The sequence below is a fragment of the Dendrobates tinctorius genome, unplaced genomic scaffold (assembly GCF_039654945.1).
Source record: "Dendrobates tinctorius isolate UK_male_01 unplaced genomic scaffold, ASM3965494v1 ptg000133l, whole genome shotgun sequence".
Lineage (NCBI taxonomy): Eukaryota > Metazoa > Chordata > Amphibia > Anura > Dendrobatidae > Dendrobates > Dendrobates tinctorius.
Window position 1 is genome coordinate 19,200,213 of NW_027361801.1, and position 138,145 is coordinate 19,338,357.

The 138,145-nt window shown below is 45.9% G+C and overlaps 2 protein-coding genes across 5 annotated transcripts; one reads left to right on the forward strand and one right to left on the reverse strand.

Moving 5' to 3' along the window:
- The first annotated feature begins 20,151 nt into the window (after window positions 1–20,151).
- Window positions 20,152–93,039, forward strand: LOC141048114 (integrator complex subunit 6-like). Of its 4 annotated transcripts, XR_012219962.1 has the most exons (19): window positions 20,152–20,486; window positions 20,566–20,643; window positions 58,700–58,849; window positions 59,567–59,656; window positions 61,641–61,824; window positions 62,698–62,826; window positions 69,719–69,882; window positions 70,727–70,879; window positions 77,985–78,117; window positions 78,222–78,316; window positions 80,008–80,118; window positions 87,125–87,340; window positions 87,654–87,777; window positions 87,961–88,103; window positions 88,712–88,949; window positions 89,098–89,481; window positions 91,308–91,401; window positions 92,019–92,365; window positions 92,729–93,039. XR_012219962.1 is itself a non-coding variant. In XM_073543525.1 (18 exons), exons 1-18 carry the CDS (start codon window positions 20,376–20,378, stop codon window positions 92,116–92,118), a joined length of 2,697 nt encoding a protein of 898 aa, XP_073399626.1. In that variant the 5' UTR covers window positions 20,152–20,375; the 3' UTR covers window positions 92,119–93,039. The 4 variants fall into 4 exon arrangements, 3 of the variants coding, with proteins under 3 accessions (XP_073399626.1, XP_073399629.1, XP_073399628.1); XM_073543525.1 differs by having other exon boundaries at window positions 92,019–93,039; XM_073543528.1 differs by lacking the exon at window positions 92,019–92,365.
- Window positions 93,040–125,838: 32,799 nt separating this feature from the next.
- Window positions 125,839–133,976, reverse strand: MMGT1 (membrane magnesium transporter 1). The gene is made up of 4 exons (XM_073543529.1): window positions 133,816–133,976; window positions 129,316–129,368; window positions 126,703–126,806; window positions 125,839–126,284 (listed from the first exon to the last, which is right to left on the reverse strand). Exons 1-4 carry the CDS (start codon window positions 133,892–133,894, stop codon window positions 126,122–126,124), a joined length of 399 nt encoding a protein of 132 aa, XP_073399630.1. The 5' UTR covers window positions 133,895–133,976; the 3' UTR covers window positions 125,839–126,121.
- Between the last annotated feature and the right edge of the window lie 4,169 nt (window positions 133,977–138,145).

Below are 138,145 nucleotides of genomic sequence, written 5' to 3' on the forward strand. Positions count from 1 at the left end.
ATGTTATGTTATGTAATTAGTACAAATACTTTTTATTCTGATTTATCTATTAGCCGGAGATTTACAGAAATCTTATACCAGGATTTTTAAATTGCATCTTGATTAATATAATGAGCCAGAGGATTTGCTGGAAGGATTAATGACTCGCTAAACCTCAGAAATCTCCAGAATTACAAACACAGGTAAAAACTAAATCTTCTCCAAACCACTATATGTAATCTACTAAAGCAGAATTTAATGTGTCCTCTACTGACCATGTCATATAGGTCACATGCAAGCAGGTAATGGAGAGCTGGGGTCATGTTATATCTCTCTTGGAGAGGTTGATCCTTGAAGTCTTTGGTCCAGACCAGCTGCAGGTATGTGGCATGGACCGATGATGCTGATGCAGCAGGATGATCCAGCTGGAACAACGGAAGCAGATGTGGCAGAACGGCAACAAGAGGAATAATGCTGGATCCACGGGACCGGTATAACAGATCTATAATCCACAAGGAAGCTGAGAGGACTCCGTAATGACGAAGCAGAGCTGAGTCCAATATTGCAGAACTGGCAAGGCAGAATAGCAGAGTGAGAAGAAGTCTACAGTATAGGCATGAACACCTCGCCAGCTCAGCGTGGTTATTGTGCTAGAAGAGCAATAAGGGCAGGACTGTCGTGCAGATGAGCAGAGGTAAAGGGCACAGTACCCAGTAATGGAGTCAAGAGAAGTAACATACAGGTGACTTATATTAACTAATGTTCTTTATCATTTATTTTCTTTACTTATATAGCACCATTAATTCAACAGCGCTTTACAAACCTTATCGGCACTGACCCCATTGGGGCTCACAACCTAGATTTTCTATCAGTATTGGTATATCCTTGCAGATGTTGTCCTTGGTGGATCCAGGACCCCAGCGTTGCAAGGCTGCAGCACTAACCACTGAGCCACCATGCTGCAGGGTAAAGTACACCTTATAACAGGGGTGAGCAATAAGTATTCCAAAGAGGCAACCAGATACATTTGGGACTGTTGTGGAGGGACAAATCAACAGGATGGACCAGTGTCAGACTGGGACTCAAATTCAGCCCTGGCATTTGAGAGCACACAGGCCCACTTGATATGAAGTGAATGTGGTCAATTTTGGATTTATGGATTGCTCGAGATACAATAATGTGAACAGTGTCAGACTGAAGAACATTGTGCCCACCAGAGGATTTGATTCTGGTGGCCCACCTTTCTCCCCCACTCAAGAGTCCCATAGCAGCTGCAAGGTATGCACTATGAACTCTCCTAAAGAAGAAGCTAGGGCCCACCGGAGGATTCTCTGGTTCTCTGGTGGGCCAGTCCAACCCTGAATGTGAAAGTGTTTGCCCCCTTCTTGATTTCTAGTTCGTTTCCATGTTTGTCACACTTAAATGTTTCAGATCACCAAACAAATGTAAATATTAGACCACAAGAAAACACAAAATGCAGTTTTTAAATGAACTTCTTTATTATTAAGGGACAAAAGAAATCCAAACCTACAAGGCCCTGTAGCTAGGTAGTGAAAGTGCATATAATCTGCAGACCTCACCTGCACAGAACTGTCACCATGCTGTCACTATGCTGCTGAAGTGGAGGTCAGGTCACCACTGGAGTTAGAGCAGGAATCTAAATAGAACAAATAGGACCTCTCTGGAGTGAAGGAAAGCCTCACAGGTGGCACAGGCCCATCTGGCATTTGCCAGAATTGCCAGATGGCCAGTCTGGCACTGGGGTGGACTATTAGTTGTATACGCAACGTCACCTGTGCAGATGAAATGTGTAGCTGGAGCGGGGGAAGGTGAGTAACTGCTTGCTATTTGTATGCAGTGCAATCCACTGGCCAGAAAATATGCATTTGTGTAAAAACCTTTTAAAGGTGTTGTCTACTACAGGACAGCCCCTTTTAAATGCCCTCAGACCAGTGTACAGGTGTTTTCCATTTATAGTTTTCTAGCTTCTAATGGTCTGTGGTGGGTTAAAATAATAAAATCGGTTGTTACTTGCTCTCCCCGGGTGCAGCCCTGCCTCTGAGCTGCAGCTCTAGTCTGTTTATTGGCTGCAGCAGTAAGGCCATGACGGCAGCGTGCATTACCGCTACAGCCAATCACTGAGCTCAGCAGCTCATGCTGTTTACATCTGCAGAGCTGCTGAGATCAGTGATTGATTGGCAGCAGCGGTGAAGTAAGCTGTAGTGATGACGTCACCACTGCAACCAATAAACAGAGACCTTAGCAGGGGAGGGACCAGGGACGGTGAGAAATATCAAATATTTTTCATTTAACCCAGTGCTGGCCTTTAGAGGTCTGAAATCTATAGCTAGAAAACCTCAATATATAAAAGTATACTTGCCTTCTGTACAAGCGCCATTCGGCCTCTCTGAGCACTTGGTCCCCTGTGGCCCTCTTTGACATACGCAGTGTCACATGATGACTACAGTGGTAAGTGTGCACTGTCGCCAGTGGGGGACACAGAGCAGTCGAATGGCGGTGGTGTAGGAGACAAACTTATGTAATATATTTGAAATGATTATTTGAGCTTTCATTTATTGTAGTGGTCTGGCGGCATTTAATGTTAATTACACAATGCTAAAGTGTGGACCATTATGCATTTTCATTACTCAATAAAAGAATACTTGAGCTCTTGCACACATTACATGTGACTCTAATAAATCTTGTATTCATTCCACACGTCATGTGTATGAGGCCAAATATCTTTTCTCTGTGCCTAAAGTGTGATCCTAGAAGAGAATAAGCCCAATTTTTTTCCAGACTCGCGATTTGGGGGTGAGAGTTTTTTCGGGAACATTCAGTATGTTTAATGAATACTTATTATGAACCTTTGGCAGTGAAGCTGGGACTTCGGCATGTACTGCTCAGGCCCGCGCGAGGGTGAATCCATTGTGTGCTGCAGTGGCTGTTATTAGCATTGGCAGATGCGCATACACTGAGCACCATCATCATCAGCCGGCGCACACCGTGTACGACTTGCTGCATTCACCTGACCTGAGTCTCTACACATCTTTGCAGGTCAGGTGCACAATGCAATTGAAACCCAAACACTGGCCCAGCATTTGATTTCCATCTCTTTGGCTGTACCGCTTGGTGGGGACATCCGTGAGGTCAGATGTCACTGGCAGGCAGCACTTTGCCCACGTCTGCCGTTCCATATACCATTAAGGCTAGATTCACATTGACGCAGTGCTCTCCCTTGAGTATGAAATCAGGTTTTTTTGTTGAAATCCCCCCAAAAATATTTTTCGATTGGAACCCTGACAGAGATATTTACCTGAATGAAGGTGTTACTGCGATACTGTCTGGCCTACGACATGGTTGCATCATCTTTTTTTCAGACGAGCACAATAATGTGGCAGAGCACAAAGAGAAGAATCATCCAGGAACTGCTCCTTTCTGAATAATTGACACAAAGAGCCTTTTTTTTTTTTTATAAATAAGATACTTTTTATTATAAAAACACACATGCACTAACAAATCCCCACGTACCGTATTTTTCGCATTATAATACGCACTTTTTCCCCCAAAGTTTGGGAGGAAAATGGGGTGTGCGTCTTATGGTGCGATCGCAGACTTGCCGGGGGGTTGGGGCAGCTGAACCGGTGGCGGCAGAGATGTGGCAATGCTGCGGCGGTGGGGAATGCACCTGATCAGGGTCCCTTCCTCAGGATGCCGGCAGCAGGAATGTGTCCACACTACTGTCTGGTGTCCACGGCGAGCGCATCACTGGTTTCCCTGCGGCCATCTTCTTGAAGCCATGGGCCGCCGGAGGCTTCAGGAAAATGGCCATCGGAGGCTGCGCTTGCGCAGATTGAAATCTTAGTGGCATTCGGCTTTAGAAAAATGGCCGCCGAGATCTCAATCTGCACACACGTGGCCTCTGGCGGCCCACGGCTTCAGGAAGATGGCCGCAGGGGAATCGGTGATGCGCTCGCCGTGGACACCAGACAGCAGAGTGGACACATTCCTGCCACGAGCATCCTGAGGAAGGGACCCTGCTCCGGTGCTCTGCCTCACCACTGACACCGGACCGGCAGGATCGCAACCTGGGACTGCAGCATTGCTCCACTTCTGCCGCCACTGGCTTACTGAGGAAGGGACCATGCCACCTGTGACCCCTCTGTACCACTACTGGCCCATCTCATAAAAATCTTTTTTCTATTTTCCACCCCAAAATTTGGGTTGCGTCTTATGGTCCTAAAAATGCGGTATCTTATATGTGACAGCCAATCTGATATCTGATTTCATTTATAAAGAGATACAGTAATCTGATCAGTTGCTGTAAGCATCATTCACCTTACAAAGAACATTTGCTTTATGCTTGAGGCTATGTGCACACGTGGCGGATTTTATGCGTTTTTGCCGCGTTTTTTCGCCGCAAAAAGGCATACAAATAGCAACCCATTGAATGCAATGGCATTCCGCACATGCTGTAATAATGCGTATTTTTCCGCGGCGGAATTGCATCGTGGAAAAATACGCAGCGTGCTCATTCTTTGTGCGGAATTCCCGTGAGTCCGCACACATAGGAATGCATTGATCCGCTTACTTTCCACATATGGCTATGCCCACCATGGGCAAAGTAAACGGAAAATGTGTGGATGGAACCCAGGGCCTGGAGGGGAGGAGACAGGGTACCATATCCCTGTAAAAATAAGAATTAAAATAAAAAATCGTGATATTCTCACCTTCCGGCGTCCCCCGCAGCGCTACCAGGCCTCGGCGATGCTCCCGGCAAGTCCCGTTCCCAGCGATGCCTTGCGACAATGACCTGTGATGACGTAGCGGTCTCGCGAGATGCTATGTCATCTGGGGTCATTGTCGCAAGGCATCGCTGGGAACAGGACTTGCCGGGAGCATTGCTGAGGCCTGGGAACGCTGGGGGGGACGCCGGAAGGTGAGAATATCACGATTTTTTTTATTATTATTTTTAACATTATATCTTTTTACTATTGATGCTGCATCGGCAGCCTCATAGTAAAAAGTTGGTCACACTTGTTAAACACTATGTTTGACGAGTGTGACCAACCTGTCAATCAGTTTTCCAAGCGATGCCACAGATCGCTTGGAAAACGCTAGCATTCTGCAAGCTAATTATGCTTGCAAAACGCTATTTTTTCGCGGGAATTCCGCATGCATATTTCCCGCGGATTTCCCGCAGCAGGGAGTTGCGGAATTGCTGCCGAAATTTCCGCTGCAATTCCGCACGTGTGCACATAGCCAGAGTGTCCAAATAGGACATTTCTGCGTGCTGGAATGCTTAGGGTATGTTCACACCCAATCTTTGAAAAGTATTTATAAAACAGATCCTCTTCAAAAATTACTTCAGATACTCTTTTCCTCTCTTTGTAATACGAAAAGTGATGTGACACCGTCAAGTCAAAAGGCTGCAAAAAAATACAAAATTACCCTTTGGGGAAAACAAACACCTCCAAAAACAATAAGGCCCGTGATTCCACGATGAGTTTTTGGTGCATTTTTGCTGCATAAGAAACGCCGTGTCTTACAGTTACAGGAAAGCGGATGGGATTTATAGAAATCTCCTGCCTACTGTGCGTCTTTGTCACTCAGCGTAAACTGATCTGCGGTGCGTATTTCATATCTGCAGCATAGCAATTTCTCTGTGGATACACTGATTTTTTTTTTCTACGGATTTTCAACAATAGACTTCCATATGTGGAACATCCTCAGGTAAAAAAATGCACATGTGTTTTTACTGCGTAAATGTATCAAAAACACATTTAATCCACACATGAGTAACAGGTAAGTGACGACCCCCGACCGCTGCTATGTCGCTGGTGAGATCTGCCTGCCTGTGTGGCAGCTCACTAGCGACCACTTAGCGATGCACCAGCAATCCTGACCGGGTCGTATCGTTGTCGGGATCGCTGGTGCTTCGCTAAGTGTGACGGTACCCTAAGAGTGAGGGCCGGACTAATCCTCCCGGGCTTCTCTTTCGTCCCTCATTATCATGTGTAAGGATACAGATTGAAACTTCATTTTTAGCAATAGTCACGTTATCCTGTTGCTTAAAAGACCTCATTAGAGTACCGGACTGGGTATGTGTGCGGTTACAGCAGCAGTTTTGAACATTTCTAGGACCTGAGTTTTCCTTGCAATCTGGATTAATTGCTCCTCCAGCCTTTATGTTTATAATGGGAGTTTGTGCATGACACCCGACGCAACACCGCGAACCTACACTTCCCAGATGCTCCCTACGTCTTATCTCCACGCCATCTTGCTCTCTCTGCATCGAATACACTAGAAAAACGAAACACTATGCCCAAAAATGATGTATAAATTTGTGTTAACACAAAACATATATCAGTACATGTAAGCAATAAATACAGGTGCTTCTCACAAAATTAGAATATCATCAAAAAGTTAATTTATTTCAGTTCTTCAATACAAAAAGTGAAACTCATATATAGAGTCAATACAAATGGAGATTCAGTGGCGCTTGTGTATGAGTGTAATTCCAGCAGCAAACACTAAGACACCTGTCACAAGGGTGTCAAAGAAATAAGGTAAAATAACTCATAATATTAGTGTGCGCTTGGAACACTCATAAAGAAGAGGGAAATCTAAATTAGGTGGTTATAGAAAAAAAATAAAAAACTCTTATAAGCGCTCTTTATGTAGCTGGATAACAGCGAGAAAATAGCAATTAGAAATAGACAATTGTAAGACCTCAGAAGAAGTGCTTAAGGGAAAAAAAAAATATAAATATATATATATATAGATGCTGGTGGCAATCTATGTTCCAACCTGAACAATCATTAAAAACTAAAAAAGCATGAGTGAGGGTAAAAACCTGAAATCACTGAACAGGTTATATACTGCAGGGTACTTCTCCCTGATAGCAGCTTAAAAAAAAAAAAAAAAAAATCAAAGTCAAATTGCAGCCTGTGAACGGCTGTGCAGAGTATCCGCAATAGTAAATGCACAAGTCAGAGAGCGGTACCTGTAAGGCCGGGGTCACACTAACCAACGCAAAATACGATCAGTATTTTACATGCGTAATACGGATGAATGGCCCCTAAACAGTGCTCCGTATGTCATCTGTAATCAAGGTGTGGTCGCGTATTTTGCGCATGTCAGCATCCGTATGTAATCCGTATGGCATCCGTATGGCGAGATTTTCTCGCAGGCTTGCAAAATGGACATATAATGGAGCCCTATGACAGGGTTTCTAACAGAAACCAAAGAATAGATATAGACACATAGAATGCATATATATATATATATATATATATATATATATCTACATATATATGTATTCTATGTGTATATATCTATTCTTTCTTTCTTTATTAAACCTGTCAGTGTGAGTTTACTGTATAGCGCACTGAATTGCCGGCTTTGCTAAAAGACACCGAGTGCGTATTTCTCGCAAGTCACATGTGTGGTCCGTGTGTAATCCGTATTTTTTGCGCACCCATAGACTTGCATTGGCGTACTACGGGCGTAGTACGCTGACAATCGCAGCATGCTGCGATTGGCACAGAGTCTAGAATACGGATGAGAAATATACGGTTGGTGCGAGGGACCCCATAGAGAATCATTGGTCCGTGTGTAATGCGTGCTTTTAGCTCCTCTCACTCGGTTGTATTCCTCGCCAGTGTGACCCCGACCTAAAGATAATGCAATGCGAAGTCCTCACTCCAGTAAGCGGTGCAGGTTAAAATAGCGCTTTTTGCTCCAGCGCTTGGAAAAAGAGGGGGGGGGGGGTTTGTACACAGGGGTATAGACAAGTTACGGGGGCTGCCCCGGCCGGTGGCAGCCTCCTGTCAGTGTACCTCCAGCTGTGGAGCAGACGTGAGCGGCCTCTCGTGCTCCCGGCGTCTGTGAGCTGCTCCAGGTATACAGGACCTTTGTGATGTGAGTCAGCAGATGACCACGTCGGTTTCACTTGCTGGTGGTTGCAGCGGGGACCAATGGACTTTCCAACATGTTTCAAAGACTAACTGTCTTCTTCCTCAGGGATCATATATAGAGTCATTACAAACAGAGTGATCTATTTCAAGTGTTTATTTCTGTTAATGTTGATGATTATGGCTTACAGCCAATGAAAACCCAAAAGTCATTATCTCAGTATATTAGAATACTTTATAACACCAGCTTGAAAAATGATTTTAAGATCTGAAATGTTGGCCTACTGAAATGTGTGTTCAGTAAATGCACTCAATACTTGTTCGGGGCTCCTTTGGCATCAATTACTGCATCAATGCGGCGTGGCATGGAGGTGATCAGCCTGTGGCACTGCTGAAGTGTTATGGAAGCCCAGGTTGCTTTGATAGCAGCCTTCAGCTCGTCTGCATTGTTGGGTCTGGTGTCTCTCATCTTCCTCTTCACAATACACCATAGATTCTCTATGGGGTTAAGGTCAGGCGAGTTTGCTGGCCAATCAAGCACAGTGATACTGTTGTTTTTAAACAAGGTATTGGTACTTTTGGCAGTGTGGACAGGTGCCAAGTCCTGCTGGAAAATGACATTTCCATTTCTAAAAAGCTTGTCGGCAGAGGGAAGCATGAAGTGCTCTAAAATTTCCTGGTAGATGGCTGCGCTGACTTTGATCTTGATAAAACACAGTGGACCTACACCAGCAGATGACATGGCTCCCGAAACCATCACTGATTGTGGAAAGTTCACACGGTAATTCGTGTTATCCGTCTCTTTGATTTGTCATCAATTTTCCTCCTGCGGCCACGTCCAGGGAGGTTGGCTACAGTCCCATGGAGATTACATTTCTGAATAATATGTGCAACTGTAGTGACAGGAACACAGTGGCGTAGCAACTGTTTGTGGCGCCCGGGGCGGTCGAAAAATTTGCCACCCCTTTGGTCGTTGATAATCCAGAAGCATCCGAAGAGCCCACACTACACTCAAAGATCTAATTGGGGCAGATGACAGAGGCAGCACTGGAGACCCCCATAGAGGACTCTTGACTCAGTTTTGGTGGTCAGGAGAGGGGGGCAGATAACAGGGGCAGCACTGGAGACTCCTAGAAAGACCCCTGACTCATCTTTGTAGGTCAGGAGTGGGGGGCAGATGACAGGGGCAGCACTGGAGACCCCTAGAGAGGACCCCTGACTAATCTTTGGGGGTCTGGAGTGGGGGGCAGATGACAGGGGCAGCACTGGAGACCCCTAGAGGGGACCCCTGACTAATCTTTGGGGGTCTGGAGTGGGGGGGCAGATGACAGGGGCAGCACTGGAGACCCCTAGAGAGGACCCCTGACTAATCTTTTGTGGTCAGGAGTGGGGGCAGATGACAGAGGCAGCACTGGAGACCCCCAAAGAGGACCCTTGACTCATCTTTGGTGGTCAGGACTGGGGGGGAAAGGCAGGGGCAGCACTGGAGACCCCTAGAGAAGACCCCTGACTCATCTTTGTGGGTCTGGAGAGGGGGGCAGATGACAGGGGCAGCACTAGAGACCCATAGAGAGGACCTCTGACTTATCTTTGGGGGGCAGGAGTGGGGGGCAGATGACAGGGGCAGCACTGGAGACCCCTAGAGAAGACCCCTGACTCATCTTTGTGGGTCTGGAGTGGGGGGCAGATGACAGGGGCAGCACTAGAGACCCCTAGAGAGGACCCCTGACTTATCTTTGGTGGTCAGGAGTGGGGGGCAGATGACAGGGGCAGCACTGGAGACCCCTAGAGAAGACCCCAGACAGGGACAGCATTGGTAGACTTCAGTCCTGCCCCCCATGTTGCACTCGGGGGTCTCACCTCTGGAGTAGGGCGAGGGCTGGTGGTCGCGCAGTCCGCCCAAGGTGCAGCTGGCCGGGGTGAGCGGGGGGGCAGCCGGGGCTGGCGGAGAAGCTGCTCCGGATCGGGGTGTACTGGAAGGAGCCGGCCTGGCTGCAGCTGCTGTACTCGGCGTAGGCGGACGCTTCCATGGCGGCCATGCACGAGTTGTAGGGGTTCAGGTAGGAGTAATCCATGGCGGACATGCTGCTCTGCCCAGCCTTCAGCGCCCCGGACCAGCAGCTCTAATACCCGCGCCGGGACCCGCCCCCTCCGCGCGGTTATTACGCTGCAGTCCCCCCTATAATAACGTCCTGTAGCATAATACACACTGCGATGGAGCAGCGTTATAAAACCGCAGATAAACGGTTATAATTATATCTCTGTGCCTCCGTGCTTCTCCCACAGAGGAGAGGAATTGCTGCTGCTGCCGCGCCGCCCCCACACACGTGCCGCCTGCAGGAACATCAGGCTGCTTGGAGATGGTCTTATAACTTTTACCTTTAACATGTTTGTCTATAATTTTCTTTCTAATCTCCTGAGACAACTCTTCTCTTCGCTTCCTCTGGTCCATGTTGAGTGTGATACACACCATGTCACCAACAGCACAGTGAGTATCTGTAGCCCGCTATACAGGCCCAAGCACTGATTCCAACATTGTAGACACCTGTGATGCTGATTAGCGGACACACCGCGATTTGACATGTCCCTTTTGTCACATTATTTTCTGGGGTACCATCATTTCTGTCCAGGTCTTTTTCATGAGCTTTATTTTTTTAAAAATTTCTGTGGAAGCATGGTTGAAAAGCAATGCCTGACTTTCATTTGTTTATTTCCATAGGTTTTTGATTACTTTTTTCAGATTCAAGTTATTTCTGTCACCATTGTGGGTTTTTCTGTCATTAAATGAGAGGTACCAACAATTTTGACATTGTATGTGTATGTAGATAGATAGATATATATATATGGACTTCGATTAGGGAACAAATAAGGAAGAGGAACAGCATCCGGTCCACAATATGGCCGAAACGTTGTATTTTGTACTGGCAGAATAAATTTTTGATAAAATTTTTCACCTGGACCGGATGCTGTTCCTCTTCCTTATTTGGACTATTGTTCATTTGGGTCCATGAACCTTTGAACTGGCATCCACCCCTCCGTTGTGCTGTCAGCTTTTCTTTGTTTTTCGATTAGGGAACGTGATAGGTCGCCCTGATTAAATGTGTTTTTTTAGAGAGCGCCTAAAACTGTATAACTTGTGGATAGTCCTAATTTTTGGGGAAGACCATTCTAAAGAAGTGGTGCAATTCGGGAAAGTCTTGGAGCTGGGAGTGGGAGGTTCGGATTATTGAGGGTGTTAGTGGAAAGTTGCTTGTGGAACATAACAAGCGGGTAGGCCAATAAACAGAAATGAGGGAGGAGATGAAGGGGGGTGCTGCACTGTGGAGAGCTTTGTGGGTGAGAATAAGTTCTTTGAATTGGATCCTATAATGAATGGGCAGCCAATGTAAGGACTGGCGAAGAGCGGACACGTCCGAGTACCGATTAGCCAGATAGATGACCCTGGCTGCTGCATTAAGGATGGACTGGAGAGGGGAAAGTCGAGTGAGGGGGGAGACCAATTAATAGAGCATTACAGTAATCCAGGCGGGAGGGGATCAGGGCAACAGTGAGGGTTTTGTTGTTTCCATGATGAGAAAAGGGCGGATTCTAGAGATGTTCTTAGGGTGTAAGCGGCAAGAGATTGTATATGGGATGTGAAGGAGAGATTGGTGTCAAACATAACACCAAGACAGCGCGCCTGCTGCTGGGGTGTTATTTGTGGTACCACCCACGGAGAGGGTAATGTCAGATTTAGGGAGGTGAGTAGACAGCGGGAGCAGAAGAAGTTCAGTTTTGGAAAGGTTGAGTTTCAGATAGAGAGCGGACATGATGTTGGAGACTGCGGACAGTTACTGGTGTTCTGTAGTACAGCGGCGGTAAGGTCAGGGGATGATGTGTATACTTGTCACGAGCATAAAAATGGTGCTGAAAGCCAAATATGGCGATAGTCTGTCCAATTAGGGGCCCTGTTGAAAGAGAAGAGGGTCAAGGACAGAGCTCTGAGGGACCCCAACATGTGAGAGGAAGAGGAGACGAAGTGGAGCCAGAGAACAATACACTGATGGAGCGGTCAGAAATATATGAAGAGAACAGTGACCTTTATGCCTATAGAGAGTAGGAGATGGTGGCCAATCATTTTACTACAAATGTTGTCGCTAGAGGCACCAGATCCTGGGTGGATGGTGTGACCTCAGTGCACATAGACCACCTGGAATTGTTGGCAGATGGAACTAGTTCCAGGTACAAGCATCATTGCACCATGAGGTGCTTATTGGGGTTTATTGCAGACGATAGATGCATTTTACGCATTTGCATTCATGATTTATTTTTTCATCTAGGGCAAATTTAGAGACTAATTAAAGGATCTGCTGCAACCATCCTGGTGCCAGCTACTCGATCACTTAAAAGACGTCTCCCCAAAACGCTAACAAAATTGTTCATTCAGCATACTCTGTCTCTATAAAAGTCACACGTATAGTACAGCGTTTACTGATTTGGTGTCCCACAAAAAACATTCTACTATGTATGTACATGTGGAGGCCTCGGTTCGCCCTTGGTGTGGCCAAGAGCTCGGTGCACTGTTCTGCCACTGCGTCTCCAACCTTATGGTGCATAGTCATAATGTATGTTAGGCGTCGGATTCCTGACGCTGCACAGCGGGAATCCAGAGCCAGACATCCGGTGGTCCCCCATTCCGCTCCGACTCCTGCTCAGCAATCACAGCAAGCCAGGCATTCTGCCCAGACTCATTCTGTGAGCCTGGATGTTGCTGCCACCTCTGGTGCAGCAATGGTAGCGCAACCTGCTCTGCAGAGAACCGCTCCAGAGGCTAAGTCCTCGTGCCGTGCTACTGGGCATGCCCGCAACTTGTCCTCTCAGTGGAGAGCAGGGGTCACATGTCCAGGTCCTGCGTCGGATCTGATTGGTTCTTCCCAGGTTACTGGAAGGTCCCGGAAGCGCATGGCTATAAAAAGCCCGCATGGCGGCTCGGCCATGCGCTAGTGTAGACCTACTATGCTATGTGTGAATGGTGATGGATGCATGTTCTGGTGGATGACTTATTATGAAACCCCTACCCTCTGATATTACGAGTGGTGACAGAGTGTGTATAGTCAGCTCCAGGTAGTGGCTAGCTATTTGCCACTGTGCTACCGCACCTAGCACTAGCGCCCGTCTGTGTCCGCCTGTCGGCACCGTCGTCTAGCGGCGTGAGTTACCGACGCGCCTGCGCTTAGCAGTTCTGCCGCGCTGCGCTTAGCAGTCCACTGGCGTTCGCGGTTGCGATGCCCCCGCTGGTTACCTTGTGTGTTTAACAAGGCCAGCGTTTCTGTATTTATTTGTTAAAAGGTTTTCTGTGCGTGAACAGAGCCGGCCTTAGCTGCTCGGGTGACGTTAACCCGCGCGCACTACTTAACTCATTGGAGTATCTGCCATTGTCCAGCAGCGGTCTTGTCATCTACCACACGGTGGACCCCGGGCGGCGAACGCACCTGGTATTATTTTTATTAGGTGCGTTCCGCCGACCATAACATTACACTAGCGCCAGGGTCTGGCTGGTAATGGCAGACCTGCAGCAGCTGCAGCGATACATCCGGCAGCTGGAGAGCAGGTTGACGGCTATCGAGAGCGCCAACTCAGCTGCGAATGCTGCACTAGCTGCTGCCCAGACAGTCGCAGAGGCTGTCACACGTGTGCCCACGCCGACAATCTCTTGCCTCCCGCTCCCCGACAAGTTTTCGGGTGACAGCGCCACCTGTAGGGGATTCGTCAGCCAGTGCTCTATTCAGCTGGAGTTGCTGGCTGCACGGTTCCCTACAGAGCGGGCTAAGGTGGGGTTTATTGTCTCCTTGTTGTCTGGCCGGGCATTACAGTGGGCCACGCCACTGTGGGAGCGTGGTGATCCCGTGGTTCAGGGTCCTGCTCAGTTCCTTGCGGCCCTGAAGCAGGTCTTTTTGGGACCACGGATCACGCACGATACCTCACTCCAACTACTATCCCTAACACAGGGCTCACTCTCGGTTAGCCACTATGCGGTCCGGTTCCGGACACTGGCTTCCGAGATAGAGTGGCCGGACAAAGCATTAGTCCCGGTGTTTTGGAGTGGGTTAGCTGAGCACGTGAAAGATGCTTTAGCCACTAGAGAAGTTCCCACAAGTCTGGAGGAATTGATTGCAGTTTCCACCCGCATTGACCTCCGGTTCACGGAGCGCGGGTTGGAACGTGCACAACCCAGACGAAGGGTTAATTTGGCTCCCACATTCTCCGAGCCGCTAACTTATCCGGCTCAGGAGCTTTCGCCCTCCGAACCCATGGAGGTGTCTCGCACCGGCTCTAAGCCACGGCCGATGCGAAGCTCGGTACGTTGTTATCAGTGCCGCCAGTTTGGTCACCCGGCCAGCACGTGTCCTCTGCGGGCGAAAAAACGCCCACGACTAGTGGCCGTAGGTGGTGGGCAGTCCAATATGAAACCCTTCTCATACAAACCAGTATTCCGGGGTATCTTAGACAGTGGGTCTTCCACTTGGGAGGCAGAGGTTACCGTGGATTCTGGGGCCGAGGGAAATTTTATGTCCTCTATCTTCGCCCAGAAACACGCTATCCCCCTGGTATTATTACCACAGCCTCTGACCATCAGGGTGGTTAACGGTGCCCCGTTACCCTCTCAGGTGACCCATCAGACAGCTCCACTCGGGCTCTCTATCTCACCCTCTCATCGTGAGATTCTGTCCCTGCTCATTCTGCCAGATGGCATCGACCAGGTGCTTCTGGGAGTTCCCTGGCTCCGTTGCCATTCCCCTCACATTGATTGGGCTTTGGGGAATATACTGGGATGGAGCAAGGACTGTGAGGGAAGGTGCCTGAGGGGCAGTGTTTAGGCGGCTTCCACTGAAGTGCCTGCGGATGTCTCCGCGCTCCCCAAGCCCTACCACCAGTACGCGGACGTCTTCTCTAAGAAGTCTGCGGAGACGCTCCCGCCGCACCGTCCCTATGATTGCCCGATTGATCTCCTGCCAGGCACAGAACCTCCCCGAGGCTGTGTGTATCCTTTATCACTCCCTGAGACAGAGGCTATGTCTCAATATATCCGGGAGAACCTGGCTAGGGGTTTTATCAGAAAATCGGTGTCACCGGCTGGCGCAGGGTTCTTCTTCATACAGAAGAAGAACGGAGAGTTACGTCCCTGCATTGACTACAGAGGTCTCAGTGCTATCACGGTTAAAAACAAATACCCTCTACCGTTGATCTCTGAGTTATTTGACAGGTTGCGGGGGGCCCGGATCTTTACAAAATTAGATCTGCGGGGGGCATACAACCTGATCCGCATTCGCGAAGGAGACGAATGGAAGACAGCTTTTAATACCAGGGATGGCCATTATGAATACCTGGTTATGCCCTTTGGCCTTTGTAATGCGCCAGCTGTCTTCCAAGATTTTGTCAACGACGTCTTCCGCGACATGCTCTCTACATCGGTGGTGGTCTATCTCGATGACATACTCATCTTTTCGCCAGATTTGGCCACCCACCGGAGAGACGTCTGCAGGGTCTTCGACCGTCTGCGGGCGAACTCTCTATTTGCCAAGCTGGAGAAGTGTCAGTTTGAGCAAGAGTCCTTGCCGTTCCTGGGCTATATCATCTCGGCCCAGGGGCTGGCCATGGATCCTGCCAAACTACAAGCTGTAATGGACTGGCAGGAACCCTATTCCCTCAAAGCGGTGCAGCACTTTTTGGGGTTCGTGAATTACTACCGCCAGTTTATACCACATTTTTCCACACTGGTGGCTCCTTTGGTTGCTCTCACCAAGAAAGGAGCTAACCCCAATGCTTGGTCGGAACAGGTCTCCAAGGCTTTCTCGGCTATAAAATCGCATTTTGCCGGCGCTCCCATATTACATCGTCCCGATGTGAATAAACCGTTTATTCTGGAGGTAGATGCCTCTTCCGTCGGTGCAGGAGCAGTCCTTTTCCAGAAGGACGCTCAAGGTCGGAAGCATCCATGCTTCTTCTCAAAGACCTTCTCACCGGCGGAGAAGAATTACTCCATCGGTGACAGGGAGCTACTAGCCATGAAGTTGGCCTTTTCAGAGTGGAGACATCTCCTGGAGGGGGCTCGGTTTCCCTTCCAGGTATACACAGACCATAAAAATCTGGTCTACTTGCAGACGGCCCAGCGCCTGAACTCCCGTCAGGCTAGGTGGTCGCTTTTCTTTTCTCGCTTCCGCTTCACCCTGCACTATCTCTCAGGAGAAAAGAACGTCCGTGCGGATGCTCTCTCCCGCTCGGTGGTTTCAGCGGAGGAAGGAGAGGCTGAGCCTCGGTTAATTCTCCCGCCGGAGAGTTTTACGACCGTGGCTCCAGTCGCTCTCGAGTCAGTGCCACCAGGCAAGACCTTGGTGCCTCCTCGGCTACGGCCAGAGGTCCTCGCCTGGGCACATGCCTCCAGGGTGGGTGGTCATTTTGGCAATAAACGGACCACTGAACTCCTGGCAAGGTCATACTGGTGGCCACATATGGCTCGAGATGTTTAGGAGTACGTGCAAGCATGTGTCTCGTGTGCTCGGAACAGACCCTCTAGACAGAGGCCGGCAGGGCTGTTGTATCCCCTGCCAGTGGCGGATAGACCTTGGGAGATGGTTGGCATGGACTTCGTGGTTGGCCTGCCCAAGTCTGGTGGCAGTACGGTCATCTGGGTGGTCACCGACCATTTTTCCAAAATGGTGCATCTGGTGCCACTCGCACGGTTGCCTTCCGCTCGTGGTCTTGCCACTTTGTTCATAAAGCACGTATTCCGGTTACATGGTATGCCGGACAAAATCGTGAGTGACCGAGGCCCCCAGTTCGCGTCTCGGTTCTGGAGGGAGCTCTGCAGCTTACTTAGCATCGAGCTCAATCTGTCCTCCGCTTACCATCCCGAGACGAACGGCTTGGTCGAGAGAGCCAATCAGACCTTGGTCACCTACCTACGGCATTTTGTATCTGCCAGACAGGATGACTGGGCATCCTTGCTACCTTGGGCTGAATTTGCCCTAAACAATGCAGTGGCTGATTCCACGGGTCAGACGCCTTTCCTCCTAAATTACGGCCAACATCCTCGCGTCCCTGTCCCGAAGCCAGTGTCCTCCGCTGACTCCAGGGTGGCAGACTGGGCAGTGGAGGCACGGGACATTTGGGACCGCACTCAGGATGCTATCCGTGCCTCTAAGGAAAGGATGAGGGCGTCCGCCGACACGCATCGGCGACCCGCTCCAAGCTTCTCCCCTGGCGACATGGTGTGGCTCTCCACCCGAAATATCAAACTACGGGTCGAGTCCCCCAAGTTCGCGCCGCGATATATTGGACCATTCAAGGTCCTTGAGCGACTTAGCTCGGTGGTCTACCGCCTGGCTCTTCCTCCACATTTAGCCATTTCAGATGTGTTCCATGTGTCCCTCCTCAAACCAGTTCACATGGCCCGGTTTTCCGAGTCATCGGCCGGGTCGTCAGACTTGTCATCTGACGAGTTTGAGGTTAATGCCATCGTGGGGCGCAGGTTTGTGCGTGGCAAAAAGTTCTATTTGGTGGATTGGAAGGGTCACGGTCCCGAGGCTCGGACCTGGGAGCCGGTGGAAAACATCCACGCACCGCTTCTAATCACGGCCTTTGAGCGCAGGGGGGAGGGGGCAATGTTAGGCGTTGGATTCCTGACGCTGCACAGCGGGAATCCAGAGCCAGACATCCGGTGGTCCCCCATTCCGCTCCGACTCCTGCTCAGCAATCACGGCAAGCCAGGCATTCTGCCCAGACTCGTTCTGTGAGCCTGGATGTTGCTGTTACCTCTGGTGCAGCAATGGTAGCGCAACCTGCTCTGCAGAGAACCGCTCCAGAGGCTAAGTCCTCGTGCCGTGCTACTGGGCATGCCCGCAACTTGTCCTCTCAGTGGAGAGCAGGGGTCACATGTCCAGGTCCTGCGTAAGATCTGATTGGTTCTTCCCAGGTTACTGGAAGGTCCCGGAAGCGCATGGCTATAAAAAGCCCGCATGGCGGCTCGGCCATGCGCTAGTGTAGACCTACTATGCTATGTGTGAATGGTGATGGATGACTTATTATGAAACCCCTACCCTCTGATATTACGAGTGGTGACAGAGTGTGTATAGTCAGCTGCAGGTAGTGGCTAGCTATTTGCCACTGTGCTACCGCACCTAGCACTAGCGCCCGTCGGTGTCCGCCTGTCGGCACCGTTGTCTAGCGGCGTGAGTTACCGCCGCGCCTGCGCTTAGCAGTTCTGCCGCGCTGCGCTTAGCAGTCCTCTGGCGTTCGCGGTTGCGATGCCCCCGCTGGTTACCTTGTGCGTTTAACAAGGCCAGCGTTTCTGTATTTATTTGTTAAAAGGTTTTCTGTGCGTGAACAGAGCCGGCCTTAGCTGCTCGGGTGACGTTAACCCGAGCGCACTACTTCACTCATTGGAGTATCTGCCGTTGTCCAGCAGCGGTCTTGTCATCTACCGCACGGTGGACCCCGGGCGGCGAACGCACCTGGTATTATTTTTATTAGGTGCGTTCCGTCTGGGCTCTGTCCTGGGCCCTGTATTGTTCAACATCTTTATCAACGATTTAGATGAAGGAATTGAGGGTAAACTGATTAAATTTGCTGATGACACAAAGCTAGGAGGGATAGCTAATACTAGAGAAGAGAGAGAGAGGATTCAAAAAGATTTAAATAAACTGGAGAAGTGGGCAGCAACTAACAGAATGGTTTTTAACAGGGAGAAATGCAAAGTACTACATCTGGGCAATAAAAATGAAAAAAGCATATATAGAATGGGAGGAATAGGGCTAAGTGACAGCACATGTGAAAAAGACTTGGGTATACTAATAGATCACAGACTGAATATGAGTCAACAGTGTGATGCAGCAGCAAAAAAGGCAAATGCAATTCTAGGATGTATTAACAGAAGCATACAGTCTAGATCACGTGAAGTCATTATTTCCCTCTACTCCTCTTTGGTCAGACCTCATCTGGAATATTGTGTCCAGTTTTGGGCACCACATTTTAAAAAAGACATCAACAAACTGGAGCAAGTTCAGAAAAGAGCGACCAGAATGGTGACCGGTCTGCAAACCCTGTCTTATGAGGAAAGGTTGCAGGATTTGGGAATGTTTAGTTTGCAAAAGAGAAGACTGAGAGGAGACTTAATAGCTGTCTACAAATATCTAAAGGGCTGTCACATTGTAGAAGGATCAACTTTATTCTCATTTGCACAAGGAAAGACTAGAAGCAATGGGATGAAACTGAATGGGAAGAGACACAGATTAGATATTAGAAAAAACTTTTTGACAGTTAGAGTGATCAATGAGTGGAACAGGCTGCCACGAGAAGTGGTGAGTTCTCCTTCAATGGAAGTCTTCAAACAGAGGCTGGACAGACATCTGACTGGGATGATTTAGCGAATCCTGCTTTGAGCAGGGGGTTGGACCAGATGGCCCAGGAGGTCCCTTCCAACTCTACGATTCTACGATTCTATGATTCCGCCGACCATAACAATGTAGGGCTGCTTGGACTGAATCCCCAGGCTCCACACTGACACTGCAGGAGGCTAGGGTCGGTGCTTTCACATAATTTGGTGAAATCTGTGCTAGGAATGTGGTTGCGTTAGGGGCTGAGTTCCTTATGAATAAATGGTTTGGGGGTTACAGACTCCATTTAAAGGCTTTGTAGTAAGTGGTTTGTACCAATTGCAGGCGTTGCCCTGTAGCCCCAGGGACCCCATTATATGGACCTTCATGGGGCTGAGCATGTGCAACTCCGCTCCATTGTGCTAAGGGGGTGGTGGACAATACTGAGCCATTTTCGGGATGTTGGGTCGCCTCCCCATATGTTTGGCTATACGTGGTCAAGTCTTTCTATCTCAGCACTATAGGGCCCCACCAAGTCCTTAGCCACTCCTTATGACAGCCCACCACCCTTCCACCTGCAAGGTGTGCCCCTGGAGGAGCCTGACCAGCCCTATGGCCACCCACACAGCGAACCCTCCCATGCCCACTTGTCCTAACAGCCCAAAAATGGACACCGACCAAACCCCGTCAAACTACAACTCCCACAAATCAACGCGGTTTCCGTATAAGAAAAAAATTCCAACGCCCAGCTCATGAATATTCACCCATCCAAGACCAGGCAGCCAATGGGACGGCGCATGACCACGTGATACCCGGGTATGGGTTTTAGAAAGAACTGCTCATGAATATGTAAAACCCAGGCAGCCAATAAGGCGCCGAGCGGTCACATGGTACACGGCTGAGGGTTAGCAAGAGAAGTTATCTATCGGTGAACACGGTGAAGAGACTCAGAGCTCGAGTGAGCAGTACACGGGGCGGAGGGCCGTCCGGCGGCCGGGGACCCATAACACCACAGAGAGGGGACAATACCCCTCTAACCCGCCCCCCCAACTCCCTCCCGTATAGACAGCGGGCCGGGGGCAATAGCAGGCTGGCGCTCGGTGGGGTCACCGCCTAGCATGCGCTGAAAATGCCTATTCTCCTGTTCCTCATAGACACGTCCGCCTCTATGAACCAGCGGACGTACTTGGGGACGACGTACTTGGATATTGCCAAAGGCGCGGTTGAGCTATTCATGAAGGTAACGCGCGCCGGGGCGGAGGTGTGCTGTGCTGCTGTGTCTGTGTATTCACTCCCGTGTTGTGTTTGTGTCCCCGCAGCTGCGCGCCCGGGATCCGGCCAGTAGGGGCGACAGGTACATGCTGGTTACGTATGACGAGCCTCCATACTGCATCAAGGTAACGCACCCCGCCTGCCCCCGCTCACACCCGACTCCGTGGCGATTTGTTGCAGGAGGACCTGAGAGGCCGCCATCCAAAACCCAACTGTCCAGAGAGGGGGAGGAGGGGGGAACACTGCCTGAGGTGGCCACCGGGGAGGGCGGGGGCGCCCGTGCAGGCTGAGAGGGGAGGGGGAGGTTTCGGCGGGAGTAGCCGGGTCGCAGCCACTGAAGATGGCGGACATCTTGCTTTTGTATGGGGCTCGAGCGCTTGAGATGGAGGTGGGGCGGAGAGAGCGCTGGAGGGGCGGGGGAGGTGACGTCATCACTGCCGCTCTCTGACTGGTGGAGGCTGGCAGCCGGACACGCCTCTTCCTGTTTAGCTGCGCTGAGCGTTGATCGGCAGCAGACTCCATAATACTGTGCCGCCACCTCCCCCGGGCGGGCGGCCTCACACTGAGCTGTCATCTGCCCGGGCTCGGGGGGCGCTCGCCTCACACGTGGGCAGCTCCGCATTAACCCTTTAATGGCTGACAGTCTTCATTAGTGCACACCCCATTGACAGCTGTGTGACGGCCTGTGTTTTTTTTTTTTTATCTTCCAGGACAGTTGCCATATAATATGAGACCCATAGGGGGTTCCATATAATTCCGCCATGGTGTTTTGTGCCTACAGTGGTCACGGTGCAGGCATTCCTCATGGCGTGTGATTACACGGTGTATGTTTTCTTGGCCAGCTGGCTGCCAGGTTTTTACCTTGATGATGCCGCTGTTATACTTGTGAGGATCCCATCAGTCAGTTTCTGGTAGCGGCTATGTATCAGCCTTCCCCCCTCGCTGTATGGAGCAGGTTCGGCTCCCTGGCTCTCTTATTGCCAAGTGTTGGCGTGCGTTTCTCCAGACTGCAGCAGCCCGCCACAGGTGCCATGTCAGTGGTCCGAGGCCATCTGCCCCCTACCTATCCCAGCACGGCGTTACGTCTTGCTCGAGTCACATCGATGGTCCTAGAAATTAGAAACCGCGTTGGAGTCTTGTGTAGCTGTGGTCAGCGTCTACGGACTACTGACGTGGCACCTGGCCAAGAACTGGAGGCCTGTGAATGGTTTTGCTTATTTCTAGACGTTTTACTCTTAAAGGGGATTTCAGGATTAAAAGAAATTGGGTTAAGAGCATGAAAGTGACTTAAAAAAACCTGTGAGGGTACGTTCCCACAGTCAGTAAATGCTGCTGGTTGGACGCACTGTACATTCAGCATCCAGATGTTACAGCATAGTGGATGGGATTTCAAGAACTCCCATGCCCACTATGCGTGCTCCGACGCCTCCGGCTTCCCTGCGGAGATGGACATGTGGCATGTCAATTTAACTTTCAGAAACACAAGTCTCCGCAAGATAAATCTCACCCGTACAATGTATAGGATGCAATGATTCTGCACGGTTCAATGAACACATGCGGAGTCACCTGCGTTCTAAAGCAGGCAGCGCTTTGGACATGTGCTGCGTCCAAAGCGCTGCTGATTACTTGCGTCCCCCACAGTTTCATCACCTGGTGGCGGTCGTCCTTATTGGCCTTTGACTAGTTCTCATTACATTGCTTTAATGTGATCTTGTTACATGCAAGTGACTGCTGCAGCCAATCAGTGATGCATTTACAGCACAAGACCGCTCAGGCTAAGGATTGGCTGCAGCGCTGACCTACATGCATGGAAGTAAATGGTTGGGCAGGAGCTTCCAAAATGTCAGTGCTGGAGCTATGGGGGTTAGGTCAGATGAGGTTTTTTTTTTATTAACTTTTCCTTTAGCCCAATTATTACATGCCGGAAAACCACGATTAAGTGTTCACACAAAATCTTCATATTTCTTCCTTACTCATTGCAAAAGGGAATATTTGTAGCAAAAATAGAAACACTTCACACTTAAGCCCTCCCGCTTAACTTTTTTTTATTGAATGTGTATTTGCATGTATTGTAGTCTGTGTAATAATGTATTCACTGCTGTTCTGCTCGTCTTCTCAGTGATGTCACTGCCCTTCAGACTATCTAAGTCTAAAGTCGCTGTTATAACTGAAGCCTATAGAGCAGCATTGTGACGCACCGACTTGTGGATGAGAACAGTGCGACCCGGAGAGAGTGCAGAACGGTGATGTCACTGAGAAGAGGAGCAGAGTGTATTCACTCACACTACAGGACACATATATATATACAAACATTTAATTGCAAAAATATGTACATGGGAGTGCTTCTCTGAAAGCCGCACCACAAGACTTGGGTCTGCTGTAGCGTTTGTATGGGCAATATTTTTTTAACAACTTAAAGTTGGGGTTCATAGGAGACATATATTCATATATATTATAATGTGTTGCACTAATAAAAGTAAAAAAATCAGTTTTCAATTGCCCTGCTTTTCCTCCCATTTGAAATAAGAAAAAAAAATGTGCCCTGCAGTTAGGTTTTTGGTGTCTGTGTTGTTTGTCTATTAGCCTGTGGCTATTTTATCCAATTATATCATTAGTTATATTTTAGCACTTCGACCCTGCTGAATCTCACGCTTCTGTAACTGTCTGAGCTCTAACCCCGGTTTGGCTTTGAGATGTTGTCATTCTGATCCTGTGATGTGGAACTCGATTTTACTATTTTTCAATAAAGTCTCATATTTTAAGCAAGCTGGCATCTACTTTTATTTGCTTTCTGGATGCTACATTTGGGCCTATCTGAGTTCTCTGCTCCTACACGCCCTGAGCCGTAACGTTGAGCTGCTTTCAACAAACTTCCATAGTATTTGTGTAACTTTTACCCGCACAGTGAATGCCATAAAACCAAAGATAGTGGTGGAGTTGTGCGTTTATCACCATTTCTTTTTCTTCAGTAAATCATAGTAAAATGAACGAGGTCGCTTAAAACTATAGCTCGGTCCACAAAAAAACAAACGGAGGTGTCAATAGAAAAATAAAAAGCTATGGATCTTGCAAAGGAGGAAAACAAAAGCTAAAACCCATACATTTGCTGCATTATGGGGTTAAAAGCTCACCTGTTTTGCTTCTGCAGTTTTCTAGTAATCCAAATGACATCTGCAGCATATACTTTCAAACTGTGAATATACGCGTGCACTTTGTATCGGCACCTATGGCATCATTTTATGAAGTGCCTGCTAGAGGTTCTCTAGTAACGGGGTCTGTGGTGACAGATTAGATTTTACCTGTGCCGGACTGCTTTACCATGAGCCTCCTGCCATCTATTAGATTGGCAATTATGTATTTCTTTTAGAGGGTTGTATAGGTGAAGACATGTAAAACTGACTGGTCAGATTTGGCGACACAAAGAGCTCTGTTCGCCTCAGCGGCTAGGGTTGCACGAGACCAATAAAGACAGGCAAACTTACGGTTGTTTTTTTCCTGATTACAATCTCGAATTATGTTAGCCATGTTGGATTTTTTGGGGCACAAAGACTCAACCAATGATTGAGCAGCCAAAAAAATTCAATCATGCCCATTTTTTTTTGTACTGAACAATAACAGATGGTTGTCGGTCTGCCATCGCTTAAAATGAACGCTCATGTCCCTGAAGCTAACGATTGTGGTCGAAGTCGACCTTTGAGTATGGGTGCATTGAGGCATCAGGAGTGGCACTCACTGCTACATGTTCAGCTGTTCTTGTTAATACAAAAAACACAGGACTGATAAGCAATATTGTAACTTCTAAGGAACATCCACATGCTGCAAACGCTGCATGTTTTGTGTGGATGTCACCCTATGGATTGGAACTTTGCAGCAGAAATTGACATGCTGCGAATTTAGAGCTAAGGTTTCGTTCATACGAATGTGTTTCACATACTTCTTCGATCTTTGTTATTCACAGAACGCGTACTATGGAGCTGTTTACATCTAACTTTTCTTCTCCATTGACCGATTTGACATGCTGTAGTTTTGTATAAATCAGATGAGACTCATTCATTCCAGTCTATGGGTGCACAAAAAAAAAATCAGATGCCGTATACAGCCACAGTAGCAGCCAGTGTGTGTGTTGTTGTTTTTTTTTTTTTTTGTTACGGATATTTTGCAATTTTATACTATGGAAAACTGTCAATGGTCTTGTACCGCTTTAATTAAAAAAACAAAAACAAAAAAAAAGACCCTGATTGCATATGGATGACAAGGGAGGAAAAAAAAAGGTTTGTGATTCCTGGATGAAACACTGAATGATGCATCGCAAAGGGGGAAGCTACAATAAAAATTAGCAAAGGTGGTTTCCGGAGCTTTGGTGCAGATTCTTAAATCCAAAGGCCACTATGTTTGAAAAGTAGCTGAGATTTGTAAGGCTGGTTTCACATTCGCGCTTTTTAAGCGCACGCACGGCCGGGGGTAGCTCCGCCCCCGATCCGGCTCTCTGCCCGGCGTGCCCGCCCCTTCCTTGTAGCGCCGCCTCCTAGCGCACAGCGGCGCCTGCGATCGGCGCACCCTATCTTTAGCATAGGGTGCGCAGGCCGTGCGCTAGTTGCGCTTTGACCTGCGCTGCGCACTTTTGACGGTGCGCCGTGCGCGCCAAAATCAAACTTTTCGGATTTTGGCGCGCACGGCGCACCGTCAAAAGTGCGCAGCGCAACTAGCGCACGGCCTGCGCACGATCTGCGCACCCTATGCTAAAGATAGGGTGCGCCGATCGCAGGCGCCGCTGTGCGCTAGGAGGCGGCGCTACAAGGAAGGGGCGGGCACGCCGGGCAGAGAGCCGGATCGGGGGCGGAGCTACCCCCGGCCGTGCGTGCGCTTAAAAAGCGCGAATGTGAAACCAGCCTAAGGGCTCCTCTTCTTCGCTGCTGTTGTATTGTGCTGCTGATTTTGTCCCATTCCATGGCAGATTATATTTTTTGAGAGCAGTTTAAGAAATGGATAGGGTAATGAAGCCTGTGCATATCTTGTCCCTGGTAAGTCGGAGAATATGGGTGACGTGGTGGGTAAAGGCGACCTTTACAGAGTAGAAGGCTGTGTGCACACGCTGTGGATTTTGCTGCGGTTCCGCAGTGGTTTTGGCCGCTGCGGACCTGCAGCAGTTTTTGCTGCGGTGTACAGTACCATGATTCCCTATGGGAATCAAAAACCACAATACAGACGGTGCGGAATTTTCCACGCAGATTATCTGCGGTTTTCAATCCGCAGAAAGAACTGACATGTCAATTCTTTCTGCGGATTCTGCTGCGGTTTATCATCTCCTCCATTGAGGAGATGAAAAACCGCAGAGCAATACGCAGGTAAAACCGCAGGTATTTTGACCTGCGGTTTCACCTGCGGATTTTACAAAATCCGCGCAGATGAATCCGCACCTAATCCGCAGCGTGTGCACACAGCCTTAAATGTAAGGTGTGACTGCAGGATGATCTACTCATTTGTTTGACAATTTTCTGTGTCCCATTTTAGGGAATTTTTTTTTTTTTTTTTTTTTAAAGCTGGGAGAAAAAAAAGGGTGTGGATTTGGTTTGCAAAAGTGCTGTAAACTTCTCTGCTTATTTAATTCCTTGCATTGAAAGGGTGAAGTTTTGAAGAAAAAAAATTAAATTGACGTGTCATGGTTTTCCACAGCGATGGTACATTTACACTGGATTTTTTCTTTCTAAAGTGCATGGGTGAGCTTTTGACCCTGCAATCCACACTGCTGTAGGAGGATCTGCCATATATGTGCCTCATGGGAACACAACCGTGGTCATTCTGAGTGCCAGGCATGGATGGGCGGCCAGGCAGCAGGTTTCCTTGCCAAATGCGTGGCACCTGCCGACAGGTGTTCTTCTGGTTTTCTGTGGTCACTAGTAGTAGATGGCAGCATTGCTCTTTTCCTGCGCATTGCAGACCTGCTTTGTGATATTGATATTTTGGGAGATCTCGCATGAGCAGTTCACTGGCACATAATGACAGATAATTAGTGGGTGAGCCTGGAGATATTTCAGCTGTAATATAATGTAAGCATTGTCCTATAATCACATGGAAATTATTTTTCTTTCAGGCAACTTGTAAATATTCAGGTCCTTTTAAGTGAAATCCAGTCCATGTAACAAAGACCAAAAGTTATGATTTTACAGTCATATGTTAAAGTTTGGTCACCCCTATAAATGTTAACCTTTTTTCTTTATAACAATTTTGGTTTTTGCAACAGCTATTTCAGTTTCATATATCTAATAACTGATGGACGCAGTTATATTTCTGGATTCAAATGAGGTTTATTGTACTAACAGAAAATGTGCAATCTGCATTTAAACAAAATTTGACCGTTGCAAAAGTATGGGCACCTCAACATAAAAGTGACATTAATATTTCGAAGATCCTCCTTTTGCAAAAATAACAGCCTCTAGTCGCTTCCTGTAGCTATTAATGAGTTCCTGGATGAAGGTATTTGTGACCATTCCTGTTTACAAAACAATTCCCGTTCCGTTAAGATGGATGGTCGCCGAGCATGGACAGCCCGCATCAAATCATCCCACAGATGTTCAATGATATTCAGGTCTGGGGACTGGGATGGCCATTCCAGAACATTGTAATTGTTCCTCTGCATGAATGCCTGAGTAGATTTGGAGCAGTGTTTTGGATCATTGTCTTGCTGAAATATCCATCCCCTGCGTAGCTTCAACTTCGTCACTGATTCTTGCACATTATTGTCAAGAATCTGCTGATACCGAGTTGAATCCATGCGACCCTCAACTTTAACAAGATTCCCGGTGCCGGCATTGGCCACACAGCCCCAAAGCATGATGGAACCTCCACCAAATTTTACTGTGGGTAGCAAGTGTTTTTCTTGGAATGCTGTGTTTTTTAGCCTCCATGCATAACGCCTTTTTGTATGACCAAACAACTCAATCTTTGTTTCATCAGTCCACAGGACCTTCTTCCAAAATGTAACGGGCTTGTCCAAATGTGCTTTTGCATACCTCAGGCGACTGTTTGTGGCATGCTTGCAGAAACCGCTTCTTTCGCATCACTCTCCCATACAGCTTCTCCTTGTGCAAAGTGCGCTGTATTGTTGACCGATGCACAGTGACACCATCTGCAGCAAGATGATGCTGCAGGTCTTTGGAGGTGGTCTGTGGATTGTCCTTGACTGTTTTCACCATTCTTCTTCTCTGCCTTTCTGATATTTTTCTTGGCCTGCCACTTCTGGGCTTAACAAGAACTGTACCTGTGTTCTTCCATTTCCTTACTATGTTCCTCACATTGGAAACTGACAGGTTAAATCTCTGAGACAACTTTTTGTATCCTTCCCCTGAAAAGCTATGTTGAATAATCTTTGTTTTCAGATCATTTGAGAGTTGTTTTCAGGAGCCCATGATCCCACTCTTCATAGAAGAATCAAATAGGAGAACTACTTGCAAGTGGCCACCTTAAATACCGTTTCTCATGATTTGATACACCTGGCTATGAAGTTCAAAGCTCAATGAGGTTGCAAAACTAATTTAGTGCTTCAGGAAGTCAGAAAAAAGTAGTTAGGAGTGTTCAAATCAAAAAAATAAGGGTGCCCATACTTTTGCACCAGTCAAATTTTGTTTAAATGCAGATTGCACATTTTCTGTTAGTACAATAAACCTCATTTGAATCCAGAAATATAACTGAGTCCATTAGTTATTAGATATATGAAACTGAAATAGCTGTTGCAAAAACCAAAATTGTTATAAAGAAAAAAAGGTTAACATTAATAGGGGTGCCCAAACTTTTACATATGACTGTATTTGCCTTATTGAGGATAAGAAGAAAAAACGCACAGCATTTTTCTTCTAAGAACAGCGCCACTTTTGCCCACAGGTTAGGTTTGGCATTGCAGCTCAACCCCATTCACTTTATTAGTGCCGCATACAAGACAGCACTCTGGACCGTGGCGGAGCTATTGTAAGAAGAATGAGGCTATTTTTCTTAAGGGCACCCTCAGACTCTGCGGCAGTTGAAGGGAACCACATGAAAAACTCTATCAGTCTAAAGCCCCCGTTACACACTGTGATATCGCTAGCAATATCGCTGTAAAGTAACCGATTTTGTGACGTTGCAGCAATATTGCTAGCGATATCGCTGCATGTGATACTTACCTCCGACCGGCTCCCCTGCTGGTTATCGCTGATCGCGTAAGAAGCTGCTGGACCATTCCTCGTCGGTCGCTTCCTGTGGAGAGACGAGCGACGCGTGGAGCCGGGCGGGAGGACGCAGGATCGCCTGGTGTGACAGGTAAGTAGCGATCCCCGTCCCCAGCGATGTTGCTGGTGAGATCTGCCTGTGTGGCAGCTCACTAGCGACCACTTAGCGATGCACCAGCGATCCTGACCGCGTCATATCGCTGGTTGGGATCGCTGGTGCATCACTAGGTGTAACGGTACCCTTAGGCTTTTGAGTGAGGAGAGGCGTCCAGGGACTGGCCTTGGAGTAGTCATCCGACCTGTCATGCTTTTCAAAATGTGTTCTCTAAAAAGCCACAGCTTTCAGAGTAAAAGCGGACTACAATCAGCTGGAAAAAATGTTCCTCCCTAGATTGCTCCACATGTTGCCTCTTAATGGAGGTGTGCCGTCCTTCCCGTCCAGGAAGGTTTGGCATCGCGACGCTTCATCTCCCGATCCCGTCTGTTTTCCATGTAGTCATGGCACATGATAGGTCTGTGGACAATCTCTGTAAATGCCGTTATGTATTCCTACTTGGTGACACTAATTGCATGTGATTTTTCAGGAGCTGTGTACCATTTACCTAGCTGTATAGACTTTCAGAACATTTGGCATTTTTCAGGAAGGTTATTAATGATTGCTCCTGTCTGGATAATTAATTTCTAGCTAGCAAAACAAATTGCTGTTTACCTTGTATTCAGTGTGGAGATATTGGATGCTGGTTTAATTGTATCACTTGGGTCATGTCATATTTGTATAGATAATAATTTTTTGGCGTTACCAGTAAGTTCCCCCAATCAGTATTTTTAATGCTGTAGATTTTTCTGAAGCATTTCTGAATTAGTCCTCTTAATGGTTTTCGTCTCCTTTTTCCCTTTGTTTTGGATACATTCTTTTATTTAGATGGAGTCTGCATTTTATCGTATGGGTTTTTTTTTTTTTCTCTTCTTCCCTGCTCACATGTCACAAAGCTTGAAGGATTTCCTACCACCAGCAAAGAGAATCAGATTTCTGAAGTCTCATGCACACATTGCTTATTTTTACCTTGCAGACTTTTGACATGGTGCAGATTTTAAGTTTGTGTGTGCATCTCCCCCCAAAAAAGTCGAGTGGGCATAACATTTCTTTACTTCCAGTTCCGTTTGCTGAAATTGTAGTAGAGCATTTAAATTGTGCAGTGAAAATATGCAGCATCAAAGAATACAGCAAATATTTATTGTGCAAACTTGGCCTTAAAGGGGTTTTCCAGACTTCTCACAAGTCTGCAGTCACTATATGGCGGCGCACGCTGTGCAGATCTCTGGTGGCTGCGTTGGCGAGACAGAGTGGGCATGTGACCGTACATATTCAACATGTATACTCCTGGCCACACTACGACTAGACATGCATGGCTTTGCTCAATTCACTTGTAATGGGCGAGGCCACACACATCTAGTCGCAATGTGGCTGGAAGCATGCATATTGCTTTTATTTTTGAGGGACCTTTTTGACAAAGGATTGTGATAATTGGGCAACCTTTTTATTTTCTATTTTATCGTCTGCTGAAAGTGTATGACCAGAAGGATGAGTAAGCCTTTTATTAGCATTTAAACTGTTTGTCCTACAGTCCCCAGCACAGGCACATGGACGAGCCACTGGGTTATTGATGGATGGATAATGTGGTGGAAACCCTCTCTTTAAACTTTGTGTAACTTCCTTTTATAAAACCCTGCAATCCCATAATTTCAGGTGATTGACTGATCATTTTGTGTTCTTTTTGAAAGCCTGATAAAATCACTGACTGTGCCCCATAGTAATAAATTGGATCAGGAAGACTTTGCTTCCGTTTTTTTTATTCTGGATTCATATTTACATGAAGGTCTCTGGTACTGACATAAAAACTAATGCAAACCAGCTTTAGTTTAGATGAGTTGATATGATGGCTTTGCATAAATGGAAATGACCTGCACTGATGGGGAAGAATTCAGGACGTAACCTGCAAAGTGCAGGTTAATGGTAATGTGTCCTACATGTGCACACCGAAGCTCCCGGCCCAGGATTACCACATCAGGACTAGTTATATCTTAAGTCATAGAAGGGGGTCCCCTGCCCAAGACTGCCAAAGGGGATAGCCGTGTAGGGAGCAGCTCCCACTATAGTGGATCAGTGTGGCCTAACGTTTTACGGCTGTCTGCTTAAGTTGTGCGTCCACTCACAAACAGATCACATAGATGTGAATGTCTTATCAGACAACCCTTTATTAAATATTGTATTCCTCGGTGTATAATAATGTACCCACCTCCTGCTCCGGTGCTGTTCCAGCAATGTCTTTCTGTGCACAGACTCTTGTGACAATTTGTCCTGTGTGCACTGCGGTCAATGTCACGTGAACCCCTGGAGACCAGCACTGATATCGCTGGAATGGCAGTGGTGCAAGAGGGGAGTAGCTACCCACTGAGCCATCGTGCTGGAGGAAATTTAATAAAATGGATGATTAGACTCGGGTTGGGCTTGGCCATGAGTGTCTCCACCGAGTGGACGCTTGAGACTTCTATTGCACACAGGGTCTGTCCTGTTATATGAGGCATGCCACGCTGCGATAGCACAATGGATACATCTTTTACTAAAGGTTGTTTCAGGTCATACACCGGCGGGAGTGGTTTATAGAGGTAAAGCCTGCTGACTGGTTCCCTTAAAGGCGCAGAAGATTAGATACCAGCCTGCACTGCTGGGAGGTTCCATGCCGATAAGAGAATCACAACCTGGTATAGTTACTGCAAATGTTTTTCATGCTAGTAAATACACAGGGGATTTTCTACCAGAGTTTGTAGAAATAAAAAGTGAAAATATTAATCTGCCACTCGTGCTCTTCGTTTTATGTGATCTATGAACAGAACATTGGATGTCGGCCATAATGCTGGGAGTTCCTGCCATCACTTGGGGCTGTCGTGGAGTACAGTAAGACAGGAAGGTGCGGATTGTGAAATCATATTGTGCATTTTGGGAGGAAAAAAATCGTAACCATTTTGCAGAATGTGTGACCAGATGCACTGAATGATTTATGTGTAATCTTGGGCAAAAAACTGCAACTTTCCTGGAGATTTGTGAGGAACAGGTTCTGATAGGGAATACGGTAATTGTTTGACTTGTAGAGTTGGAAATGTTTGTAGATTTTATTTACGGATTTGTGCAGGAATAAGAATCGTGATTAGTATGCAAAAAAAAGCTACTTTCTGAGAGCTAATGTTACATTTTCTTCACTACTCTAGTGTAAATAAAAAAAAAAGTTTAGATTTGTGAAAAGTTTTGTAAAATTACACAGTATAAACTATAAAAGTTTGGTGTCCTTGTAATTTCACTGACCTGTAGAATCCTGTTTGGAGTAATTTTAACCCTCAAAATCATGGCAGAATGCCACCAATTTAGTCCATTCCATATTAATACCTCTACTTTTACCTACAAACCACGAATAACAGCTATCAAAAGCGTGTCTAACATCTTTTCACCATGCCACTAACAATCTTATCACACAACGTGCGAGGCCTTAATTCTCCGCATAAACGCACTAAGGCCTTCCGCTACTACAGATCTCAACAAGCAGACCTGGTATGTCTCCAAGAGACACACTTCTCAACTAGCTCTTACCCTAAGTTTATGTCCACCTCTTACCCGCTTTTTTATTTAGCGAACGCCCCCAAGCAAAACCAAAGGCGTCACTATCTGCTTCAAAAAATCGGTTCCCTTCGTTTTTAAATCCTCGGTCGTAGACAAAGAAGGCCGTTATTTAATGGTGACTGGCTCAATTTCAGATGGATTGGTGACTATTGTTTCCTACTATGCTCCTAACACTCATCAAGCTGCCTTTTTTTTTTCCCAATTATTGGAACTAGTTTCCGAACATACCCAAGGGACCATGCTATTATGTGGGGACTCCAACTGTATACATAAAGCCAGCCTTGACAAGTCCACAAGCCCTCAATCCCCTACTCCCTTGCCATTATATTCTTCTGTGGACTCAGCTGCCCTTAACAAGCTCCTCTCCCAACATCATTGGGTGGACTTATGGAGAGACTTGCATCCCTCAGATAAAGACTATACTTATTTCTCCTCATGCCACTTAGTGTACGCTAGAATTGACCATACAGCATCTTTGTTCATCCACCCTTTATTCCAAATGTGTCAAATATTTCTATTCAATCTACTCCATGGTCATATCACTCTCCAATTCAACTCACATGCTCTACTCTGCACCCACAGCCCCGATCATTCAACTGGACTCTGAACGATTCATTGCTCTCTTACCCTGATATCGCTCAAAAACTGACCACCTTGATGATTACTTCTCCTTGAATCAACAATCGGCTTCCTTGCCAATTTCCCTATGGGAAGCTCATAAGGCAGTGCTAAGAGGCTTCTGTATTCAAGAGGCCTCGCGCAAGAAAAAAGACACGTGCAAGGGTAGCTGAATTAGAGAGCAAGGTATCAGTTTTAGAGTCCCGGATGAAGAACTCACCCTCACCTGCTACGTACCAAGACCTTTCCCACACTCGTACAGAATTAGACCTCTGTCTTTCTGAGAACGCGGACCGGGCCATACGCTGGTCACAACAACGCTTCTACGCCCTTAATAAGAATAATTTCAACTTAGCTTGTCGCTTAAAATGCCTACCCCGCCCCCCCCCCCCCCATACGTTTACGTACACCTTCGGGCATTACATCAAACCCACAACAGATTACTCATATATAACGTCTCTACCACTATAAACTCAGAAATGTTAGATGCTTTAGATTCTATCCCCCACCCAGCCCTTAGCTCTAACATGATCGAACTCCTAAATCAAGCCATTACTCCTAGTGAAATAGAACTAACTATTCAGCACCTGAAAATTAATAAAAAAAAAAAAACAGGTCCCGACGGATTTACGGCCCTCTATTATAAAAAATACACATCGGTACTAATTCCCCACCTCACTAACTACTTTAACTCTTTAAGGGACGGTAACAATCCAGGAGGAGCCTCTTTAATGGCCGTTATATCCATGATACCAAAACCCAACTCAGACCACTTACTCTGGTCTAATTATAGACCAATATCCCTTATTAACGTAGACCTTAAAATACTAGCTAAAATTCTATCTCAGCGGTTGAACTCAGGTTTGGGAACTCTAATACATAGAGATCAAGTAGGCTTTGTCCCTTGTAGACAAGCCTCAGACAACATACGGAGGGTCTCCCACCTGCTGCACCTCTGCAAACAGTGCAAAATATCAAGCATGTTACTGTCACTGGATATTAAAAAAAGCCTTTGACTCCATTTCCTGGCCTTATCTGTTTGCGGTCTTGTGGAAGTTCCCTGACCACTTTCTTTCTTGGATTCACGCTCTTTACAGCTCCCCATCCGCTTACGTACGCTACAATGGCTTTTCCTCTGCACTTTTCCCCATTAGTAGAGGCACTCGGCAAGGATGCCCTCTTTCGCCCTTATTATTCCTTTTGGCATTCGAACCATTAGCTAGTCATCTTCGCCTCAACTCTAATATACAGGGTGTAAAAATAGCGTCTGTTTCTCACAAGCTTTTTGTTCGCAGATGACATGCTACTTCTATCAACCCCTCAGACATCTTTGCCGGCCCTACTTCAAACCCTTAGTAATTTTGAATCTATCTCCAGTCTACAAGTTAATCCTTCAAAATCTTATGCCATGAATCCCTCCCTTCACCTATTGTTTCACAGCTCCAACATGACTTTCCGTTTCAATGGGCCACTAACCATCTGGATTACCTAGGGGTGAAACTGACTGCCAGTTTAGACTCCCTTTATGCAGCCAATTATCCTCACATGCTCCGCAAACTCCGTCTACTTCAGTCATGGGAGAAGCTACATCTCTCCTGGCTCGGCCAGGTACGAGCACTAAAGATGACCATTCTCCCCAAATTACTTTACTTATTTCGTGTCTTGCCAGTCCCTTCACACTACTTCAAAATAGCCCAACGATTAGTGGATGCTTTTGTTTGGAGAGGTGGCCTCCCCAGGGTTAATAGAGCTACCCTCTACCGTCACCATTTGAAAGGAGGCTTGGGAGCTCCCAATCTTTCTAAATATTACCATGCAGCCCAATTGGGTCAACTGACCCTATATCATGCCTACTCCAAACCCCCACTGTGGCTATCTCTAGAGGCCCCTGAATTTCACTCACGTACCCTTGACACACTACTATGGATTCGCCCAGCCCAGCGAAAGCAAATCTCGAATCCTATTATAACGCACTCTCTTAGGATTTGGGACTCGTTGAAATATTCCTCGCAGCTAATCTCACCATTTTTACCCCTCGCCCCGCCCCCCCCTTTGGGGCAAGCTCCAGTTTCCCCCAGGCATGGAATCCCTTAGGAACTTTCGTTTATGGGTCACTGCAGGGATAACCAGAGTTCACCATCTTTTTAACGTTGATGGGATTATTCCATTCTTGGTAATGAGTGAAAAATATAATTTAGATTTATCTGCGGTTAAAACATGCCTTTCTTGGTATATGATCAATGAAAAATTATCTGCCATACTTACAGATAAAGTCGGTAAGTTTGAGAAAATATGGCTTCCCTGGGCGGAGTACGCCAATCACACCCCCTTTGCCACACCTATATTTCATCTAACCAACCCAGATCCCCCTGATTCTGATTGAATCATTAACGATAATTGGACACAACCTACCCCCCTCCCCTCCCTTGCCGCCTACCCTGTTGTTAGGTTCTGTCTGTCAACTGTTTACATGCTCTTATGCATATTGCAAATACAGCTCTGTATTGAGATTTGCTATCACCTTATTTGTAAAATGCAAACTTTCAATAAAAATTTATTGTAAAAAAATTCATGGCAGAATCACTTGTTTACAATTTCACGATGATACAATAAAATGGGTAGTTTAGAATGTCATCCTGCAAGAGAACAAACTCATATGTCGAGAGCTATAGAAAAGTGAAAGTTATGTCTCCTTGGGAAGAAGAGAAGGAAAAAAATTTAAATCGTCCAGTCCCAAAGTGGGTTAAACGAACACCAATCAACTCCTTTGCAGCTGATGCTCGGTTGTTTATGGCGATGGGTCTGCCAGTGTAAGCGACACTTTAGGCCTCATTCAGCTGGTTCTTTTTCTTCCCGTGCTTGTGGTATGGGAGTGATTCTCATCAGTGTATCCTTTTTTGCGATCAGTGCCTCATCAGTATTTCCTGTGAACAACCCCACAGACTATAACGGGTGCGTGTCCTATCCTTGAAAAGCACGAATCTCTGGATGAGGCCTCCAGCATTCAAGATGGGGTTTAGATTTCTGCAGACAGTGGGGTGTTAGATTTGAGTGCTGTGCAAAGACAATACTGTGGTCTTGGAGCTGAAGTCCTCCATGTTCTCTCATCAGGCTTCATTGTCTGGGTTATTAGTTGCTGAGGTTTTCTCCCCCTGCCTCTGATGGGCCATCTCCATCCGAATGGCTGTTTTTGGCTCGTACGGGGACTGTTCTTTTGACTGTCTGGTTTCTCAAGGATAGCTTGCTTACAGAGAGGAACGGCTGCCAGATTTGGTATTCATTCTTCACAGCGCTTAGACGAGGCGGTGAGTCTGCAAACTGCTGACATCACACGCTGCCCCCCTCGTAGTGTGCCAGTGACACTCTTGTGTGTGCCTGTAGTGTAGAAAAGGACTGGGTAGGTTCTTCTGGGACAGAACAATTTGTCTGTGCATTTTTTTCTTTTTGTCTTGGCAGTAGCTTCCCTTTTCCTAGAATTTGAGTGCAAGTAATAGGTGCTTAACAATAGACAGGACGACTTATTACTTGTGTTTGTTCCTGGCCAGCCGCTGCACTTCATGCCTGCAAGGAAAGCAGCTTCCTGGCCAGAAAATAGAATTATCCCGCAGTCATTGGCAGGGATTTTGTGTGGGCTCAATATGTTCATCCTAAGCTTCTCGGTTCAAGGGGATGAAAAGCTAAAATTACCATAAAGTCTGTGCTTTGGTTTGCTATTCCTCTTTTACTTCTACTAGGGAACTTTATAGATTGACAACTGGGTGTTACCATTCAGATTGTCATAAAAGGTGTGTTCCCACACGGGATAAGGGTGATGCTCTGTTGTCTGTTCATACATTTCTAGGTGAAGGAACGGTGCGAAGATCACATGATCCAGAACGATTTCATTTGGAATACAATAATTTCTAGAAGCGAGCTGGATACCATTGCTATATACCATTCTGTAATGGAAAGCCGAATGAGGTCTCTGTTGGTATTAGCGGCTCTTGTGAGGTACCACATACAGCCTTGCCACTGAAGGTGGCCTGATTAACTCCCTAGCGGCATGGATCCTTTTGGCCTTTGACATTATATATTTTTTTTTCTTTTCATATTTCACTTTTATTGTTCTGTTCCAGGAGCCATATCCTCACCTCCCTCCCCCCAGATATCTTGCTATATTAGTGGAAACATTTTGGTGTAAATATAAGTAATTTGTATTTCCATATCACCAATTTATTCCGCTACACTTTACATTTCAGCGTATATCGTAACTGATTAACAAACTGGTATTAACTCTTTATAGGGAGGAAGGTAAACAAAAGAGCAATTCCACCGCTGTTTGAGTTTTGGTATGCTATTAACTTCTACAGAAATCGCTCTAGATACCAAACTTGTATTCATGTATTTTGTACAATGACTAGACGACATAAAAAAACTATAATTTGTTGCTCTATTCTGAGAGCCCTAAGTTTTACAATCTCCATCAGCAGAGCTGTAGCCGAGGGCTTAGTTCGTTAAGCAGAAAGTGTCGTTATCGTTGGTGACATTTTGTTACAGGTAGTAAAATGTTGAAAAGTTACTTTTTGGGACACAATCAAAAAACAATTCCTTTTTTTTTTTTTTTTTTTTTTTTTTTTTTTCTTTTTAAACCCCATTCACTATTCTGTATAATAGTGGTCTTTCTGCTGGTTAATATGATTACGACCATACTTTGAAAAAACAACTTTCTTGTTTTGTCTGAGCTTTATGAGGACTTGTTTGTTTGCAGGACAAGCTGGTTTTATTGGTACAATGTTTTTTGTTTTTATACATACAGTGGTGAAAAGTAAGTATTGTATCCACTAATTTCATACAATAAAATGCAAAATAATTAAGTAAAAATCAAACCATGTAATTGGTTTTTTTTTTTTTTCTTCATTCTGTCTCTCAATTGATGTGTACCTACGATACAAATTACAGAACTCTCCGTTCTTTGTCAGTGGGAAAATTTGCAAATTCAGCAGTGTTTCAAACACTTTCCCCACTGTGTGACTTTTTTTTGATCACTTTTTTCTTTGTGTACAAAAGTATGTATGTATACATACATACAGCAGGTGAAATAAATATTGAACAAGTCACCCATTTCTAAGTACCAGTAAGGCTATGTGCACACGCTGCGGTTCCGCTGCGGTTTTTGGCCCTGCGGAACCGCAGCAGTTCCGCAGACATGGTACAGTACCATGTCACCCTATGGGGTTTCAAAACTGCTGTGCTCACGCTGCGGTTTTTTCCGCACGGTTTTGCTGAGGCTTTTTTTCCCGCAGCATGTCAATTGTTTCTTTAACATAGTATAGGTGTGAAACCGCAGGGCAAAACCGCAGGTCACTTTACCTGCGGTTCCGCGGGAAAAAACCCGCAGGTGAATCTGCAGCGTGTGCGCATAGCCTAAATATATTTCCAAAGATGCTATTGACATGAAATTCTCACCAGATGTCTGCAGCAACCCATCCAATCCACACAGGCAAAGAAATTATCCATGATGTCCATAAATTTTAAGTTGTGTAATGAGAAATTACACAGGGAAAGAGAGGTATGGAAAGTCATGACACCAGCTATCATCTATCAGTAGTTAGAAAGCAATCTTGCCACTTAGTCAAAAATATCAGCTGGTTCAACTGATGGCCTATAAAAGTGTCTCATTGCCAAGGTGCTAGTAAAGCCAGTGAGCTGTCTAAAGACACTCACAACCTTATTGTTGTAAAACATACTAATGGCATTGGTTGCAGAAGAATTTCTAAGCTACTTGAAGGGTCCAGTGAGCACTGTTGGAGCCATAATCCGGAAGTGGAAAGAACATCTTATCACCATAAACCTGTCACAATGAAGTTCTCCCTGCAAGATTTCAGACAGGCGTGAAAAGAATTCAGTTGTTCAAGAGCCAAGGACCCCACCTGTGGAGAGCTACAGAAAGACCTGGAATCAGCAGGTACTATACCTTTCTTAGAATAAGTCATGTGCTCAACCTTTATGGCCTGTATGCACACTTACCACGCAAGACTCCATTGCTGAGTAAAAAGCAATTTCATGTGTTCAAAGTTTGCTTAACATTTAGACAAGCCTACAAAATACTTGGAGAATGTAGTCAGGTCAGATGAGACCAAAATGGTACTTTTTGGATGCCATAATACACACCATGTTTGAAGGTCAAAAGGCACTGCTATCACCCCAAAAACACCATACCAGCAGTGAAGTTTGGAGGTGGGAACAACATGGTGTGTTGCAGTTTTTCAGCATACGACTCTGGAAAACTTCTTTTAATTGAAGGAAAGATGAATGTACAAATGTACCGAGACATTTGTGATAAAATTCTGCTGCCATCTACCAGGATGATGAAGATGAAGCAAGGGTGGGCATTTCAGCAAGACAATGGTCCCAAACACAGATCAGAAAACTTTCAATTGGTTTCATCAGAGAGAGAAAATAAAGCTGCTAAAGCTCAGAGCTCATAGAATGAGCTCACAGGACCTTAAGGATGCGAGGAGTGTTTGTGTGGAAGAATGTGCTAAAATCACACCTGAGAAACTAGTCGCATGCATTGCTCTATACAGGAGGCAACTTGAAGCTGTTGTCACCAACAAAGGCTTTTCTACGACGTATTCTATTTCAGTGTGTTCAATACTTTTTTCCTGTGTCATTTCTCATTGTTACACACAACTTAATTTATGGACATTTATGTTTTGATTTCTTTGCCTGTGTGGATTGGATGGGTTGTTACTGACATCTGGTGAGAATTTCATGTCAATGGCACGTTTAGAAATATATTTATTTAGAAAACTGGTGACGTGCCACATTCACTCTGCCCAATAAATTGGTTTTATAAAGAGACTTGCTACCAAATGCAATGCCAGATGTTTTTTGCATGATTTGTTTTTGCAAACAAACCATTTTTTTTTTTTTTATTAATAAAACCGGGATTTGGGGTAGGCATGTATGTAAATAGATATGTTTGCATTAACACTTTTTTTTTTTTTCTGTACACACACTAGTGGTTTTTTTTTTTAACCCCTTCACGACCCATGGCGCCTACGTAGGCGTCATGAAAAGTCGTGCCCAAACGACCTATGACGCCTACGTAGGCGTCATGTTATAAATAGCCCCCCTGCGGGTCGGGTGACCGGGGTCACTGAAAGGTCACCCATCCCGCACACAGAGGACACTACTGTTAATCCCAGGGGGCGTGGCTTAGCCCCCATGTGCCTACGATTGCTCTGATTGGCTGTTTCACTTTTAACAGCCAATCAGCGATTTGTAATATTTCACCAATGAAATTTGGTGAAATATTACAATCCAACCATGGCCGATGCTGCAATAGCATCGGACATGGCTGGACACCAACACCCGATACCCCCCCACCCCACCCCGGACTCTCACAGTGATCAAAATGAAAAAAAAAAAAAAAGTAAATACACCCCTCTTTTATGACCCCCATAGCCAGGTGCAAATAATAAAATAAAAAAATATATTTTTTTTCCATTTATGGTTCGAACTAGGGTTAGGGTTGGAATTAGGATTAGGGCTGGGATTAGGGTTAGGCTTGTAGTTAGGGTTAGAGTTGGGATTAGTGTTAGGGGTGTGTTGGCGTTAGGGTTGTGGTTAGGATTGGGTTAGGGGTGTGTTGGGGTTAGAGTTGGAGTTAGAATTGAGGGGTTTCCACTGTCTAGGCACATCACGGGGTCTCCGATCGCGACATGGCGCCACGATTTATTCCAGCCAATTTTGCGTTCAAAATTTCAAACAGCGCTCTCTCCATTTCGAGCCCCGACGTGTGCCCAAACAGTGGTTTACCCCCACATATGGGGTATCTGCGTACTCAGGAAAAATTGCACAACAACTTTATGGGTCTAATTTCTCCTATTACCCTTGGGAAAATAAAAAATTGGGGGCCAAAAAAATGATTTTTGTGAAAAAAAAAAAAAAAAAATGATTTTTTTTTATTTTCACGGCTCTGAGTTATAAACTTCGGTGAAGCACTTGGGGGTTCAAAGTGCTCACCACACATCTAGATAAGTTCCTTGGGTGGTCTAGTTTCAAAAATGGGGTCACTTGTGGGGGGTTTCCACTGTTTAGGCACATCAAAGGCTCTGCAAACGTAACATGACGCCCGCAGACCATTCCATCAAGTTGGTATTTCAAAACTTCACTACTTCCCTTCCAAGCCCAGACGTGTGCCCAAACAGTGGTCCGTCCCCACATATTGGGTACCAGCATACTCAGGACAAACTGGACAACAACTTTTGGTGTCCAATTTCTCCTGTTACTATTGTGAAAATAAAAAATAGCGGGCTAAAAAAATCATTTTTTGAGGGGGAAAAAAAAAAAATTTTTATTTTCACAGCTCTGCGTTATACACTTCTGTAAAGCACCTGGGGGTTCAAAGTGCTCACTATGCATCTAGATAACTTCCATAGGGGGTCTAGTTTCCAAAATGGGGTGATTTGTGGGGGAGCTCCAAAGTGTAGGCAGACATGGTGTCCGCTAACGATTGGAGCTAATTTTCCATTCAAAAAGTCAAATGGCGCTCCTTCCCTTCTGAGCCCTGCTGTGCGCCCAAACAGTGGTTCCCCCCACATATGGGGTGCCAGCGTACTCAGGACAAACTGAACAGCAAATTTAGGGGTCCAATTTATCCTGTTACCCTTGTGAAAATAAAAAATAGCGGGCTAAAAAATCCTTTGAGGAAAAAAGATGATTTTTTATTTTCATGGCTCTGCGTTTATAAACTTCTGTGAAGCACTTTGGGGTTGAAAGTGCTCACTACACATCTAGATAAGCTCCTTGGGGGGTCTAGTTTCCAAAATGGGGTCAATTGTGGGGGGTTTCTACTGTTTAGGCACATCAAGGGCTCTGCAAATGCAACATGATGCCTGCAGAACATCCCATCAGTCTGCATTCCAAAATCGCGCTCCTTCCCTTCTGAGCTCTCCCATGCGCCCAAACAGTGGTTTCCCCTGACATATGGGGTATCCTTGTACTCAGGACAAATTACACAACAACTTTTGTGGTCCAATTTCTCCTGTTAGCCTTGTGAAAATAAAATATAGCGGGCTAAAAAATCATTTTTGAGGAAAAAAAATTATTTTTTTATTTTCACTGCTCTGCGTCATAAACTTCTGTGAAGCACTTGGGGGTTCAATGTGCTCACCACACATCTAGATAAGTTCCTTGGGTGGTCTAGTTTCCAAAATGGGGTCACTTGTGGGGGAGCTCCAATGTTTAGGTACACAGGGGCTCTCCAAACACGACAGGGTGTCCACTAACGATTGGAGCAAATTTTCCATTCAAAAAAGTCAAATGGTGCTCCTTCCCTTCTGAGCCCTGCCATGTGCCCAAACAGTGGTTTATGACCACATATGAGGTATCGATGCACTCAGGAGAAATTGCCCAACAAATTTTAGGATCCATTTTATCCCATTGCCCATGTGAAAATGAAAAAAACTGAGGTTAAAAGAAACTTTTTGTGAAAAAAGGGGTTAATCTTCTTGAATGTGGTTTTGAGTAGCTTGAGGGGTGCAGTTTTTAGAACGATGTCACTTTTGGGTATTTTCTGCCATATAGACCTCAAAGTGACTTCAAATGTGATGTGGTCCCTAAAATGGTTTTGTAAATTTTGTTGTAAAAATGAGAAATCGCTGGTCAACTTTTAACCCTTATAACTTCCCAACAAAAAATTAAAATTTGTTTCCAAAATTGTGCTGATGTAAAGTAGACATGTGGGAAATGTTATTTAGTAACTATTTTGTGTCACATACCTCTCGTTTAACGGAATAAAAATTCAAAATGTGAAAATAGCGAAATTTTCAAAATTTTTACCAAATTTCCATTTTTTTCACAAATAAATGCAAACATTATCGACCTAAGTTTACCACTAACACGAAGCCAAATATGTCACGAAAAAACAGTCTCAGAATTGCTAGGATCCGTTGAAGCGTTCCTGTGTTATTACCCCATAAAGGGACACTGGTCAATATTGCCAAAAATGGCCAGGTCATTAAGGTCAAAATAGGCTGAGTCATGAAGGGGTTAATAATACTAGTACCACAGACCTTTGGTGTTGAAAACATTGTACTACTTATGTAGTACAGAGTATTATATAAGCTGTCAGTGTGTGACTGGTTGTCTCTAAGACTAAGATATAGGACTGATGCAGAAACCATAAATGCCATAATGCTATAACAACAATCAGCCACCCCCAATTGCACAACAGAGTTCCTGGTGGGCTATAAGGGAGCATTTTCCTTCTGTCAAACTCTTCACATGCAGATATCACTTTTGATATCGCAAGTGGAATCTGAAATGTCATTGTTTGGATCACAGCTATTTCCGCTCCCATGCAGCAGAAGCTTCTCTGTGCAACAGCAGGCTTCTGCTGCGGACAGTGTGAACACAACTCCTGTGCCATCCCTGAGAAGACACTGTACGGCAGATTGTGGTAGTACAGTCACATACATGTGCAGGAAAGGGTTATATAAACTCTCACTTTTTTGGGAAAGTACTTTATGACCAATGCAGTATATACACGTCATGGCGATCGCCCTCGCACAGGAGCGGTGCCCGCACCACTTCCGTCAGTTTAACCTGCTAAAAGCTGCCATTAATATCGACTGCGGCATTTAGAAGACTGGCTTGCACATTTCTATGCTATATAAGCGATCAGAGCTGTCAAAGTGAAAGTACTATAGAAGGACTAAGTTGAAAAAAAATTGTAAAACAAAAAAGAATACAAAAAATATATATTGTATAGTATATTGTAAGAAATATATTGCACCCATAAATATTTTTAGGGGAAAAAAATAAAGTACATTTCGTATCGCCGCATCCAGAATAATTCCATCTATACAACTGTCCCACTAGTGCACACTGTAAAAAAAAAAATATAAATAAAAAGAGGCAAAAAAAAGATTCTCTATATTCATACTGCCGAATAAAAAGTGGAATAAAACCTGATCAAAAAGACGAATGTAATTAAAAATATCTCTGAAAACATCCTCTTGTACCACAAAACACAAGCTGCCATACTGCTCCATCAGAGGAAAAAAGAGTTATACCTCTCAGAATAAAGCGATGCAGAAATGATTTACTCTAAAATAGTTTGTGTTGAAGCGCCAAAACCTAAAAAAAATATAAATTGGATATCGCTGTTTTTGTTCATTGTGCCTCCCAAAAACGAATAGAAAGCGATCAAAAAATGTCATGTCTGAAAATGGTGTCAATAAAAATGTCAGCTTGTGCCGCAGAAAACAAGCCTTCACATGACTGCAGGAATATGGAAACATATTGGCTATCAAAGTATGGGGATTCAAAAATTTGTTTAGTGTATGACAGCAGCTAAGCATGAAAACCCAATACAAGTCTGGCATGGCTGTAATCGCACCGACCCGAAGAATAAAGTCGCCTAATCACTTATACTACATGAGCAACGGCGTAAAAAATAAAACCAATTTTTGACCTCCTACTTACTTTTTCATTCTGCTAACCAAAGATTGCAGTAAGGCTCGGCTCATAAAAATGCCGTTGGCCAGTTTTGTGCACTTCTGAAAAGGACACTTCTGAGGCTAGACGGAGTCCAGAGTAACTCTGCTGCCTCACTATAGTGAATGGATCCCTCAGGGGTTTCATCTGTCAAATCATTCCAAGATTTAAATGGAATTATAGAAGGATAGGGAAAATGAAGGGAGGTCAGCTCACCAGTCTCGGTTGCGATCCATAATCCTCCTGCGCACGGAGTCACCTTGATCAGGGGTGTTGACTGAAGCAAAATAAAGGATGGAATCTCCAGCGCTGGACTTCAGTTAAAAATACATCATTTATTGTAAATTCTTAAAATCGAACAGAAAAAGTGTGGATAAGGACATACAGGCAGATGGGGTCTCTGGTGGTCTCCAACCAACGCGTTTCGACCTAGAGGGTCTTACTCATGGTTCACACTAGACCAATACTGACGACTACAAATAGTACAAAAACTAGTAAATCACAGGTGTTGGACAAAAGAATTAATGAAAATAGGGAGTATCCCTACCAGTTAACTCTTGCAAACACTCAGCCTAATGTGGAGCTGAAACAAAAACTAGTCGGAAAAAAAAAAAAAAAAAAAAAAAAAAACAAAACCTAATAAAAAGATATCATAAGAATATAATAACAATCACAAAAATTATCAGAATAACCAGAATTGAATAGGACTAAGTAGAATGTAAATATACAGAAGAAAATATCAATCTAATTGCAATATTAAATCAAGTCGTTTGTTCAGACCTAATGGTACTCTTGTATTTAATTTAAAAATCCAAAAGGATTCACGATTTAATAATTTTCTCCTGAAATCACCTCCCCTAGTAGATCTATAGACTTTCTCTATTGCTATAATTTTGAGACTATCAGTTTTACCTCCATGAACAGTTTTACAATGATAAGAAACTGCTGAAATATTATAATTGCTACTAGTAGCTTCTGACAAGTGTTTCCTAATTCTCTTTTTAAGAGGTCCTATTGTGCAGCCTACATATTGTAGGTTACAAAAAACGCATTCAATAACATATATTACTCCTTCTGAATTACAATTTATGTGAGACTGAATAGGGTATGATATGCCAGTAACACTAGAAGTAAATCTGCTGGTTTTAACCACATAGTTGCAGACTTTACAGGGATGATGTCCACATCCACACTTTTTCTGTTCGATTTTAAGAATTTACAATAAATGATGTATTTTTAACTGAAGTCCAGCGCTGGAGATTCCATCCTTTATTTTGCTTCAGTCAACACCCCTGATCAAGGTGACTCCGTGCGCAGGAGGATTATGGATCGCAACCGAGACTGGTGAGCTGACCTCCCTTCATTTTCCCTATCCTTCTATAATTATATTTATGATCTAGTCCTGCTCCCTTACTCTATAATTGTTGTGGACGCTTGTAAACACTAATTCTATGGACATGGATTTGGACAGAAATAGGCAGCATATCTTTGCAGCCATTTTTGACTCTACAGATGATGTTACTAATGTGAGCAGTGGGGTCTCTCAGGTAGAGTCTTTAGAAAACCTTTTTAATAAACTGGAAAATCGGAAAAATAAGGAAACCAGATTATGGTGGGACATGACCTCTCTAAAATCTTATCTGACGAAAAAATTTATCCCTAGGGGATTGAGACTGAATAAAAGACCTACCTTCATCTACTCAGACACTTTCAGATTAGAGTGGGAGCAGATTCTTACACAAAGTTCTTTCAAATTAATGGAGTTGATTATTAAATATGAGGAACTGGAGATGACTTGTGTTAAAGAAGAGATCACTAAGATGCAGACTTCTCTGAACAAACACAATAATGTGAAAGACTTTGACAAATTTAATTCAAGAATGGAAAAAAATCTTTCCAAACTGGAAGAATATATTGCAGATATAAAACGCAGTAAATTCACAAGAGACAAACGCGACTTTGAATTGAACCAGGTCTATTCCTGGAAGAAAAGCCGTCCTTTTCAAGAAGGTAAAAAACGATATCAGCATGGTTTTTCAGGCTTTCACCATAGAGATCGCAGGGTCAGCTTCACCAGGTCTCATGATTCAACAGCGTCTTCCAGTTCTAATCTGAATACGTCAGAAGAGTTCTTAGATGCTTCCTTCAACACTAATCATTCTGAGGATATCCGTAGTGATGGAATTATCGTAAGGAGATCAAAAAACGACGGAGAAGAGCGGGGAGGAAACATAAAAAGAAACTACCACTTCAGAAACAGGAGGAGATAGCAACATGCCCTGTAATAAATCTTTCAAGCTATATCCTATCAGAAGCTCATATGACTCTCTTGAGCAAAGGCTTGGGATTTAGTCCAGTCAACAAATTTGATATTTATCAGACTCTTCTAGATGTGAATAAGTTTGCCAGAAATTTAACTTTGAAATGTCATTTTGACTACCAGTCCACCTCTTCAGAGACCTTGTCACTGTCTGGATCTACAAACATTCCTGAGTTAATTTTTCCCTATGGAAATTTTTCTTTTAAAGATCTTATAGGCTATTCCACTCTTAGAGACTTACAATCACATTCCTTACCAAAAAATAGGACTTTAAATGATCTCTTTAAAATGCCCAATCCAGGGTTTTATCCAGTTCAGTCCAGACCTGCTATTCTAGATATATTCCAAGAACTAATAGAGAAAGATTTAGTGGAGCTTGATAAAATAACAGAAATGACATATGACAATTTAACAGCACAAGAGAGAGCAGCTATGAAAGAGTTAAAAGATAATGCTGACATTCTGGTGAGACAGGCAGATAAAGGGGGTGGAGTAGTCGTACTTAATGCTGGCCTGTATTATTCAGAAAATCTGCGCATTTTGAATGATTCTGCTACCTATTCCAAGATTTCTAGTGATCCCACGTCTAAATTTCAGTGTGATTTGTCAAAATTATTAAACGATGGTTTAGTCACAGGGGCCATAACACAGAAAATTTATGATTATGTTAATATCAAGAACCCTGTGATTCCCATTTATCATGCGTTTCCTAAAATCCACAAGGATTTGTTCCCCCCCCCCCTTTAGAACTATAATTTCGGGGATAGGGTCTTTTTCAGAGAAATTGGCAGAGTGGGTTGATCATTACCTACAACCTTTGGTCATTGATCTTCCAGGATATATCAGAGACACCAAAATGTTAATCTCTGCCTTGGATGATTATCATTGGTCACCAGAATATTCATGGATTACCTGTGATGTGGTGGGTTTATACCCGTCCATACCACATAATGTGATTATCTCTAGTCTCACATTCTTTTTGGACAAATATAGCACATATGTGATAGAAATTCAATCCTTCATTGTGGATGCAGTTTCCTTTCTTCTCTCACATAATTATTTTTCATTTGATGGAATTTTTTTCTTACAAAAACAAGGAGTAAGTATGGGGGGTAAATGTTCCCCAGCTTTAGCTAATATTACAGTAGCTGTTTGGGAAGAGAAATATATCTTATGTAACAATAATCCCTTTTCACAAAATATACAACTATATGGCCGCTTTATAGATGACCTGATTTTGATTTGGAAGGGAGACATCTCAGGGATTAGTGATTTCATTAGCTATATTAATATGAATGATTTTAATCTTTCATTTACATTTACAGTGTCGGATTTTTCTATCAGTTATCTGGATGTGACTTTGTCTGTGAATCCTGACAGCCAAAAGGTCTGCGTTTTTCCTTTCAGAAAACCCACAGATACAAATTCAATTTTACAAGCTTATTCTTGTCACCCCAAGCATGTGGTTAAAAACATTCCAGTGGGAGAATTAATTAGGTTAAAAAGAAATTGCAGTTCACCTATAACATTTGCTAAAGAATCAAACAAAACCCTCTCTAGACTTAAGGACAGAGGATATGCTAATTGGATGCTAAGGAAAGCTGATAATATTGTCAGCAGGATCGATAGACACACCCTGCTGAATGAATCTCCTTTGAGCCTTGTACACACTGGAGTTACTGCTAGCAAGAAAAAGAATCGCACACGGGCCCCCTGTAATAATTATGACCGTCCTATAGTTAGTTTTTCTACCATGTACAGTCCACAATTCAATAAGATAACGGACATTGTCAAAAAATACTTACCTATTTTACACAATGATAATAAACTTGGTCAAATTCTGGACAATACCCAGATACGATACATAGCCAGGAAAGCTCCTGCTTTGAGCGATATCTTATCCCCCAGTCTTTTTATCAGTAATAGGAGAACTAAAAATAATACTTGGTTGTCATATAAAGGCTTTTCCAAATGTGGACATCATCCCTGTAAAGTCTGCAACTATGTGGTTAAAACCAGCAGATTTACTTCTAGTGTTACTGGCATATCATACCCTATTCAGTCTCACATAAATTGTAATTCAGAAGGAGTAATATATGTTATTGAATGCGTTTTTTGTAACCTACAATATGTAGGCTGCACAATAGGACCTCTTAAAAAGAGAATTAGGAAACACTTGTCAGAAGCTACTAGTAGCAATTATAATATTTCAGCAGTTTCTTATCATTGTAAAACTGTTCATGGAGGTAAAACTGATAGTCTCAAAATTATAGCAATAGAGAAAGTCTATAGATCTACTAGGGGAGGTGATTTCAGGAGAAAATTATTAAATCGTGAATCCTTTTGGATTTTTAAATTAAATACAAGAGTACCATTAGGTCTGAACAAACGACTTGATTTAATATTGCAATTAGATTGATATTTTCTTCTGTATATTTACATTCTACTTAGTCCTATTCAATTCTGGTTATTCTGATAATTTTTGTGATTGTTATTATATTCTTATGATATCTTTTTATTAGGTTTTGGTTTTTTTTTTTTTTTTTTTTTTTTTTCCGACTAGTTTTTGTTTCAGCTCCACATTAGGCTGAGTGTTTGCAAGAGTTAACTGGTAGGGATACTCCCTATTTTCATTAATTCTTTTGTCCAACACCTGTGATTTACTAGTTTTTGTACTATTTGTAGTCGTCAGTATTGGTCTAGTGTGAACCATGAGTAAGACCCTCTAGGTCGAAACGCGTTGGTTGGAGACCACCAGAGACCCCATCTGCCTGTATGTCCTTATCCACACTTTTTCTGTTCGATTTTAAGAATTTACAATAAATGATGTATTTTTAACTGAAGTCCAGCGCTGGAGATTCCATCCTCCAAGATTTAAATGGAAACCCCCAAAGTAAGTGCTCAGCATAGAGCGTCAGATAAATGTGATCCCAAACGTTATGTAAAATGTTCCCAATAAAAGCTTCAACTCAATCCACAAAAAAGGCAAGTCTCCACTCAGATCTGTCATCTGTTAACAGAAATATAGGGACTTCCACGTTACTGATGGCACAAAGGCTCTGGAAAAGCAAAATGGCTCATTGCCCCTCAAAAGAAATTCAGCAAATTCTGCGCTTCCAAATGCCCCCCCTCCCTTCTGAGCCTCAGTCTGCATAAACCGCATTCAGTGTCCACATGTTTGGCATTTCTGTAGCAATGAGAGCCCGCCTAATTTACAGGTGCGTGTCTCCAGAAGCATGAGCTTGGCACCGCAACGTACTGGGCACAATAACGTACTGGTCACTACAACGGCAGTTTACAATTTTCACTCGGCAATATCCACTGCTGCTTGATTCTGGAAAACACCCATCCATGGAGCCAAAATAGTCACTACATCTGTAGATAAATTCGCAGAGGGGTATAATTTACAAAATGGGGTGAATTGAGGAGGGTGTTCTGCTCTTCTCTATATGGAGTCCGCAAACTACTCTAGGATAATCTGTTATCCAGGAGGCAAATAGCGCTCCGTCCACTTTGAGTCTCGCCGTATGGCTAAGCAGTACTGTACAGCCACATATGGAGTATGTCTACATTCAGTCACTTCAAATGTTGTGGTCCCTAAAAAAAAAAAAAAGTAAATTACTGGTTAACTTTTCACCCTTATAACTTCCTAACAAAAAATAATTGTTTCAAAAGTTGTACTGATGTAAAGTAGACATGTGGGAACTGTTATTTACTAACTATTGTGTGACCCAGCTCAAGTTAAACCCCTTAATGACCGCTGATACGCCTTTTAATGGCGGAAGTTAAGGGTACTTTATGCTACAGCAATGCTTCTTGACGGCGCTGAGGAATAAAGGGTATAGGACCCCACAGAGTCAGAATTTCTCAAGGGGTCTTGGCTACAGGGGGGAAGCTGGGACCCTAGATAACATGATTCAGGTCGGTTTTTACCGACTTCTGTGTTGAGATCACCATTATTAACGGTATAATGGCGACCACAGAAAAAAAGTCGTCCCCCCCTCCCCCCCTCTTAATTTCTCTCTTCCCTTATGCGAAGTGCACATGGCGGGCACATGCGCGGTTCGCTCGCCGAGATCTGCTGGCCGGCACGCGGCAACAATAGGAATTTCTTTATCGCCTTATTGGGGGACACAGAATACCATGGGTGTATGCTGCTGCTGCTGCTAGGAGGCTGACACTATGCAAAAACAATGAAATTAGCTCCTCCCCGGCAGTATACACCCACCGACAGGCACCAAGCACCTCAGTTTGTGCTTAATGTCTGTAGGAGGCGGACCGGGATCTCCCCAGATCCGCATTTTTCTTTTCAGGTTTAGTCTGAACTTTTTAATTTTTCCCTCTTTTGTCTTTTAGGTTATTTTCCATCGGGAAACAGGGTGTAGTTGTCACCCTGATTTCCCATATCATGCGGCTGAGCGAGCAGTGTGGTGTCATCCACATCGCAACTCTCAGTACCGCAGGCAGGACTTTCCCTTTCGCCTTCCGGTGATAAGGGTTGTGGACAGGTGGCTAGTCCTTGCCGAATCCCCCTCCTCACCCCTCTCTCGGGACAGGGCTGAGAGGAAGACGGCGATCGCAGGTATTTCAAGCCGTCTTCTGCAGGATGCGGGTACAGAGGACTCCCTTCCCCCCAGCGGCCTGCCGTTTCCCCGTGGGCCCCTGTGGTCATCCTCTTCAGGGACGTCAGGTAAGTGCCTGTACGTTCCCTCCGGCCCCGCATAAGCTCCGTGAATGGCAGAAGTTGTACCTTTGTGATTTCAGGTCCACAACTTTTGAATTTCCCGCCCTCTCTGCCTGCCGCACACTCAAGCCGCTTGTTTCTCACTCCCAGGGAGACACTGGGGATTCCTCCAACACCGTCACAAGCAGGGGAGGCAGACTTCCCAGGGCCACTGTCAGATCAGCTCCGTTATGTCGGCGCTGGCATGGAGCTGCGGCGTCTTCACTTTCACTTTCCCTCACAGTCTCCTCATCGCTGTGCTCCCTCCTCCCTTCCTGAGCGCGCTCTTTTCAGCGCGCCTTTACTAGCCCATCACAGGGCTCCTTTTCGTTTCATATGCCAGCCTCCTCCTTCGGCCATGCCCTCTCCTTCGCTGTTAACCAGTCATGGAGCGGCCGCTAAGCTCCGCCCCCAGCCTCCAGCACAAGGATTTCCTGGTTGTCTCACTCCTTCCTGCGCTGTTTGGGGGACACTTCAGCGTTTTCTGCTGCTCACAGAATCTCGGTAGGCTCTGCTCTGAGGCAAAGATTAGCTCTCCTCGGCAGTTATTCCTTAAATCCTGCGGCCATTCAGTGCAGTCTACTTATGCCCAACCCTTCAGGGGATCTCTGCTTCAGGCCCACCGCTATCTATTACGCCTGTGCGCGCTGTAAAAAGAAGTGGGCATCAGGTCAGTCGTCTCCATTCTGCCCCCCCTGCAGTCCTTCCAATATGTCAGCATCTCAGGAGCGCACAGAGTCCCGGGCGGAGGGCGCTCTTCCCTCCTCTCTCCCCCCGGAGTGGGCCGTTACAATGTCACAGTCTGTGTCTGACTTGACAAAAGTATCACAGTCGCTGGTCCAGGTTTTAGAACGATTACCTCAGCTATCCTCAGCCACCTCTGCCCCGACCACCTCTCGGGGTGAGTCGTCCGTACCTGACCGCGACCTTCACAGAGACAGACGGGGAAGGTCTTCTAGAAAGCGGGCTCGGTCCACTTCGTCCTCGAGCTCGCAGGCCCCTTCTGCTCCCAGGCCTCCTTCTCCTTCCTCAGATGACAGCCTTCAGTCAGGCGATGATTCTCATTCGGAAGCTAGCTCTGAGGGGAACAGCGTTTCTAAAACGCGGGACATGGTCGATAGTCTGCTTGCAGCTATCTTCCAAACACTAAAACTTAAACAGGATGAGGCTCCAGCTCAGGAAAGCTCGGTTGTCCTTAGACGAGCCAGACCTCCGTCCCGAACCTTTCCCAATCACAACGATTTCAATACTACCTTAGCCAAACACTGGGAGCGCCCTGAACAACGTTTCTCAGGCCGCAAGTATTTGGACGTTCTGTACCCCTTTGACGCAGAACTGCTCTCAAAGTGGTCCAAGGCTCCAGAGGTAGATCCTCCAGTATCCCGGATAGCCTCTAAAACGGTGCTCTCTCTTCCAGACGGGGCGTCGCTCAAAGATCCTACTGACAGGCAGATTGAATCTCTGGCTAAGTCTATCTTTGAGGCATCTGGCGCCTCTCTCTGCCCTATTTTCGCATCCGCCTGGGTGGCGAAGGTCATTTCCGCTTGGGCAAAAATCCTTCGCAGAGGCATCTTAGCGTCAGCTCCTCAAGACGAATTGGCAGATCTTGCAGATCAGATTAACCAGGCGGGAAAATACCTTTTGGCCGCCTCCTTGGACGCGGCCGGCTGCGTAGCAAGGGCTAACAGCAACATAGTAGCTGTACGCCGAGTCCTTTGGCTAAAGTCATGGAATGCGGACACTACTTCGAAAAAGTCGCTTACCAATCTGCCATTCCATGGCTCTAGGCTCTTTGGAGCAAAGCTGGATCAGATAATTTCCGATGCCACTGGAGGCAAAAGTACTTCGCTTCCCCAGTCTCGACCAATACGTCCCTTCAACAGAAGGGGGTTTCGACCATTCAGGCCTTTTCGTCCCTTCTCTGCCACGGAGAGGGCCACTCAACAGGATCGGCCGCCTGCCACCAGGGAGCGGGATCAGAGGAAACCTTCCTACAAACCCGCTCCTCGCTGGAGATCTAGAGGACAATATTCCAGATCTGCAGGAGCCAATTCCGGCAGATTTTCGTCTAAGTGACGGGTCACCCCCACCTGGAATTTCTTCCAGGGTGGGCGGCAGACTTTCCTTTTTCGCGGATGCTTGGCTGTCCGTTGTAGACGACGCTTGGGTCAGAGAACTCGTCGCATCCGGTTACAAAATCGAATTTGCTTCACTCCCGAACAGACGGTTTTTCCGGTCTCGGCCTCCGCGACAGCGGGCCCAGATTCCGGGTTTTCTGCAGGCCATTTCCTCCCTTCTTTCCGCCGGAGTCATTGTTCCCGTTCCCTCAGACGAACGGTTTTCCGGGTTCTACTCCAATCTCTTTGTAGTCCCGAAGAAAGACGGCTCTCTTCGTCCTATTCTGGACCTCAAATTGCTCAATCGCCACGTGAAGATTCTCCATTTCAGGATGGAGTCTCTTCGGTCGGTGATTGCTTCCATGGAGCCCGGGGAATTTCTCTGCTCGGTGGACATTCGGGATGCCTATCTCCACATTCCAATATGTGTGCAACATCAGAAGTATCTTCGATTTGCGTTTCAGGGAGACCACTTTCAGTTCACAGCTCTTCCTTTCGGCCTGGCTTCAGCGCCCCGGGTTTTCACGAAGGTGATGGCGACTGTGATGGCCATCCTTCGCTCCAGAGGGATCCTCATCATCCCTTATCTGGACGATCTTTTGATCAAGGGTTCGTCTCGCCAGGACTGTCTCCGGAGCCTTCAGATAACCCTGGACACTCTCAGCCGCCTAGGTTGGCTAGTCAACAAGGAGAAGTCCATTCTGGTCCCCACCCAGCGTCTGACCTTTCTGGGTATGGAATTCGACACGGAGCTAGCCCGTGTTTTTCTTCCAAAGGAAAAATTTACAACTCTGTCCAAGTGCATCAAATCTCTCAAGAGGTCTGCTCCCATTCCCATTCGGTTCGGCATGAAGGTCCTGGGGAAGATGGTGGCCTCCATGGAGGCAGTGCCCTTTGCGCAGTACCACCTTCGTCCTCTCCAGCTGTCTCTGCTTTCAGCCTGGGACAAGACCACGATGTCCTTGGACCGTCCTATTCGGCTTCCTCTCAGAGTGAGGCAGTCTCTCACTTGGTGGCTACGGCCAGCGTCAGTTCTCCAAGGGAGGTCCTTCCTTCCTCCTCAGTGGCAAATCATCACCACCGATGCGAGCCTTCTAGGATGGGGAGCCGTGTTCCATCAGAAAGCGGCCCAAGGACGCTGGAAGCCACAGGAGTCTCTCCTTCCAATCAATCTTTTGGAGATCAGGGCGATTTTCCTGGCCCTTCTTCACTGGCAGCCCCTCCTTTCCGGCAAGCCGGTCCGCATTCAGTCGGACAACGCCACGGCCGTGGCGTACATAAACCATCAGGGGGGTACGCGCAGCAAACAGGTAATGTCAGAAGTGGCAAAGATATTCCGCTGGGCAGAACGTTACGTTCCGACAATCTCTGCCGTCCATATTCCAGGGGTGGAAAATTGGGCAGCCGACTTTGAGTCGCCAGGGCCTAGCGTCCGGCGAATGGTCCCTGCACCCCGCGGTTTTCTCTCAGATATGCGACCGTTGGGGCACCCCGGATGTCGATCTCATGGCATCTCGGATGAACCACAAGGTACCGCAGTTCGTAGCCAGGTCCAGGGACCCTCTAGCCGTCGCATGCGACGCACTGGTGACTCCGTGGTCCCAGTTTCAACTTCCGTATTTGTTCCCGCCTCTGGCATTGATCCCTCGGGTGGTAAAAAAGATAAAATCGGAAGGCGTACCAGTGATTCTAGTTGCTCCAGATTGGCCAAGACGGCCTTGGTACGCGGAGCTGGTCAACATGCTCGCGGACGTTCCCTGGAGGCTTCCGGACCGTCCAGACCTTCTCTCGCAAGGCCCCCTTTACCACGAGAATTCTCAGTCTCTGAGTTTGACGGCATGGCCATTGAGACCGCAATTCTAAAGGAATCAGGTCTGTCCAGTCAGGTTATTCAAACTATGATCAGAGCCAGGAAACCAGCCTCTTCCCGCATTTACTATAGGTACTGGAAGGCTTTTTTCCGTTGGTGCGATGATAGAAAAGTCTTCCCAATGTCGTTTTCTATCCCGTCTATCCTAGGGTTTCTTCAAGCTGGGTTAGACGCGGGTCTGTCCCTCAGTACGCTCAAGGGCCAGGTTTCCGCTCTCTCTATCCTCTTCCAAAGAGAGCTAGCTTCTCTACCACAGGTCAAGACCTTTCTACAAGGGGTTTCCCACGTGGCTCCCCCTCATCATTCGCCAATAGACCCGTGGGATCTCAACCTCGTTCTTAACGCGCTCCAGAAGGCGCCGTTCGAGCCTCTCCAGGACATTCCTTTTTCCCTTCTCTCTTGGAAGGTCACCTTTTTGATCGCCATTTCCTCCATCAGAAGAGTTTCTGAATTGGCGGCCTTGTCATGTCGTTCCCCTTACCTCATTCTCCATCAGGACAAAGCCGTCCTCAGGCCCGTTCCTTCTTTTCTTCCAAAGGTGGTTTCCGCTTTCCATATCAATGAGGATATCGTCCTTCCTTCTTTTTGTCCGGCTCCATCTCATCCTCTTGAGAAGTCTCTCCACAAACTGGACGTAGTTAGAGCCCTGCGTGTCTATCTTGCCAGGACCTCTTCCTTCCGTCTGTCCGATTCCTTGCTAATCATCTCTGAAGGTCGCCAGAAGGGCCTTCCGGCTTCCAAATCCACGATCGCTCGCTGGATTCGTTCTACCATTCTGGAAGCGTATCGTCTTCAGGAAAAGCGGCCCCCTCCGGGAGTAAGAGCTCATTCCACCCGGGCTGTGGCAGCTTCGTGGGCTGCTCGTCACCAGGCTTCGGCCATGCAAATTTGCAAGGCTGCAACCTGGTCATCTTTGCACACCTTCACGAGGTTCTACAGGGTTCATACCCAGGCCTCGTCTGATGCTGTGGTTGGTAGGAAGGTTCTGCAGGCGGCGGTGGCTCACCGGCCGACCTGAGCCTTTCGGTTACTTTCGTTCCTTTTTGCTGTTCCCACCCTTGGGACTGCTTTGGGACGTCCCATGGTATTCTGTGTCCCCCAATAAGGCGATAAAGAAAGATGGATTTTTGGTTCTTACCGTAAAATCTCTTTCTTGGAGCCTTCATTGGGGGACACAGCACCCTCCCTTTTTCAGTTGTACCGTGTTGGGTCTTAGAGTCCCCTGTTGGGTTGGTACATATGGTTCGAGTTTTTTCTCGTTGCTTCTCCTACTGCTTTTTCACCAACTGAGGTGCTTGGTGCCTGTCGGTGGGTGTATACTGCCGGGGAGGAGCTAATTTCATTGTTTTTGCATAGTGTCAGCCTCCTAGCAGCAGCAGCATACACCCATGGTATTCTGTGTCCCCCAATGAAGGCTCCAAGAAAGAGATTTTACGGTAAGAACCAAAAATCCATCTTTTTTCCTATTGGTTCATTTTGATCACTGAGAGAGACCCTATCACAGTGATCAAAATAAAAAATAATAGTAAATCAAGCCCCCCTTTATCACCCCCTTAGTTTGCTAAAAAAAAAAAAATAAAGAAATGTATTTCTTTGCATTTTTACGTTAGGGTTGGGGGCCACTGTTTAGGTACATCAGGTGGTCTCCAAACACGACATGGCGCTACCTTTGATTTTGCATTCAAAAATTCAAACAGTGGTTCTTCCCTTCTGAGCCCTGCCATGCACCCAAACAGTGGCTTTTCCCCACATATGGATTATCGGCACAACTAATTTTGTGGTCCATTTTCTCCTGATGCCCTTGTGAAAATAAAAAAAAGTTGGTTCCAAAGTAAATCTTTTGTGAAAACAGTAAAATGTTAATTTTTTCCTTCCACCATTGCTTTAGTTCTCGTGAAGGACCTGAAGGGTTAATAAACTTCTTGAATGTGGTTTTGCGCACATTGAGGGGTGCAGTTTTTATAATGGTGTCACTTTTGGGTATTTTCTGTTATATTGACCCCCCCCCCCCCCCCCCACAAACTCATTTCAAATGCGAGGTTGTCACCACTCTTCGATTTGAGTGTCCAAAAATTAAGAGTTTGAAAATTGAAAAAAATTTAACTTTTTTTTTTTTTGCCAAATTCCCGTGTTTTTTTTTTTTGTTTTTTTTTAATAAATAAATTCAAGTCATATTAAAGAAATTTTACCACTAACATGAAGTGAAATATGTCACAAGAAACGATCTCCTAATCAGTGGGATACATTGAAGCGTTCCAGAGCTATAACCTCATATACTTGACAATGGTCAGAATTGTAAAAATTGGCTTGGTCATTAAGTACCAAACTTGCTCTGTCACTAAGGGGTTAAGAGCATAAAAATTGGCTTGGTCATTAAGTACTAAACTGGGGGGGGGGGTCGCCCCTCCTATTTTTGACAACCAGTCAAGCTAAAGACAGCTGGGGGCTGATATTCTCATGCTGTTAAGAGGCCATATATATTTGCTCTCCCAGAAAAGGCACATCTGTTAGATTTGCCTGGTTCTTCCCACTTGCTCTGTAGTGGTGGCAAGTGGGGTTCATATTTGTGGGGGTTGATGTCACCTTTTGTATTGTCGGGTGACATCAAGCCCACGGATTACTAATGGAGAGGCGTCTGTAAGACACCTATCCATTACTCATCCTACAGTTGTGTAAACACACACAGCCTGGCTGGTTCTGAAAAATACAGGGGAACTTTTACCTCTGATCACAGCTGCGGGCTCACGCTGTCATTTAACAGCATGACAACTGTCGCTGTCTGGCCGGCGGGGGTGATTTTACCGCCGAACAGAAGCAGTGTTTGATGCGCTGTCATGCACATGACAGTGCGACAAACACCCGGTGTTCCTTTTGAAGTCCATGTTCGGTGTCTATGCCCGAGCAGCAGGTGTTTGGTATGGATACCGAACTTTACGGTTCGGGTTTGCCCATCGCCAATCGTGAAGTACAATGTCATGAAAAAACAATGTCCGAATCCGTGGGATCCATTACTGAGTTATGACCTCCTAAAGTGACAGTGGTCAGAATAGTACAATTTGACCTGGTCATGAAAGGGAATATGAGCTTGGTGGTTGAAGGGATTAAGTAAGAATTTGTGTATTTTGCAATAAAATACATTCAAAAATTGATTGTTTTTTTTTTTTTTTTGTAGGCTGGTTGGAAGGAAAATCATGCAACATTCATGACTGAGCTGAAGAACCTCCAGGCATCAGGACTCACCACTCTTGGCCAAGCACTAAGATCTTCCTTCGATTTACTCAATTTGAATCGTCTGGTGTCTGGAATCGATAACTATGGACAGGTATGTGTCATGTTTCTTTTCATTGTACCTAACTCGCCAATACAGCAAAGGAATTTACCTTCCATGGAAAGTAATTCCACATAGCTAGGCTGTGTTAGGGGTGTGTATTCTCAGACCTTTAGTCCAGCTTTTCCCTGCGCTTTGATGCTCCCAACCACCTGCTGGGTGGCAAAACATTAGTTCTGCAGTTGCCTGTGAAGTGGGTTACCGGGATCGCTGATGTACAGGGAGAAAAGCTCAGGGGCCAAGGTGCTGCTCTAGCACTGCAGTCCTTACATTCTTGAGAACGGAGGGGACCCAGAAGATGGTCCCAGCCCACACCCCTGACCCCAATAACTTCTGGTGCTATCAAAACCTATGTTGTTGGCAAGAGCAGCAGGAGAGTGAAAATGAGATACTTCTGGCACCGCTTATCTCCGGAGGCCGTTTAGGAAGATCAGCTGTGAAAATCTAACATGGCCGTTGTAATTGCCTTCCAACAGTGAATACACCTGCGTGTTTGGCATCTCCTCTGTAGATGTTGGCCAGCTGATTCTGTGAAGATGAGTTTAACTGATGGCAATGACAGAATTGGCTCCTGCTAGATTAGTGCATCAGACACTGTAGAGTACAGTTGTGTGGCTGGCCTTAGCGTGTATGTGTTGGTTTTACACATGTAAAAAACAAAATTCCGTTTGAAAATGTGACGTGAACATTATATCTGTTACTGTTTTAAAGGGAAGAAATCCTTTCTTTTTGGAACCCTCCATTTTAATTACCATCACAGATGGGAACAAACTTACCATTCCTTCAGGTGTTTTGGATGAGGTAAGTGCCCTCCACTTTTTTTTTTTTTTTTTTTTGTATTCATCTATCAGTTGAGGTTTTTCTATGTTTTTGTGAAATCAGAAGTGAATATAAGAAGTAGTAGAAGTCATTACCTTATATTTCCCATAGTATTGTTCTTGGATGTAGATTAAACTTCACCTGTGATTCCCTGTCTTTATAGAGTTTTTCTGGGAGTTTAACCCCTTACTGCCCTTGGACGGAATAGTACATCCAATGGCAGTGCCCCCCGCTTTGATGAGGGCTCCGGCGGTGAGCCCGCATCAAAGCCGGGACATGTCAGCTTCGCGATCCACCTGTGCTTATTAACTAGTTAAATCCCGCTGTCAAAACGCTGGCAGCGGGATTTAACCAGCGCTTCGGCCATCGGGCCGGAAATACGCGCATCGCCGACCCCCCCCCCCCCCCGTCACATGATCGGGGGTCAGCGATGCGTTGTGATCACAACCAGATGTCCCCTGGAGACTTCTATGGTTGTTGATGCCGCATTGCTATGAGCACCACATGGTGGTCGGCTCTCCATAGCAATGCTGTAATTCTGCTACATATAGGCGATCTGCTCATCGCCTGTATGTAGCAGAGGCGATCAAGTAGTGGATGCTTCTAACCTTGCATGGAAGCTATTGAAGCATGCCAATGTCTTTTAAAAAATATGAAAAAATAAAACAAGTTTTTAAATCTCCCCCCTTTCGCCCCATTCAAAATAAAACAAAAAAAAAAAATCACACATACATATTAGGTATCACCGTGTTCAGAATCACCCAATCTATCAATAAAAAAAAAAAAGATTAACCCAATCCCTAAACGGCATAGCGGGAAAAAAAGATCGAAACCCCAGAATTACGTTTTTTGGTCACCGCAACATTGCATTAAAATGCAATAACGGGTGATCAAAAGATCATATCTGCAATGATATCCTTAAAAGTGTCATCTTGGCGCGCAAAAAATAAGCCCTCCCCCAACCCGAGATCACGAAAAATGGAGACGCTACAGGTATTGGAAAATGGCGCCTTTTTTTTTTTTTTTTTTTTTTTTATTATAGCAAAGTTTGGAATATTTTTTCACCACTTAGATAAAAAAGAACCTAGACATGTTTGGTGTCTATGAACTCGTAAAGAGAATCATAATGGCAGGTCAGTTTTATCATTTAGTGAACCTAGCAAAAAAAGCCAAACAAATAAGTGTAGGATTGCACTTTTTTTGCAATTTCACCGCACTTGGAATTTTTTTTCCTGTTTTCGAGTACATGACATGCTAAAACCAATGATGTTGTTCAAAAGTACAACTCGTCCCGCGAAAAAACAAGACCTCACATGGCTATATTGATGGAAAAATAAAAAGTTATGGCTCTGGGAAGAAGGGGAGCGAAAAACGAAAACACAAAACCGAAAAAAGCTCCGGTCATTAAGGGGTTAAAAAAAGTAGTCTGGGATGTATAAAAAACAATTCTGCAGATGACATGGAGTTTTCTTAAAACGATAAACTTTTGTTTTCTCCCTTACTTTAACCCCAGTGGATCTATTTGAAGTCATTCCAATGATCTGTGCCAAGACTGGGGGCAGTGACCCATTCTTTAGTTATCTGACTACTGAGGCCTGTGGTTGGCTACACTGGTCAGGTGACTGAAAGGCCTTGTCATCAGATGGATGACAGTCCTCGGCAATCTGATGTACAAAGAGCCGGCCACGTACAGTCCCAGCGCACACCACTGGATCTGGCTGCGCTGCCTTCACAGGGGTTAGAGCAGTTACGTATCCTTGAGTTTATTATGATTTTTAACCATCCATGTGGTTTCCAGAATTTTTTTCCATTCTATATTGATGGCCTCCCCTTATATGTGGCAAGCCAAAGAAATCCATACAGTCATTATTGCTTTTACAGGCACCTTGCGTATAGTGTTTTTTTTTTTTTTTTATATTTTAAAATTCAGTTGCTTAAACTGTTCTCAACTTATTTTTTGTCTTAGCTCCATCTTCCCCTAAACTCTCCATTGCCTGGAAGTGAGCTTACAAAAGAGCCCTTCCGGTGGGATCAGAGGCTGTTTGCGCTTGTGCTTCGGCTTCCAGGAGCTTTGTCTGCAGAGCCGGAGCAGGTTGGGAGTGTGCCGTCGGATGAGTCTTCTGTTACTCAGATGTGTGAAGTCACAGGAGGTAGGATGATAGTTCTGCTTCTCTTGGAAAATGTACTGCAAACTGTACTGGTACCCCTTTATTTAGGACTACACGGAAACTTGTGGCCACACAAAGAGATCACTGCCAACTATGGTGAAAGAGGTCGTGGTGACCAGCACGTTACCACAGCAGAAATGCTGGACTTCTTTCCCATCACATTCTCTGTCATTTAGGTGTGATCCAGTCAGTGCAGCATTGCAATCCCGTGCCTTGCGTCCTCAAGTCTTCATGCGCCCCTAACTTTAGTGTTGTATGGGTGTCTCCATGCAGCTGACCTTTTAAGATGCATTGCTGAAAAAATGTGATTGGATTCTCAGCGCGTCTGCCATTTTTCTCAAATAATTTAGGCTGAATTTACACAGGTTGTTTTTTTTATCTTAAGCAAATAAATTTTTTTTATCATTGTGGCCATTTCTTGAATATAAAGGGAAAAATTATTTCCCAGGCTTCTCTTAGCTTTAAGTCATAAATGGACACCACATGGATGGCACCTTTGGATGTGTGTTTTTTTTTTTTTTTTTTTTTTTTTTTTGAGGTCAATTCCTATAAATGAGCAAGTTTGATCTGCAAATTATGCACCTTTTACGGAGTTTGGTCCAAGTTTTTGCTAACTATTGACCCCACCCAGAAAATCTGAGATGTGTAAAGTCCTGTAGACTAAAATGCGTACGTATTCTCTCCGCATAATAAACTCTGTGAACCTTGTTTGTGACACTCAGAAGTGTTAATGAGGCCCAGCGACTACTCTGCAGCCTCATACTAAAGCTTATAGTTCTACCTCCTTTCATTCTTGCATGGACTTTTTCTTCCATTACTAGATTTGTTATTGTTGGAATTGTATTCTCATTGCAGGCCGTTCATACTGTGTCAGGACACAGAGGATGTTGAACCAATGTTTGGAGTCTTTGGTCCAAAAAGTTCAGAGCGGTGTTGTGATCAACTTTGAGAAGAGTGGTCCTGACCCTACGCCAAACGGTGAAGGTAAGCATGCTGACTTTGGGCGCTATCTATAGAAGAATGACATTGCTTCCGTAGGGACCATGTTACCCATCACTGCTGGTCTCTACATCTGATCAGTATTATGCGTAGCGGTAAAGGCTTTGCTGTGAGCCGTGTCAGGGATGTGTGCATTAGGCCTCTTTCACACATCCGTTTTGCGCCGTCAGGCGAGATCCGGCTTTTTTTTGTAAAACCGGATCCGGCGAAATGCAATGCCGGATCCGGTTTTTCCCCATTGACTAGTATTAGCGCTGGATCGCGCCGGATGGCATTGCGATTCGTCCGTTTTTTGCTGGATCCTGCTATTTCTCTCATTCCGGCGTCTGGAAAAAACGGCTACTGTAACGTTTTCTCGTTCGCCTTATTGGGGGACACAGAGACATTGGGTGTATGCTGCTGCCACTAGGAGGCTGACACTATGCACAAAAAAAGGTTAGCTCCTCCTCCGCAGTGTACACCCCACCGACCGGCAGAGAATTCCTCAGTTTAGCTTAGTGTCAGTAGGAGGTGGACACGGGTCTTTTATTAGACCCATATCTACCTCGTCGTGCGTCGTTCCTTTTCAGGTTCTACGGAGGGATACAGAGTGAAAAGTCACATCTGTACTCCCACATGGAGTCTGCAAGTACGGCGTGTACTGCCACCCCGTATCCTTGCAGTTCTCCGCGGCAGGACCAGCCAGACGGACGCCGACACCAAGACGTGCCAGCGACTCCAGGGGTCCTTGTCGCCAGTCTCCCTCCCACTCGCCTACCAGAGCCTGTCGGTTGGATGAGACGCAAGACTTCTTCAGACAGGTAACGGATCGTGGATGGGTGAGTATTTTTTTTTTTTTTTTATTTATTTACCTGGCTGCCCATTCCCGACGGTCGCCTCTTCAATGGTCACAGGGGAACCCCGGTTGTAGGCGCTGCGGTCGCTCGCAGTCGCCACAAGGCTATAGGCAGCTCAATCTTGCTGGGCATCCCCCCCTTCCCTCCCCCCCCCCTTCTGGGGACAGGGAGCACAGGGTTTTTTCCCATTGGGAGCGGCTTGCGACTGCGGCGTCCCACTTTTTCGGACCTCCGCGCCGACCCCCTGCTGACAGGCGGCCGCCGCAACTAATTTAGGCCCCGGCTTCAGTTCGGGCCTACCGCTGCGTCGCGGCCACGCCCCCCGCCCCTTTCTTCTAAGCGGGCTTCTCTCCCGCTCTTCCCAGGCCCTCCCACCGCCTGTCCTTCACCTGCCCAGCCTGTTATTGGCTAGAGGGCGGTGAATTGTTAACCCTGCGTGGTGCTCCGCCCTCCCTCCTCTCCTGAACGCGCGCTTTTTCTCAGGAAGGTGCCTTTTTCCCAGCCTGTTAGCCGGGCACCAGCTCCTCACTGGATAGCATCTTCTCCAGCTGGTTTTTTTCAGGAGGTCTGTCGGCCGGATTTCGCTCTGACCTGCATCCACTGACAGGTCGCAGAGCGTCGCTTCTGGGGACACCGGACCGTGAGTAGCTCTGCACTGCAGACTGACCCTTCTCCGCCCTCTGTCCCCCAACCTTCCGGCATTACCTCAGCTTTTCACTATGTCTAAGTCTGATCGTACCCGCTCTACCGCCCCCCCCTGCACTTTAGTCAAGTACTTTGCATGTTCTTCGTGCAATCGCAAACTTCCCTCAGGCCAGTCCACTCCCCTCTGCCTGGATTGTAGCAATCCAATCCAGCCTGACGCCGCTCAGGAGCCATCCATAGCCCCAGTGGTGAGTGAGCCCCCCATGCCGGGCTGGGCCTCCTCGCTATCTCAATCAGTGGCAGACCTTACCAAGGTGTCTCAGTCGCCGTTCTTGATAAGTTGCCCCTGGACTCTTCAGCAGGGCCAAGCAGGTCCCAAATTGTTCCATCTGAATCAGCCAGCGGTAGTCGCAAAAGACCCAGGCAAGATTCCCAGCCGGAATCCTCTCCTAGTCCCATCTCACCGCATAGCCCTTCTCACCAGCCTCCTCTCCCGAGTCAAGGGAAGTGCTTTCGGACAGGTCATCTGAGGGGATTTTAGAGCTGGATTCAGACCAGGATGCAAGCATGAAGGTCACAGTGCAGGACCTCATTGCTGCGATCCATCATACCTTCGATATTGCTGACTCCCCTGCGAAATCCTCAGATCAGGAGGTTTCGTTCAGACGGGCAGAAACTCCTTCCAGGGTTTTTCCTTTCCATTCCGAGTTTGGGAAAATTTTTACCAAGGAAAGAGAGGATCCGACCAGACGCTTTCAAAGAGGAAAACGTCTCTGCATACTCTACCCATTTGCTAAGGAGCTCACGGACAACTGGTCGGCCTCTCCCTCGGTCGATCCGCCCGTGTCCAGGCTATCCAATAACACGGTTCTCCCGCTTTCAGGCGTGGCGTCCCTAAAGGATTCTAATGACAGGATTATAGAATCCCTGGCGAAGTCTGCCTTTGAAGCGGCTTCAGCGGCGGTGTGTCCAATCTTTGCTTCATCCTGGGCAGCAAAGGCCATAGCCACGTGGGCAGACGACCTTCGTCAGGGCATCTTAGATAAGGCGCAACCGGAGCATTTGGCCGATCTCGCCAATCAGATCTCCCATGCTGGGGACTATCTTCTCTCCGCTTCCTTGGATGCTGCATCCTGTGCAGTTCAGGCGTCAAGCAACGTTGTTGCAATTCGACGTACAATTTGGCTAAAGGCATGGCAAGCGGACTTGTCTTCTAAAAAGTCCCTCACTAACCTGCCTTTTCAGGGGGTGCGCCTCTTTGGGTCCCAATTGGACCAGATTATTAAGGATGCCACCGGAGGCACGAGTTCACTCCTCCCTCAGTCCAAGCCTCGCAGACCCCCACTAAGGCGTCAGTTTCGACCCTTTCGGACTTTCCGCCGTTTCAATACGGCGGACAACTCCTCCAGCCAACAGAGACCGCAGGCTTGCCAGGAGAGAAAGAAAGTTTCCTTCAGACCCACTCCTTCCTGGCGACCCCACTACTCCCAGGGCAGACCGTCCAGATCTAGATCTGGACGGTCTACTTCAGCATGACTATCATCGGGCACGCGAGGGGCCTTTCCAATTGGGAGGTCAACTTCTTTCCTTCAGGGACGTTTGGCTGGCCGCCGTGGAGGACGCCTGGGTCAGGGAGGTCGTATCCTCAGGATACAAGATAGAGTTCGTCTCTCTCCCACGGGATCGTTTCTTCGAATCCCGGCCTCCAAAGGATCCAGCCTTGATCCCGGGGTTCTCTACGGCTATCGCCGCTCTCCTCAGTTCCGGGGTGATTGTGCCCGTTCCCGAATCGGAGCGCTTCACGGGGTTCTACTCGAACCTGTTTGTAGTGCCGAAAAAAGACGGCGCAGTTCGACCCATCTTGGATCTCAAGCTGCTCAACAAGAAAGTCCGCCTTCGCCACTTCCGCATGGAGTCGCTTCGCTCGGTCATCGCCTCCATGGAGGAGCAGGAATTCATGTGCTCAATAGACATCCAAGATGCCTATTTACATGTTCCAATTTTCTCCGGACATCAGAAGTTCCTGCGCTTTGCGATTCGACAGCACCACTACCAGTTTGTCGCACTGCCCTTCGGTTTTGCCACCGCTCCCAGAGTCTTCACGAAGATCATGGCTGCGTTGATGGCTTTGTTGAGAGTCAGAGGCCTCGTTTTTTTCCCGTACCTAGACGATATTCTGATCAAGGCTCCCTCATTCCAACAGGCTCACCAAAGTTTGTCAATCGTCCTGGACACTCTTTCCAATTTCGGGTGGATCGTCAACAGGAAAAAGTCCTGTCTGGTTCCTACCCAACGCCTGGTCTTTCTAGGTCTTCTGTTCAACACTCGTCGGTCAAGGGTCTTTCTCCCACAAGAAAAGATTCTCTCTCTGCAGCAGGAAGTACGATCGCTGCAGACCTCGCGATTCCCATCCCTCCGTACAACCATGAGGGTCCTGGGAAAGATGGTGGCGGCGATAGAGGCAGTTCCCTTTGCCCAATTTCACGCCAGGCCTCTCCAGCAGGCCATTCTATCGAAGTGGAACAGGTCGCCTCGGTCCCTGGATCGCCCTGTCCATCTTTCTTACCGGATCAAGCGGTCTCTCAACTGGTGGTTGTCGTCACCTCTCATTCTATCGGGTCGATCCTTCCTTCCCATTCACTGGCAGATAGTAACCACAGATGCCAGTCTCCTCGGTTGGGGTGCTGTGTTCCGCAACCACACCGTTCAGGGTCGATGGTCGGATCGGGAATCAGCGCTGCCGATCAACGTTCTGGAGATTCGAGCGATCCATCTTGCTCTGGTCCACTGGGAAAGGCTCCTCAAGGGACTGCCGGTACGGATTCAGACAGACAACACCACAGCGGTGGCATATGTCAACCGCCAAGGGGGAACACGGAGTGTTTCAGCCCTGGCGGAGGTGTCCAAGATTCTTCGTTGGGCGGAGATTTCCGTTCCGACAATTTCCGCGGTTCACATTCCCGGCGTAGACAACTGGGCCGCCGATTTTCTCAGCCGCGAGGGTCTCGCGGCGGGAGAATGGTCCCTACATCCGGAAGTGTTTCATCTGCTCTGCCTCCGGTGGGGAACCCCGGATGTAGACCTCATGGCGTCTCGCCTCAACAGGAAAGTCCCACAATTCGTGTCCAGGTCTCGGGACCCTCTGGCAGTGGGCGCCGACGCCCTGGCCGTTCCTTGGTCCCAGTTCGAACTTCCCTGCCTGTTCCCTCCTCTGCCTCTTCTTCCCAAGCTGTTGAAGAAGATCAAGGCAGAAGGACTTCCGGTCATTCTCATCGCCCTGAATTGGCCCAGAAGGTCTTGGTTCGCGGACATTGTCAACCTTCTCGCGGACGCCCCCTGGAAGCTTCCAGACAGAACAGATCTGCTGTCTCGGGGTCCGATTTGCCACCCCAATTCTCGGCCGCTCAATTTAACGGCGTGGCTGTTGAGACCGAGGTTCTGAAACGAGCAGGATTTTCCGACCACGTAATTCAGACCATGATCCGAGCCAGAAAGCCATCATCTTCCAAGATTTACTACCGTACTTGGAAGGCCTATTTCACTTGGTGTGAGACCAATGACGTCGCGCCCATGTCCTTTTCGCTCCCTTCAGTCCTAGCGTTTCTTCAGGCAGGATTGGATGCGGGGCTTGCCCTCAGTTCCCTGAAGGGTCAAGTTTCGGCGCTGTCCATTCTGTTTCAGAAAACGTTGGCTTCCCGTCCTCAGGTTAAGACCTTTCTTCAGGGCGTGGCTCACAAGGTCCCGCCGTACCGGGCGCCCGTGGATCCATGGGATCTTAATCTGGTTCTTGAGGTTCTGCAAAGTCCGCCCTTTGAACCCCTCAGGGATATTTCCCTTTCTCTCCTTTCTTGGAAGGTAGCCTTTCTGGTGTCCATTACCTCCGTCCGGCGCGTGTCGGAATTGGCAGCTCTTTCGTGCCGCTCTCCCTTTCTGGTTCTCCACCAGGATAAGGTAGTTCTGCGGCCTCCGCCCTCGTTCCTTCTGAAGGTGGTGTCCTCGTTTCACCTCAACGAGGATATCGTGCTACCGTCCTTTTGTCCGAATCCAACTCATCCCCGAGAGCGGTCCTTGAACAAGCTGGACCTGGTTAGGGCGGTAAGAGTCTATCTGTCTAGGACGACTTCCTTGCGAAAGACAGAGTCTCTTTTCATTATCCCTGATGGAGCGCGGAAAGGTCACCCGGCGTCAAAGGCCACCATTGCTCGCTGGATCAGATCGGCTATCCTGGAAGCCTACCGTGTTAAGCGTCGCGGAGCCCCTCCGAGTATCAGGGCCTACTCTACTCGGGCAGTGGGTGCCTCCTGGGCGGTGCGCCACAGAGCTTCCGCACTGCAGCTTTGCAAAGCTGCAACATGGTCATCGGTTCACACGTTTGTGAAATTCTAGAGTCCACACCTACGCTTCGGCGGACGCCAGCCTAGGTAGACGGATTCTGCAGGCCGCGGTGGTGAGTCCGCTGGCCTGATGGAAGTTTGTTTCCCACCCCAGGGACTGCTTTGGGACGTCCCAAGGTCTCTGTGTCCCCCAATAAGGCGAACGAGAAAACAGGATTTTTGGGTTGCTTACCGTAAAATCTGTTTCTCGGAGCCTTCATTGGGGGACACAGCACCCTCCCATGTTTTACAGCTCCTGTTCTTACTTTGGTTGAATGGTTACAGTTGAGTTGTTTATGTTGTCAACCTATTCTGTTACTTCTCCTACTGCTTTCTCACTAACTGAGGAATTCTCTGCCGGTCGGTGGGGTGTACACTGCGGAGGAGGAGCTAACCTTTTTTTGTGCATAGTGTCAGCCTCCTAGTGGCAGCAGAATACACCCAAGGTCTCTGTGTCCCCCAATGAAGGCTCCGAGAAACAGATTTTACGGTAAGCAACCCAAAAATCCTGTTTTTTTTGTCTCCAGCGAAAAAGCCGGAAACGCCGGATCCGACGCTTCCGGCTTTTGCCACAATGAAAGTCTATGGGCGCCAGATCCAGCCATCGGATCCGTTTTTTTAAGTCTGTGCATGCTCAGATCCAATTGGCCAGCCCCCAGGAAACAGATATAACCTGCTAGACGGATCCGGCAGAAAAACGGATCCGTTTCTACAGTTCTCCAAAATTTACGCCGGATCCGTTTTTTCTAAAAAGTAGCCAGATTCTGCCTGACGGCAAACTGATGTGTGAAAGTAGCCTTACAGGACATCTATAGCTCTGTGTAAGCAAAATTTCATTCTAAATAGGCATATGGCAGTCTTTCCAAATTATCAGCCCATCAGGAGACCGAGACAACATCCTGTGTCTGCCAGGCGCTCACTGAGCCTCACTTCTATGGTTTTATCAGGTCATTTGTTCTCCAGTTTTATTTTTTAATTTTTAAATCCACCAACTATTTTATTTTGTTTTTTTTTCCTCTCTAGATGCTCTTCCAGATTCCCTCAGGCCCACTAATTCTTTTGCTCCATTAGCATGGCACAGTTGTCATAAACTGATCTATGTGCGGCCAAATCCAAAAACTGGTGTTCCTGTTGGGCATTGGCCAATTCCAGAGTCCTTCTGGCCCGATCAGAACTCGCCAACATTGGTAAGTGCACTCGTTATTTCACATCGTTTTCCATAGGAAGGGGATTTTCCAGTTAAATTGTTTAAAGGTGTTAGGTGGTAACTTGCTTTAACCAATCAACTACCAGGTCCTGAACCAGTTGGCAGATCGGGGAACTTGGGAATTACTATCTTAGTTACAAAAAAGCATAGCCCATTCATTCTTTATGGGGCTGCCGGAAAAAGCCGAACACCACGATCAGCAGCCCCATGTGGAAGGAATAGAGCAGAGGTCGAGCATGTGCACTGGTGCTCTATTCTTACACGGATAAAATTTCCCGACTTTGTCATTGTGGGTGCCAGCGTTCCCTCTGATTATTACATTATCCCCCATCCTGCAGTTAGGTGAAAACTTTTTAACCGTACAACCCCTTTCATCACTCTATAATAAAAAGTTCTGCAATTTTCTCTTCTACTTAACCCTCTCCATGTTTTATTCCTGTAAATGATTTTTCTGTAAAGACCTAATTCTGAGGATTCATGACATTTGCTGCTTCAAAGGTTTAAACCGAAATCATTCATATTTTTTGCAACTTGCTTTTCATGGTACCGTGTGAGTTACAATGTGGCTTCATGCCATTGTCATTTGCGGCGATATAGCCGTGGCATACAGCAATCGTTGGCCTTGCAAAGTCTAGACAAACCTGGTGGGCTGACAAGTGCCTCCATACTGATGTAGTATAGCAAACTATAGAGGAGCGCTGAGATCTATTGGGCTATGCTCACACCTTGCATATGTTTGTGTGTGTGTGTATATGTTTGTGCAGTGATTCACTAGACTCTGATTATGGGGTCTTTGCACTCATGTAATGTCTCTTCCTTTTCAGCCCCCACGCACGTCCCATCCTGTGGTAAAATTCTCCTGTGCGGACTGTGAGCCTATGGTCATTGATAAACTGCCTTTTGACAAGTACGAGCTCGAGCCATCTCCTCTGACACAGTATATTCTGGAACGAAAGTCTCCTCACACCTGCTGGCAGGTCAGTGCAACCTAACATCTAAATGCTTTAGTGGGCAAGCTGGGGGAAATTACAGAACCACGGCTGAACTGCTAGTATTTCACTTGTCTGTAAAATGTGGCAATTGTGTAATATTTAAGTCTGTTGGTGAGTTTTTATTTTCTAACAATTAGTTATACAAGCTTGGTACAAATCCTGTAACCATTATGGACCCAATTCATCAAAGCTTTAACAACAAAAAGTGTCATAAAAGCTTAGTTACAAAATTTTGACTCAACTCAAAATTGCGCCAAAATGTTACAACTTCCAGTGTTTTTGTTTTTTTTTTTTTTTTGTTTTTTTTTTTGTCACATGGGGGGGCAGAGTGGTGGCGTGACACCACAGCTTGTCTAATTCATGATGAACTGTGGTGGTCCCTACGCCAGAAAATCTCATTCCAGTCCCTAACCTCTTCATGAATCAGAAGTGTCTGACTGTACTTTGCCTCTCCTTTAGACCGGCGACAAAATTGCCTGCCTTGATGAATCTGTACCAATTTCTTGATGATATGATTGCAAGACCCAGTATCGTGGGTGTAGGCCCCACCATCAGAAGACATTAGCAGGTGTAAGGAAAAAAACAAACAAAAAAAAAAAGTTGGCTCTGTTCGCTACTAAGACACCGAGCTAATCCATTTTCGCCTAGGTACGAGCACTCAATATATTATACCCCATCTCATGGATTGAGGATAACTTTCAAAAAGAAAACAAACCATTTCAGCACCACTCAGTTTAATATAAAGATGGTCTACTCAGAAAGTGGTGTAAACATATGTTGCTTTAAAAGGAACTTGTCAATCAATTTATGCTTCCTAGATCACGGGTAGCATGAATCTGGGCCGCATGATTGCTGATCAGGTATGATTTTCTACAATACTCTTCAGTAGAGAAAATATAGTTTGGCATTCCACCACCACTCAAATTGATTGACAAGTCTCTTCCATGAGTGCAAACTGGGAAAGACCTGTCAATCACCTGCAGCTTAACCCCTTCACCCCCAAGGGTGGTTTGCACGTTCATGACTGGGCCAATTTTTACAATTCTGACCACTGTACCTTTATGAGGTCATAACTCTGGAACGCTTCCATGGATCCCAGTGATTCTGACATTGTTTTCTCGTGACATATTGTACTTCATGTTAGTGGTAAAATTTCGTTCAAATAACTTGCGTTTATTTGTGAGAAAAATGGAAATTTGGCAAAAATGTTGAAAATTTCGCAATTTTCCAACTTTGAATTTTTATGCCCTTAAATCACAGAGATACAGCACACAAAAAAACTTGATAACTAACATTTCCCACATGTTTACTTTACATCAGCACAATTTTGGAACCAAAATTTCTTTTTGTTAGGAAGTTATAAGGGTTAAAAGTTGACCAGCGATTTCTCATTTTTACAACACCATTTTATTTTTAGGACCACATCACATTTGAGGTCACTTTGAGGGGTCTATATGATAGAAAATACCCAAAAGTGACACCATTCTAAAAACTGCACCCCTTAAGGTGCTCAAAACCACATTCAAGAAGTTTATTAACCCTTTAGGTGCGTCACAGGAATTTTTTTGAATATTTAAAAAAAAACAAAAAACGAACATCTAACTTTTTTCACAAAAAAAATACTTCAGGTTCAATTTTTTTTTTATTTTACCAAGGGTAACAGAAGAAATTGCACTGCAAAAGTTATTGTGCAATTTGTCCTGAGTACGCTGATACCTGATAGGTGGGGGGGAACGACTGTTTCGGCGCATGGCAGAGCTCAGAATGGAAGGAGCGCCATTTGACTTTTTCAATGCAAAATTGGCTGGAATTCAGATCAGACGCCATGTCACGTTTGGAGAGTCCCTGATGTACCTAAACAGTGGAAACCCCCTACAAGTGACCCCATTTTGGAAACTAGACCCCCCAAGGAACTTATCTAGATATGTGGTGAGAACTTTGAACCCACAAGGGCTTTACAGAAGTTTATAACGTACAGCGGTACAATTAAAAAATCATTTTTTCCACAAAAATCTTTTCACCCCAATTTTTATTTTCCCAAGGGTAACAGGACCCTAAAAGTTATTGTGCAATTTGTCCTGAGTACACTGATACCCCACATGTGGGGGTAAACCACTATTTGGGCGCATGGCAGAGCTCGGAAGGGAAGCAGCGCCATTTGACGTTTTTGGCTGGAATTGAGATCGGACATCATGTCGCGATTGGAAAACCCCTGATGTACTAAAACAGTGGAAACCCCCCAGAAATGACACCATTTTGGAAACTAGACCCCCTAAGGAACTTATCTAGATGTGTGGTGAGAACTTTGAACCCCCAAGGTCTTCACAGAAGTTTATAATGCCCGGGCATGAATATAAAAAAAATTGCATTTTTTCCACAAACATGATCAATTAGTCCCCAATTTTTTTATTTTCCCAAGGGTAACAGGAGAAATTGGACCCCAAAAGTTGTTGTCCAATTTGTCATGAGTACGCTGACACCCCATATGTGGGAGAAAACTACTGTATGGACACACGTCGGGGCTCGGAAGGGAAGCAGTGACATTTTGGAATGCAGACTTTGATGGATTGGTCTGCGGGTGTCATGTGCGTTTGGAGAGCCCCTGAGAAACTCCCCACAAGTGACCCCATTTTGGAAACTAGACCCCCCATGGAACTTATCTAGATGTGTGGTGAGCACTTTGAACCCCCAAGTGCTTCACAGAAGTTTATAACGCTCGGGCGTGAAAATAAAAAAATCATTTTTTTCCACAAAAATGATATTTTTGCCCCCAAGTTTGTATTTTCCTAAGGGTAACAGGAGAAATTGGACCCCAAAAATTGTTTTGCAATTTGACCTGAGTAGGCTGATACCCTACATGTGGGGGTAAAACACTGTTTGGGCGCATGGCAGAGCTTGGAAGGGAAGGAGCACCATTTGACTTTCAACTCAGAATTGGTTGGAATTGAGATCAGACGCCATGTTGCATTTGGAGAGCCCCTGATGTGCCCAAACAGTGGAAACCCCCAATTCTAACTCCAACCCGAACCCCAACACACCCCTAACCCTAATCTCAGCCCTAACCCTAATGGAAAAATGGAAATAAATACATTTTTTTTATTTTATTATTTTTCCCTAACTAAGGGGGTGATAACTGGGGGTTTGATTTACTATTTATGGCGGTTTTTATGTTTGGCAGCTGTCACACGCTAAAAGACGCTTTTTATTGTAAAAATAGTTTTTGCATCACCACATATTGAGAGCTCTAATTTTTCCGTATTTTGACCCACCGAGTCATGTGAGGTCTTATTTTTTGCGGGACGAGTTGAGTTATTGGTACCATTTTCGGGCACGAAGACATTTTTTGATCGCTTTTTATTCCGATTTTTGGGACGCAGATTGAACAAAAACCAGCGTTTCATGAATTTCTTTTGGGGGGTGCGTTTACACCGTTCCGCGTGCAGTAAAATTGATAAAGCGGTTTTATTCTTCGGGTCAGTACGCTTACAGAGATACCTTATTTAGGTCGTTTTTTTTTATGTTTTGTTTTATGCAATGAAAACTATTTTATATAAATAATTATTTTTGCATCGCTTTATTCTGCGAGCTATAACTTTTTTATTTTTTTGCGGATGATGCTGTGTGGCGGCTTGTTTTTTGCGGGACAAGACGTTTTCAGCGGTACCATGGATATTTATATGCGTCTTTTTGATCGCGCGTTATTACACTTTTTGTTTGGCGGTATGATAAATCATTATTTTTTGGTTTGTTTTTCATTTTTAAGGGGTTCGCTAAAGGGGTTAACTAATGGGACAGTTTTATAGGGTGGGTCATTACGAACGCGGCGATGCCTAATATGTGTACTTTTGTTTTTTTTATTTCTAAAAAATGGATTTATTTGGGGGAATATATATATATATATTTTCTTTTTTTTTTTTTTCTTTTTTTTTTTTTCTTTATTAAATAGTCCCAGGTGGGACATCACTGTCCTGTGACAGATCGCTGATTTGTCACATCACAGATCACTGTGACAGATCAGCGATCTGTCACAGGCACTGCAGAAGGCTTCCTCATGCCTGCGCTTTGCAGGCAGTGAGGAAGCCAGCTTCCTGCAGGCCCCCGTCGCCATCTTGGATTCGGGGGCCTGCAGGAAAGGAGCCCCCGGCAGCAGCGCTGCACATTGCGCTGCCGTGGGGGGCTCAGGGAAGCACGGAGGGAGCCCCCTCCCTGCCGATGCTTCCCTTTAACCCCCGGTACACCGCGATCATGTTTGATCGTGGTGTGCAAGGTGTTAACGTGTCGGGGGCGGTCCGTGACCGCCCCTGACACATTGTGCCGGGTGTCAGCTGTGATAATCAGCTGACACCCGGCCGCGATCAGCGGCGCTCACCACGTGGGCGCCGCTGATCGCGGTAGACGTACTATCCCGTCCATGGGCATAGGGGCCCGGGTCCCATGGACGAGATAGTACGTCTCATGTCAGGAAGGGGTTAAAGAGGCCAACTGGGGTGGCTCCTGACTAGTTTAGTCTCTGACTTTGGTCTCCCGCCTGTTCTTCAGACTATGCCTTCTCTGAATGCTGGAGAACAATACCTGGTTGCAGTCGTGCAGCTAGGACCTGGTGCACGCTGCTCGTTGTTTGGGCAGTAGAAACTTACTGACAGGTTCCTGAGCGAAAGGGAATCTGTCACCTACTTTATTCTGCACGGCTTGTTCTGGAGGCACAATGGAGACAATGGCGTTAAAGTGAACGTCACAAAACCAATAAATATAGAATCTATAAAGACAACATGTGAGACTGATCCTCCAACTGTCACAAAGACCAGCTGAATGTACTGTAATAAGTCACTAGACGCTCGGTGTGTTCTTGTGCTGCCGCAGCAGAGCAGGATGGTGTAAAGGACGTCTACTTAAACCTTCCTTGAAAATAAAATGTCAGTGTACCTAACCACTTTGTGGTGAGTACTGCAACTCCTAAATATTGCCTACCTCATTACTCAAGGTCCAAGTAGAATTTTTTAAGTAAAAAAAAAACAAAAAAGCACAAATTTAAACTGTCCAAAGCGCAAATATGTAAATTAGTGGTAACCAAACCCATGGTCGGGTCAAGAAACCCACCACAAATAAACCTGACACGGTGCAGCCAGTCAGAGTAGTGATACTGGTGAGGAGCTGTATGTCTAGGTATACTTACACAAGATATGAAATGTGCCAAGAAAAATGTCAGAATAATGCAATAAAGGAAATAAATTCACAAAAAAAAGTTCCTAAATGTGAAGTTAGGATGACTGCACCCTTCATATCGCTGCTTCAGGCCCCCTTTTTCACCAACACTTATTAAGCAGTTTGTGACAGTTTTTGCAGCGAATGTGAAAAAAACATATTTCTGCTGACAGTTGCAAAAGTGGATGTGGAGGACCAGATTTATAGATAAGCAGATTTACTAAGTGTTACTCTAGAGAATGTCACAATTTGTCTCCTTTTCGAACTTTCAGGCAGTCTAAAAACGTGCCAAATTTGTTAAGTGGCTTGCACCTTTTTTAATGAAGTTGTTAGTTTTACTATGTAAACTTTTTGACATATTGGGTGTCATTTATCTTAACTGCCTTTTAGATTAGATGCACGGTGCGCTGTAAGCTTAGGACCTTAAGATTAGATGCACGGTGTGCTATAAGCTTAAGGCCTTTAGATTAGATGCACGGTGCGCTATAAGCTTAAAACCTTTAGATTAGATGCACGGTGTGCTATAAGCTTAAGGCCTTTAGATTAGATGCGCTGTGCGCTATAAGCTTAGGGCCTTTTAGATTAGATGCACTGTGCGCTATAAGCTTAGGGCCATTAGATTAGATGCACGGTGTGCTATAAGCTTAAGGCCTTTAGATTAGATGCACTGTGCGCTATAAGCTTGGGGCATTTAGATTAGATGCACTGTGCGCTATAAGCTTAGGGCCATTAGATTAGATGCACGGTGCGCTGTAAGCTTAGGACCTTTAGATTAGATGCATTGTGCGTTATAAGCTTAGGACCTTTAGATTAGATGCACGGTGCGCTGTAAGCTTAGGGCCTTTAGCTTAGGCCTGTTTCACACATCAGTTTTTTTCCCCATCAGTCAAGATCCGCCAATTTTTTTTAAAAATGGATCCGCCAAAAAATGGGCGGATCCGTTTTTTACACCCATAGACTTACATTATTGGCGGATCCTGACTAACGGCCGTCCGTCACACCCGTTATTGTACGGATCCACCAAGATTTTTAGCGGCTCCCGGGCGGAGGAGACGGCCCCTGCAACGTTTTTTTTTGCAGTGACGGTCCGCTATTTTCACTCCGGGAAGCATTTTAACCCTTAACTACTGCCCGCCCGAGAGCCGCTAAAATCTCTCTTGCGATAATCTTGATCCTGCGATGATCGGGCGGGATCGCGCACCAACTCCTGCGATGATCGGGCGGGATCGCGCACCAACTCCTGCGATGATCGGGCGGGATCGCGCACCAACTCCTGCGATGATCGCGCTCCATATCCCGGCCGCGATCTACATCCAAATCGCGATCACCGGATCATGCCGGCGAGTTCCCCGCTCTTTTCGCGGCCCCGCTACATCGCTGGTAAAAAAAAATTTTTTTTACAGGAACGCGGTTCCTTTAACGCTCCTAGATCGGCGGATCCCGTCACACCAACGGTCCGGTGGCTCCCGTTGGTGTTTCGACGGTCACGGATACGTTCTCCGCCTTTTTGGCGGCTGGCAACTGACTGCAGAAACGTAAGTGTGAAACAGGCCTTAGATGCATGGTGCGCTTTATGCTGAGAGCCTTTAGCTTAGGTGCACAGTGCGCTGTTGTAAGCTTAGGTCCTATGGCTTAGATGCATGGTGTGCTGTATGCTGAGGGCCTTTAGCAAAGATGCACGGTGTGCTGTATGTTTAGGGTTTGGCGTGTTGATGAGCTGCAGTCCTGATGTAATGGTCAGTGATGATTAATACAGAAGAATTGAGGATCTGTATAAAATGATTCTTTATAAAGTCTGGGTCTTTTTGTGCAGATTGTGATGTGTGACGTTCTTTGGAACTTTCTATTTACTTCCAGATATGTTTTTTCCCCCATGTTCCTGTTACAGGTGTTTGTGAGCAATAGTGGGAAATACAGTGAAGTTGGCCAGCCGTTCGGGTATCTGAAGGCGAGCACCACTCTTACCTGTGTGAACCTGTTTGTTATGCCATACAACTATCCGGTGTTGCTTCCCTTGCTTGGTGAGTGTGTGTGTGTGTGTGTGTGTGTGTGTGTGTGTAAATATATTTTCACTTTCATTTTATACTGGTGATCTTACAGGCATTAATTTCACTTCATTTTACAGACGACTTGTTCAAGCTGCACAAACTGAAGCCAACGCTGAAATGGCGGCAGTCCTTTGATAGCTACTTGAAAACCATGCCACCCTATTTCCTATTGGTAAGCTCTATCCTTTTTGGTGGCACAATGTTGTCGTTTCCTAGGATCTAAAATGCTGTTAGTTCAGTGCTGTACTGCTCCTCTTAGAAACGATTCTCGCATTGCAGACATTTTTGTGTGAAAAGCCATTCCATATAGGGTTGTTCTGCAGCATGCGGATGCGTTTCTACCTACTGAATTCTTTACAACACACAAGAACACATTGACCATAAGTCCTGAAAGTAAAAATATATATACTTTATTATTCTATAAATAAAGGTACTTGAGATATTTTAAAAGTAGCAAAGCATCAGTGTTTTATAATATAAAAATATACATAAGAGGGCAGTACTATCCATTTCATAAGGGCATATTATTGCAGTAAATGGTGCTAACAAAAATATATATCTCAACAGTGAAATTTAAAAACCAAAATAATATATAATTCATAAGTAAGGTGCATACAAATTAGTAAAAGTTTTATATCAATTCCCTATAGGTGTACATCATAATTATACAAATAAGAAAACGTATATAAAGTGCAAAAAATATATAGGTATTAAAGTGCAATATTAGTGCAAAAATAGTGAACACCATATGTGTCACTGCATAGATATACCACATGAATAATGGGAATAATGCCCAATAGCACCAATAGGTGTCAGTATATGCATAGTTTGTCATGGACCTTCGTCAGGCTAAGGGCCGAAACACGTGTTGGGGAGGGCGGCTGTCCAGACCAGGTGCAGTGTAGCTTGTAAGTTATACCTTATACTTACCATACTCTGATTTCTAACGCTGTTTTCAGAAATTTTCCTGGTCCATGACAAACTATGCATATACTGACACCTATTGGTGCTATTGGGCATTATTCCCATTATTCATGTGGTATATCTATGCAGTGACACATATGGTGTTCACTATTTTTGCACTAATATTGCACTTTAATACCTATATATTTTTTGCACTTTATATACGTTTTCTTATTTGTATAATTATGATGTACACCTATAGGGAATTGATATACAATTTTTACTAATTTGTACGCACCTTTCTTATGAACATATATTTTGTTTTTTTTAAAAAAAAAAAAAAATTTTTTCACTGTTGAGATATATATTTTTGCTAGCACCATTTACTGCAATAATATGCCCTTATGAAATGGATAGTACTGCCCTCTTATGTATATTTTTATATTATAAAACACTGATGCTTTTCTACTTTTAAAATGCCTCAAGTACCTTTATTTACAGAATAATAAAGTATATATATTTTACATTCAGGACTTTTGGTCATTGTGTTCTTGTGTGTTGTGCTGTGTTCAGTGATTTGACTGTCCTAACAACTATAATTATATAGTCTGTGGAGTTATCAGCTGTAGATACCACTGGGTCTGCATATATCACTGTGTGATTGCTGCTGCTGGTTTTCCCCTGTTTTCCTTTGTGTGGTGTTCTCTACTGAATTCTTTAAAGCTGTTGCAGAAAATATTACTACAAATCCTTTATGGCTATTGTGACATTGGCGTTACTGACAATACTTGTGTTATGGAGGATATTCTCAATACTGCAACCCTGCACAGAGAACTGTACAGCAGCACAATTTGCATGTGATTGGTACAGTATATATAAGAATTAGTTTTACTTGTACAGTTTTTCTACAATGTTTTTTTTTTTTTTTTGTTTTTTTGTTTTTTTTTAATTCCCTTTTAGCCACTAAAGAAAGCCTTGAGAATGATGGGAGCACCGACCATAATATCGGACAACTTGGACTGTGGTCTTAGTTATAGTGTCATTTCTTATCTAAAGAAGCTTAGCCAACAGGTAACCATTCACCAGACCTTATTGCACAGTTATAGTTCTATCTGTATCCTCATTGAATAGTCCATCTTGTAAATAGTTGCCTCTTGTATTGTGTGGTGGGGGTTTAAAGAGGTATTCCCATTTCCAAGATCCTATCCCAAAATGTAGCAAGTGTAATAATGGCAAATGTCCCAAATTATAAATGTAGTGTGATAGCAACAAGTGTAGATGAAATGAATGGAGTGTACAGATGAACTGTACACAGGGTGTACAGATGAACATGGGATTTCTGCAAAGACGACAAAGATATTGACTACTGCCAGGTACAACTGGGAAACATTTGAGATAGACGGTGACAAACTGGAAGTTGTAAAGGACTTCAACCTACACGGATCAATGATCACTCAAGATGCAGCGATGACACCAAAAGTCAGTAGGAGAATAGCTATGGGCAAATCAACAATGAAGTAAGCGGACAAGGTCTTCACATGGAGGATTATTTCACTGGTGACGAAGACACTGTTTATACATAGTTTGGTCTTTTCTGTGGTAGCATACAGGCGCGAAACCTGGACGATAAAGTAACAAGACAGAAGAATGGACACCTTTGAAATGTGGTGCAGGAGAAGGATGTTGTCAATAACATGGATGGAAGAAGAACAAACTAGTCAATTTTGTAACAAATCAAGCTAGACATGTCACTCAAAGCAAGGATCACCAAACCACGACTTGTCTACTTTGAGCACATCATATGAAGAGGGCAATTAGCGGAGAAGGATGTCATGGTCAGAAAAATGGAAGGAACAAGGCAAAGAGGAAAACCAGCAATGTGCTGGCTTGATACAATAAGTATGATGGCTTAGAAGACCCTGGTGGGTCGATCTAGGCTTGTAAAAGAGCTACCTTCCTACAGAGCGTTCCTCCATCAAGTCGCCATGGCCTCAAGATCAAGCTGAAGGCCAAGAATAATAGTTCTTCTGACTTGCTGTGTCCCTTGATCATCTACAGAGCATTGCAGAAGATTAGGCATCCATGGTTACGGTAAGTGACATGGCAAATCGGGAGCACTATGCTACATTTTTTTAACCCCTTCACCCCCAAGGGTGGTTTGCACGTTCATGACCGGGCCAATTTTTACAATTCTGACCACTGTACCTTTATGAGGTCATAACTCTGGAACGCTTCTATGGATCCCGGTGATTCTGACATTGTTTTCTCGTGACATATTGTACTTCATGTTAGTGGTAAAATTTCATTCAAATAACTTGCGTTTATTTGTGAAAAAAACGGAAATTTGGCAAAAATTTTGAAAATTTCGCAATTTTCCAACTTTGAATTTTTATGCCCTTAAATCACAGAGATGCAGCACACAAAAAACTTGATAACAAACATTTCCCACATGTTTACTTTACATCAGCACAATTTTGGAACCAAAATTTTTTTTTGTTAGGAAGTTATAAGGGTTAAAAGTTGACCAGCGATTTCTCATTTTTACAACACCATTTTATTTTTAGGACCACATCACATTTGAAGCCACTTTGAGGGGTCTATATGATAGAAAATACCCAAAAGTGACACCATTCTAAAAACTGCACCCCTTAAGGTGCTCAAAACCACATTCAAGAAGTTTATTAACCCTTTAGGTGCGTCACAGGAATTTTTTTGAATATTTAAAAAAAAAATGAACATCTAACTTTTTTTCACAAAAAAAATACTTCAGGTTCAATTTTTTTTATTTTACCAAGGGTAACAGGAGAAATTGGACTGCAAATGTTATTGTGCAATTTGTCCTGAGTACGCTGATACCTGAATTGTGGGGGGGAACGACTGTTTCGGCGCATGGCAGAGCTCAGAATGGAAGGAGCGCCATTTGACTTTTTCAATGCAAAATTGGCTGGAATTCAGATCGGACGCCATGTCACGTTTGGAGAGTCCCTAATGTACCTAAACAGTGGAAACCCCCTACAAGTGACCCCATTTTGGAAACTAGACCCCCCAAGGAACTTATCTAGATATGTGGTGAGAACTTTGAACCCACAAGGGCTTTACAGAAGTTTATAACGTACAGCGGTACAATTAAAAAATCATATTTTTTCCACAAAAATGATTTTTTCACCCCAATTTTTATTTTCCCAAGGGTAACAGGACCCTAAAAGTTATTGTGCAATTTGTCCTGAGTATGCTGATACCCCACATGTGGGGGTAAACCACTATTTGGGCGCATGGCAGAGCTCGGAAGGGAAGCAGCGCCATTTGACGTTTTTGGCTGGAATTGAGATCGGAGACCATGTCGCGATTGGAAAACCCCTGATGTACCAAAACAGTAGAAACCCCCCACAAATGACACCATTTTGGAAACTAGACCCCCCAAGGAACTTATCTAGATGTGTAGATGTGTGGTGAGCACTTTGAACCCCCCAGTGCTTCACAGAAGTTTATAACGCCCGGGCGTGAAAATAAAAAAATTCGTATTTTTTCCACAAACATGATCTTTTAGTCACCATTTTTTTATTTTCCCAAGGGTAACAGGAGAAATTGAACCCCAAAAGTTGTTGTCCAATTTGTCCTGAGTATGCTGACACCCCATATGTGGGAGAAAACTACTGTATGGACACACGTCAGGGCTCGGAAGGGAAGTAGTGACGTTTTGGAATGCAGACTTTGATGGAATGGTCTGCGGGTGTCATGTTGCCTTTGGAGAGCCCCTAATGTACCTAAACAGTGGAAACACCCACAAATGACCCCATTTTGGAAACTAGACCCCCTAAGGAACTTATCTAGATGTGTGGTGAGCACTTTGAACCCCCAAGGGCTTCACAGAAGTTTATAATGCCCGGGCATGAAAATAAAAAAATCGTATTTTTTCCACAAACATGATCAATTAGTCCCCAATTTTTTCATTTTCCCAAGGGTAACAGGAGAAATTGGACCGCAAAAGTTGTTGTCCAATTTGTCCTGAGTACGCTGACACCCCATATGTGGGAGAAAACTACTGTATGGACACACGTTGGGGCTCGGAAGGGAAGCAGTGCCATTTTGGAATGCAGACTTTGATGGAATGGTCTGCGGGTGTCATGTGCGTTTGGAGAGCCCCTGATGTACCTAAACTATTGAAACTCCCAACAGGTGACCCCATTTTGGACACTAGACCCCCCCCCCCCCACGGAACTTATCTAGATGTGTGGTGAGCACTGAACCCCCAAGTGCTTCACAGAAGTTTATAACGCTCGGACGTGAAAATAAAAAAATCATTTTTTTCCACAAAAATGATATTTTTGCCCCCAATTTTTTATTTTCCTAAGGGTAACAGGAGAAATTGGACCCCAAAAATTGTTTTGCAATTTGTCCTGACTAGGCTGATACCCTACATGTGGGGGTAAATCACTGTTTGGGCGCATGGCAGAGCTTGGAAGGGAAGGAGCACCATATGACTTTTTCAACTCAGAATTGGCTGGAATTGAGATCAGACGCAATGTTGCATTTGGAGAGCCCCTGATGTGCCCAAACAGTGGAAACCCCCAATTCTAACTCCAACCCGAACCCCAACACACCCCTAACCCTAGCCCTAATGGAAAAATGGAAATACATTTTTTTAATTTTATTATTTTTCCCTAACTAAGGGGGTGATAACGGGGGGGTTTGATTTACTATTTATGGCGGGTTTTTTTTTGGCAGCTGTCGCATGCTAAAAGACGCTTTTTATTGTAAAAATAGTTTTTGCATCACCACATATTGAGAGCTATAATTTTTCCGTATTTTGACCCACCGAGTCATGTGTGGTCTTATTTTTTGCAGGACGAGTTGACGTTTTTATTGGTACCATTTTCGGGCACGTGACATTTTTTGATCGCTTTTTATTCCGATTTTTGGGACGCAGAATGAACAAAAACCAGCGTTTCATGAATTTCTTTTGGGGGAGTGCGTTTACACCGTTCCGCGTGCGGTAAAATTGATAAAGCGGTTTTATTCTTCGGGTTAGTACGGTTACAGCGGTACCACATTTAGGTCGTTTTTTTATGTTTTGTCGATTTTATGCAATGAAAACTATTTTATATAAAAAATAATTATTTTTGCATCGCTTTATTCTGCGAGCTATAACTTTTATTTTTTCGCTGATGATGCTGTGTGGCAGCTCGTTTTTTGCGGGACAAGATGACGTTTTCAGCGGTACCATGGATATTTATATGCGTCTTTTTGATCGCGCGTTATTGCACTTTTTGTTTGGCGGTATGATAAATCATTATTTTTTGCTTCGTTTTTTATTTTTATTTTTTAAGGGGTTCGCTAAAGGGGTTAACTAATGGGACAGTTTTATAGGGCGGGTCGTTACGGACGCGGAGATACCTAATATGTGTACTTTTATTGTTTTGGGGTTTTTTTATTTTCAAAAAATGAATTTATTGGGGAATATTATTTTTTTTTTTTTTTTTTTTTTTTTAATTATTTTTACTTTTTTTTTATTTTTTTTTAACTTTATTACTTAGTCCCAGGTGGGACATCACTGTCCTGTGACAGATCGCTGATCTGTCACATCACAGATCACTGTGACAGATCAGCAATCTGTCACAGGCAGTGCACAAGGCTTCCTCATGCCTGCGCTTTGCAGGCACTGAGGAAGCCAGCTTCCTCCAGGCCCCCGAAGGCCCCCGTCGCCATCTTGGATCCGGGGGCCTGGAGGAAAGGAGTCCCCCGCAGCAGCGCTGCACATTGCGCTGCCGTGGGGGGCTCAGGGAAGCACGGAGGGAGTCCCCTCCCTGCCGATGCTTCCCTTTAACTCCCGGTACACCGCGATCATGTTTGATCGTGGTGTGCAAGGGGTTAACGTGTCGGGGGCGGTCCGTGACCGCCCCTGACACATAGTGCCGGGTGTCAGCTGTGATAATCAGCTGACACCCGGCCGTGATCAGCGGCGCTCACCACGTGGGCGCCGCTGATCGCGCTAGACGTACTATCCCGTCCATGGGCATAGGGGCCCGGGTCCCATGGACGGGATAGTACGTCTGATGTCAGGAAGGGGTTAAATTGGAGGCATTTGCTAATGTTTACCACACGTACTACATACTGGGATTGAATCTTGGAGATGGGAATACCCCTTTAATGGTGAGGCACCTGCCGTGGAAGGAGAAGGGTGAGGAAAGTGTTGTAATCTGGTTTGTTTGCCCTGGCTCTGATTGTACTGGTTTAGAAGGTGACCTGCAATAAACCAGTGGTATCCTTGAAGATCAGTCAGCTATCTTGGACACCTCTGTTAGTAATTTATTACTTTTACCATAAAATAATGCGAATTAGGCCATTTGTCGTACAGCTCCATGTGAACTGTTCCCCTGCTGAAATGAGTAAATTGGCAAGTGGATGTTACCAGTTGGGTGTGTGTCCCTGTAGTCTGGCATTGTCTAATCAGTGCTGACAGTATTTGGGGACACACTCATTCTGATGGGGTAACACCAATGTTAGTCATACATACATAAGAGGAACAGCATGACGTAGCACTGACATGATTCTCCAGAATTTTCATGAGGAATAAGAGCTTTTACTAAATGTGTAGGGAGTAGTGATGGATACTTTTTGAAGCCCCCCCTCCCCTTTCTTTTAGAAATGACTTGCAATCATTACAGAGGATCAGTAGAACCGGGTCTTGAATCTCCAGGTCCTACATTCCTGCACGACACAGGACATTGCAGACACATTTACTATTTTTTACAGGGATCTGCTCTCTCACTGTAAACTTTGCAGTTGGGGTAATGAGGGTTTGGAACCCCTGTTCTGACTTGGGTACCAGCTGTGAGGCACCAGGGGAAAAACATATTTCACCCAATTTTGAGTGAAATTTTGCAGGGCAGTCTGTAAAATCAGACTAAAAATATTGTGAACATTAAAACTCGAACTCAAACCCTCCTTCATGAGATCCCCCCCCCCCATTTTTGCATTATATTAAAAGATATATGCAAAAATGGGTGTCTGTGTTAAATGCAAAACCATAGTTTGTGCTTAGAGGGTTTTAAAGAATTAAAGCGACAGTGTCAAAATAGTCACTCTTAAAGGGGCAGCAACCATATAGTCACTAAGGTGGGGCAACCTGATAAGTCGCTCTGAAGTCTGTAATTATAGCAACGGCTGTTTAGAAGTAACTGGGGCCTCGTTTATGAGAATTGCCTCACAGTAAGATCATTCTGGTTGCCTATAGTAACCAAAGATTGGACAAGTTGATCCAAACTCTAAGAAAGCAAAACTGCCTCATTCAGCTGAAACAAGTGAGCAACGCTTGTCCCACTTGAAAGGAAACTGATGAGACAGGCTGAATCGAGGGAAGCTGAAACATCTGAAAGTCATAATGGGCGACATGGACGTTATATGCGCACATTGTCATGCAAAAAAGTTTACCTGTTAACACCAAACTAAACAGAGTTGAGAAAACAAATTTTAAATGCTGAAGATGTTAACTTCAGGGTGAAGCTGAAAATATAACCTTAGCAAGCATAACCAAAAATTAAACTTATAATTTTCCGCAAGCGATGCCGTGGGTATGTTGCTAGTAGGTAATAAATTACCCTTATGATTGTCACCAATACAAATAAAGGTGGTTAAATCGCAAAAATGAACTGAGGTCATTGCAATAATTCAATCTTCACACTCCCAGATCATCCTTTATTAAAGGTGTTTCGCCTTGATTGTCCCTGGCTGCTGTCTTCTCCGGTGCTCCTGGTGTCTGTTATTGTCTGCAGTGCTAATGTCCCAAACAGCGGCACTGCAGTCAATAGCGGAGCAGCTGTTCTGTGTTTTGGACACTCTCCTGCTCTCGGCATACAAATGCAAAAATACTGACGTGTAAGGCCATACATTTATTAGTCAGTGTAAGTAATCTGGTAGGCCAGCCTTCCTGATGCCTTCACTCCGTTGTACCTGAGCGTTCTCCCCTATGATTGATGCCGACATTGTCTGTACTTCATTCATCCCTGCTTGTTCAGGCTGTTGTAATTGTCTTTCCTCCAAGTGTGCCCTATTCCTCATAATTCTTTGTACATTCTAGACCAAAATGGAGTCAGAAAGAATAATTGCATCTGTTGGAAAGAAGGTCCCTCAGGAGACGGGGATTAAAGTGAAAAATAACTCCACAAGACTGTCTTTAGTTCACAACCGACACTTCAAACAGCTGCTGCAGGGAATCTCTGGAGAAACCCCTATACGACTGCTGGAGATGAATGTCAAGGAGTTCCCTGGCTTTCAGATTGGCCTATTAAATAAGGTAAGACAAGAAACCGGATTTGCTCTGTATCCCAAGCATGGTCTAATGCCATGTAATTTCCGCACACTGTGTCTGCTGAGTATGAGTGTTTGCTCTAGTCTTCAGTGTATTTAATCTGAAATGACTTTTGTGTATTTATCTGTAATGTCTGCGCTCCCATACTTGTATCTTAGAAGTGGATGAATTGATTTGCTCAGTGGAGAACAACCATAGAGGCTGGAATAATTCATGCGTTACAGTAATATTGAATTTGTGCATTTTTACCTGCTCTAACGTTTTCGTTTTTTGTGGGGTTTCTTTTTTACTCCACTAGGATCTGAAGCCACAAACATACAGAAATGCCTATGACATTCCTCGTAGAAATCTTTTAGATCAGTTGACGAGGATGAGGACCAATTTACTGAAAACTCATAAACTGATCGTTGGGCAGGATGAAGGTACGGTATTGTCGTTATTCTATCCTCCTTACTTTCATCATGGTACAAAATATTTTGTAATTTTCAAAAATAAAAGCTAGAATTTTTTTTTTTTTTTTTAATCAATTATTGCATGAAGAAAATGTATTTGAGCAAAATTGGTTATTGGATTATTAAATTTGTGTCCCTTATCCGGATTTGCAGATTGTTTGCACAGTGTTCCAGTGGCTCAGATGGGCAACTACCAAGAATACTTGAAACTTATGCCTTCCCCTCTGCGAGAGATTGATCCAGATCAACCAAAGAGGCTTCACACATTCGGAAATCCATTTAAACAGGATAAAAAGGTAATGCGATCATACCAAAAAATGTGATTGTGAGAGAGGACCAATTGGATCTGCTGTCTAGGGAATTGCCTTTATTATTCTAAATTGTCCAAGTATTCCAATGGTAGATTAGGACAGCTCCATTCTCCATAATACCGGTGGCATTTACAACAGCCTCTAGTCTGTAAATTACTTTCACAACATGTGTACTAATCACTACAGCATTTCTGAGAAGAGATTCTGGTAACCGTGAAGAATATGTAGCAGTAGGAATATAACAGCTTTGCATCGCAATTCTGGTCCCTGATCATTGTGGGCCCGATCTTACAGAATGGAACCAGTGTATTCCTATACAAAAAGTATTAGCGAATACCCTTCTTTCCCAACTAAAACATTGTAACAGCCAACGCTATTGCACCCTCCAGCCCATCCTTCACTCCGTTGAGCTGTTAATCTTCCTCCTGTTACCCCACTTCCTCTGCCTGCCAATCCCCCACTGGAAAAAAAAAAAACTATGTTACTTTAACATTAACACCTAGAATTAATAGGGGAATGTCTACGGCTAGTACATGACATTTGAGCATTTTTCTCATGCTTGATTTTTTTTTATCCCTCCCTTTTTACTACAGGGTATGATGATTGATGAAGCTGACGAATTTGTTGCGGGACCCCAAAATAAAGTTAAACGTCCTGGAGAGGCCAACACTCCAGCCTCCCTGAAGAGAAGGCGTAGTATGTCTCCTTTGCTGCTAAGAAGACCTCAGACCCCTCCTATAATAACCAATCATGTAGGAGGGAAGGGGTCCCCTGCGGTGCCTGGGAGCCCCGCTTCACACAACCTGATAAAGCCAATTCCCATACACAAAGGTAAGCTAGGAAAACAGAACGAGCGTCTATTAGATGCTGAACAAGGGGGAACTTCATTCAGATATGCATATTCCTCCATTTCTGATGTCCGATGTGGTAGGGAGGGTAAGCCTGTACAATCCTTTTAATCTCTTGTGTTTTTATGCAGATGGTAACGGCACTGTAAGTACAGAAGGGAATGGAGAAAGGACGGACAGTGGCCAGACCGTGGAAAGGCAAATGGAAGGACTGTCTACACTAATTGTTCCTGCTGCTTTGGGGGATGAGGATATGCTGCCTAATAATTACGATTCAGTTACTGATGAACTTAATTGCTTGAACGAGGACAACCTGGACCACAAGCCGATTAATAACGCACTTATGAAAGCGCCTCTAGAAAACTATGTGCATATGGAAGATTGTCTTCTGACTCGGGAATGTACATCACGTATGATGCTGCCAAACTCACTGAAGGAAATGCAGAGCATCATCAATGGAACCAACGCAGATATCAAGATTCGAGTCATGAAAGAAGTGCGAAAGCCAGGCAGAAGTAAGTGGGGACAGAATAGCCGACGCTTTGTGGAATTGGAGAAGTTGTGTAGATTTTATTATAGTGCAGGTCTTGATTATATAGACCAGGGTTCCCCAACTCAAGGCCCACCAACAGGTCATGTTTTCAGGATTTCCTTAGTATTGCTCAGGTGATAATTGCTTCACCTGTGCAGTACAAAGGAAATCCTGAAAACATGATCTGTTAGTGGGCCTTGAGGACTGGAGTTGGGGAACCCTGATATAGACCACATCTAGAGAACAACTTGGTAATTGGGTTACATTTACACATCTGCTTCAGTCTTTACATCCATCGAAAACGGAAAGTATTTTTGTTTCACATCCTTATTCTGTGTTTTCCCTTTCTTTTTAATAACTGAATGAGGCAGACCACAAACTGACCAGCTCATTCTAACAGAATGAAACAAGTGTGAACAGGTGCAAGCTACTGTGACCATATTAACCTCTTTCTGCAAATGGGCACAACTGTACGTCTAGATTGCTAGTTATTTTTGATAATCCGGGGGTACAGTAACATTCCAGGGTTGGCCCAGAAGCTGGGACTGGACATTGTGTGTGGCTGTGTGCGGCTGCTGATGATGCGATTTTCTTCTGTGAATCAGAAGTCTTGTCAATTCGTGCCCTCTGACTGCTGGGTATCAATTACCCATTGTAGGCCCCTATTTCCCTGTCCAGTTTCTCCATCATTGCCAGCAGGGATTAGCTTTTCCCCTACCTCCGATCCTTCAGTCTTTCTGCTCTCCTTGATGGTGGCTGAATCTGCACTGGGATGCCGGAGCATAGAATCATAGAATGGTAGAGTTGGAAGGGACCTCCTGGGCCATGTGGTCCAACCCCCTGCTCAAAGCAGGATTTGCTAAATCATCATGCTGGCTCCCTGTTCAGAAAAGCCTTCAGGGCCGTCCTGGGAGAATTCGTCACCGGGGTCTTAACTCGCTGAAGACCCATCTGGAGAGGTAATCTGGTTGGTGATGCCTGGCGGGAGCTCCCTCTTGGCACACGTCGTCCTAGCACAACATCCTGCACTCTTCTCTCACCCCCCACCTCCATGTCATTGTTCTTAAGGTCCCCAAACTAATGGCATTGCTGTGTAAGACCGTAAAAGACCAATTCTGCTTTTCTGGTTGCAGATGGATATTACTTTTGTTTAAATAAAAAAATAAATAAAAAATCTTTTGACATGATATAAATGCAGCAACAAGTCACTGAGGGTGGACCCATTCCCAGTAATAGCCCGCCCCTTTTGCACTAGCAGTTTCATTTACATAAAGACTGAAAATTGCATTTCTCAGCGATAGATTATCCTTTGTGGATAGGAAAGCGTGTTTCAGCTGGTCTATTACTACATGGCAGTGCAGGTTTTGGGTGTGTGGCACATTGTGATCAGCGCCATAGATCTCGCGCCTAGTACAGTATAGTCTATCAGCAGTAAACAGATACAACTCGTACTTGGGAAAACAGTCGTCTGACTGAGGCCTGACTGCACGAACATGAAGGAGTAACTGATACTCACCTGCTGCTCCAGTGGTGCCCGCCAGTCTTGCCCTGCAGCCATGTCTCGTTGCATAGTCATGTGATCACTGGTCGCCGTGACTTTACTCTGTAAATGTGCGTCCTGAGGCCAGTAATGGGCTATATGTACATGATGCGGCACCACTGGTACAGAGTAGATCTGAACAAGCGAATATTGTTTTTACCTTTCCCCACTCGCCCTAGAGCTCTAGCAAATTGCATGGCAGGTTTCCGAGAATGCTGAGTTTTTGATATATTATTTTTTTTTTTTTTTCTGTGTGTTTTTATCTCCAGATTATGAGAAAATCTTTGCTCTTCTTGGAGAGGTGCAAGGACCATCTGAAATACAGAAATCTTTTATAGAGTTTACAATAAAGGAAGCGGCACGGTAAGTACTGGTGTATATTTAAAGGGACACTCGCGGTGCCGTCACACCGGACCGATGTCATGCCCTGTTACGGAAATATGCGTTTGCTTGATTTTTTTTTTCCCCTCTTTATTTTTTTATTTCCTGGTGATGATAAAACCCCTCTAAGCCGTGTCTTTAAGATCATCTCCTACCTGTATTGTAATCCGAACACTAATAAATATATAAAGAAGTCTTCTACGTGTGTACCATGATGTGTTCCCCCCCACCCTCCTTTCTTACAACCCTCAGATCTGTCTCTGGCTGAAGGCAGCTGGCTGCGGCAGGATCCCTCCTCCACTTCTTTGCCTTCAATAGGAGCCCTCTAACAGAGCACTTGGCCAGTTTAGGAAAAAAAAGTGGGCGATTCTGAATTCACTTGAGAAGTGAATTCTGATAGGTGAATCCAGTCTTAAATCCTGTATTGAAAAAATAATTTAATATTTCAATATATTCTTGAGACGAGCAGCCATCTCTTCAGAAGATGCTGGTGGCATCATCCACATATGCTATAGCCTTAATTGCTCTCTAATTGAAGCGTTACTTTGGAATTACCCATATTTAAACCTACATCTATATTGTGTATTTTTGCTAATCAGGTTTAAAAAGAGAGTGTTAATACAGCACTTGGAAAGATATCTATCTGAACTGGATTCCAACGGTGTCCCAAACATTGTGAATCATGTCAACAGCAGATAGCAGTCTGTCCGGAAGACTAAGGACCAGGGATGAGCCTGCTGTAGCAGAAGAAAGAAAGAGGACATGGTGACCTCCTTCACCACCTTGCATCTCGGGACACTTTCTGGCCAGAGACAGAGGACAAGCGGCGGAGTGACAAGTTGATGTAGGCACCAGGACTTGCAATGAACTGTGAGGCTTTTTCTGTATGGAGGGTGCTGCCCGGTGAGCAGGCTGGAGATGATAACCACTGGTGGCCCTCCAACAGGTGATAAATGTACTCATTTGACAGTGATCACACAATTCTCACAATGTAGAAAGCACTTGAGGGAGTGAGAGGCAAAACAATGCTCTGGCGCAGACCATTACCTTGATCATAAGTGAGCAACTGGTGGTTGGTTATGGACAGCTTGAGTGCTGCCATGTAACGGTGGGAACCAGCAGTTGCCTGGCTGTGATCTCGGAAATGCTCTCCGCTTGGCGCATTAATGAGTACGTGAGGTAGCTTGTCCCATTTTCAGAATAGGCTGCCGTTTTCTATTGAGGGACATTTAAAGACAGCCCTGTGACTGTATATATCCTATGAGTCACTAAACAAACTACCTCAGACTCTCTTCTGTTTTGTCTGCAGACGTTAAGAAAGTGCACCTGAGACTCCCCAGGTCCCCCGACTTCTTTCATCCTGTGAGCAGGACGGAGACTCGTCAGGTGGCCTTGCACTCGCTGTGCTTTGGAAGCACTAGAGAAGGAGAACTCCTTGTTTTATTTTTTCCCCCATTTTTTTTTTTTTTTTTTTTTTTTGTCTAACGTTCATACAGAAGAAATATTTTGGACAGTATTGTTAGCTCTGTAATTTGTGATATTTTAACTGTATATAAAGGTTTTTGCTCATGTATATAAAATTATATACATAAATATATATAATAAATTGTTTTTATTAAATTGTAATTGTGCTTTATTATGAATCCTAAATTTGTGTGGACTAGGTTAAAAGGGGTTGTCTCGTGAAGAAAATGTGCTGCTATTGAAAACCAAGCACTTCTGCAGTTGGCGGTGTTAAAAAAATAAATAAATAAAAATAATGTTGCTGGGCAGATAAACTTCTAATGGTGGCCGTGCTGTATACTGTTTAACCAACTGTGCCCGACCATGTCGAGACGCTGTAGCTGCCAAAGTTTTACTCCTCTCTGACTGTTCTCTTCATCTACATAGCGATTGTATGAACTATAGTATAGCAGAGGACCTTTAATTTTCTGTAAACCACATCACTACTGTGCAAGGAGCTCACTGGCCAGATATACAGTATACTCTTGTGTTTTGTTTTTTTTTGTTTGTTGTTTTTTCAGTTTGTATGTCTGGCCAAGAGGAGCTCTGTGATTGAAATGAGTTTAGACATCATCTGCTTTAGGGCACACAATGGCTGCTTGGACAAAAGTAACAGATCTAGAGGAGTAAAGTAAAAATCAGTAACGTGTGATAGCTCCTGTCTGCTACGTCTGTAGAGATTTACTTACCCTTCCTCCCCTTGATTACTTCTGTGGGATCAATACAAGCAGTATGTGCGATGAGCAGCTACAGTGCCTCTACGTGGTCAGGCACAGACGGTTACACAGGATACAGCAGGGGCACCATTATTCTGCACTGCAACATTTTTTAACACATCTAATTGTGGAAGTGCTTAATTTTCTATTTATTTTTAAACCTCACTTTGGTTGGTGAGACAAACCCATTAAGGCTACATATAAAACAAAATTATTTTTAATATGGCATTATTGTAACCAGATCGGAGTCGGATTAACCTACATTTGGAATAATGACTAGGCAGAGACAAGGTAAATGTAATTTAATACGTGTAGTCACGAAACCTCAACACACAACATAGAAGAGCGTCTCCTGATCTCCAGAATCTAGTTTTATGCCAGGAGCATGAGTAATACCTTGTGACACATTTTCCTCCAAAGTTCATCTGTTCATACTATTTCTTTCTTTCTGTTATTCCAATTCTCTGACCTTAAAGTGTTTGTCCACTGCTAGGACGAACCCTTCTTAAACTAAACGTTCGGCCCCCATAAATAAACCTATGCTCTCCTGCCATGACGATGGCTCGCTTCCAGCGGTGTCGGCACTCGCAGTCCCAGGGCTGTGATGCGGTGACATGACGCATGGTGCCCGGTACCCAATCAGCGCTGGCGTCACTGTCCCCACCTCCTGCCAAAATGAACATGAAGAGGAAGTCAGATCAGACGCAGCCAGGGCTTCCTGTTCGTGTTCAGTTCATACAAAGGCAGAGACAGTGACGCCAGTGCTGTCATGTTGCCGCAGGACCGCAAGTGCCAACACCTCTTGAACTGAGCTGGTGTGGGAGGTGCATATAGGTTTGTTTATTTTATCGGGGGCCGAAAATTTAGTTTAAGGAGGGGGTTGTCCTATTAATGGAGAGCCCCTTTAATCATGGACTGTCATCTTACAGATACAATGGAGTTGCTTTTTGCTCATTTAACAATTGACGCTCCTTCCCCAAACATCTACCCTGATCATCATAGATGCCTATGTTTTTCTTAAATCCCTGCAGAGACTGCAGTAATCCCAGGATTTTATGAATTGGTGAATAGCTGATACCCCACTTTTATTTTTTTTGATAAACTGTAAACTTATTTTCTTAATTCTAGACCACAAATTTGTATTTACACTAAAGTTCATATCTGAACAGATTGCAGATATGCTATTAAATTAGTTATAATAATGTGTTTATTTACATCACCCATTACTAACAGTGATGATTAGAGTTGAGCGATACCGTCCGATACTTCAAAGTATCGTATCGGATGGTATCGGCCGATCTTTAAAAAAAGTATCGGTATCGCCGATTCCGAAAGTCCCATTCAAGTCTATGGGACTTCCGGTATCGGAATAAGAAAAACCCTTTCCTGCCCTTGTACAGCCTCTCTGGGGTCTGTACGGGCCTTTCGGGGGGCTGTGCCGGCCTGCCAGGGGGTCTGTGCAGGCTCCGGTGGTCTGTGCCGGCCTGCCGGTGGTCTGTGCCGGCTCCGGGGGGCTGTGCCGGCCTGCCGGGGGGCTGTGCAGGCTCCGGGGGTCTGTGCAGGCATCGTCCGATGGGACTACAAGTCCCATCGGGCGATGCCTGCTACCATGACAGTGATTGACACATTAGCCAATGATGGGACAGTAGTAGTCCCATCATCCGGCTAATGTGTTAAATGTAAAAAAAAAAATAAAAAAAATTACATGCTACATACATACAACATGCATACTACATACATGCTACATTCATACTACATACATGCTACATTCATACTACATAAATACTACATGCAACATACATACTACATATATACTACATGCATGCTACATACATACTGCATGCTACATACATACCACATATATACTACATACATACTACATGCATGCTACATGCATGCTACATACATACTACATATATACTACATGCATGCTACATACATACTACATGCTACATACATACTACATATATACTACATGCATGCTACATACATACATGCTACATACATACTACATATATACTACATGCATGCTACATACATACTACATGCTACATACATACTACATATATACTACATGCATGCTACATACATACTGCATGCTACATACATACTACATATATACTACATGCATGCTACATACTACATGCTACATACTACATGCTACATACATACTACATATATACTACATGCATGCTACATACATACTACATGCATGCTACATACATACTACATGCTACATACATACCACATATATACTACATACATACAATACATTCATACAATACATACATAGACATACAGTACATATAACATAGAGTAACATACTTACCAATACTTGTCACATTGTTCCCCGAAGCCATTGTCTTTTCCGGGATAAATATTAACATAACAAACCACAAAAATACTCACCCACGATCCGAAGCAGTCCACGAGTGTGTCCCACGACGATCTTGGGTAGAGAACTGCAGCATCAGATGATGCTGCCGTTCTCTACGGGCTGCAGGAATCCAATGACGGAAGGTAGGTATCCTTCCGCACTGTATTCCTCCGCCACTTAAAGTGAGACTAGGGACTTTTTTTTTTTAAGTGGCGGAGGAATACAGTGCGGAAGGATACCTACCTTCCGTCATTGGATTCCTGCAGCCCGTAGAGAACGGCAGCATCATCTGATGCTGCAGTTCTCTACCCAAGATCGTCGTGGGACACACTCGTGGACTGCTTCGGATCGTGGGTGAGTATTTTTGTGGTTTGTTATGTTAATATTTATCCCGGAAAAGACAATGGCTTCGGGGAACAATGTGACAAGTATTGGTAAGTATGTTACTCTATGTTATATGTATTGTATGAATGTATTGTATGTATGTAGTATATATGTGGCATGTAGCATGCATGTAGCATGCATGTAGCATGCATGTAGCATGCATGTAGCATGCATGTAGCATGCATGTAGCATGCATGTAGCTTGCATGTAGCTATGTAGTATGTATGTAGTATGTATGTATGTAGCATGCATGTAGTATGCATGTATGTAGTATATATGTAGTATGCATGTATGTAGCATGCATGTAGTATGCATGTATGTAGTATGCATGTATGTAGTATATATGTAGTATGCATGTATGTAGCATGCATGTAGTATATATGTAGTATGTATGTAGCATGCATGTAGCATGCATGTAGTATGTATGTAGTATTTTTTTTTTTTTTTTAACATTTAACACATTAGCCGGATGATGGGACTACTACTGTCCCATCATTGGCTAATGTGTCAATCACTGTCATGGTAGCAGGCATCGCCCGATGGGACTTGTAGTCCCATCGGACGATGCTTGCACAGACCCCCGGACATCAGCACAGCCCCCCGGCAGGCTGGCACAGCCCCCCGGCAGGCCGGTACAGACCCCCACAGGGTGCACAGCCCCCCGGCAGGCCGGCACAGCCCCCCGGCAGGCCGGCACAGCCCCCCGGCAGGCCGGTACAGACCCCGGGCAGTCCACACAGCCCCCCGGCAGGCCGGCAGAGACCCCCGGAAGGCCCGAAATGACGGCGCATCATGATGCGCACACACCGCGCATCATGATGACGTCAGGCCGTCAATCAACTGAACTTCCGATTCCGATGCCGAATTCCGATATTGAAAAAATATCGGAAGTCGGTATCGGAATTCCGATACAGCAAGTATCGGCCGATACCCGATACTTGCGGTATCGGAATGCTCAACACTAGTGATGATGGTGCTCACTTGTGGGTTTAAATATATATTTATTTAATTATTTCGGACACTTTTTATTACAATGACTCTTTAGCCTTATACACACTTGACACAGGAGTTCTCCACTCCATAGAAGGAAGCCATGCCTACAGAAGAAAAAAGTAATCTATATACCTGCCCCTGGAGTCTACCCTTCTTTCCACCTTTGCTCCAGCGGTCTTCACAAGATCGGAAGAGATGAAGTCCCAACCTCTGAGGCCTTTGGTTGGTTGCAGGTTCTGGTGACTGGTGGTCATCTCTTTTGGTCTGTGGTGGTTGCTGGTCGGGGTGGTCACCTCTTCTGCTCCAGCATAACTAGAGTGGTAGTTCTAGAGCATAGAGTGGATTCCAGAGATGATTGAGGGTTTTTTGCGTGCATTTTCATAATTGTGGCTTCCCACTAAAACTTTAAAGTGCAGAAAACATTTTTTTTCTTTTTTTTTTTTTTCCTGGCTTTCAATTTTTATCGACTCTTAGATTCGGCTAGAGCCAGTGCCAATTTTGCCCACTGCATGATAATCTACCCTTGCCTCTTTAGTCGAATAATATAGTTGATAAAGTATATAGTCTGGACGACTAAACTGCCTTCTTTATTGTAACTGACAGGAGCATTCTAGTAATCAGTAACTGATAAGTTTGTCTTTCTTGTGAAGAATGTGTGTGGTACAGTCCATGTAGTTTCATTCTACAGGAGCTTCTGGAAACTTCCTTGAGAAAATCGTAATTCACCAACAGATCACATAACCCAACTAAAGGTTGACTCTGTAATTCGCACTGTAGCTTTACAGCAGGGATGTGAAACTCAAATAGACAGAAGGCCAAAATTAAAAACTTTGAAAAGTCACAAGCCAACCTTGATATATATCTTTTTTTATTTTTTATAAAAAGTCTAAAATTAAAGTTTTTCCTTATCAAATATAACAATGACACTTTTCATATGGAAACAAACTTTAATTTGTTGTTCTACAAACAAAGTACATTACTCTGTCGCCTCATTGGGGGACACAGAACCATGGGTGTTATGCTGCTGTCCACTAGGAGGCAACACTATGCATAATCTGAAAAAGATTAGCTATGGCTCCTCCTCTGCAGTATACACCCCTGGACGGCATCAGCCTTCTCCAGTTTTTGCTTAGTGTCGCAAGAAGGCACACCTAAAGAATTTTCTTTTCTTTATCTGTTTTTTTTTTTTTTTCTTCCGGATGACAGATGAAGAAAAGTGGGTCTCCTAAGTGAGACTCCCGGCATAACTTCTTCCTCGGCCCCTTATTATTGGGTGCCCAGTTGAAGTTGAGATGGCGGTTCCCCATGTTGCTCTTTCCTCAGTCCTGTGGGTGCTTGTTCGAAGTTGAGACCCCCCTCCTTCCCCAATTCCTTTTGGTCATGGGTTGAGGTCGAGGCGAGGAAGAAGCCCCCTGACGGTGACAACAGCACCCTCCCCAATCCCCCTCTGGGTGTATTAGGTTGAGACGCCGCAGGTAGGGTCTGTTCCATGGCAACCTGCACAGCATCCAGGGACCCCAGCCAGCTGCGGGCTCCTGTTGGGGCCGGGGGGAGTGCGGGCAGGCATAGCACAGGCAGACAGGGCTTTCTGCACCCCTGTATCTGCGGCAGCATCAGTCTACAGCGCCGCAGGGGGACCCATCACAGGGCCCCGCTTCATGTTGTGGCCCCACCGCTAGCCTGCCTTTCAATCTAGGGGGTCCGGTTAAAATCCGCACCCCCAGACTACCGCGCCGGCCCGGAGCCCTTCCTGGGCATAGAGGTCTAATTTAGGCCGCGGCTTTGGCCTAGCTGAGGTCGCCGCCTCCTCTTCGCCCCCCGGATGACAAATATGACACTCTACAGTGTCATAGAAGGGGTGGATTGAGGCAGAAAGAGTGCGCTTTTACATAGCCCTGCGTGCTCTTTTCAGCTCTCCGCCCCCTTCTTCCTCATCTCCTCGGCGGCCATCTTCGCTGCAGCAGACGCCGTCTGATACAGTAGCAATGCCAGCAGTCTCCGGGGGGCACAGGACTCTGACTTGTCGGCGCTGGACCTAGGGGCACACTGGTGGGGTAAGATCACAGCCGGGTTCTCTTTACTCGGCTGTGAATCCATATTACCTAGAAGGCTTTCCTATAGTTTCCCCTGCGTAGCCACCCCTGTACGGTCCTCTGCTAGCCAGCCTCTGTGCACTATGCCGGGCTCAAGGAAAAGAACCAGGCAGGACTGTTCTTATGCTTTCTGCAAAGCCACTCTCCCCAGTGGCAGCACGTACCCGCACTGCAAGGATTGTATCCAAAATACTGGGTCAGAGCCCCAGGCAGCCCCAATCATTGCTTCAGCGGCCGCTACCACGCCGGAATGGACTACCCAGATGTCGCAGTCTATGACACAGTCCATAGATAACCTGACCTCCACATTACTCCAGGCTCTGCAGGGTCATGTCTCGGCTATGAGTGCAACCCAGCAAAGGGACAGCTCCACCCAGGGACAGGCCGTTTCTGGCTCTCCCAGACGTAAGCAGACCCACACGTCGCATTCCTCTGCGTCATCCCATAGCACACGGTCATCCCCCTCCAGGGAGAGACACCATAGTTCCAGGTCGCCTAGACCGTCCCCTACCAGAGACAGATAACGCAGATCTCTGCAAGAAGACCTCTGCCCCAGCTCACCACCAGGGAACGCCTGAGCGATACGCAGGATTCGGAAGGCATCTGTGACTCTGACTCAGACAATGAGACAGAGAGGTCTCTGATCCCTTGTCCCCCTAGCAACACAGAGCTAGTTGAGGACATAATCACTTCCATCCATCGGGTGCTGGACATTTCCAATCCAACCCCGGAAGTCCCAGAACATAAGATTTGCTTTGATGGTGTTCTGAAACCAACTAAGGTTTTCACTAACCACCCGGAATTTCAGACGATCCTTACTAAGCAGTTTTCACAGCCTGAGAAGAAATTCACCAATCGCAAATATTTGGAGGCTAGGTACCCCTTCCCACAAAAGGACACCAAGCAGTGGACAGATCCACCCGAAGTGGACCCCCCCAGTCTAGCAGCACAGACCCTCCTCTCACTGCCAGATAGCTCAACCCTCAGGGACGCAGCAGACCGGCAGGTAGAACGCATGGCTCGTTCAGTGTTCGAAGCGGCAGGGGCCTCCCTGGCCCCCGCATTCGCTTCAGTTTGGACGGCCAAGGCCCTTCTGGCTTGGGCCAAAACATTGCAAGATGGCCTCCAAACTTCAAATCCTGAGCTGTCGGACCAAGCGGTTCAAATAGTAGTAGCAGATTACATGCTTCATGCAGCCCGCAAGAGGTGTAGCGGGGATAGCAGCAAACGCCATCACAATTCAGCGTAGCCTCTGGCTGTGGGAATGGAAAGCGGTTGCGGCCTCAAAGAAGTTCCTCACGCATCTCCCGTACTTAAGTGGACGGCTTTTCAGTGAAAAGTTGGACACAATGATATCAACGCCACTGGGGGTAAGAGTACCTCTCTCCCTCAACTAAAACCTAAACGCACGTTTAAACGGCGTAATCAAACTCTATTCCGATCCTTTCGGAATTCTTCAGGCTGGTCCGTTTCGTGCCCAGCACAAAATCGTAACCGCTCTACATGTAGGGACAACCCACAGGCGGCGCAGAGGCCGGACAGGACCTGGCAGTCGAAAGCAGGCCAGGCGAAGCCCAAAGGAGGAAAACCTCCGGAGTTCGTGAGTCATGATGAGGCGAAATTCTGATGACACCCCACCAGTAGGCGGACGACTTCTACTCTTTCAGCAAGTCTGGCTGCCTATTACAGAAGACAGGTGGGTCAGGGAAATAGTGTCTTCCAGATACAAGATAGAGTTCACTTCCACTCCACTGAACCGGTTCTTCCTCTCTGTTCTGCCAAACAAGGCTCATGCCTTCCACCAAGCGGTCTTCTCTCTCCTTCAAGCAGGAGTCGTAGTACCGGTTCCCGCGACGCAACGCTTCCGAGGGTTCTACTCCAATCTATTCGTAGTCCCCAAGAAAGGAGGCAGCGTCCGGCCCATACTAGACCTAAAACAACTCAACAAATATGTACGGGTTTGTCATTTTCGCATGGAGTCCCTTCGGTCCATCATTGCGTCCATGGAGCAGGGAGAATATCTCGCCTCCATAGACATACAAGATGCATACCTGCATATACCAATTGCTCCCGCCCATCAGATTTCTCAGGTTCGCGATCAACCAGGACCACTACCAGTTCGTGGCTCTCCTGTTCGGACTCGCCACGGCTCTCGGAATGTTTACCAAGATCATGGCAGCCACCATGGATGTTGTACATTCCAGAGGCATTGTAGTCGTTCCATACCTGGATGACCTTCTCATCAAGGCTTCCACCTTCAAGGACTGCGAGGTCAGTGTCTCAAGCACAATTGGCACTGAGTCGCCTGGGCTGGCTAGTCAACTTGCAAAAGTCATCGACTACCCCGAGTCAGTCCCTGACCTTCCTGGGGATGCTATTCGACACCTCCAGGGGTCTGGTGCTCCTTCCCAGGGACAAGGCACTGGCTCTCCATCTAGGAGTTCGCATACTCCTCCGCAATCCTCCCTGATCTCTCCGGTTTGCCATGAGAGTACTCGGCAGGATGGCAGCAGCAATGGAGGCAGTACCATTTGCCCAGTTTCACCTCAGGCCTCTTCAACTAGCCATCCTCAAGTCATGGGACAGGAATCCTTTCTCCCTCGACAGGGAGTTCCGGCTCACATCGGGAACCAGGAGGTCCCTACACTGGTTGCTCAAGCCAACCTCACTTGCAGCGGGAAAGTCCTTTCTCCCAGGTCAATGGAAGGTCCTGACCACAGACGCGAACCTGACAGGTTGGGGTGCGGTGCATCTACATCACAGGGCAAGTGGTCACCAGTGGAAGTGAACGTGCCCATCAACATCCTGGAAATTCGGGCCATCTTCCTGGCATTGAAAGCTTTTTGTCAATTACTGGCAGCCTCTCATATGAGTATAGTCGGACAATGCCACGGCGGTGGCATATGTGAATCACCAAGGCGGGACCTGCAGTACCCAGGCGATGAGAGAAGTGGCACATATCCTCCAATGGGCGGAAGACACGAGGTCGGTACTCTGCAGTCCACATCCCGGGTGTGGACAATTGGGAAGCCGACATCCTCAGCAGGCAAGGAATGGACTCGGGGGAGTGGTCTCTCCATCCCGAAATTTTTTGCCAGATCTGCCATCGCTGGGGGACCCTGGACGTGGACCTAATGGCATCCCATCTCAATGCAAAGGTCCCCAATTTCATGGCCAGGACACGCGATCCGCGGTCGCTCGGAGCAGATGCCCTGGTTCAGGACTGGACCCAGTTCCAACTTCTGTGCATTTTTCCACCTCTTCCCCTGATATCCAGAGTCGTGAGGAAGATCAAACGAGGGGGTTCCAACCATCCTGATCGCGCCAGATGTACATGGTACACCGACGTCGTACAACTTACAGCAGAAGTTCCCTGGTGTCTGCCCGACCGTCCGAATCTTCTGTCACAAGGCCCGTTCTTCCACCAGAACTCAAGGGCCCTCAATTTGATGGCGTGGCCCTTGAGACCTGGGTTCTAACCCAGGCAGGGCTCTCACCGGATGTCATTAGAACCATGATCGGGGCACGGAAGCCAGCCTCCGCCAAGATCTATTACCGTACCTGGAGAGCTTTCTTTAGCTGGTGTGAATCCCACTCCCTTATTCCCTACCAAAAGTTCTTGGTTTTCTTCAATCGGGCCAGGACGCCAGGCTTTCCCTGGGCTCGCTTAAGAGCCAGGTGTCAGCGCTTCTCAGTGCTTTTCCAGAGACTCATTACTAACAAGCCACAAGTGAGGACTTTTCTCCAGGGGGTCTCCCGATTGGTTCCCCCCTACAGACGTCCACTGGAAACGTGGGACCTCAACCTGGTCCTGACAGCATTGCAGGCACCACCTTTCGAACCCCTTAAGGAAGTCCCACTCCGCATTCTGTCACAGAACGTGGTTTTTCTGGTGGCAATCACCTCGCTGCGCAGGTTGTCTGACTTGTCAGCACTCTCCTACAGACGGCCTTTCCTAGCCTTCTACCAGGACAAGGTGGTTCTCCGTACAGTACCATCTTTCCTTCCGAAGGTTGTGTCCAACTGCCACCTCAATGAGGAAATTTCTCTGCCCTCCCTTTGCCCAGTTCCGGTTCATAGAGTGGAGAAGGCTCTGCATACGTTTGACCTCGTCAGGGCACTGCGTATATATGTCTAGGACTGCACCCTTCCGGAAGTCTGATTTCCCTTTTCCTTCCGGAGGGCGTTCACAAAGGTCTGCCGGCCTCCAAAGCTACCCTTGCCAGGTGGATCAAGTCCACCATACTAGAAGCTTACTGACTTAACAATTCTCTTCCGGCCGGTATCGCGGCTCACTCTACGCAGGCAGTAGGGGCCTCCTGGGCCATTCGGCACCAGGCTTCGGCACAGCAAGTGTGTAAGGCGGCCACTTGGACTAGCCTACACACGTTTACGAAACACTAGTGTTCATACCCAGTCCTCAGTGGATGTGAGCCTGGGTAGACTGGTTCTGCAGGCGGCAGTGCCCCAAGTTTAGGGACCTGCTAGCACAATATTCGTCCATTGCTTCCCACACAGGGACTGCTTTGGGACGTCCCATGGTTGTGTCCCCCAATGAGGCGACAGTTTGTGTACTCACCGTAAAATCTTTCTCTTAGCCTCTAATTGGGGGACACAGCTCCCACCCTGTTGCCCTTACAGGCCGTTGTTACGGTTCAGTTCTCATTGTTCTTTGAGCTCGTACATAGTAGCCTTCTTACAGGCATGGTTATGTTGTTTCTGTTACGTTCCTCCTAATGCTTTTGCACAAAACTGGAGAAGGCTGATGCCGTCCAGGGGTGTATACTGCAGAGGAGGAGCCATAGCTAATCTTTTTCAGATTATGCATAGTGTCGCCTCCTAGTGGACAGCAGCATAACACCCATGGTTCTGTGTCCCCCAAGTAGAGGCTAAGAGAAAGAGATTTTACGGTGAGTACACAAAAATCTTTTTAATTAATTGATCTTAGAATAAAAAACAATCACAAGTGGGTTGTTCTGCAATAATATGTAAGTGCAGTAAAAAGCATATGGCCTAATATAAATATGACAGGATAAAAAAACCTTGCATTAATAAATACAGATAGTGTGATGCCAACAAAAGTGCCCCCCAAACATCGTATGATCCACAGTATGATTACCCAACTGTACCCCAGCAAAGTATGGCGACTCCAACTATTATCCCCACACAGTATAACGGGCCCTGCATAGTCCTCCACACAGTATAACGGGCACCACATTAAAAATTGAAAGCACAAAAACTTGCCTCTCTTCGTTCGCCAGCTGTTTTGGTCTCGGACACGCTGTAGTGACATCGACGTGCCCACTATACTGAGACGTCAGTTGCAGAGGGAGCATGGGGAGGGAGCATCAGCTAAGGCCTGTTTCACACTTCCGTTTTTGACAATCAGTCAAGATCCGCCGAATTGGGGAAAAAAAACGGATCCGCCATTTTTCTTTGCGGATCCGTTTTTTTCCCCATTGACTTTCATTATCGGCGGATTTTGACTGATGTTCGTCCGTTGCGTCCGTATTTTTGCGGATCCGCCAAAATTTGGCCGTCCGCAAACCTTTCCAACCGGACCATGCAACTTTTTTTGGCCTACGGATCCGACAGACACAGATTTAACCTGCAAATCTCTGTGGGTGCAGGATCTCTCTCTCTGATGCTCCTCCTCGCCTGCACCTGAGTTCTTCGCTTCCCTCCTCCTCGCCTGCACCCGAGATCATCGATCCTCATCCCCTGCACCCGCGATGTCTGTCCACATCCCGCGATGCTCCTCCTCGCCTGCACCAGAGATCATCGATCCTCCTCGCCTGCACCCGAGATGTCTGCCCACATCCTGCGATGCTCCCGCGATGACTGCCCACATCGCTGGTATGAATTCCCAGGCGCGGTTCCTTTAAATTTTTAACTTTGCCGGATCCGTACATCCGCCGATCCCTTACCACACGTTCCTGTCAGTCCGCCTGCAGTTTCCGCTATTTTGGCGGATTTAGACTGACAGGAAGAACGGAAGTGTGAAACAGGCCTAACTGCTCCCTCTTCCATCATTGCTTTCAACTGTACCGGCGACCAAGATGCTGATACAGTTGAGTGTGACACAGGGACTGGGTGATACTGGCTTCGCTGGCCAAATATAATCACACTGCGGGCCAGAGTTTGGCATCTGCTTTCCAGAACTGGGGTCCAGGATTCAAATCCCACCAAGTACAGCATCTGCTAGGAGTTGCGTTTGTATGTTCTTCCCATGTTCGTGTGGGTTTCCATCGGGTTTTCCGCTTTCCTCCCACACACTAAAGACTTACAGACAGGGAATATAGATTGTGAGGGCTAATGGGGACAGCGATGGTATTGTCTGTAAAGTGTTGTGGAATATGATTATGCTTTGCTTACATGGCACCAATAACTGAAGAGAAGTCGTCCTTGAAATTTCAGCTAGAAAGCAAAGCTAAAGTATCACTCCAGGGACCTTAAATGCCTTTTTCCTGTTTACAGCTACTTTGCTGTACTTGCACGGTATTCTTTCTGGCATTCCCCTGGAAGGTATTTTAGATTTCTTTTCTGCATGTCTCAGACCTTGGTTTAGTAGTTGTATAATATATTGTACACCGCTCATGTTCCATTCCTTAACATCAGAGGTCTGAAGAGATACCGGCATGGCCCGGACTGCGCTCACAGGCGCATCGGGATCTGTGGCCTAACTTGTCATTTACAGGGACAGGACATGACCTGGGGGTGTCTGGTGACCATGGGAAATAAGTGACATCCTGTTAAGCTGAAATTCTGTGGAAATGTCATTTCAGAAGAAATGCAGGCAAAATGTCACTGGGATTTTTGCTTTTGTGGGTGGCGTGATGACCGGAGAGGGAGTTTTCTCTTTCCATTAATAGCACTGTTTCCACAAAGTAATCTGACATTGAGTCACCGTGTGAGCAAAGGGTAATATTTAACACTAAATAGGTAATTGGATTATATAATATATACTGTACATAAATCTATTTCTCTTTCGCCTTATTGGGGGACACAGGAACCATGGGTGTATGCTGCTGCCACTAGGAGGCTGACACTAGGCAGAAAAATGTTAGCTCCTCCTCTGCAGTGTACACCCCACCGACAGGAAGTAGGATGTTCAGTTTAGCCTAGTGTCAGAGGTGGACACGGGTCTTTCATTAGACCCATATCTACCTCAGTGTGCGTCGTTTCTTTTTAGGTTTTCCGGATACAGAGTGAATAGTCACATCTGTAGTCCCACAAAGAGACTGAGTACTGCGTATACTGCCATCCCGTATCCTCATAGCTCTCCACACCGGACCAAGAGCCCCCTAACACGGATGTATGTCAGGCGATCCAGAATGGTCCTGGTCCCCCGTCGCCCACCAGAGCCTGTCGGTTTGGAGGAGACGTGGACATCCTAAGAAAATTCACAGATGTCTTTACTTCACTAGACAATAAGGTACCTCTCTTTCCTCAGGTTTCCTCACAAAAAGAGCGAGGAGTCACGGCTCCTTCACTCCCTGTGGCAGTTAGGTACAAGGCCTCCATGCTGGCTTTCCCCCTCCTCTCCCTGCGCCTTTCTTTACTAAGGGCTTCTGCCCTCCCGGCTGCACTTAACTTATTCATCTCTGCAGCCGGGCTTCATGCAGGGATCCATGTCGGGAGCGGTCGCCACAGCGGAGCAGCCGTGGCTCCGCGCTGCCCTGCGTTCCCCGGCTTCAATTTGGGCCTTGTTCGGCGTTGCGGCCACGCCCCCTGCCTTCATCCTCGGGTGGTCTTTTTTTCCTGCCCGTTTTGGGCCCGCCCAACACGCACTCCCTCTATGTCCTGTGGCGGCGCACGGCCCTGCCCACTCCCCCTAGCATGCCTACTGTCTTTAGGCTGCGCCATCTTCGGTTTTCTAACTGCGGTTGATTCCGCCTATTCTCCCTTCCTCGGCCCCTCAGTGAAAGCGCGTGCTTTTCTGCACTGCTCTCAGGCTGCCTCCATTTTCTCAGTCCCCCAACCTTCCGGCAAAAGAGGCGATCCTTGTCTTCCAGCGTGAGACCCGGTTAGTTCCTTCACCGGGCAGGTACAGCCTTTCCTGCCCATCTCCGCTCGGCCTAAACAGGTACAGTGCGAAGCATATTTCACGTATAGTAAAATTAAGCTGGGTCTCACTATCCGCAGGCCAGTGATGGCGCATTAAATCCATCTTTCCTATGGAAACTGATGGGAATTGTGGTATACATGAGAGACTGCATCGCTAAACAGCGCAGCCATTAATAGTAATATAGCCGGGCAGTCACTAGCGTAATGGTGCTCTGGAAACGTGCGTTCACCGACGTAACAGTGCTCCAGAGCCATACAGTCGCTAACGTAATTGTTCCTGGGCGTCGTGTAGCACTGCCATTCTAGGCTGAGCGTGACCGTATTCGTCAGATGCGACTGATAAGCAGTTTGCGCCTGGGCTGAGACCTGAATGGGAGACCAGCCTGCGCTCGCAGGTCCGGGGTCATGCACAAAATTCACTGGTGTAATGGTAATCTTCTGCTGCTCAGTCTCTAGTGGAATAGTACGTCCAGTATCATAGCACACGAGCCATGCAGTCGATGGTGTATTAGTTACCCCTTGCGGCTGCCTTCTGTGTCACGATCCACTCTATGTTCGCCCACGTACATTGGACATGTTCAAACTTGCCATATGGCGTCTGCCTGGTAGAAGTTTTCATTCGCACGTCTTGGCTCAGAGATCTGACTTTGTCTCACGGCTGTTGTGGTTTCTGCTATCACAGATCCGTATCTTGATTCTCGGCGGAGCAGGACTCGACCATTGCTTCACACATAATATTTCAGGAGCCTCGGCATAGCAAATGCTTCCATATCTCCTGCTCGCAAGCAATCCGGACGCTGGCATCACACTGCTTTAAGCAGAATGATGAGCTGTTTCTGTCCCTTCACTTCTGCAGTGTTTGGGACGGATTTCCAGCTGGATAAGAAGTCAAATCTGTGTCATCCGGCAATTTTCTGCGGTGGCTCAGTGGATAAAGAAGCTGACCACAACTCGCAGATCCAGTAGTTGGAACCCTGTCGCACAACAGAGTAGAGTTTAGTCTCCCTCTGATTCCAGGCCTACTGTTCTACTGTCAAAAGTATTACTGTGGAGACGTGTCCGAGGTTGACTGCTCCAGTGGTACTGGTGTTCAGTACCGTATTCAGATGAGTCACACGCCCTCATATTCAAGTTCCTTGCGTCCTACTGCAGCAGTATTCTATCCTTATCGAGCATTTGGATAGTCCTCTACCAGACATGGTTAGTCGATACACGCCATCTTTCCGGTAATTCAACCGTACCAGAGGTCGAGCGACTATACCGGCCCGGCTCTACTGTCCCATTGGCAGGTGAGTCAGTAGCGTCCTCTCTCACGTTCCTCAGGGTCCTTTGCAGCATCTGCCTATCTCCCGTATAATCACCACTCTAGATGAGGTGACGGCATTTATTACCTCCAGCGGGCTGCAGCTGTGCTTTCAAGTCTCTTTCATGTGAGTCTAAGACATGTTTCATCTGCTTATTTCATAGTCAATAACATCTGTGGTCTATTAGCAGTTAAACGTCAAAGGCTACCAGGTCCAAATGGAGGGGATCTCTGTACCACAGGGCGGATCTCAGTAGCAACATATCTGTAGACTCCACCTTCAGGTAGGTCAGACACTCGTGTCAGGTACGGATGGTCGAGGTTTACTGTAGCATGATCTGGACCCTAGGGGTGAGTTACTCCACAAGATTTTTGTCCCACCTTCTGTCCAGTTACAGTACAGTCTGCAGTCTAGCTTTACTGCCCGATGTTATGCCTATCATTAAGGTTTGGTTAATAGTAGTTTATAGGTTGTAGTATGTCCCAAGGGCCTTCGAGCTACCACATTACCTAAGCTCCTTATTTGTCGAAACTTACCTATGCTTTCTTACAGACACCGGATAAAGCCTCCAGCGGATCACAGATGTGACTTTTGGCCGTGACTGGGGCAAGTATCTCACCTCAGACAGGAGTGGGATCTCGCTCTGTGCAAGTATCGACCAGTGTAGAAAGCTGCTCCAGTCTTGGATCTAAGGATGAGTATGGTGATAACATGTTTCTTATTTCAGCCGGAATTGTATTTTTTTTCTCTGTGTTCTTCGGGCGTGTGTTGTCTTAGACTTAGGCACGCGGTTCTACACACTGTAATCCTCTCCCTACTCCGGAGGGTCCAGGATGGATTCGGCCATTTATATTGTCATATGAATTGACCTTCCTTTCATCAGCCTAGTTGTCTTTCTCTAGTCATCTTCCACGACAGCCACCTTGGAGGTTGTCTCCCCGCCCTAATAGGGGACAGGAACACAAAGAGGTTAAATAACCCTCCCCTTCCTGCTACCTCAGTGTTTTTCCTGTCCCCTATCGGGGCATGAAGAGGTCACAAGGGGCTGCCGTGGCCAGCGAGTGGAGCCCTAGATCCTTACCAAAAGCTGGGCAACCGAGGTTGGGGGGTTCTCCTCCATGCGCTGCTCCCGGCTCCACCACCGGTGTGACTCGGGACATGACCACCCCTCCCGCGCACTCTGGGGTAAAGCGGGGTGGTATGGTGCCTGCCGGGGTCCTTCCAGCGCTGCATGGGAAGCTGCGCGCGCACGCCAGAGGGGGCGGGCAGTACACCGGAAGTAGCGATGACGCGCACTTCCGGTTTGCGGCCTCTGGCGTCCTGCAATGGGGAAACGCGCGCTGGCACCCGGGGGACCCGGGAATGGCTCCAACAGCGGCGGGGGTCGACCAGCGTCCTCCCCAGGGACAGAGGAGGGAGGAGCACCAGAGAACAAACGCCAGCAACACCCTTAAAAAAGGGTGCAGCAGCTCCAGGTAAGCGCAGTGTGTCTGTGGTGTGTACAGACATGGACGGTGAGAAGCCCTCAGCTGCAGCATCTGCGGAGCCCAGCATTCCCCCTCCTACAGTGAGTAGCAGGGCCAGGTCCCTTGTCTGTCAAAATACGGTGGCACAGGTCTGAGTAAGCCTTCTCTTCTTCTTGCAGGAAGACAAGGCCTCTGCCCCTAAAAACCCCACAAGTGTGATATTTGTGGTGCTAGGTTTCCTTCTGACTACAGAAAGAAGTTATGCCAACCCTGTACGCAAAATATCCTGCGTACCGAACAACCCTCCCTGTTTGACAGCATAAAGACTCTCATTAGGCAGGAGGTTCAGACCTCCATAGCAGCCCAGGGCCCTACCTCAAAAAAGAGAAAAAGGGCACCCGTGGAGGCTGACTCAGACTCGGGAGAGGTCCGTTCCTCCGGATCGGAGGATATTTGGGAAAATGAGGGCTCCACGTCCACCTCCAGTCATGATGCGAAAAAATATTATTTCTCCTCGGAGGATATGGAGGAGTTAGTATCCATGGTGAGAAATACCATGGGATTAGAGGAGGAGATCAAGCTCTCAGTCCAGGATGAGATGGTTGGAGGGTTGAAACCCAGAGGTAGAAAGGGTTTCCCAGTTCATGAGGTTATAAAGGATTTAATAGTGCAGGAGTGGTCCTCCCCCGAGAAGGCACTTACTGTGCCCTCTGAGCTGAAGAAACGTTTTCCCCTAGAGGGTGATATTTCTGTTTGGGAGATCCCTAAAATAGATGTCCAAGTATCTAGGGTCACTAAGAAGACGTCCTTACCCTTTGAGGATGCTTCCCAATTGAAGGATCCAATGGATCGCAAAATAGAGAGCCATCTTAAAAAGTCCTGGGAGGCCTCTACGAACCTGCTGAAAGCAAATATTGCATCCACCTGCGTGGCCAGATCTTTGTTTTTCTGGCTACGCACATTGGAAGACCACCTATCGGGGGGCACTTCAAGAGAGGAAATCCTAGACTCCCTATCAATCCTCCAGAAGGCAACAGGGTATTTGGCTGATGCCTCAGGAGAAATGGTATGGGTGGCAGTAAGGTCCCTTGTCCTGTCAAACTCGGCCAGGAGAGCATTGTGGCTGAAGTCATGGGGAGGTGATATCACCTCCAAGACGAAACTATGTGCTATCCCCTTCCAGGGACACCACGTGTTTGGGCAGGTCCTAGATGATATCCTGGAGAAGGCCTCAGACAAGAATAAATCACTGCCATAACAGAAATCCACCAAAAGGCGTTTTTTTCGTCCCTCAAGAGAGCAGACCTCCCAGAGGCCATTCAGCAGGGGAAAGGGCAAGACGGGCCGATGGAGCTACCCGAAAGGGGGTAAAGGAAGAAACATCCTTGTGCCCCAACAGCAGCAGCCCCCGGAGAAGCAGTGACTCCCGGGTAGGGGGTCGACTCAGTTTCTCGCCCAATGGCAGGCCACGACCTCGAACCAGTGGGTCCGGCACACTATACTATACACCCCTTGTTATAGCGTGATGATATCGGTGAATGGAAAAGTATCTCCTTCGGGTTTGATTTCAGCAGCTTTAGTAATAACTACTGGTACATTAAAAGACAAAACTTGATTACGAAAGAGGTCACGTAACCCAAAGTGAATCTGCAGCAGTGTGTAGGAATCTTTATTTGGTCCCCTGTGGCTTCTCATTTCTGCTCCAGAAACTGCAAAAAAAAAAAAAAAAATTAATTCTGACCGCCTGTCTGTCAACTCCACACCCAACATGCCTTTCTTGTTCCTTGTGTGACAAGTCCGATCAATCTGGGGAAAAAATACATCCCTGACCATACGATTTTATTACAGTTACAAGCTGGAATGGATCGCTGCTATAATTTACACCACTTTTTGGTGTAGATTATAACAGTTTTGATGGGCTATGGATGGCCACACGGTTACTAAGCCCCACAAATAAAATAATACTTAATGAAAAATTTTTTTTTTTCATAATTGCCCAGTCCTACAATGAATATGTGAATGCATTACTGTTATGTAGACTATATTATATTATATCATGATTTTAGACTGCATCGCTTCATACTGTTTGCACGCCATGCACTAGTGATTGCAGGCTCACCTTGTGTTTGGATGAATCTACAAGGGTGAGCTATTCTTCCTTTTTTTGTAGAATTAAAACCAGCCTTAGGCTATGTGCACACGCTGCGGATTCGCCCCTGGATTTGTATCTGCGGATTCGCAGGTAAAACCGCAGCTAAAATGACCTGCGGTTTTTCCTGTGGATTTGCCAGCGGTTTTCCCCTGCGGTTTGACACCTGGACAATGGAATAGGTGTCAAACCGCATCAGAATCCGCAGAAAGAATTGACATGTCAATTCTTTCTGCGGATTCAAAACCGCAGCTTTTCCGCAGTTGAAAATCCGCAGCATGTGCACTACGGATTGTAAATCACACAGACTATAATGGTACTGTACACTGTCTGCAGAACTGCTGCGGTTCCGCAGAGGCCAAATCCGCAGCGGAACTGCAGCAAAAGCTGCAGCGTGTGCACATAGCCTTAGGTTATGTGCATGCGTACTCTTTTTTTTTTTTTTTTTTTTTTTTTTTTTAGGCCGGGGTCACACTTGCAAGAAACTTGCATTAGTGCCGCGTTTTAATACCCGGCACTCGGACCGGAGCGCTCAGCTGCATAGAAATACATGCAGCCACACACTCCGGTCCTGAGTGCTGGCAGCAGGGCCAGGTATTGAGACGCGAGACTCGTGTGAGTTTCTTACAAGTGTGACCCCGGCCTTAGGCACATTACGCCTGGAACCCACCTGAAAAAAAAAAAAAACACTGCAAAAACTGAACGACATAGGCAGCAATGTAACAATGCATGCAATACAAAGGCAGCTCCACACTATAGATGAGTACATTGTGATTTGTGGCTGTGACTGGCCCGTTTTCCATTATGGCGATCTGATCCGTAAGCCTGCAGTCACACATTCATCATATCCATGTGCTGTCTTTCAAGTGCACAGATCTATAGAATTTCATTGATTCATGCATCCATTTTAAAAATGGATCTGTATGCCCAACTTGTGAGCACATCTTATTTGCATCTGTTTTGCAGACCAAACGCTTCCATTAAAATCTATGAAAATGTAAAAAAATATATATATTTTAGTGTTTCATCTGCATAAAGGTAATTTCACCATTAGTTTTTCTTTAATTTTAATAAAAATGGTGGCACAGTGTACTTTGTCGTGCATCATTTTCAGGTGTGTACCTTTACTAATGTGACAGAACGTCTGGTCCTGAAATAAGACCTCACCGGTCGGTGTAAGAAGTCCGTTTGTGACATTTCTTCAATCCTAAATATTCCGCCATCACCCTTGAGTGATATTATCAAGACGTGGAAAGAACCGCAGTAGCTCAGCCACCAAGTGGAGAGTATGAAAAGTTAGAGTGGGGGAAGCCAAGTGCTGAGGTCAGAAAGGTCACCAACTCTGCTGAGTCGATAAAGGCAGGGTCCAGACCTCCATTGGCATTAAAAGCAGAACAAAACTGCTCCTGCCTGGGTATCCGTGGCCCAGCAACTGCATGACGCCTTACATCACCAAGCACAATATCATTGTAAATAGTGGAGTAAAGCTGCCACCACTGGATTCTGGAGCAGTGGAAGCATGTTCTGTTCAGCACCGATCACACTTCTCTATCTGGTGTCTGATGGACATGTTTGGTGAAGGCCAGGAGAACTTTACCTGCTCACTGTAAGATATAGAGGAGGAGGGATAATGCTAAGTCTCAATGCTTCTGCATACCAGGACATATTGGACAATTCTAGCACCCACCTTTGTGAGAACAGCTTGTGAAAGGTGCTTTTTCTGTTTCAGCATGACTGCACCCTAATGTACAAAGCAAAGTCCATAAAGACATGGTTGAGGGACACCGGCCGCACAGAACCTACATCTGCCCAAACCAACACCTTTGGGATGCACTAGAACAGAAATGGTGAACCTGGCCTCACAGATGCTACTCTGGATGAAGAGGCAAAAATTCCCACAGACACCTTAAAAATCTTGTTAAAGTGAACGCTTTTACATGTGCAAAAGGGAAACCGACTCCATATTAATGCCTGTGGATTTAGAATGGGAGGGCATATAAGGGCCATGTTGACGTGTCCCAATACGTTTATCCATAAAGTGTGTCCCGTTTGGACATACCCATAGAGATGCAGGACAATAGTGCAACTCTGGCCAATTAGGCAACATTCTTGCATTTGCCATAGATCCTTGCCAATGACATCTTTTGTCCTGTCTCGGAGGTGCAGTAAATGGAAGTCAAAATATAACTGAATAAGCTACTTGTCCCTACATAAAACTTTTTCCAGCGTTCGTTCCGTGCACACAATTGGTCCTCACATGTTCAGTTGAGATGGGCTACAATACAGATACATTAAAGTAATGTCACTGATTTTTATGGCAGCAGCTTGTAATGAGCTCAGCACCAATAATGAAATAGGGACATCATTAGAGACTTATATTACTGATTGCACAGACACAGCGCTCGTTTAGGGTGTGCGTAGAGACTCCGCATGGACTTCCAGCAGCCTGTACTCATTTCTACTTACTTTCGACAGAATTCTTAAAAGGAACCCGATCCACAGGCAGCAAGTACCAAACGCTAGAGGCATGATTCTAGGCTTGTACGTTTGACTCTAGAATGCTGCGGAATTTCGTCAGTCTCCTAGTGTCAGCAGCATACACCCATGGTTTCCTGTCTCCCCCAATGATGTGATAGAGAAGAACCATTTACAAGCTGCAGGGGACTGAGTTGCCTAGTAGATCAGTCACATAGGCAGGACCCTGGTGGCTTCTCCCTGCCGTGGGGTGACTGGATTTTTTGTGTGCGTGTATAGGAAGAGACCTGTCAGTCACTAGCACTGGGCAGGAGGAAGCTGTTTGGGACCGAGCTGCATGGTATACTAGTCAGACAGGAAAGTCTAAAGCGTCGCTTCCCTGCCCGATGATAGTGACTAACAGGTCTCTTTCTGTACACGCAATGAGAGAACGGTCACTGCGATAGGGGGAGAACGCAGGGAGAGAACTATCACTGACAGGGGGAGCAAGCAGGGAGAGAACGGTCACTGTGATAGGGGGAGCACGCAGGAGAACGGTCACTGCGGGAGGGGAGCACGCAGGAGAACGGTCACTGTGGGAGGGGAGCACAGCGAGAGAACTGCAAACGGTGAGCACGCAGGGAGAGAACTATCACTGTGATAGGGGGAGCACGCAGGGAGAGAACGGTCTCTGCGATAGGGGGAGCACGCAGGAGAACGGTCACTGTGGGAGGGGAGCACAGCGAGAGAACTGCAATCGGTGAGCATGCAGGGAGAGAACTATCAATGCGATAGGGGGAGCACGCAGGGAGAGAACGGTCACTGCGATAGGGGGAGCACGCAGGGAGAGATCGGTCACTGCGATAGGGGGGAGCACAGCGAGAGAACTCTGCGATAGATGAGCACGCAGGGAGAGAACTGTCACTCTGCGATAGATGAGCACGCAAGGAGAGAACTGTCACTCTTGGGATAGGGGAAAAGCCACCAGAGACCCAACCTGTCCTGACTAACCTCCCATGCACCTCATTCCCAGTGGTTTTTAAAGTATGTTTTTGAAACACAGTATGTAAGTCAGACAGGGCTGTCACTTTGTAGAAGGATCATCTTTATTCTCATTTGCACTAGGAAAGACTAGAAGCAATGGGATGAAACTGAATGAGAGGAGACAGATTAGATATTAGAAAAAACTTTTTGACAGTGAGGGTGATCAATGAGTGGAACAGGCTTCCACGAGAGGTGGTGAGTTCTTACATGGAAGTCTTCAAACAGAGCCTGGACAGACATCTGGGATGATTTAGTGAATCCTGCTTTGAGCAGGGGGTTAGACCAGATGACTCAGGAGGTCCCTTCCAACTCTACCATTCTATGATGTCCTGCAGCCAGTGCTGCCCATGGATCTGGCAAGCAGTGTGTATCAGCTGTCAGTTTTCCTTTAAATAATGATCTCACAATATATGTTTGATAATCATATGATACAATGTAACATAACTAAAGGTTTTATTTTTAGGGAACATTTGAAACCCAATTATATGGCCAGTGTCTTCACTACTCTCCTTAGATGTAATCACCCCATTGTGGCCGAGGTGATGGCTGCATCGCCTTCACTTTTTGTCTTCTCTTACTAATTTTCCGAATAGACTTTCCTATGTGTAGTGCCCGCACATCTCCACTGCATTTATTGAGGCAGATGCTCCCATGTGTGTCTTCTTGGTTCTCCAGATAAACTGAAAGAATGCCAACAATGAAAATTGGGTCAATGACTGTTCCTTTATTGAAATCTGTCTTCTTCCGAGCTCATGTTTTAAAGAAATCATATATCACCATTGCATTGTGCAGAGCTGCGTAGCCCCAACACTATCACAGCACATTGCAGCGTCTACTCACAAATCATCAGATGGAAAACCATTATATTATCTAAACTTCATAGATCGCATTCTGTGCAGCGATGGGGGGGAAAAAATAAAAACACAAACCTAACTTCCCACGATGAGTATTTGGTGCATTTTTTTTTTTTTTTTAAGCTACAGATTTTTTGCACCAATTAACTAAAGTTACTTGCATTTTTATTAAGATGTACAATAAATTCTATTGTGATACCATGTTAACCAGAAAAATACATGAGAATACTTTTCTGCCCAATGATGACAAAAGTATTCTCGCAGTGATACTTTTAATGGCGACCCAGAAATTAATACGGTATATGTTTGCAGCTTTCAGAGCACAGAGGCTCCTTCTTAAGGCATGATTACAAATGAATTAATAGGAAAAAGGCACAACATTTAAGAGATATTACAGCAGGACATTAAATGTTGTGCCTTTTTCTTAATTAATTTGTAATCCTGAAGAAGGAGCCTCTGTGCTCTGAAAGCTGCAAACATTTTCTGATTAGCCAATTAAAGGTATCACTCAGAGAATACTTTTGTCTTCATTGGGCAGAAAAGTATTCACATTGCATTTTTACTGTGTTTTTGTGATTTTTTTTTTTTTTTTCTATGTTTTTATATCATGTTTTTTTTTTTTTCCTTGTGGTATGTCATGTGTTAAATAAAACGAAAGTGCTGGAAATTCCTTGTTTGCAGAAGAAGGTTTGCGCATTTTGAGTATTTTGCAATGGATTTTTCTGCAGCAAAAAGTTTTAACAGAAAAAAAATTATACGTAAAATATGCACATTTTTGCGGGCATTATCACTGGCCTTTTCCCTTCATTCATTTGAATGGTTGAAAAACTGCAAATACACAAAGTATGGACATGCTGCAGGTTGGGGGGAAAAAAAAAAAACTTTTACTCTTCAAATCTGCAAGGAAAAAATGAGCAGCGTGTGTACAAGACTTCAGAAATAGTCACCTTTGGGGGGGGGGGGCGTGGCTATGTAGCCAAGGAAGAAGGAGGCACACTGAGAGCTCCTGAAAATCCTGCTTCCATCCTGCGTCTGTGGCCTCATAATTGCAACGCACATGTCAGCATTCGTGACATCTGGATACCGGGGACCCCGCTGGGAGACGTGAGGTAGCTCTGGTGAGCTGAAAGCCGGGCGGCAGGGCCTGCACGGAGCGCTGGCCATCTTAAGACGCGCGCTCTATCAGTAAGAGCTGCAGCGTCCAGCTCCACTGCCACAGTGCTACTCGACGGTGACTCACATCCTGAGGACACAAGGGACTCGCGGTGAGTGCCCTGAAAAATTTGGCCCTGCGTTCCTCCCTTTCATTAATAGATTCACTGTGCCGCTGGCGCTACTTCTGTGGGGACTTCTGTACCCCCCCACTGCTGCTGTCTCTGCGGGGGCTGTAGTCTCTATCCCCCCCCCGGATGTGACAAACCTCGCTGCTGCAGCACCAGACACTGCCCTTCCTGATCCATGTGACTCCCCCCTACATAGGAGTTGGTTCTGTGATATATCTTTTTTTTACAAGCCCTGCTGTGCATATAATTGGAAAGTCCCCAGAGCCTGCACCTCTGGTTGTCCTGTGGCGCTGCACTGTCACTGAATATGAGTCAATCTAAAGGATCAGCAGCAGCAGAAAAATTAAAAGAATATGACAGACCCGACCCCTCTGAAAGTGTACGGGTTCCCAAAAATAATCCTTCACAAGCTCAGCGAAAAAGCCGTCCCCCTGGGGGCGAGGAGGAGAATGAGCAGGAAGAACTGACCCTCAAACAGGCGTCTGAACAGCTAATGCAAGCCATCTCCTTAACCAGGACTTCTCGGACGGAGAAGATAGAAGACGTGTACACTGAGGTGGGGCGACTTCGACACGACATGCAAGCTATGCGAGGACGCATTACGGTAGTGGAGACGAGAGTATCTAAGGTAGAAGACACCATCGCACCTATGGAGGTCAAGATGACAAAGGTGGCAGGCTCTATGAACGCCTGAAAGCAAAAAGCTGATGATCTGGAGAACAGGATGCGTCGAAATAACATTCGTGTCATTGGACTTCCGGAGCGTTCAGAGGGTCAACATCCTGAGCAATTTCTGGAAGGCTGGCTTAAGGCCTCTCTGGGGGATGAATTTTCTCCAGTATTTGCCGTCGAAGAGCGCATAGGGTTCCTACAAAACCCCTTCCTCCGGGAGCCCCACCTAGACCCTTCTTGGCGCGTCTCCTCAACTGTAAAGACAGAGACACCATTCTGCGTCTCGCACGGCAAAAAAGCCCCATCAAATTTGACAATGCTGTGATTTCCATTTTCCCGGATTTTTCCATGGAACTTTAGAAGCAACGGGCACAATTCATCGAAATTAAGAGGCGGCTCAGAGGAACATCGTGTATTCCATGATCCACCCGGCCCGGCTCCGGGTTGTACACGGGGGCTCATCTATGTTTTTTACGGATCCAGCGGAGGCGACTGAGTGGCTGCGGTCCCATGGGGGATCCCCTGCAAAGGAATCCTAATGTACTCGCTGCCAATTTGAATCCTTCAATTAGAGGCCCAGTTGGGGCTTCCTCCGCGGGTATCCAGTTTAATAGCAATACCGGACACCGAGTTCAGTGATGGTATCCCCTTATTCTTTTTTCAATAGGGGCGTGGGACTTTGCTCCTATACTACAAGACTGTTTTGTTTTTTTCTTTTTAATAGTTTCAGTTTTAATAGTTTTTTAGGTAGTAGTCGCAGTCAGTGGCAACCCTGTCTTCTGTGTGATGTTTCCAATCTCTGCTCGGGTACTAGCATACGCCATATTCGGACAGACAAAAATGGGGTCTGAAATAATATGTATGACCTGGAATGTGAGGGGCATTAAGACCCCCCGAAAAATCAAGGTATTCTCGCAGATCAGGCAATGCCGTCCGCACATTGTGGCCTTGGTGGAGACGCACCTGACCAGGGATACTGCTCGGTGTGTGCAGAAACCGTGGGCACAATGGTATAGCCACTCATTTCATACCAGTTATTCAAGGGGGGGTCTTGCTATTGATACATAAGGACGTTAGATGGGAAGCCAGGGAGGCCCGAAGGGATCCTGAGGGACGTTTTGTATTTGTGCATGCACATATTAATTCCAGACAATATGTTATTCTATGTATTTACAACCCCCCTCCAGCCAATATGTCTATTCTCCAGAGGGCGATGGGTTTCGCCCTGAACTATCCAGACGCAGATGTAATATGCATGGGGGGATTTCAACCAGGTTATGAAAAACCTTCTTGACAGGCTGAGACTGAGTGATAAAGGGCAGGGGGACTCTCTCCCACAGGTTATATCCCAACTATCGCGGTTCATGGAATGCAGTGGATGGCTGGATTTATGGAGAATGCGATATCCCGAGAAGAGGGAATATACTTGCCATTCATCCACTAAGCGCTCCTTGTCACGTATAGATTACATATTTGGATCTAGTGGTCTAGTAACGTGGGTAGATAGTATAGAACATGGCAGTAGGGGGATTTCAGATCATAGCCCTGTCATTCTTAAACTTAAATACGGACCACTCAGCAACAAGATGGCTTAGAAATTAAACCCTTTTTGGCTGAAATTGATAGAATCACCCGATAGAATGATCGATCAATTACACTGCTTCATTTCGTCCCACCCTGAACCTCGGAATGTTAACTTATTTTGGGATGCCCTTAAGGCATACTTGAGGGGCTGCTTATCCTCTACGATCTCTTATATAAAACAGGTGACATCGAGGGAGGATGATGAGGTGGAGCAGCGATTGAGAGACTCGGAGGCCACTTACATATCTGATCAGACTAGTGGCAATAGGGTGGAGTGGCTGGCTGCTCAAAGATTATATACTCAACACATAGACACCAGGTCCAAGCGTAAATTATTTTTTGCCCGTCAATCTTATTTTGAGCTGGGGAACCAGACAAGTAAATTCTTGGCCTATTTGGTACGTCAGCACAACACTACTAACACAATATTACAGATCCGTAGCTCAGATGGTACTCTGGTGTCTTCAACTGAAGAAATACTGAGCTGCTTCCATAACTATTATAGATCACTGTACAACTCTAGAAGAGATGTTGATAGTCAGGGGTGTTTGGAATACCTGTCGGATATCACATTTCCCACTCTGAGCCCTTCCCAGCGGACCTTTATGGATGCTAAATTTACTCTGGAGGAGATAGAGAATGCCATAACGGACATGGCGTCTGGGAAGGCCCCTTGACCTGATGGGTTTCCCATTGAATTATATAGGAAATACCGGGAGATATTAGCGCCACTGTTGATGGTGTTCCAAGGGATTTGGGAGGGAGGGTCTATGCCAGAGTCCTTCTATGAAGCTAACATAATAGTACTTAAAAAAGAGGGGAAGGACCCATTAGACTGTGGATCTTATCGTCCCATATCATTAGTGAATGTGGACTATAAGATTTTTACGAAAATTTTGGCTACCAGGTTGAATTCGATTATATTAGAACTTATACATCCTGATCAAACTGGCTTTATGCCTGGTAAAAGCACTTCTATTGATATTAGACGAGTCCAGTCGGTGGTCCAATATAGCTCCCTGGTACCAGATAATCAATGGGCATTGGCATCGCTGGATGCAGCCAAGGCTTTTGACTCCCTTGAGTGGCCCTTCCTATGTGCATGTTTACAGAAATATGGGTTTGGCGACAGGTTTCTAAATTGGGTTAGTACATTATATATGAAACCTAAGGCTCGTGTCATTGTAAATAGTTCTATCTCTGAGTCCTTTTCATTACATAGGGGAACCCGTCAGGGTTGTCCCCTTTCTCCGGCCCTTTTTTCCCTGGCGATCGAGGCATTGGCTATTAGTATAAGATCTTCCTGATATTGAAGGTATAGAAATAGCACGTCGAGTAGACACCATAGGCTTATACGCTGATGACATGGTGATTTTTATGGGTAGCGTGAAGGACACATTGGCACGGGTAATAGCCACTATCAATAAATTCAGTAAATATTCTGGTTTATATATAAATTGGGAAAAGTCTGCCCTGATGCCCCTCTCCCATGCCCCGATGACACAACTAGAGGCCCTCTCCTCATTACCTATTGTACCCAGTTTCAAATATCTAGGTGTTCACATATCTCAAAGCAGTTTGTTAGATTTGCGGCTCAACATACACCCATTGTTGGAAATGGTTAAAGCTAAATTTCTAATCTGGAGTAAACTCCCGCTTTCTGTAGCCGGACGTATTAATTTAATCAAAATGATACTGCTTCCTAAACTCAGCTACTCTCTTTAGCACAGTGCTGTGGTAGTACCCCGATCCTTCTTTGCAAATTTGAACTCTCAAATTACATCTTTCATATGGGGAAAGACTAGGCCCAAACTCAGGCTGTCCACTCTGCAAAGACCAAAAAGAGAAGGTGGGGCAGCGCTACCAGACTTTTTTCTGTATTATCTGTCCGGACAGGCCAAAGCCATATGCAAGTGGATGCCTGATGATCACCTCCCTAACTCTGAAAGCCACTTGCACGAGTTAGCTGTCCAATGGGCTTCTTAGAATTGGAAAAAATAAATGTCCCCCGTTTGCTGCCCCTGCTTTGCCTGGCACGATCAGTGTGGAGGCAGATTAAGAGAGTAATTGGATTTGGAGACATAGTGGCTGAAATGCCCCTGTGGAATAATGGTTATTTTCCGGCATTGCTTGAACACTCGTCTGCCGAGTTCTGGACTCAACACAATGTTTCCTCGGTATGCGATTTGCACAAGCATGGAACCTTGGTGTCTTTTGAACAATTACAGGTCAAATGTAACGTCCCAAGATCCCAATTTTTCCGTTATCCATAATTGAGGTCAGCCTTTCAATCACACATGAGAAATGTGGGGGTAAACAAAGCTATATTGTCTCTGCCCTTGATAGGCATCCTTAAATCGCAAGGTCCCCAGGGTCTCATCTCCACTTTGTACACATATATGCTATCGGTAAGGGCGGAATCTGCCATAAACTCGATTAAAGGGAGGTGGGAGAGGCTCATCCCCGATGCACAGGGAGAGGAATGGGGAGAAATTCTGGAATCTCCAATCGGGGTGTCTCCGTCTATCAATAACAGAATGACACAATTATATATTATAAATCAATCATATCTGACCCCGACCTGACTATTCAGGATGGGCAGATTCCAATCATCGGAATGCTTGAGATGTCACTCATTGGATGCAGACTTTATACACATGATTTGGCAATGCCCTATTATTGCACAATATTGGAAGGAGGGAACGTCATTATTAACTTTCCTGGTACAAGCTCCTGTTCCCCTTGAGCCGCTGGTTTGCCTGTTTGGGGTGTGGGATGATGAATCTTGGGGTCATTATATCGGGATTTTTTTACGAGAAACGTTATTTATGGCACGAAAGGTTCTGGCACTGCGTTGGATGGGGAGCTCATGTCCCTCCCTCAGGACTTGGATCGAATTGGTGAATGCGGTTATTCCATATGAGCGTACGTTGTATCGAAATAGAGGGTGCCCGGGCAAATTCGAAAAGATCTGGGAGAGGTGGAATTCCTCTCACCTTACCTTGTAGGAGGGAGACATCGCATAATAATTGGCTGATTATGCAGAACTAGGCTGCGAACTGGTAGTTATAGTTTGGTTTAGGAAGTTAAAAATTATCGAATAATAATATAAAAGCTTGCATGGTTTACCTGACACTACATTTTATTCCATGTGTAAACTGACATATGCATTTTGTTTTATATCAATACTGTGGAAAGTGTATCTGCTTTATGCAATGCTTATCATATATAAGTATGTTTGTCTTGTTTATGGTTAATAAACGAACTAAAATAAAAAATAGTCACTTTGCTGTTATTGTAAAGTGCAGCATTTCTTGTTTGTGTTTTACAACAAAAACACAGATGAAAAAATTACATTGTTGTGCACATATTCATTCTCCACACCGGGTGCACATACCCTTACCTAGTTTTGATAGAACTTTATTAACCCCTTAATGACAGCCAATACGTCTTTTTACTGACCTGAGATAAGGGAATATCATCCTCATACAGGTGACAATCCAGCAACTGTACACTATAGCTGACAACTTGCTGTATCACAAACGATCAGTGTTGTCACAGTCCATATCTGTTTAACCCATTATTTGCTGCTGTCAAAAGTGACTACATCAAATAAATGGTTAATAGATTGTGGGGGCTTCTGCTTTAATCTAATTGACACACTGAGACTGTGATTGTGTGGTCCTGATGTTTGCCATAGCAGTTCATGGCCAAGTAGCGGCCTTAAGGCCCCCTAAACATTTAGCGATGCACCAGCGATCCCGACCACGATACGACCCGGTCAAGATTGCTGGTGCATCGCTAAATGGTCGCTAGTGAGCTGCCAAACAGGCAGATCTCACAGCGATGTAGCGACGCAGCAGCGGTCGTTACTTACCTTTCAGACGTGGCGATGATGACGTCCTCCACCCGCGTCCACGCGTCGCTCGTCGGCGCCTGACGAGAAATGGACCCGGCCGATCTCGCGCGATCAGTGATAACAGCGGGGGAGCCGGTCGGAGGTAAGTATCACACATAGCAATATCGCTGCTGCGTCACAAAATCGGTGACGCTTTAGCGATATCGCTATGTGTAAAGCCCCCTTTAGTGTCTGCCGGCTACAGCGGGCAGTTCAGAAGTTAGTGACATTTAGGTGGTAAACAAACACTTTTTCATTCCTGCTATACCACTTTGCATTAATTCCTGAAAATCACCTGAAGGGTTAATAAACTACCTGACAGCAGTTTTCAATATGTCGAGGGATGCTGTTTTTTAAATGGTATCACATTTGGGGTTTTCCAATATGTTGGACCCCCAAAGTCACTTCAAACCTGGATAGGTCTCTCAAGAAAATAAATTTTGTAAATTTACTTGAAAAAATGAAAAGTTACTGCTACATTATTAAACCTCCTAATTGGCTAACAAAATAAATTAGCATTTTACAAATGGTGCTGCTGTAAAGGCCCCGTTACACACAACGATGTCCCAGCATGATGGGATCGCTGGGACATCGTTAGACAGCCCCTCCAGCGATCAGGACCAGCGACCAAGCTGGTATCCAACGTAAACAGCGGGTTTCTAAGAGTCGCGCTGGCCAGCGGGAGACCAGTGATGAAAAAACGGCCAAGGACGATCCAGCACGATCAGCGATACCAGGCGGGGGGCTGGTTGCTGCTGGATGTCACACACAGCGATAGCGCTGGAGAGATCGCTGATGTGTCATAAAATGAACGATATTGCTGTGTGTAAAGGGGCCTTAAGTCAGACGTGGGAAATGTTATTTATTAATATTTTTCTGTGGTATGACTATCTGGATTAAAGGGATATTCAAAGTTTAAAAATTGAAATTGTTTGTACATTTGTCAATTTCTGATATTTTTTTTATAAATAAACAAAACATATCAACCTAAATTTACCATTATCATAAATTATAATGTGCCACGAAAAAACAGTCAAAATCACCGGGATTTGTTGAAGCGTTCCAGAGTTATCACCACATAAAGTAACATTGGTCAGAATTTTAAAAATTGGCCCCGTCACTAAGGGGTTAAGATACGTGCGGATTGCATTTTTTTTTTTATCTGCAAATTTTGTTCTGCAAGGCGAAAGAAAACAAGCGTGCTTTATTTTTATGCAAGCTTTGCTGGAATTCTAATACAGATTTTTTTTTTTATGCACTTAAAAAAAAAAAAAAATTGGACCAAATATTCATCATGGGAACTTGGCATGAGTCATCGCAATGGACCATTTATCATGGGAACACTACTCCCAATATGCCCCTTTATGTGTTATCAGCACTAGCTGAAGCTGTAGTCCCGCACCTTAATGGCGTCATTGGACGAGTCTTCCTCCTCCTCCGCATTGACAGGAGCGGGTAGTTACCGTAATGGTTACATGCGAGTGAATGACATTATCACAGAGCAACAAGTATTGAGGCCTTCGTTGGTCCTACAGATCTCTAGGCAAACCATGTACATATCCTTAACACATCTGACAATTTCTCTTCTTCAAGCCGATTTATTCCAGCTGTAGCAGTAAGTCATGTTTCCAGGATAAAAGACATCATCTCTTACAGCATAATTGTAGCAATAAGTTACAGTGCATTGCTCGGCCACTCGCCGCACAGTCCACAAGTGTACAAAGTAAGTCCTCATATAAAGTCTGGGAGATCAATATCAATACTGCTCCAGAAAAAATAAATCATAAAAAGTTTATACCCCGGGACTGATGTTATCACAATATTCTGTTCTATAATCATCTGTAAAAATCTGTTTATTATTTCAGCGTTGCATTGTTTCTAGTTTTCGTAACTTCAGTGATGCATGAGATATGAAGCCAGGCTGATTTTGATGGGTTTCTTCTGTTTCGGGGGATTGGAACATCACTCGTCCCCGGTGATTGAAAATATAGAATGATGGGTGATTCCTTAAGGTGTCAAAAGTCCTTTGAAGAAATAAAGAAATTATATATTTCTCTACAGTTCTGCTTAGACGCTTTCCCCAGTGATAGGTCAGGGGTATATGAAATTCCAGTTTCCCCACATCAGTAATATCACTGTTACAAAAGGATAGCAGCAGCGATCACTGACACTATGAAAAGGCATGAGTGGTATTGTGACCCTATAAAAACCTACTCGTGATCGGCAAGGCCTACAAACCCTCAGAGGGAATCGGCAGAAGATCATTTATTCCCTGGGAAGTTACAAAGTTATTTCTGTGCCGGATAAACCCAAAGAGGATTAAGCTGTTTGCTTTGGATACAACAAATTAAACACCCGAAGCAACTTATGGCATAGTGCTGGTGGTCCCCTATCTGACTGCCCTAACACCCACCCCATACAGACAGAAGGAAACATGCATACTTATTCTTCAGCTCTGAAGTGGCGTCCATGTCTTTGAACTCTCCAGCAATATGTACTATACCGTAGCATGCCACTACAAATGCCAGTAAGGTCTGAAGGACTATCTGCAATGGGATGAAAAAAAAAATAGAAACATTTAGTATGGCCTGGATTCATCATTGCATTTGCACCTATAATTCATTATTCTATTTGCGTCTTTTTTAAGTCTATTTTATACGTGCTTGTTGGACTATTATTATTTTCCTTCTTTGTGGGTGGATTTTAGCATCCACAAAGTGGACACGCTCTCAATCACTGGTTGTACAGACCTCACCAAGGTGTCGAGATCCACTGTGGACATGTTATGCCGGTGGTCACCACAGGCGCTGCCTGGTTGTTCTTTGAAGGGATCTTTGGAGCCCCCCAGTATAAGGGGGCAGATCTTCCCGGCCATATTACAGCAGTGAAGGATAATCTACACGTTCGAGACACATTCTATCCTCCCTTCCTTTCTGAATTTGAATGATTCTTTCCTAAGTTCAACCTGGGCAGACACTGCTCCACCCCAGAATATGCTGGACCTGACAAAAATCAGAATTTGGCAGAGGGTTTTTTGAGGCAGCTGGGTCAGACTTGTGAACAATCGTCACTGCCCTAGAGGTTAACCATTTATTGGCCAGGGGTGTTTTCAGGGACCCACCCTGCGGAACTGCAGATTAACCATTTATTGGCCAGGGGTATTTTCAGTTAGCCACCTTGCAGAACTGCATATTAACCATTTATAGGCAAGGAGTATTTTCAGGGTCCCTCCCTGCAGAACTATAGCACAGGTAGTCTCCCACGTACTGGAGAACCTCAGCAGAGCTTCCATGGATGTGGCCCAATTCTCAGTGCTCTATAGCCATTCACAGAATACTCCTTCTGACATGCTGGTCTATTGATTCTTCTTAAAAAAAAAAAAATCTTTAAATGCGCTTTCTTTCACAGATTCTTGCATATTTATACCAAATCCACATGTGACAAAAACCCTTAACTGCCCCAAAAACAGGTCCAGTTGTCTGTCTCCATGAGGGTAGGTTCACATGACCATATAAAAAAATCGTCAGTTTCATCCAGAAAACGTGGACAATATTTTTCTCACTTGTCTTCTCTGTATAACCTATTTCTTAAAACAGCTATTAATCATCATTTACAGGACCATTTAGAGTTTTCTAGGTTACAGAATTGCAATGTATCCGTAAATATCGGATGCTGTGCTGTGTCTCTGTATGGCGTCAGACTTGTTATTTTGCGCACCCATAGCCTTAAGTGGTGGAGTTTCATCCGATTTACAGAAGAAACTAATGCATGCAGCGATTTATTTTATACACCGATTTGGTCATTGGAAAGAAAAGAATATATATTGCTCATTTGAGCTGCTGTACTGAATAAGATCAGTCTGAGCGCTGCCGGTTTTTCCACGGACAACACTCAAACCGAAAATACAGTGAAGCGATCGAGCCCCAAGGCTGAGGTGACGTGTCCTGTGACAGTGAAATCACTTAGAATCGCCTCCTAGCAGTTAATAATTCACCATCAGCTATTTCTCCCCAATAAATAAGACAAGAAAAATAAACAATAAGTAATACAAATCCAATATTTGCTGACACAGACTGCAGGCACATTAAAGGTATAACCATTTTAAAGAATTAGCCCATCTCGGCCATTCGTAAGGGAGTTTTCACCTTTTCACATGATGTTTTTTCCAGGTTCGTTGGTCCTGTCAGGGCTTGTGTCCGAACCCCACCCCCCGTGAAACAGGATTCGGATGTATGCATAGACAGCGTCAACGTGCGCTCTGCCGTGCATCATTTTTGGGAGTATACGCCTACTGGAGCCGGAACTCGCACGTACGTAGTAGACTGCATCCGAGTGTCCACCAGCAGTAGGCGTATACACCCAAAAATGATGCACGGCAGAGCGCACATTGATCCTGTTGGTACTGTTATAATATATGGCCCTGTTGGCAAATAGATCCAAATCCCATTTTGCAAGAGGGTGGGGTAGTTTGGATGCAAGCCCCGACGGGACCAATGGATGTGGACGGGACCAATGGATGTGGACAAAACCGGTGTGTGAAAAGGCCCTAATAACTGCGACCAGGCTCTAACTCATGGATTTCAATGGGAGTTACAGAAAACAGCAGGGCTTAGCTGTTCTAGGCCGCTGCTGTAGTGGTCAGAGCATGGATAGAATCATTCTTGTCTCAACCATGAAAGGCTTAGATGGGAAAAGCCTTTTAATGCTAATTATGAAACGTTTTTATGTCAAAACAAGATTTTTAAAACCACTAATCTCCCTAGCACTACTGTTTCTCTGGAAATCCATTATCTGCTCTTCCAATGTTCTTTCTATTCCTGTGGTGTGCAGGGTACATCTGCCCCCCTATTAACCGTATGCTATACTCCAATACAGCCTGCCCTGAGATAAGACAAGTCAGGGTACGGGCAGGAATCAGCACTCCAGTGCATGTCCTGATTGTAGAGGATCGAGTAGCAAGGAGGAAATCCTCCAATATTCTCTTATCACAGCGAGTATGTAAAATAAATTGCCCGACAATCGGAAACTGGAGCCAATTACTTAGCTGGGACTTACATCTATCGGTAATGTTTCATCTTCTTTTTCAGTCAGTCTCATGTAGGAACGATCTAAAAAGTAAACCAGAATGGACAAATGAGTCTCTCAGGAATGGTAATACCCACCACCCATGGACATCAGCCTGCCATCCGCCAGATATGAGGACCACTGTATAATTCACAGAGGAAATGGCTTTTTTTTTTATCTTGAAGTCACAACAGTCCTTCAGAAATGCTTATAAATTTTGAGGGTCCTGAGACCCCCCACCGATCGCTCAAAAACACCTTCTGAGCACGGGCTTTGTAGATTTTTTTTTTCTTGAGCTTCTCCTCAGCCAGGCGCTTTGACAAGGAGTTTCCAGCAATCGGTGGATGGGTGTCTCAGGACACAGACCCCCACACATCTAGGGCATTTCTGAAGGACTATTATGATTCGAATTAAAAATAAATATTACACTCTCTCTTTAATCTGGATTTACTGTAGATAAATTATATATTGATCTTCTACCAATCGTGAGTTAGAAAGTGTGTTATACTCCAGAGCTGCATTCATAATTCTTCAGGCTTCCATGCAGAATCAACATCTGCCATTGTTGCTAAAAAAAAAAATACAGACCCATTAAAGTCAATGGGACTGACTGGTAATGGAGCTAGGATTGCTGCCAGCTGCACAGTCAAATGAAACTTGTGTGAACAGAGAGCACATTGTAAATGAGCAGATGCGGCTCGTGTCCCATCGCTATGTGCACCAGACTGGACTGTACTCCCTCCATACTGACATAGGGTTCCGCCACTAAGGTGTACTCCTATTTACAGACTATACAGCTGTCCAGGAACAGTGGAGGAGTAACAAAATCTGTACAGGTCCCACCTACTATGTGCATTTATCAATGGTGTCTTTCTATGTGACCCGCTGATCTATGGGTCTCGTCTGGTACTAGACTACAGTATGGCTGCTGCCCCTACAGCACTCCTCCCAGAATATGGCAGTGTTATAGGCCTCTACATGGCACTAGTAGACACTGCATAATTAAAAAAAAACTAATTCTGTAGAGGAAGACATTTCATTCTATAATAGGTTGTACAACACCCTAAAGCCCCCTTCACACATAGTGAGATCGCTAGCGATATCGCTAAAGTGTCACCGATTTTGTGGCGCAACAGCGATATTGGTAGCGATCTCGCTACATGTGACACTTGCCTCCGACCCGGCTCCCCGCTGGATATCGCTGATCGCGCGAGATCGGCCTGGTCCATTTCTCGTCGCCAGCTTCCTGCTGGCGCCGACGAGTGACTCCATGGACACGGGCCGAAGACGTCACCCTCGCTGCGTGTGACAGGTAAGCATTGACCGCCGCTGCATCGCTGGTAAGATCTGCCTGGTTGGCAGCTCACTAGTGACTATTTAGCGATGCACCAGCGATCCTGACCGCGTCATATCGTGGTCGGGATCGCTGGTGCATCGCTAAATGTAACTGGACCGTTACACCTTTTTTATTTACACAACAGCTGCAGGCATATGTAGCGGAGGGACTATTTTAAACACCCAGCAGGGGGCGCTGTGTTACAGTTTATGTGCAGGTACATTTCTCTGAGTGACCTCCAAATTGTATAAGTTTCTTTCTGTAATCCTCCACATTGATGATGCACATAACAGTCACTGTATGTCGCAAGTAGACAGTTCATTCTCCCATAATGTATGAGTGCTAAAGGCTGAAATCGAAAGCAGTTTCCAATTATTCAACATCCAAAATCTCTGCTTGCTGTCAGTGAATGGAAACATTTAATAATTACATCCAAATCCCTGCCTCCATCATATGAAATGGATACCTGTGCACTGCTTGTTACAAGTGCCCTGATACAGCTTCATGGAATACTCACATCTTAGTGGTCACCTGCCTCAGGATGTGGCAATTGGAGGGGGGGCGTCAACTTAAAAAAAATATACATATATTTTTTACATCAATGTAAAAGTAGTGGGCAACCTCTTTAGGAACAAAGGGACCAGAACACAGATTTTTTGCTGTATACTCTGACAGTTTCTCTGGAGAACCCCCTCTAATTAAAGCTGCTTCACTGATTCTGTAACAGTATTTTTTTGTTGTTCATCTGTGCTAATGTTTTGTCATTGGGAAACAAAGAAGCAAATTTTCCTTTCAACCAAATGAGCAGATACCACAGATCTGCTCTCTGGGCCCGACAGCGCGCGTTACTGGGCAGATACCACAGATCTCTCTGAGCCGAGCTGCGTGTTACTGGGCGGACGCCACAGATCTGCTCTCTGAGCCCGACAGCGCGCGTCACTGGGCGGACGCCACAGATCTGCTCTCTGAGCCCGACAGCGCGCGTCACTGGGCGGACGCCACAGATCTGCTCTCTGGGCCCGACAGCGCGCGTCACTGGGCGGACGCCACAGATCTGCTCTCTGGGCCCGACAGCGCGCGTCACTGGGCGGACGCCACAGATCTGCTCTCTGGGCCCGACAGCGCGCGTCACTGGGCGGACGCCACAGATCTGCTCTCTGGGCCCGACAGCGCGCGTCACTGGGCGGACGCCACAGATCTGCTCTCTGGGCCCGACAGCGCGCGTCACTGGGCGGACGCCACAGATCTGCTCTCTGGGCCCGACAGCGCGCGTCACTGGGCGGACGCCACAGATCTGCTCTCTGGGCCCGACAGCGCGCGTCACTGGGCGGACGCCACAGATCTGCTCTCTGGGCCCGACAGCGCGCGTCACTGGGCGGACGCCACAGATCTGCTCTCTGGGCCCGACAGCGCGCGTCACTGGGCGGACGCCACAGATCTGCTCTCTGGGCCCGACAGCGCGCGTCACTGGGCGGACGCCACAGATCTGCTCTCTGGGCCCGACAGCGCGCGTCACTGGGCGGACGCCACAGATCTGCTCTCTGGGCCCGACAGCGCGCGTCACTGGGCGGACGCCACAGATCTGCTCTCTGGGCCCGACAGCGCGCGTCACTGGGCGGACGCCACAGATCTGCTCTCTGGGCCCGACAGCGCGCGTCACTGGGCGGACGCCACAGATCTGCTCTCTGGGCCCGACAGCGCGCGTCACTGGGCGGACGCCACAGATCTGCTCTCTGGGCCCGACAGCGCGCGTCACTGGGCAGATAACACAGATCTCTCTGAGCCGAGCTGCGTGTTACTGGGCAGACACCACAGATCTGCTCTCTGAGCCCGACAGCGCGCGTCACTGGGCGGACGCCACAGATCTGCTCTCTGGGCCCGACAGCGCGCGTCACTGGGCAGACACCACAGATCTGCTCTCTGGGCCCGACAGCGCGCGTCACTGGGCAGACACCACAGATCTGCTCTCTGGGCCCGACAGCGCGCGTCACTGGGCAGACACCACAGATCTGCTCTCTGGGCCCGACAGCGCGCGTCACTGGGCAGACACCACAGATCTGCTCTCTGGGCCCCGGTTCAAATCCCACCAAGGACAACATCTGCAAGGAGTTTGTATGTTTTCCCCGTGTTTGCGTGGGTTTCCTCCCATATTCCAAAGACATACTAATAGGGAATCTAGATTGTGAACCCCAATGAGGATAGAGACAATGTGTGCAAAACTGTAAAGCGCTTTGTAAAAGATTATCATTATTATTCCACAGCTCTCCTCTCTGAGCCCAGACGCATGTTACTGGGGTATACCACAGATCTTCTCTCTGGGCTCAGAGTTGTTGATTTGCCAGCATCACAGGAGTAAAAGGTGTTATACGCTCACAATTAAAGGGGTTTCAACTTCTAGGACAACCCCTTCTTAAACTAAATGTTCGGCCCCGATAAAAATAAACTTATACTCCCCTCCCGTGCCACTCCAGCGGTGTTGGCACTCGCGGTCCAGGGGCTGTGATGCAGTGAAATGACACGTGGTGCCCAGCGCCCAATCAGCGCTGGCGTCCCTGGCCCTGCCTCCTGCCGACATGAAGAGGAAGTCTGAGATCAGCCGCGGCCCGGGCTTCCTCTTCACGTTCAGTTGGTACGAAGTGCTGGTTGGACGCCAGGCATCATGTGTCATTTCACCGCATCACAGCCCACGCTAGTGCAGACGGGGGTATTAAAGGTTTAGGTTATCGGGGCCGAACATTTAGTTTAAGCTGTTGTCCTAGTAGAGGACAATCCCTGTACAGGGGAATCACTTTAGAATGAAGGTCACAGAAACAGTGCAGCGGCACGACATGGAGGATTCGGGGAACATGCGCTTTACTCCCCACTGGGTTCCATTTACTGACAGCAGGCAGAGGTCTTAAAGATGGATGAAACAAATAACAGACTAGGAGCCCCATGGATTTCCATGTTATTGTGCAGTGGGTACAAGGGTCAGAGGTCAGCACTGCACATTAACACGTTCATGGCCAGAGCAGTGCTGACCTACATTACGCAGCACGTCTGCTATACCACACCTGCCAGTGACAACAGCTGTGCTCCCCTCCCCCCACGGCCTGCGAGGCCTGTCGGCTGCTCCCTCCAGTCCCCCATCCTCGTTCTCCTCGCCCATGACTTACGTTGAGCCGCTGAGAAAGCAGCGTGTGCCAAAGCGAAGAGACCGACGCCGACCAGCCCTTTCCAGATTGAAGATGCCATGTCTCCGGAGCGCCTCCACTTCACTACAGCGAATAGCCGGCGGTCGCTGGGAGTGACGTCACACTGCTGAGCCGGCGTACGATTACACGGCTGACGTCATGCCGCCGGCCAATCACCTACGTGCGCAGCTGACTAGGCGCCATGTTGTGGTTGGCATATTTCTGACTAAGGGTCAGGTTGAAGATTTCACTGTGAAATTAAATGATTTGACTTTGATTCAGTGTATATGTGATGAAATGTCAGACATGTTCCTTATACACTGTGCTCACCAAAGATAAAGTGGTGTTTTAGTGACGATAGTAAGGGCTTTCTTTAATATCAACAGTGTAGTTCTAATGCGTTACATATTTAAAGGAGTTCTCCGGGAATAAGAAAAGAGAAAGAAAATGACATTATGAACACACGTCTAAATGCACTTATTAGCGACTCACGATAGATGTGTCCGGGGAGGTCATCACTATGGAAATAAGATGGCTGCCGCCTTGATCCTGACAGAGTCTTGTCCTAGATTGTGAGGACAGGACTGGGCACATGTGCAGTGGTAAGCTCCGCCACTGAGGCCGGGAGATAACGTCATACACCGACAGTCCTGTCCTTACCTTCTACGACAACTTTCTGCGATGACCTCCTCGTATCACTGAGCTGCATGGCCTATCTAGATAAATACAACTTTATTTACAATATTAAAATTATTCTTATAATTGAGTTCCACTGCGCTGTGTGTAAGCCTATCCGGCTACAACGCGTTTCGCCCTCCCATGTGTGAAGGGGTGGGTACGGCTGGCAACTGATGTAAACTGTATTTGAACACTAGAGTATTTGATGAAAACTCGCAGGCCATGCTATGGCGGCTCTAGTGTTCAAATACATTGTTTACATCAGTCTCCAGACGTGCCCCTTGACAAATGGGGGGGTGAAACGCATTGTAGCCAAATAGGCTTACACACAGCATGAGGGAACTGAATTATAAGAATGATTTTAATATAAATAAAAGTTATATTATATCTAGATAGTTCACTTAAGTCAGTGATATGTTTTAGTTTGTAAGCTCCTCATTCTTGGATATCGATGACCTCCACAGACACAACTATTGTGATTTGCTAATAAAAAGTATTGAGGAATTTATTATTACCTTTTTATTTTATTTTTTTTCTATTTCCGGAGAATCTCTTCAAGCTACCCATACATCCTATAGAAAATGTTCATCCTAACACCATACCTCCCAACTCTCAAAAACAGAGAAGAGAGACAACTATTGTGGCTCATGGATGATGTCCCCATAGTGCCTCCCTTACACATTATGAAACCCCACTTTGCCCCTCCACACAATGATGTCCTCATAGTACCCCCACGCAGCATTAAGTTCCACAACTGTATAGTGCCCTCAATCCACTTCCCACACATTGAGTGGGGGGGCTGTGGGGACATCATACTGCATGTAGTGAATTCAGAGTATAATGCCCTCTCACTGCATTATTTTTCACTTGACCCCACAGAACATCACCTCCACACAGCATGATGTCCCCCCCACAACTGTATGATACCCACCAGTGCCCTTCCTACACAGTGTATCCCTCACACACAATATTATCCCCCTAGATGGTAGTATGCACCCAAAAAAAGCCCTCACAATATCCCCTTCCATCCCACACCTGCAAATAAAAGTAAAAAAATACTCATCTAGTCCCATTCCACCCTGATCCATGCAGCTCCCTTATTCTCTACTCATCACATCTTCATCACTGAGCCTTGGGTGGCATAGGTGAATGGTGGGGCTCAAGCTCCCTGCTCCATTTTCATATAAATCTGCAACCTAAAGACACAGATACAGTTAAAAGTGGAACAGGTAGTGGCCTCCCAAAAAAGTGCCCAAAATCCGGAACTGTCCCCCCAGATCTGTGATGGTTGGGAGGCACACATATCACTTCCCATACACTCAGCTCGTCTGAGTCACTGTATTCCAAGGGAAGAGGGGAAAAAAACTGTTAGCAGATAGCTCTGGAGGAGGCTTATTTCCCTTGAGAACAAAGGATTGTGCATGTTGAAATTCACCTTGCCTGACTCTTCTTTTCTCCAACATCTGCTCTTGCAGGGGAGAGTTGAAACACCACCATGCATGTGGCAAAATCAGCAAGTGTGGCTGACATGTAAGAAACTGCCATTTATAGTCTGGTTCACGTCTGTGCGCGCATTGCCTATCTTAAATACTTGTTTCATGTTTTGACCACAGACTGTTTTCTCACTACTTTTGTGTCATCTGATTTTGTACCTTTACTGCTCTCCTGGTTCTTACCCAGATACCAGTACACTGCTACCAGCCTGCACCACCGGCCAGCAGCTGACCCCAAGCCTCGCAGGGGATAAAGGGCGAAGGCCAGTTCTACCTCTGAGATCTGGTAAATGGAGTGGCTTGTGCTTAGTCTGTCCATGGTAGCTATTTTTAGAGCCACCAGGCGATTACTGACAGCCTAATAACAGAAATGTTGCTTTTTTTATTTTTACAAATGTGGCGCCCCCAGGGTTATGGTCGCCACACTGGCATTGCCTTCCTCCAGGGAGGGTGATGTCAGGCTTGGAAGCAATGAGGGGTCTCTCTAGCAGTTAACCATGTCATGCAACATGGTTCCCACTCCAGGCCAGCAGAGGGAGCTCTGAACCAGAATTGGGGGAGGAGTGCTCTCTGAGGGCCAGGAAGGGAAATTAGTTAGTGTGAGGAGAGAACCTGTGGGTTGAGCTGAGGATAGAGAGCTCCCTCCCAGTGATAGTGCATGATCTGGAGCCTGGTCTCCAAGGTTGTATGGATACTGACGGTCCTGCAACAGAAACCAGAGGAATAGGAAGCTGTAAATGCTCTATTCCCATCTAAGACTCGGAGGCACCACAGCGACATGTGAGCCAAAGGAGAGCGAAGGCTACAGCTGTCTGCCATATGAGGGAGTTCTAAAGAGAATAAGCAAGTGGAACTTCAGTGTAACACCGTACTGCAAGTACCTAAAAATAAGCGCTAGAGAGGAGCCCACACAACCCGTCTGACAGAGAGATTCCTAAGTTGCTTCCAGGCTAATCAGCTCCTGTGCCATCTGTAATCTGGACCCTGGACTGCACTTAAAGTAAAGGTAAAGAAACTACATTCCGCTGTGTCCTTGCCTTCTTTCTGCAACTTCTCCAGCACTGCTACATCTCTGTGCCAGACACTGCACCCTCTTCCTCAACCCCTATTCTCTTCATCTACTCTGCCCTGGGACTACAGCCCTACCTGTGGAGGGCTATAACATCACTGCTGCACCCCATCTGTCCCAGAGGATCTATCTGCAGCGTCGGCTTAACACCTCCCTTGCCGAACACCACAGATGGCGTCACGAATCACTCAAACTTTATTCCACCACTCAACCCCTTTTACATGGGCGCCCAGGGCCACGGACTACACCTGCCTCTGAGAGACCGGCCCGGTACCGAGTACCCCACTGCCCTGGGAGGGCGACCCACAAACACTGCCCAAAATACACAACCCCCCGTTCCTTATCAATTGCTAACTCTTAGTTTAATCCAGAATTATGGACAAAGAGGTTCTGGTCGAAGAGGGTGTATACCTTGTCACAATACACCCTGACATGATATATACCTTAAAATTATACACCATGTCACAATATAACATACCCTATGACTTTATACAATGTATACCCTGTCACTGTAAACCCTGACATGATACACTAAATACCCTAACATTATACACCATGTCACAATATAATATATCCTGTGACATTATACACTGTGTACCCTGTCTCTATACACCCTGACATAGTACACTATATACCCTATTATTATACATCATGTCACAATATAATATGCCCTGTGATATTAACCGGGTGCAGAGGTGGTTTTTCCCCCGCATGGCTGTCAACCAGGATGTTATACAGAGTTGATAAAATCCGGGATGAAGTGGTGGAACAGCTGGTAGTGCCATAGACGTACCGTCGGGCAGTGCAAGAGATGGCACATACACATGCTGGGAGGGCACTTAAGGGTAAAGAAAACCCAAGAACGTATTCTGCAGCGGTTGTTTTGGCCTGGGATTTATGCCTAAGTGCAGAGGTATTGTGAGTCATGTCCCTAGTGTCAACTTACCACACCCACTGCAAATTTCAAGAGTCCAATGGTACCTCTACCTATTACAGTTACCATTTGAGCGCATAGCAATGGATCTGGAGGGGCCTATAGTCAAGTCTGCCCGTGGCCCCCAACATATTCTGG

What these genes read in the sequence shown, in the direction of transcription:
- MMGT1 (XM_073543529.1), bottom strand. Translation starts at nt 133,894, where the DNA reads ATGGCATCTTCAATCTGGAAAGGGCTGGTCGGCGTCGGTCTCTTCGCT. An exon ending in TGCTTTCTCAGCGGCTCAAC is followed by an intron (nt 129,369 to 133,815) that starts GTAAGTCATGGG and finishes TTTACTTTTTAG; the next exon opens with ATCGTTCCTACATGAGACTG. An exon ending in ACTTCAGAGCTGAAGAATAA is followed by an intron (nt 126,285 to 126,702) that starts GTATGCATGTTT and finishes ATTTCTTCAAAG; the next exon opens with GACTTTTGACACCTTAAGGA.
- LOC141048114 (XM_073543525.1), top strand. Translation starts at nt 20,376, where the DNA reads ATGCCTATTCTCCTGTTCCTCATAGACACGTCCGCCTCTATGAACCAG. An exon ending in GCCAATTCCCATACACAAAG is followed by an intron (nt 88,950 to 89,097) that starts GTAAGCTAGGAA and finishes GTTTTTATGCAG; the next exon opens with ATGGTAACGGCACTGTAAGT. An exon ending in ACAATAAAGGAAGCGGCACG is followed by an intron (nt 91,402 to 92,018) that starts GTAAGTACTGGT and finishes TTTGCTAATCAG; the next exon opens with GTTTAAAAAGAGAGTGTTAA.